Here is a 144179-nt window from a genome sequence, read left to right as displayed (position 1 = left end):
TGAGTTCACCCACAACAACTCACTACTCTAGAAAAAAGGACCACTTGGAAGCTCTGTCATACCCATAGGTACATATATTTCTTCATCTTCCAAGCGTGTTGTGGAAGCGATGTCTGAATCCCATATACACTCACAAGAGTGTAATTCTAGCTCATTGGAAAGTTCTGGTTCAAATTTAAAATCAGCTCCCACATTCATGTGATAGCTTTCCGAAGAATGCTTCAAATCATTAGAAAAATCATCACCATGGGTCTCAATGCGTGGGGCTGAGATCTGGCATGTACTTGTTAAATTGGATTCATCATCACACTCATCAAACCTATCATAACTTTGATAATGGCATTCAAATGCCATGTCCCCATCATGTGCATCATCATTATGCATGCTGACCCAATATTGGTAGAAGAGAAATCAAAGATGTTTGTGTCATATATGGCCTCACAAAAATTGTAATCCTTGGCATGAGAAAAACATAGAACCAATTTCGCTCATATGTCATTGATACTCAGCTGCCAATAGATGTAAAATTTGATCATTGTTGAATAGAGCATTGATTTGATCTATATCTTATACCTCTTCTTCTTGCTCTTCACTACTATTGTTGGTGTCATCAAGCTGCAACCCATGATCATCAATGTGGCCATCATCAAAATGTGCAAACTCAAAAGGTTGATCACAAAGTAGCACTTCATCGTTATAGGATATTGCATCTCTAACAACCTTAAAAGACTCACAACCCACCATAGAAATAAAAAATTATATGTATTGATGCTAATCTATACATAACTTTTCATGGTTGCAGTTCATGTGTGTACATTGGTCTGTAATGGGTTGATTGCATTCTTCATCCTATTGTTTTTCTTCACAACATTCAATGCCATTATTGTGCATCTTACTCACATTATTTGCTGATAGGTATTCTTCTTGAGACTGGGCATAAAAACTTCATTTTCATTAATCCCACAGTTGCACTTTTCTTCTTCTTTGATCCCTACCATGCCAATCATACATTGCTCTTATTTTGAAGTTGAAAGATCTTGGTTACACACATATTTGCCGATGGTTGCAACTTCAACACACTTTCCACCATCATTGAGACTTGTAGACAACACATTTCTCATGTATTCATGTCTCATTCTATCCATGATATCTACAAAATTATAGGCCATCTGCATATCACCTATTTTGAGATCTTTCAAAAGTGTACTAGAACCATCTTCAAAGGCTTCAAAGTACATACTTATGCAAGCTGGGTAACGGGCCTAAAATTCAAGGATTTGTGACAATGCACTTGCAAACCTATGACTAAAAGTAACACTGGTTTCTTCATCTTGCCTCCTAATCTAAAATAATTCTTTAACAAGTTCAGCGGGTTCCCTTGCAAATTTTTCTAGGTATGCACCCACTAGTTCACCCCAACAAGCAAAGGATTTCTAAGGGAAACCTGAGTACCAATCCTTAGCTTTTGCATCAAGAGATCTAACAAAAAATCTCATGCACATGTCTTCTTCTCTAAACAAATATTTCTTCGTGAAACTATAAAACATCTGGACATGTACATTCCCCTCGGATATGTTGAAACCATCAAATCTATAAATCTGAGTTGGCATGCTTTGGAACTCATGCTCTACCCATTATAGGTCCAACTAATCATACATCGGATCAATAGAATGAATGGGGGGTTCAACTGCTTGAGTGAATTGTATGCCATGATTAAAAATAAATTGAGCTTGTGAACACATCAACCTCTCATTTAGATGCATGACATTTGAGGATCCCAAAATCTGAAACTTAGTTAGCTCCTCAATATTTCTATCCATTTGGGCCAAGGATTCTAACATTTTTTTGCATTCTATCATGGTTAAGCATATACATTTGCATATCTATGTTTACATGAGGTGCAAGACCATAACCATAATCTAATGAAGGACTACTAGGATACATATCATTATGGCAATACACAGGGTTCAAATTATTAACAATAGAAGGAACACCCATGGGATGAACAAAGCTATTGCATTCAGCCATTATAAATAAATCTTAGAGAAATGAACAAACACACTTAAGTGTGAAAACATTTATATTTGACATATTAGGACCAACAAGTAAGAACAAGAAGAAACTTGTGTACCTTTTCCTCCATCTAATACAACTTTGAATGAAGAAATTTTTTCTGAGATCCAGAAACATTTTTTGTGTTCCTCCAATAGAGTCCTCAATTTTGTGTGAGTTACAAACAAAAACTTTCAAAACTGTAACCTTTTACACACAACTTTCTAGTTCCTTTCATGACAGAGTTACCACCTTCTTGTAGAGGAATATTTTAAATAGAAGGGAACCTTTCAATGGATTTTAACTTTCTGGGTCATTCTTCAATCAAGAGTCACCTCGACCACCTTCAAATGGGTTGGTACAAAACTCATTCTAGGCTGAAACTTTCCTAACTAGAGATTTGTGGGCGGCTCAGTGAGATTTTGAGAAGCTTATCCCTAGCAGATTCACCAATTTTTTGGTTCCCAAATAAATATTCCCCGAGTCCTAGAGGAATTGCCACTAACTCATTGACAAAGTCGGGGAGGGATGTGGCCAATTTGACAAGACTGAGATGTCCTACTTTTTTGGCTCTATGATACCAAGGTGGGTAAACCTATGCAATGTCCTATAATTTTCAGCTTCAAAACACCCTTGACATTACATATTTCAACAGATCATCCCAATGAAAGATACTAAGGAAGATGGATAAACTCCTGGTTATGGATTTAACCTTTGTTTGTAAGCATCTAGGCACTCATTAAGGAGGGCAATTTTCTACACTAATCCTACTCCTAATGCTAAAAGGAAATGTAGAAATGAAATGATTTGACTTAAGAAATAATTCTAAAAAACTGAACAAATTCCATGACTAGTGCCTTATCAAGGTAGCAAAGTCATTCTACGATAAGTAGTAAGTGACTCCAAACAGAGTGAACATAACAAGATAGGTCTAAGTATTGATGCATGACATCAACATTCTCCATTGAAGATTTCCTGCAACCATTCTTAGAGATCTTGCATATACAACATACCATTCCTCATTCTACCTTAGGCATTTTAATATCTTCCTTGAAGAGAAGCTGAAAGACAAAATGACACCAAACTTGTTGGGAAAAAAAAAATGATCCTGGATCATATATTTCATAAAATGAGAACCATACATGAAGGAAATAGCTTGAAAAAAACTCATAAACTTTTCTTGTATACTGACTATATCTATTTGAAAACAAAAGATTTGTATGCTGAGAATAAAAACTTTAACCTGCTCTAACTCAGAACTGTGCATGGAAGTCTTGCTTTGAACACTTACAAAAGTTGCACTCATAATGTGTTTTTTAATGAGAGGAAAAAAAAAGATATACCATCAAAGAAGAAAACCCTATCCCAAACCCTAAAGGAATCATTGGAAAAGACTTTTCTTCAACCTAAAAGCTGCACTTCACTCTCATTGGCTGTTTTTAGCAAGTTGTCCTCTTGCCTTATTGCACAACTTTCCCTCTTTACACTCAAAACTGAAAATTTGCTATTTTTACTTTTTGCACAAGAAGCACAAAAGTCCCCTTTTGATGAAAAACTACCCAATAATTCATATTTTCTACACTACTTTACCTTTGAGTGAAGGATAAAACAATCCACCTTGCAAAGATTCATAAGCCGAGCTAAAACATCTTTTTATCTAAAAAATAATTATCTTTATGTAGAATGAATTTTCCCCCTTTGAGTGAAAGAAATTATATCCCTTGCATGAAAGTTCACTTGCTTTTTGAAAAATGCCTTCATGCACAAGTGGAATATTTCACTATACATGAAAAACAATTTACCTCATTTCTAAAAACATTCAGATTGATAAAATATCCCCTTTGTTACAATGATAATCTAGATGGTAAAAATCATTTCACCTCCCCTTTGCAAAATATTTTCACAAATTATAATTTAGGAGTAAGATATTTTATTACATAACATGCCTCTCGCTTCCCTGAATCCTTTTACTCTGAATTGAAAAGTTCATATCATATAGCATCACATTCTTCTCTAACCAAATGCAATAATCATCTTTTCAAAGTAAAATCTAGCTCCACAACTTCAGAAAATAGGAACCCCACAAAAAAAATTTGTCTGGACCCCTTATGAAAATTAATTCAGCCTCTGAGTAACAGAAAATCATTTTCACTATTTCACTTTGATGAAATAACATTACCATGGCTCTCCATGAGTGAAACAGTTTTAACCCTCGAGTGAAAATAATTTCTCAAATGTATTTATTTGCAATCGATTTACTTTTTACCTCTCAACACCCATTTGGATACATATTTCACTTTCCAATGAAGTAACCCTTTGTAGAATATTACTTCAATGGTAAAATGATCCCTCACATGCTATTTCATCTTTGATGAGAAACTATTTAATTTTTATCTAGATAATGCCTCACCCTTTTAACCTTTATGTGGAACATTTCACTAAACCCATTTTCTCAAATTTATTACTTCTCAACATTCCTTTTGAAAAAATATTTCATTTTGGGTTAAAAAAACCAAATCTATTGGTGCATTATATTTTAATCCTTCTTGGTGAAGTAACTCCCCAAATGAATTTATTTAGGAAAAATTCTCAAATACCTTCAGCTGAAGATATTTCTAGTGAGTGAAAAATTTCATTGTCTTACCCATTTACTCATAAAATATTTCTTTTATTTGCTACCCATACATACTCTATTTTTCCCTTAATGTTTTTGCAATCTCTGTTAAAAGGTTGTGGATAGGTAGACATTCACCAAACATCAACCTTTAATGAAGATGTCCAGGTCATTCAAACCCTTCAAAAATAATTTGTAGCTGAGAAGAAGTGATTTCAATATTATTGGATCATTTTTTGAAATATTGGTACATTTTTGGGTTTTCCGTCACTCTAAAATCACTTATAACAACACCAAAATTACCCCCAAAGCATAAGAAATGGTTTGGGCATCATTTATAAGCTATAATACTCTGTTTGTAGCTAAAAAAAGGCTACAAAATTCTGGATAAAACAAAAAAAAAGGTGAATCAAAACCACCCCAATATTGATTCCAATCAAATCTACAATTTAAGCTTTCAATCCATTATCCCCATGCACTATCTGGCATTAGAAATGATTGATAAATTGTCATGCAGCTATGCAAGTCATGGTTAATAGATCTAGGTCGTTTATCAACTTGCCTCGAGCCCAAAATCAATTAATAGAGTGCTAAAACGGCTACCAAGGCCTAGTATATGATCTGGGAACCCTTTGGAATGTAAAAAAACAACATTTGCTACTCAACAACAACCTCAAAAATATGCTTGAGAAATTTGGATGTGAGTAAACCTTGAAAACTATTTTACCTATTGCACTGGATTTTTTGCCTTCATTTTTACATTGCTTCATACCACGGAATTTCCTTCATCTATCTTCAATCCCCAATCAGGGTATTTATATCGAGCTCCATTAGCAATGCTCATGTCGACAATATCCTTTCCTCCTTCTACAATTATTTTCCCTAAAACGTATTTCTTGCCTAGCATATGCATCATTTCACCTTGCGCATACTTTGATTTATTGTTAAAACTTTGTCTAGGGCAATTTTTCTTGAGTCCCTATAGACGTGCAAGATAAGTAATTAACTTCCCCACATGCTCCCTTCCCTTGCCTCGTGCTGCTTCATTTGCTTTCCTCTTAGCCGATGGGATAACAAAACTTCTTTGCCTACTCAGGAACTCTTACTCTACGGGCTTCATTAGCATTTCAATGTGAGCCACGAGATAAAATTTTAAAATAACCTTTAAATTTTTTTGAATCCTCCATCCTAAGTGCCTTTGGGAATGGGGCCCACCATGCTTTCTTTTATTTATTTAAAAGGGGTAATATTGACACTTTGACCATTTTAAAATGATTTTAAAAAATCTCCTTGTTCTCGATGGGGTAAAAGGAACTATAGGAACTCCCTTTATTTTATTTCCATTTTTATTTTGCATGCCCCATATTTAAATCAAATAATCGATTTGAATAATTTTAATTATCGATTTTCACCTTTTATTAAATCAACAAAATTATTTAAGAAGCGAATCTCCCTATGAGATTGGTCGAAATAACTTCATATAACTCTTCCATTCTCAATTTAAATCAACAATAAAAATATTTAAATAATATTATTCCTTTTGGCAGGTGTTTTGACCTCACCGAGTCTTGTCATTAGTCGGGTCTCAGGAGGGCTTGGATTAAAATTAAATCATTTCTAGAACACTAACTTGCTCAACACGCCTTGAAATGTCCTTTGGATATACTCGGGACCTAAGAAATTAAAATCTAGATCATCAATTTTGACATTCTTGCCACTTTGACACTTAGCCCAAAACACTTGAGGAGACAATGGAACAAGCTTCTAAAACTGACCAAAACACCTAACCAAGGCCTGTGAGTTGGAACATTGATAGACTGAAATACTAAGAATCCAGGGCATCTAACAAACCATCAATTCGACATCTGAAGAATAATTTATTAACTTGTGAAGTTTCCTATTCAGTTGTTCTTGAATCTAAACCTATTTAAACAACCTGAGTAGTCGTCAAACCCTGATTTGAAAAACTATCAAATCATCACTTCGGGAGAAACCACTTGGCACACAGGCACATCAATATACCCTAAACATGTGTATAAGATTTTTTGACTTGATAAGGTCACATGTGAAACTTATTAATCCTGAAAGTTGGCTTCTCTGAAAATACTGAGCATGTTGTTGCAAAAACTTTGAAAAAGTCTATTTGGAATGGGTTTTGAAACATGAGAAAATGACAAGCTAGAGGGCTACAAACTAAGGATCTAGTAGATAATTCTATAGAGAATTATGGGGTATATTTTTTTTTAATTTCAAGTCAAGTGGGAGCAAAATATAAATTTTCAAAGTGAGCTCTTGACTGATGTTTGACAATTTTCAGTTGCAAAACTAAACTCTTGTGCAAATGGAGTCAACATAAGAATCTTGTCAAATGGATTCATTAGACTTAGCCACTTGGCATGGGGATTCAAAAAATAGCAAACAAGATCTCTCCATTTTTATTGAAAATCAATAGGAACAAAGATATAATTTCTTAAATAGGAGTACTCAGAAAAATGCAAAATGGTGCAAAATGTAGACCTAACCTCAGGACTTCCAAAGGAGACTTCACAAACTTGTCAAAAATGACTCGAGGAATCTGCAAGTGGACATATGGAATATATATAAGGTGGATAACCATCCCCCAAAGGGATTTCTCTTGTCAATGCTCGGGTACAAAAATACAAGCTTACAAAATGAGCTACTCAAGCTTCCTCTAAAAGGCAATTCTGAATGCAATCTACAAAGTTTTGAGCTTGGGTCTTCCAAATTATGAAAAAAATTTGATGTCCCAACACTATGCTATAGGGGCTTTCTTCAATCGACAAACCATGTCCTTTTCATCTATCAACTGAAATCCATCTGGTTGCTTAATGTAGACTTCTTCCAAATCACCATTAAGAAAGGTTGATTTGACATCCATTTGATAAACATTGAGATCTTTGTGAGCAGCATAGGTAAGAAATAATCTAACAGCTTTAATTCTAGATATCAAAGCAAAAGTCTCATCATAATCAATTCCTTCCATATGTGAATAATCGTTACAAACAAGTGTAGCTTTATTTTGAAAAACTTCACCTTATTCATTCAACTTATTCTAGAATACCCATTTAGTTCTAATTAAATTTTTATCCTTAGGTCTAGGAACAAGAATCCATGTATCATTTTTCTCAATTTGATTAAATTCTTCTTCCATATACTTAATTCAATTTTCATCTTTACATGCTTCATAAAAATTTTTAGGCTCAATCTTAGAAATCAAACAAATTTCTTCAGCAAGTCTTCTCCTAGTCATCACACCTTTATTTTTGTCACATGATTTTTTGAATGATTAAAATTTACATACCTAGGATTTTTTAGGATTTTCTTGAATTTCAAGCTCTTGAACTCTTTCTCCTGCATTAGCATCTGCACCTTCATTTGCAGGCTTTTCTGGAGCAATCTGAACTTGACTTTGGGTCTACACTTATTTTCATTTATCTAAACTGTAATCATGATCACCAGAATCATTTATGCAAGATCTAATATATCTTATATTACACTCATCAACCTTCACATTAGCACTTTTAACAATATTCCTCAATCTTTTACTATAACATCAGTAGGCTTTGCTCCTTCTAGAATGACCAAGAAAGATTCCTTCATCACATCTACCATCAAACTTTCCAACATATCGATCTCTTTTGATATAGAATTTACCTCCAAAAAATTTTAAACATCTAATTGTAGGAGCATGACAAAACTATAACTCATAAGGAGTCTTACTTATATTACTTTTGATATTTACAAGGTTAAGAGTGTATAATATAGTACTCACAGCTTCTCTCTAAAACACATGTGGAATATGTCCTTCAATCAGCAAGGTTCTAGTAGCTTGTTGAATTGATCTATTCTTCCTCTCCACAAAACCATTTTGTTGTGGTGTCCTAGGAGTATATAATTGTCTCTTAACTCCATACTCTTCACAATAGGCATTAAACTCACTAGAAGTGATTTCTCCACCTCTTTCAAATCTTAGACATTTCAACTTCAATCCAGTCTCATTTTTAACTCTAGCCTTTAAAATTTTGAGCTTCTCCAATGCTTCAAACTTCTTCCTTAAGAAGGTAACCCACGTCATTCTTGAATAATTATAAATCAGCAACATGAAATACCTCTCACCCTACAAGCTTCTAACTCTAGAAGGACCACATAGATCATTATGCACAAGATCCAACAATCCATTAGAATTATACTATTTTCTCTTATAAGTAACTCTTGTCTACTTCCCTAATTGACATTCGTAACACACCATATTAGAAGGCTTTATTAACTTTGGTAGATCTCTCACTACTTGAGTAGAACTTATTTTAACCATGCAATTAAAATTTACATCACACATTACTCTATGCCACAACCAACTTTTACCATATACATTCAAGTGAAAGATATTACCTTTAGTGTTTGTCCTTGATGCAATCTTAGTTTCAAAGATACTCAAGATCTCACATTTTTCATTCTTGAATTGCAAGTTATATCCCTTATCAACCATCTGACCAACACTCAAAATATTATTCTTTAATCCGTCAACATACAACACATCATCTATATTGTGCTTACCATCAAGATAAATAGAATCTCTAACATGGATTACACAAGATTTGTTATCACCAAATCTTACTATACCACCATCATACTTTTCCAAGTTTAGAAATTTACTCTTATCACCTATCATATGATGTGAGAAACCATTGTTAGTTACCCATTCACCCTTCTCCTCAAACTTAGTAGCCAAAGATTTTTCCTCATTAATGAAACTTGTAGAATCTGTAGTTATAGGATCATCTTCCTTGATAGAAATGAACATAAATTTATCTCCTTAATTTTTGTTATTCGACTCATTATCGGTCACACCTTCATGACAACATAATAAGACTTCTTTTAATATTTAGGCTTATATGTCTTAAATGGGTTCTTAGGATTTATATCTCTTTCCAGATACCTTGATGCAAAATATCCTATCTTATTGCATGAAAAGAATTTAAGAGGTAACTTTCCTTCATATTTATCAATACATTTAGGCAATCTTCTGGAAATAAGTGCTTCAAGCTCCTCAAGCTCTCTCTCTTCATCTTCCATCTCTTTCATCTCTCTCTCATATTGTGGTACTCTTGTACAACTTTCTCTCAGATCATATCTCTACTTGCTAGAAATAGTAGCTTTGAATGTAGATTCAGTCTTAGGAAGAGATTCTCCAAACTCACTCAGCTCAAAAGCAGCAAGCTTACCAATCAACATGTCTCTTGTCACATTTGTCACAATTCAGATCTCATCAATAACAAAAGCTTTATGTTTGTAAGCAGGAGGCAAGGATATCAACACTTTAGCAATAATGACATATTCTTCGAATACTCCACCGACACATCTGATTCCGTACACAAGCTCATTCCCTTTATACATAAAAAGAAGTATTATTCTCATCATCACTCATCTTCAAGTTCTCATATTTACCCATCAAGCTTTGCAACTTAGCAATATTCAAATAACTATCACCTTTATGCAAGGTCTCCAATTTTATGCACATCTCATGAGTAGTATTTAAGTCCATCACATTCTTCATTTCAAAATCTGGCAAGGCACTCAACAACTCTTCATTTTCTCTAATATTGTATTATGATTCATTTATCTCATCCAGAGTAGTAGGACCATTCTGAAAAACATTATATAAATTTTTAGTGATCTTCCAATACTCTTCTCCAATGCATCTCGAATGAAATTGCATCTAGCTTTTTTAGAGAGTGTAGTTTGTTCCATCAAATCACAAACTATCATTCTCGAACGAAAAGGTTGCCATACTGGATCTAATCAAACAGTCAAGCTTCTTCTAGAGGATCTAGCTATGATACCAATTGTTGGCAACAATGCAGCCAATTGGGAGGGGTGGGGTGAATCAGTTTGCACAAACACTGAGTACAACTTAAACCAAAAATTATATATGATAATTAATAGTTAAAGCATGAAATAAGATCACATCAATAACACACACATCATCGATATTTATGACATAGAAAACTTGTCAAGGGAAAAATCATGGTGGGAACATACCCACAATGAGATAATACCCTGTTAAGAGTAAATGTAAATATTTCAATGGGGAATGTACATGCATTTAGGAACACTACCTAGAGCTCACTGTTCAAATAAGAAACATAGAAACGCTACAACCTTTAGGGAAGGCTCACTGCCTTATAGGAAGTCTCACTGACTTACAAAATAATTCAGACAACAATCCGGATTACAAAAGCTTTGAAAATAGCATCTCCATATACCTCAATAAATTTCTAGTTAAGCTCACTGTCAAATCTTCTCTGCAACAACCTTCTTCGCATAACATCACAAAACTTCCCTGTTATTGAATGATTCATACAATATTCGCACATAGAATCGTATCTCTCAACGATTATTACATTTGTTTATAAAAGTCATCAATCTCTATTTCAAGGTCATCTAAACCATTAATAAAAAATACAAATAATATCCTCACATGCTACAACAATACATGTGGACCAAGACTATTAGATTATGAGAGAAGCAAGAACCGAGCCAAAATTTGATGTTGGTCGTAGATGACATGAAACTCTCTAAGAAATAAATGATCAAAGATCAAAATACTTGAATGAATATAATCCTAATATGAAAGAAAAAATAGAGATAGAAGAGAATTTAGGAGAAGACTCTTACCAAGCAATCACTAAACATGTGAAGGTGAGAGTATAGTGCTTATTATATAGGAAAATAATAGTATATACATCCAAGGGCTGCATTGACTCCTATTCCCCATAAAAAATGGGAGATTTTACCTACTACCCCATAAAAGCTGAGAGGTTTCTACCTACATGGTAAATGCCAAAACATGTGGCATAACCTCCTTACATGAATACCGGAAAGGAGTTGAGAAACTTGCCCCATAAAGCCAAAAGAGGGGGAGAAAGAAAACTACCCCATAACCCACTTAGGAAATGACAAAATAGTGGTTATGAGAGGTGGCACAACAAGCCAAAAGAGGCTGTGTAACTCAACTACCTATGTGAGGTGAAGAGTTACACACGTAGCTGAAGTATTTAAACACGTGTCCTCATATAAATCAGTCCTAATAACATAAGAAAGCTTAATAATATATGTGTAGGAAAAATAAACTCCCTAACATAACGAAAATAAAAAATCTATACTAACACCCCCTCTTAAGATAAGCTTAGATGGGTGAAAAGATGGGTCCCGACAAATGAGGCCATGTTAGGTACCCATGTACATAGATACCCCCCAAAACAAGATTCCCCCCTTAAGAGGATTATCCCCCCTTAAATAGAGAGAGAAGGAATGAAGGAATAAGAAGCCCCTTCTGAAGTAGACACTTGTCGAAGGTAGATGCTCAAAACTGATGTAGAAGATGGTCCACAATCATTGAACAATATTCCTCCCTCTATGAAGAAACAAAACCAATTGTGTATGCATGATATCTTCGTCGGAAGAATATTCAAAATATATGATGTCTTTTAACTCTGCTTAGTGGCCTTCATGTTGATGTTGAAAGATATCATGATCAAACCAGGTGTTCTAGGCCACATTGTGAGAATGACAATCCAGAATCTTCTAGCAATTGATGTGGAACATAATCCAAAGAAAAAATATACCTCCTCTAAAGGTAAATATGCGTGCTCCAAATGTTGTACAAAAGTATCCACACTAATATCAAACTATGATGAATGATCATGTGGAGAGTGAATAAGAGGATCCAAAGGTTCCTTCACAACAACTGAAGAAGGGTCATCCTCATCAAAGAGAAGATGTATTCAATCAATAGTATCTAACAAAAATCTAATATGAGACTCTATAAACAAGTCATCCTACAAAGCATTGTCTGAAAGACTGTGAATTTCCTACTGCAAAGAATCATTGGAACCTTTTGAAGAAGAAACACTTAACTTTGAAGAAGCAAAAAATTGTAGATGGGTTATCAACAAACTGATCTTTGTAGGAGAATATGTCCATACAAGATGGGGTAATAGAAGTCTCAAAATCATCCACAAAAGTATGGTTATCTAAGTAAACATTACTTATAGATGAAGATCCAATGTCTCCATACAACTATTGGATGATGGTCCAAGCAGTGAAAGAGAACTTAGTGTGCTCTATATGATGTAGTCTCCTAAAAAATAATAGGACATATTAGTCCATAGACCATATCATTATTTTTAAACCAAGAATTCTTTTGTTCATAGTCACTTGGCTCAAGAATGAGTTCAAGGAGATAGGGTAGTAGATCCTTCTCAATGCAGTGATTTTGTATCCCTTGCTTCCAAGACAAATAGTTCTTTGAAGTTAGCTTGACAAAAAAATGATAAAAATAGTTATCAAAACACATGACTAACCCACTCATGAATGGAACTTTATCTTAATTCATGATTACATAAAAGACATAAAGAGACACCCTCCCTTTCCACTAGTCTCATAAATCACCACCCCAAAATATTACAACATTGACACTTTATAATTAGTGCGTTTACAAGGCCTTTTATCAGATTGCAATGCTCGCTAAGGCTCCAATGGCTAAAAATAGAAATATTTAATACAAGTAATTTTGATAGAAGATCTGAAAAAATTAGTGTTATATCTTCTCAATTCATCTCAATAACTTTCCAACAACTATTCATTTTTGAAAAATAGAGTTGTGAGGCAAAAGATATGACATGTTCAAGGAAAACAATGCATTTGATTCAACCTGCAATATTTGATTAAAAAGTCAGAATATTTCAATGAGACCTAGAATAATGGAAAGTTCTTACTTCCATCTTTTCATCAAGTATTTGTTTGCAAAAAAATGACACCCAAGGCAAAAGCTATGCAACTTTTAAGAAAGGTTGTTGAATTTGCCTACTAGAGAAACAACTTACGCCCTATTCAAACTCGATTTCTACAAAAAAATTTAATTTTTTGGAAAACATCATTAAAAACCTAGAAGTTTTTTCGATACTGAGAGGAAAACCTAGAAATCATTTTCCTGAAAAATGAATGGAAGTTGGAACACTAAAGCCGAAATGACAACAACTCCAGTAAAAATATTTCACTCTAATTTTTTTACTATCCTCCAAACTCTAATTTTGGTGAAATAAAAGTCACTTTTGACTTTCTCAAGCCTTCTTGACACTCTAGACATTATAAAGAAGCCTCCAATATTACCAAAATGTTGCATTCACCTAGATCTCAAAGGAACACATATATATAATAAACCAAATTAATATAGAAGCTATTTTTCTTTAAATTGTTTTGATTCTTGAGGTCACACGTGAATGCAGGAGAAGTGCATACATGGTTTTTAAGGTATTAACTATCTAATAGTTGCAAATTTCTCAAATAAATAAGAAAAATATTGAGCTATACCAGACAATGCGATTCTGATACCATGTTAGATTTTGCGAGAAGCGAGAACTGAGCCAAGATCTGATATCGATCGTAAATCACATGCAACTCCCCAAGCAATAGATGGTTGAAGATAAAAATACCTAAATGAAGATAATCTTGTTATGAGACAAAAAATAGAAACATAAGAGAATTTTGGAGAAGACTGTCACCGAGCAATCACTAAACTTGTGAAGGTGAGAGTATATTGCTTATTAAATAGGAAAATAATAGCATATACATCTAAGGGGTGCATTAAATTCTATTCCCCATAAATAGTGGGAGGTTTTACCTACTACCCCATAAAAGGTGAGAGGTTTTTACCTTTTTTAAATGCCAAAACATGTGGCAGAACTTCCTTACATGAAGGCAAGAAAGGAGGTGAGGAAGGTGGCACATAAAGGTAAAAGAGGGTGAGAAACCCAACTACCCCATAACCCACTTAGGAAATGATAAAATAGTGGTTATGAGAGGCATCAAAACAAGCCAAAAGAGGGTGTGTAACTCAACTCCCCATGTGAGGTGGAGAGTTACACATGTAGTTGAAGTATTTCACTACGTGTCCTCATATAAACCATTCCTAGTAACCTAAGCAAGCATAATAATATGTGTAAGAAAAAAAATACTCCCTAACATAAGGAAAATAAGAAACCTACACTAACAAAAATGATGTCAGCTAAGACATAGTTTGGACCCAAATCAATACTTCAAACATGCAACACCTCCAACAATTATGCCTTGATCATCCACAACACGCTACAACGACCAAGAATGTTGCATAATGCGAAGAACATCACCGGACAAAGAAAATCTTCAGTAAAACACACAATAATCAATACAGACCACCAATACACATAGAACATAATGTAGAGACATTCACAAGCAATGTGAATTGCACCACAACAACTGCAATAACTCAGATTATTAGAATTATCATAACTTTGTACCAGAGCTCAAGAACACCAACATAATTGACTGTCAAACTGAATGATTCACTTGTGGATTTCCAAATCATGAACCAATCAAACTGAGGACACACATCAATGTCTAGAACACATCCCATACATCTGCAACTAAAGATTTAACAATTCTGTAGCAATATAGAGCAAAGACCAAAATACCAAATAACATGAACAATTGAATATAATCCTCAATACCAGACCTCATAACTCGATCAAAACATCATGCGAACCTCTGCAAATGGGAATGAACCATCTATAGACAATATACTAGAAACCCTTTAATCTATGTTAACTCATCTGCAATACACAAGCTAAACCAACTCATACAACCAAATTGCAATACTTGAATACATAGAAGAATATGTTGACATCAATGACAACACATCATTCCAGCAAACTTATGAGCAATTTCCAACAAGATTATGTTCTTTTGGTTTGGATATGCTTTGGAGGATGAGTTAGATTGATGATATGGATCTCACTATGGTGTGTGGTGATTTTTCACTTACTGATTTCCATTGGAATATGTTTTGAGGTCATCTGATTGATGTGGTTTATTATCTTTCTACATGTTTCATGTGGCATCGATATTGGATATTTTTGTAGTGTGTGTGGTTCATTAGTATCTAATTGAATAAATGTATTATGATATATTTGGGTCCCCTTTATCTCCTTGAGAGGACAAGTGTGACTATTTTAGGTCTAGATGATCTAATTTTTGTAATATTGCTTATTCTATCTTTGGTTGACCTAATTCAGGATTTTGATGAAGAACCTTTTATATAAGAATGTATTATTGTATGTGTTGAGATATGGAATGTGCATGAATAATTGTGGAGTGGATGAGAATAATACTCATGCAAATTTTGTTTTGGTTATAGTCAAGGGAAGGAAAGAGTTGGAAAAGATGAAAGATATAATTATATAGTCATAAATGTACAAGGAAGACTACAAAATAGACAAATCATTGAAAATAGAACACAATGAACTATTGGTACATGAATAAATATATTGGAGAGAAGTTTTGTGAATTATGGTTGAAATCAGGAGATCTTAACACAGTATATTATCATATGTGTACTAAAGGTTGGCATGATAGAACCAAATAAAGGAAACAAAACCAATAGACAGTGCAATTGTTAACAAAGAAAAGGAAATCGAACAAGAACCCATTTCCTACTACTCAAAACTCATTGCCTACTACTTAGATGTCTCCTTCGGGAAAAACATAACAATGGTTTTAGTATGGATGATCAACACTTAGAATTTTTTTGGCTACATAACAGAAGAAGATAACAGTTTTCTAACATAGCCATCACACTAGAAGAGGTCAGGGCTATGACATTTCAATTTCATCCAGACAAGTCGCTAGGCCCCAATAATTTCCTGACATCTTTTTTTTCTAGAAATGTTGGAGATTCATTGGGATAGAAATATGAAATCTAATAGAAGGCTTCAAAATGAAGAAAAAAATTGCAAAATATATAAATAGGATGATTATAGCCTTAATTCCAAAGAACGAATTTTGTCAATTATTCAATGAGTATTGACCTATATCTATCTACAATTCGATATGCAAAATCTTAACCAAGGTCCTCGCTAACTAACTAAAGAAGGTCCTCAATACAATTATATAAATCACAAAGAATAGTTTCATTCTAGTAAGAGAAATATTAGATGACATTATAGTCTTCAATGAGGCTATACACTACATAATCAATGAAAAGATCAAAGGAATCATGATTAAACTTGGTGTTGCTAAGGCATAGGATAGAGTGGATAGGAATTTTCTGATTGAAGTGATGAAAAGATTTGGCTTCGACAAATCATCGAACAAAATGATCCTACATTTATATCATTAATTAGATAAATAAGGTAAATGGATCTCTATGTTGAATCTTTAATGCAATAAGTAGACTATGCCAAGGGGACGCATTCCCTCCTTTCCTGTTTGTCATAATAGTAGAGGCAATGGGTAGTTATTTCACAGCCTTGAATTAGTCCAAAAAGTTGTAGAATGTTTAAGTACTCATGTGCAATTTGCAAATGAAATAGTTTTGTTTGGAGACGCCAACCTAAGGGAAGAAATAGCAATGAACAAAGATAACAGAGTTGGGAGGAAAACCATCCTATGTGAAAGTTGTGAAGTTTTCATCTGTAAATGAGGCAATTAGGGTTTCTTGGCTGAACGCTGGTAAAAAGATGATGGACAAACAGTCTAACAGTAACCCGCTTGAGTTATCTTCGTCACATCAAAGGGGGGATAAGGTAAGGGAATCTTTGACATCCGGAAAAGATGATAAGGTAAGTGAAAATCAAACCAACTCTGATTTAGGAGGTGGGTCTTCATAGGTATGGGCTCCTATTCCATGCATTGATTTACTTGATTCTACTATGGATTTGAAAGCTCGTTGTTTGCATACACATGCTATTTCTGGGGCAATATGGGGGGATGCAACTAGTTTATCTAAATTTCATCATAAATTGTAGAAAAAGTGGTCTGATATGTGTTATTTTCAATTACTCTCTACAAATGCATTTATTATTGTTTTCAACTCTTCTTCTGTTAGGGATGAAGTTTTAAAACCTTCACATTACTGGTTTGGTAAAAATTTAGTGTTTGTTTTGGCTTGGAAACCATTTTATGTCCCTGCTTGGTCAGGCTTTAAATTAATTCCTTTCTGGTTTGGCTTGCCCAAATTACCATTTGAATTTATGGACCCAGAGGTTTTTGAACAAATTGGTAATTCTTGTGGTTCTTTCTTATCATCAAGATTTGATTTTGTGGAGGGGGAGGTTTTGGTAAAAATATGTGTCCTGACTAACAACCCTAATAATGTTTGCCCTCAGACTTGTATCATTAAATCTCATGAGGGTATCTGGAAACAACCAATTAATAAGTTGGAGAAAGACTTTCGTAAAACTTCCTTGCAATTGGATGCTCCTTTTCTTATGGATTTTTTGAAATCCTCTAGTCTGGATAAGGCAGAACATTGTTTGGGTAGTAACGATAATCCATTTCTAGATAAACTATTAGTTAATGGTTCCACTGGGAAATATCCCGCTACTTTTGAGTTTAACCAGGCTATGAGGGATGTTGGGAAGCGAGAGGTTTATTTTGTGTCTCACAATCTAAAGTCTGTAGGGTTATTTACAAGTAAGGATAAGCTAGTAGCTCACAAGAATATTGTGGTTTCAAGGGACAACAATGTGGATGATCTGCTTCAAAATCTCACTACCTCGAATTTCTTGGATAAGTCACTAAATGATGGTGGTGGAAATCTTGTCTGTCCTATGAAGTCAAAAGAATACTTAGAAAGTTGTCAAGGGATTGGTCAGATTTTTGCAAAGAATGATGGGGTTGTCTTGGAGTCTAATGTTGGGGTTTCTTCTCTAGGGTTTCCTGATGATGCTATCCTTGCTCAACAAGTCAAAGAATTGGCATCTAATTCTTCATAGCATGTTGATGTGGATGTGGATAATAACGCTACCTTAAGAAATAATATTCAATTGCGAGACATTCCTCTTATTGTGCCAGATGAAAATTTGGTTCACCAAGTAAATGATCTTTTTAAAGATCACGAGCATCAGATGGATGAGGATATTATTAATAGGGTTATCTGTTCCATTTTGAATGACTTGGGGGGAATTAAATTGACCCTTCCTATTTCTGCATCTGCTAACCCTTTTGAGGTTTTGGCCTCATCAAAAGTGGGCATCATAGATAATTTAGTCATGACTTCTCCTAAGTCAAGTAAGAGTTTACCAATTGTTGAAACTAATCTAATTAGGGCTTCATCTGTGGTTTCTCCTAGTAGGGGTAGGCCTCCAAAGAATCAAAAGCCTCAATTGGAAATTGATGCTAGGATCCAGCAGACTTTGTCTCTTTCTCCTGGTGTTGGGAAAGGGAAGCATTCGGTTTCTCTTGGTGATGCTATGAAAGGAAGTGGTACTCCTAAGGGTAAGAGGAGTAAAAGGTTTATTATCAATCCTCCTATGACTAGGTTGGGGGCTGTGAAGCGTAATCTTCAAAGTAGTTCTGGAGAAGGGAAGTCTTCTCCGTCTAAAGGAAAGAGGGGAGCCTCGGTCTCCCCTCGAGAGCAATAAGAATTATATCTTGGAATGTTAGGGGCTTAAATGCCCCTAACAAGAGGCACTTAATTAAGTCCTAGATGGACATAGTTAAGTGTGATATTTTCATGTTGCAAGAGACAAAATTGTCTAAGGAGTCTGTTGATTTGGTTTTTTCTTATTAGAGAAAGTGGGGATTCCTCTCCTCTCCAGCTTGTGGTGCATCAGGGGATTTGGCATTGCTTTGGAATAGCTATAACATCGAGGTTGAACTAGTTGCTTCTACTATAAACTAGATGTTGGCCTTAGTTAAAAGCAAGCTTTCGAAGGTTAAGTTTTGGATTTTTAATATTTATGCTCCTTCTGGTATTCAAAGGAAGACTAAATTATGGGGAGATCTTAAGATAATTTCCTCCCCTTTAAGGCATGGTCCCTTTATAATCTTTGGGGGGGATTTTAATGCTATCACTGACTTGGGAGAAAAGAAAGGAGGTATTCTTCCTAATAAAAAAATTATGGAAGACTTTGGGATGTTCATTAAGGACATGGGTCTTTTTGATTGTCAGTTTCAGAATGGGATTTTCACATGGAAAAATATGCGAAGAGATTTTTCTCAGATTCCAGAAAGGTTAGACTGTTTTTTGTTATTAGATGTTTGGATTGATTCAAAGTTCGAATTTTTTTCCTCTATTCTTCTAGTTTCGGGGTCTGATCATTTTCCAATTTCCCTATCAATTCTGGAAGATAAAGCTCCTTTTAAGTCACCCTTTAAATTTGAACCTATGTGGTTTAGAGATTCTTCCTTTTTGCCTTTGCTCAAAAAATGGTGGAGTTCTGCTCCTTATTACTCTAGATCCCGAATGAATATTAGAGAATGGAATATCTTGCATATTAGGAACATCTTTCAGGAAAAACAGAGGATTCAAGATATGATTGAATGTCTTAATTCACATGTGATTCAACATGGTATTGTGCCTCTTGTTTTTGATGAACTAAAATTGCTAAAAGTAGAGCTTGAAGAAGTTTTGTCGAGAGAAGAAATCTATTGGACACAAAAATCGAGGGAGATCTAGCTTTCAGATGGTGATAGAAATACAAAAAAAATTCTCTTCAACAAAAATTAAGAGAAGTAAAAATAGAATATTTTGTATTGAGAGTCAAAATGGCAGACTTTTAATAGAACAGGAGGATATTGCTTTAGAGGCAGTTAGGTTTCTTAAGTCACTATTGTCTTCGAAGCATGGAGATCTTCATAATAATATTTCTTCTAATATTCCTTCTTTGGTATCTTCGAAAGATAATAAAACATTGATGTCTCCTTTTTCTTTGGATGAAGTTAAGAATATTGTTTTTACAATGAACCCTGATAAGGCTCCAAGACCAGATGGCTTTACTCTCTTTTTTAGAAATGTTGGGATTTTGTGGGAAATGATGTTTTATTGGCCCTTGAGGAAGCTAGAAGGAATAGATCTGTTTTGAAAGAGCTTAATAATACAATGATTGCAATTATTCCTAAAAAAGAGGTTACCAAGACATTTGCTGATTTTCACCCTATTGCTTTATGTAATACTTTGTACAAGATTTTTACCAAGGCTATTTCTTTAAGGTTGGCTAGAATTTTACCTAATACCATTTCTTTAGAACAAGGTGGTTTTGTTCGAGGAAGGGAGACGACAGAGGGAGCTATAGTGGCACATGAGGTTCTGCATTCTATTTCTACTCAGAGAATCCAGGCCATGATCCTCAAATTAGATATGATGAAAGCATATGATAGAGTAGAATGGGGGGCGTTGTGTGTTGTTCTACTTAAATTGGGTTTTTCCAAGGCATGGGTCAAATGGATTCGTTCTTGTATTTCTTTTGCAAGGTTCTTGATTCTAATTAATGGCTCCCCTTGTGGTTTTTTCTCCTCTTCTAGGGGTTTGAGGCAGGGGGATCCCCTGTCTCCTTTCTTGTTCATTCTTCTAGCTGAAACGTTCAGTTGGGCTATAAGAGCTGCTAAGCTGGGAGGGATTTGGAAGGGAATTAGGATTTAGAATGTTCCACAAAGCATTTCACATTTCTTGTTTGCAGATGATACCTTTTTATTTGGTCGGGCCTCTTTGGGTGAGGCAAGAGTGATAAAGGGGATAATACATAATTATGCATCCTTTTTTGGTCAGAGAATCAATATTGATAAGTCAAAGATTTTTTTCCTTCATGCTTCACAATTGGTTCAAGATAGATTGAATATTTTTTGGGGATTTGCATCTGGAAATCTTCCTTGTTCTTATCTTGGTATACCTTTCTTCATTAAGAAGGATAGAGTTGATTTTTGGGATAAGATCATTTCAATTATCTCTACAAGGATCCTATCCTGGAATCATAGATGGTTATCTTTGGCTGGTAAGATTGTTCTTATTAAGTCTATCCTAAATGTTGTTCCTATTTATCTCATGTCTGTTTTGCAGTCTCCAAAAGCGGCTCTTGTTAGTTTGCAAGATACTCTTAGGTCCTTCCTTTGGATTAATAATAAAGATGGTAAGAAGAAACTCCCTCTGGTAGCATGGGATAAAGTTTGTTTGCCTAAAAACCTTGGGGGCATAGGCATTAGGAGTCTAGAAAGACAGAATTTAGCCTTAGGTGCTAAGTTGGTTTGGAAATTGTATGAGAGACCATTCTCCTTTTGGACACAAATTATGTTTGCTAAATATTTAAATAATGGACCAAGAGAATATGTTTTTCAAGTTTCTAATTTATCGTCTGGTTCAACTATTTGGATTTTTCTATGTAAATGTAGATTAGTGATTTTGCCTCATCTCTCATGGATTATTCATAATGGTAGAAAAATCAGGTTTTGGGAGGAAGTTTGGAATGACATCCCTCTCTGGTGAACTTGAGGGATTGGTCTCCTTTAATTTCCACTCTTTCTTCCCTTTGGGGTGTCTTTGTGGCTGATTATTTTGAAATTGAGTATAGTGGGAATCTTAAGGTGGCAAAATGGAAATCAATTGAGTTTTTAGATATTGATCAAAATGTGAAATTGGAATATGAAAAGATGTTGGCAGAGAGACTAATAATTCTTTCTGATGCTGACGATGAGCTTATCTGGACAAGGAATATCTCTAGTAAGTACACAGTTAAGGATGGCTATAATTCTCTCTTGGTTGCTAAAGATTTATCTACTTGGCCATACAAGCTATTTTGGCATATGGCTTGCCTCCCAAAGGCTGGTGCTTTTGCTTGGTTAGTAGTGCAGGATAAGGTCCTTATAGGTGTGAGGTTGGACAGGTTGGGTATTACTGCAGTATTTTCTTGTGTCTTTTGTAATAAAAATTGAGAATCCTCTGCACACTTGTTTCTTCACTATGATTTTGCCTATGCTTGCTGGCAGTGGTTGTTTGAGAAGCCTAATCTTTCATTTGTTATTGGTAAGGATCTCATTTCCCACTTTAGAGCCTGGCCTCTCTTGTTTGCCTCATCTTTCTATGCTTGTCTTTGGATTATTCCTCCATCTATTGTGATTTGGAATATTTGGTTAGAGCGTAATAATAGGATTTTTAAACAAACAAATTCTTCCTTGGCTGAGGTTTTATTGAGGATTGAATCTTCTATCTCTGAAGTTGCTTTGTCTTTTATCTATAAGAAATTGGAAACCCTTACCTCTTTTCCTCATTGGGATGGTAGGGTAACTTGAGTTTGGAGAATATTATTAGTTTTACCTTCTCATGGATCTATTTTAAATAAGAATAATGCTAAAAGTAAGAGAAATTTTGCTTGCTGGAAACCTCCTCTGCAAGGGCACTTTAAATTGAATTTTAATGGTGCTTCTCGTGGGAACCCTGGCCTGGTAGGGACATGTATGGTAATTTATGATCATAAGGTAAGATTTATTCAGGCTCGTTGTCATGCGATTGGTTTCAAATCTAACAATTGTGCAGAATTCTTTGCTTTGTCCTTTGGTTTGGATATGGCTATATCTTTGGGAATTAAGGACTTGATAATTGAGGGTGATTCTATGCTTATTATTCAAAGTGTCATGAAAAAGAAGTCGAATTGTTGGCAATTACAATATATACTTGATCATATTTTGCAAAAAATAGACTTTTTTTATTCCTTCTTGATTTCCCACTGTTATAGGGAAGTGAATAAGATTGCAGATTTCTTGGCTAATTTAGCCATTGACAGTGATGTTAATATGTGGGAGGTAAGTGTGGATGAGATCCCTTCCTCGATTTTATAATTTTTGAAGTAAAGAAGGGCATAGTTGTTGTCTTCATCTACCTCCTTATTCGGTGTGGCTTTTCTTTGGTGTGGGTTTTGTTATGCTAGATCACAATGTTTATTTTGACAGGGTGTCTGATTATGGTTTCATTTCTGTTGTGGTATCATTCTAACTAGTGGTTGGAGAATTGTGTTTCATAGACAGGGGTGGTTCAGACTGGTGTTTTTTGGCAGCAATGGATATGCATCCTTCAATGATCATACTTTAATCTTCCTTCTATATGCTTCTATTGGCGGCTTCCTTTATATCTAATGCAGCTTATGTAATTGGGATGGTTTTTTTGATGTACTATGCCAATGGGCATTTGGTATTGGGTAGAATAGGCTTGTGTTACTTAAGCAATACTAAAAGGTTTTCTTACTAGTTCTTTCCCTTCAGTGCTTTTTGATCTAGACACTGTAAAAAAACTTTTAAAATTTAATACAGTTCAGTGGTTCTATCCACTTTTATCAAAAAAAAAGAAAAGATAAATAATCAAATTTTTCATCAACACAAAAAAGATATTACATAAGAGGATAACAATTGTATTAAGCTTTTTAATTTCTATCTTCCCTTCCAAGCATCTTAACATGCCATTGATACCATGTAATAGAGATCACAACATTGGGAGGATACTATCATAAATTGTAAAAATGAGGCCATGGATTGGAAGAGTAAATGGTTAACGTTAGCAATAAGGATAACAGTGTTAAAATCTAGTCTTTCTATAGTTGCAATATATATTATGTTATGCTTTAAAATTATAAATAAAATTAAGACGAATCTAGAAAACCTCTTCAAAAAATGGCTATGGGAAGGATCAAAGGAATAAAACATAATTCCTGTGAATGGTTGGGAAAATGCCTATCTTCTTAGAGATGTGTAAGGGGTAGGTTTAAGAAGAGTCAAGGTACAAAACCTGGCACTATGTACCAAACTAGCTTGGAAGATCTACCGCCATCTCAACCGCTTATGTTGTAAAACATTTTAACATAACTACCTTGATGGTATTTATCCGAAAAAAATTCTTGCCATGACAAACTCAAATGGAGGATCTACTATAGGGCGTTTTCTTTGAGATAGGAGAAAGTTAATCATGAAACACCCTACCTGGAAGATTAATAATGGAAAAGGGTTGATCTATTAATGGATTCTTGTAACGGCTTCGCCCTTCTATCTGATAATGAAATATGCAAAGATTACATTGGCCTTATTAAAGAAATGATGGGAATATAATTAATAAAATACCTTGTCACAAGCACAAATTTTGTTGGAGAGAAGTATGAATGGATAGATTTCTTTGAACTCCCAATCGCAGAAGCTATTCGAGAAGATATACATAGTGCTCTAGAGTAGAGAAGATTTGTCATTGATAGTCAAGAGGATGAGTTGATTTGGTGTGGTACTATCCAAACTGAGGTAACTACAAATTTAACATGGCCAGCTCATCTTTGTTGGCACGTACTACCAAAAGATGATACCTTACCTTATTCTGTAGACTCTGTACTCCACAAAAGGATACTCACCACTAAAATATTAATGTTATATGGTATCTTCGAGCCCAACATATGTGTTTTATGCAGTCAAGATTTTGGAATGTTGAATCATCTATTGCTTAATTATCAAGACAATGTTGGGATTGGGTGATATCAGAAATTGGCTGGATTATCCTTGTCAAAATGACTTTGTGAATTTCACCTCAGATTGGCCAATTCTAAAAAGAAACCATTATAGGAAATTACCTTGTTGGCTACACCTTCGCTGGTTATGGAAAACATGGAAACAAAGGAATAGAAATTTTTTTAAATAAAACAAGTATTGGGGTTGACAGAGTAATTAGAAAAATCAAAGAAAGTATCTGCGAAACTACCAATGCTCAATGTTTTATAACTTGGAAAATACATACTTTACAAAATGGGGTAAAGAAACATAGAAGTGGCGGTAATTAAAAAGACATTAGAAGTAGTGTGGAAAAGAGCAAAGCTAGGAAGGTGGAAGATTAATTTTGATGGAGTTTCGAAGGGTAATCCAGGGCTGACCTGAGTATGATGCACAATCAATGATAGTGAAGGTAATCTAATATGGACAAACTCTAGAAAAAATAGGCTAGCTACTAACAAAGAAGTGAAAGTGAAAATGGAGGCCTTAGCTATGGGGATTCACCTATGCATCATAAAAGGAATAGATAATATAGACATTGAAGGTGATTCGATGATTTGCATTCAAACAATGCTGAAGAACCAAATTTAAAATTAAAAACTAAAAGGATGGGTTAGGAAGACTGGGGATTTACTAAGAAGATCAACAATTACAACATCACCCATGTCTTTAGAGAGGCAAACAAGGTAGCGAACTCATTAGCAAATGAAAGAAGTATCACAAGATACAACAAAAATTTTAAGTAATTCCCTGACCTGTTGGGAAGGACTAGAAGAAATCATAAACCAAGAAAAATCACTTAAATAATGAATCAGTAAACAGCATGATAATGTGCTTTCATCCAGTTTGAACCTCACGAGCCTGACAATCCAACAACTTTTATTGAGATTCCTTGCTTAACATTTGAAAGGATAGGAATGTTCAACTCTTGGAAATGTTTCAAAGAAGATGACAAGACCAAATTAAGAGCAGGTAAACATTGGATACAATACGATATCGGTATAAAAATTGTTCTCAATAAGCTGTCGATTATAATACATCATGAGGTAGATTGAAAGTTCTTAAGATCTCGTAGAGGATATGCATGCCCTAGGTAAGCTAAATCATTCAAATCAATACTATCAAAAGAACTATCAGAAAGATGGAAATGCTTAGTCAATCTAGTCACAGCGATAGTGGTGATGAGACCAAAAGACCGCTACATAGTGAAAGAAAAACCCTAGCCAAGATATTTCTAACATTTAAGGTTTTAAATAGAACAACAAAGGAGTTGTATGATTCTAAAACTCTTGAGACTATTTACAATGCTTTAACAATCACTAGTCTTCAGTCAATTTGTAAGAGACAAACAACAAGGGTGGATTGGTAAGGCTTAGTTATAGTGTATCAAAAACCAACAACTAATGAATGCTTTGGATTAGCCTGGAAATATTAATAAATTAAGAGATGGGGATGAAGGTCCTGAGATTACACAAAAGCATTACCCAATGGACGATCAGTCATTGACAAAATCTATCGTCGGGATATAATTAGATCACAAGCAATATTAAAATTAGGTGATCTGGCAATTCCCCTTGATAATCTGAGCTCAAGCCTGGAATGAAAATTATATAAAGAAGTCGATAGCATGCTTAACATCAACTGTCAAAATCTAGATCAATAACAATGGAACAGTCATTTCGAGTAAAATGCAGTTGCATGGAGGGGCTTCGGAGGAGCAGATTGCAGGTCCTGGGTTAAACAAACTTGGGGATTCATATCATCCAAAGGATTGTTCATGACGGGAAGATTTATTCCAGACTATCCTCAATGCTAGTGCAGGTCCTGGGTTAAACAAACTTGGGGATTCATATCATCCAAAGGATTGTTCGAGGAGATGTTATCGACCAGGTCTGTAAGACAATAGACAAATTACCAAGAATGCTCACTTCAAAGGTAACGCTAGGGATAATATAGGTGAATGCGGAGGTAAGAAGACCAAGTTAGACAAAGCCTAGAATATGTATAAGAAAAGGGTAGAGAAGGAATACAATCTGGATGAGTTTAAGTTTTTCATGAGCGAGAACAGTGACCTCTTACCACAAGAGGTAGTGAATAGGTAGATGGAAATTGGTTTGGAATATGGTATCTCTATCAGTAAACCTTATTCATGTTATGCAATTTTCATTTTTAAGTCATGAGCCTTTTTACAATAGTAATAAAAGTATTAATTAACATTTGACTTTTTTTTTTAATAAAATTGACTATTGTCTATATATTTTATAAAATAAATTAAAGAAAATAATAAATATTTTAATTCTAAACTATAGAAATTTAAAAAATGGACTTGCACTATAGACAATTACCATTTTCACGGACCCCATGGACAGCGAAGGCATATGGGTTTTTCATTATTGTTTCTACCGAATAATCTATCCACCTTTGGAGGGACCACAAACGTAGGTAACGTAAAACTCCGATGACATCAGGACAAAAGCAAATGCAAATTAAACATAATGTTTGAGGCTAGATAAATTTTCTACAAGCCCGTGTCAATTGTAACCCAATTTCAGTAAAATGCAAATGTTGTAGCTGCCAGTGTTGACGTGTTGCAGACAGTTAAAATGCAGGAAACTAAATAATGCATATTGTTGGACATATGTGGTTTAGTGGTGTGTGGTGTTAATTAGTGACAGTTGAAATGATCGAGTGTTAGAAAAGTCTAGAGCCTATGTGCTGGCTTTACATGAACATAATCTTACCCTTACAAATGTAATAAAGAGGAGTCAGCAACTTCTGTGAGGTGCAATAAGTATTTCTAATATTAGCAGCGATCAGTTTATGATTTTTCATTATCGCCGGGACAAAGGATTGTTGGTGAATCATGAAGGCCTGAGTAAGTCTCTTCTGAGATTGAAAAGTTGGAGAAAAATAAAAGTCTATTAATAAATTCATTCAAAAGACCTTGAGGTTGTCATGGTGACTGCACAGGTTTATCTCTCCATGCAACTAAGAATTGTGCTTGGTCTTGGTCTTTAGGATAACATGATCAAAGTGCAAGTTTATCTTTCCAGTCAAATGTATATATAGACACTTAAAATTGTTCTGTCTAATTAAATAAATATTTTATTGATTTAATTATTTTAACCTAATTTTTCTACTAATTATATCAATCTTTATTTATTTAATTAATTCATTTCTCTTCTTCTAGCCTTATTTCTCATTTAAATAAATACTTTTATTTATTTCAATTATTTTTTTCTTAAATTAAATAAATACTTTTATTTATTTAATTGATCCCACTTCTTCTATTAATTAAATGAATCTTTATTTATTTAATTAATTCATTATTCTTTTCTACCTATGACACATGTCATTCATCTCTCAATTCCTACACTACCTACCCTCTTATTATTTTCTTATTTCTTTTACCTACCCTCTAATCCTAGCCGACCATTTATATTTTACACCTCTCAATCTTATCCCTCCATTTCTTACCATGTCTTCTATATAAGGAGATAATTCCTTCATTATCAATCCTACTAGCACTCCTAAGCCTACAACTATGCTTTCAAACTTTCATATGCGATCAAGCATACTTGCAACCACATTTTCATTCTTTGTTAAGCTCTTGTGCACACATAAAATCTTAGAGCAAATATATCAAGCAAGATCAATAGAGATGGATATTCAAACCCTATTGGACATGTGATGGTATCATTTTTGTGATTTTTGTTGATTTACATTGGCTTAGGTAATCTTCATATGTTATGGTAGATCTTTGTTGTTGTTAGCCTATGGTTTTGTGGTTGAATATATTTTAGTCTTTGAATATTGTTGCTTCCATTTTACCATAAACATTTTGGCATGCCCGGTGGGACTCTTGTCCCTTTTGCTTTTAACATCTTTGTTGCAGATTTTGTGTTTTTGAAGATACAGATCTTGCACTTTCTGACAATATTTTGACATTTTTTATGTCTGCACATATCGAAATCACATTTTTTCTTTTTGTCGTGTCAGTGATCTCTGGAATCACGTCAACGTTTAACATTATTTTACTTTTTTTTTTGCAGATTGCAGGGTTGCATCTGTGTTCCTGTATCGCGTCTGTGTATCTTTCAATCACGTCTATGTTCTAGGTCCATGTCTGTGTTTCCTAAACACATCTACGAGGGTTTTATGTGCATTTGTGATCTTTAACCACGTCTGTGTTAGGTTTAATTGCGTCTCTATTTTTTATTTTGCAATTTTCGGTTTTCGTTCCAGTTTTAAGGCCCTATTTCGTCATTAGGATTTCAGATCTGGTTTATTTGGGCTAACATCCTCTGATCTAAGCTAAGAAATTGGTGCATTTTTTCCTTGAGGCAACACGTCTTGTTAAAGGCCCCTTTTTCACAAAGACTTTTGGATCTAAAATTTACCTAACTTGTGTACTTGCAGGAGGGGTATTATTGCAAAACTACTAACAAATCTTTGTTGTAGAATTTGGCAAGTGTTTTTGATCTTTATTGTGTGCCTTGTTTTCATATATTACCAAACAGTTCAACTGGTGCACTAAAATTCAACCAGTGTCTTTTGTGTATTGAGCAATAGGCTCTTTTTGTTTAATCTCTATAGGGATTGTCTCCCCATGTGGTCATGAGGACTACTAGTGAGGAGAGAATGATCCAAGTGGTAGCAAGGAAAACCCACCTCTTTCGAACCACTATAAATAACTATATCCATAGTGAAAGCCATGGGTAACATGTGTTGATTAGTTCATACCAACACTATGTCTCCTCATAAACCTGTTTGATCAGTTGTAGGGCGTAACCCCTACCGGCTGGGAGCCTTCTATATTTACAGAGTTGAAAGTGTCATATGTATGGCCACACAAGCGGATGTCCTTACTAGCACCTTTTTTTTTTTTGGAAATCCCAAATCCTTCTAGTTCTTGGGGTAGGAGGTTGGTTCTCTGGAGCGGCCCATACACATACAGTTCTTAGTAGAGATACAAAGTTCACCATGGGGAGTTTTTGTGGGGACTGATGCTTGGTTGGCCGGGAGAAGTGAGTGTCGAGGGTGGAGCAAGTGGGCTCAAGCATCTAAGTATTCACTCTGAATAGCATAGCCTCAGGGCAAACCCCATGTGGGATCAACAACTATTGTCCTGGCTAGCCATAATAATTGTGATTGTCTTTTTTCAAGCATTCAAGATTAAACATCAAAACATTATGTCTTTTGTGTCTCCAAGTGTATGCAAAACATTTTTACATCAAACAACACACTTTCTTGGGAGTCGTTTTAAGTCTAAAAACTTGCAAACATAAGAGTCCTCATCAATATTGTATCCTCTTGTCACGAAAAAAGAGTCAAAAATTTTGATTTAGTCATAACAACAATTTTACAAAATTGGAACAATTACAATCAGATTCTACAAATGCGTCTGTGTCTGACAAAAACATGTCTGTTTCATTTAACTGCATCTGGGAAGGATAGAAATGCGTCTGTGTTCTCATAAGCAAAATTATATTCACAAAAATATCAGAAATATGTCTATGCAGTGTTAAAAAATGTCTGTCAGGAAATCGCGTCTATGAAGCATACAGACATGTCTGTGTTCAGTACTGAAAAAAAACTTACAGTCTAGCAAACAAGAGCAGTCAATTTCAGACTTCTTGAGCTTCCTAGGTTAATTCTTCGGGTTTTCATCTAGCATTCAACCTATTTGTGGGTCTCATAAAGTACATCATATCTTTACATCTTGCATTACATTCACATTTGTCTAAACTTAAGTCAAAAGGTCACTTGCTTGTCCTCATATTGCTTTGTCAACACAATACATACAACAACATTTTTCTAAGTGGTCCCTCATCAAGGTCTATCACCTTTGGGTCTCGTTTGGTCTTACTTAGAGTCAAGGTCAACTTACCTCATCAAGAGAATCTATCATCTCTTTGGAAGCGACACCTACTCTACTACATACATACTTGGTCTTACACTTTGGACATTGCAAGTACACCTCAGACTCATTTACATTCCATTCAACTCTTGGTCTTCCATACTCTTTCCATTTTCATCTAGTCTCACCCATCTTGGTCAAAACCTAGTTCATGGTTGAAACCTGTTCCCAAAAATCTAGGAGAGAAGCTAAAGAGGCTCAAGAGTCTGCAAACATGAGTACCTATGAATATGACAATGATATCTTCTTCAATTCTGATCATACCACATTACCTGACATGGACACTTATAGAAACACTCAAAATATTGAGATCATGGATAATACAAACAACAACGATACACGCAATGACAATACATACAACTTGTCTGTGCATTCAGTAGAAGTGGAAGACTCCATCATGGATCATCATTTTAATGGATTGGTTGAGGAAATCATGAGAAGAGAGACAATATTTCTTACAAATGATGACACAAAGTGGAGCTAAGATATCTCATAATTTTGACTTGTCTCAAATAGTGGAAAATTGACCTAGGGAAGAAACTCAACTCAACATGGATCAGAGGAGGCCTAATAGTGGAGGTACTAGAGGAACATGTTTCGTGCCTGAGTCTCCATCATATTTGTTTCAACAATCTGAGGTCAAAAATACACATGGACAAGCTTATGATACTCATGAAAGAGCATCTCATGAATAACTCCATCTATGCAAACCATTATGGAAGTCTTATGCAAATAAATACATTCAATTTCATACCAATACTAAGGAACAACCTCCGAAACAATTGGATATCCAAAGGCATGCTCAAAATTTGGACACAAGAAAACCCCGTGTCAAATTTTGGGGCAACACAGTAGAACAAACTCATGACAGGCCTATGGAATATGATATACATGGACAAAGAAAATATTCCATTCCTCATTATGACTCTAGACCAGGTGGTTCCTATATACAACATCATTATAGACCTCCTCCATATGAGCATGTTTACGATCAATACCATCCATATATGCAATATGCTCCTCCTCCACCCAGTGGCTTAGGCATGGGATATGGTCCAAGAAGTCAGTCTCCACCTAAGAACAATTTGGAATAGAAAATAAAGGACTTATAAAAGAAAATAGAGGACATAAATACACCAAAGCCAGCTTACACAATGAGAGATATATGTCCCTATCCATTTGACAAAAGCATTCCAATGCCTCCTTTTCCTACATATTTTATGACACCTAGGTTTGATAAGTACAGAGGCAAAGGAGACCCTAAGGCACATATAAGACAATTTTTCACAACTTTCAAGGACATCATTGAAAAAGGCTTAGGAATAGAGAAGGTCTTAGTTGAGCACAAAGTCATTAAGATATTCAAAGAAAATAAAGAGGACTTTAAAGGAAAACATGCTCCTTTTCCCCTTTGCTCCCAGGTTTTTACTTCAACAACGACGCTAAATGTTTTCCTTGTAGGGTGTCAGGTTAAGATATTGCATAAATCACAAAAGTACACAAAATATATGGAACTCACAAGTGTTATATTGATTCATAATAAGCTAGTACATACAATGATAGCAATATGTTCGACTACAATAGCATGTCCAAAGACTGGAAACATATACAATATAAAGGAGTTTGGTCAATTACCTGGTACCAACTGCCGACAACCACCAGGTTAACTGCTGATACTAACACAATTTACCTTAATGTTTAATTACCCAACAACATGACCTTCAAATGGTCATTTATGTCTTTCTCTTTATTATTTGTTCTATATTTAATTTAAAAGATATAAATTTTTAGTTAATTAAGAGTACAAAGAAATTCAAATTTTTAAATATAATAAAAAAATAACTTGAATCATTTTGTGCTCTTTAATTATTTCCACCCTAAAGATTTGGTGTCTATTCTCTTCTACTTGTTTATCTCCTTAAATACGAGCATAAAGGATGTTAGGGCTAATCCGAATAGAAACACTCCCATGCATGAAGGGTTACTGTTTCTCTTAGATAACCATGTCAAGGCCTCCTTTGTGCAACATTCTATCACTGAGATTTCAGACTCAGAAGATGAGTCAGAGAACTCAGATGATAGTGAAGATGAGGGGTTTGATACTGAGTGGGAAGCTGATTTAGATAGGTTTACCTCTGCTAAAGGGATTGGTAAAGGGAAGGATCAAAATATGGCTTCTAAGTTCAGAAAAAGACAGATGAAAAAGGGGTTAAAAGAAATATGAGTAAGGTACAAGAGGAGGATAGTTGGTTTGAAGAACATAATGAGGATGATAAGGGGATAGAGACTGAAAGTGATTATGCTAACCGATCGCCGAAGAAGAAAAATAAGCAAAGTCCTATCATTACTGATATCAGCCCAAAGGAGGAAGACACCTCTGAAGTCCAATCTACTCCCCTCGACCCTAATAAATGGACTTGTGATGTTGAGAAAGAAGGGAGGATGGTAATGGAAGGTGAGACACTGCCTCCCAATGATAAAGCTATTATTGCTGATGTGGAGACCATGGATAATGCTACTATCTTTCCTGAGTTCAACAAAGGCAACAAAAATCATCCTATTACCTTGCTACATATCATGAAGAGTGGGATGATGGATTTTTATAGGGTTATTGAATGGTTCTATTCAAAGATGGATAATTTGAAGAGCAAGCAGGAGGAATATTCCAGGGAATTGAATACTTTAGAAGCTATTGGGACAAGCAATTTCAGTACCCTGCCTAATTACCTGAATGAATTAACAAAAGCCATCAACAATGTGGAGGCTATCACTAGAGTGTATGGATCTCAATTTAAGGTTGTGGAGGCTAGGTATAATTAATTGGAGAAGAGGGTTCTCAATCATGAGAATACCCTGAAGAAATTTGGTGAAGAAAGCCAAAAAAAATATAAAAGCCTCTATTGATAGCATCAGTGTGATGATTAGAAAACTGGAATAGATCTACCAGGAAAATAACGCAATTGGCATTACTGAGGATAAGGTTCTCACCCTTGAGAGTGGGACTACTGGACACGGTAAAAGAACCCTAGCAAGTACGAGAAAAATGGCTTAGCAAGCCAAGAAGATGGAGGATTTGAAGAGTGCTACTGCCTCAATGGTCCAACTAAAGCAAGAAGTTGAAGAGCTTCTAAATAATTTTTCTTAGGTCTATTGTTCATGGCTATCCCTTAGGTGGTTTTGTGTTGTCCTTTTGTTTCTTTTGGTGCTCATTCTAGATTTTTGTCTCCACCAACTGTTTCTTTTTTGTGTTATGTTTTATCTAGCTGGACTTTAAATGTTTTATCTATTTTATAGCCTATTGTAAAGGGTTTAAGGGTCCCTTCAAAACCTTCTTTTCACTTAATAAAAAAAAAAAACTTGAATCAATTTGTGTACTTTAATATTTTTTTATAGTTACTTAATTCAAGAAACAATATTCATTAAAGGCCATATTATATAAAAGCATATTAGAAGGGTTTAAACACAACAAAATATAAATGATCGTTAATCAACATCTATACCCTCATTCTTACTTTATACTTTTACTTATATTCAATTATTTGTACACTTATAAATCAAAGAAAATAAAAGTATGTATCTTATTTTTCTTACCACATCAACTTAAACATATTTAATGCATAACTCAGTTACATAATTTAATTATTTTAATATGTTGATTAGCCCAAACCAAGGCTATCTTATATACAAATAAAGGTTGTAATGTGTAACTTTAATAATTTAGTAGGTTCTCATATATAATTAAACCATAATTGAACTATGGTAATCCTAAGAAGAATTGGGAAAACCTTAACAACGTTTACAAAGGAGATGATAAAGTAAAGAAAATCGAGATGCAAAACTTTAACTTGAGCTATAATAGACTTGTGGCTACTATTCCATCATACATTCCACTCTCTATTATATCTTTATTCATGTTTGATAAGTCTTCAAATTTACCTTTATTTATTACCTACAATATATTGAGTGGTGTCTGACTTGATGTCACATGTTTTTATGATTATTTTTTATTGAGAAGATCTCTCCAAGCATCAATAGACTTCTAAAGTTGACTATATTGGATATTAGCTATAATAGATTGAGTGGTACCATTTATGGGCATTAAAATTCTTATATGTTAAAATTGTAATGTTTTAAATTGCCAACATGAATATAATTTCACTAAAAAAAATTGTAAATAAGTAATTTAGTCATGTTACATTTGATGAATATATCGGTTCTTTTAATTTTGACAATCTCAAGTTAAAACAACATTAAAGATATTGAGGAGAATAAGTATCATATAACTCTAATTTGATTACAATAAATTCAAAAACAACTGAAAAAGCATTTCATATGAATCTAATTTTATTATAGTAAATTCATAAACAATTAATTTGGATGTTTTGATTAGATTAAACTAGGATGAGGTTCGAACCATTACAAAATGGCCACATAAGTGCAAATCAAGAGGGAGCTCACAAGTAGTGAGAAAACTGGGAACACAAAAACAAAAGAGGAAAAACCTTTTTTTGTTCAAATGAGGATTTTGACTAGAGAAAGAACTGGCAGAAACAAGAGTCCCAAACAAACTAAATCACTTAATTAGAATAGGAGGGGTTTAGCAAGGAACCTTGCCATTTTCTTGAAAATCTCCCTTGCACGAGAACTAGAGTAGCCAAGGGAACAAACAATAGGATGTTTTGAAAGGATTTCACGAACCTTTTACTAGTAGGACTACCTTGGAACTCTCACAAGGAGAAAAACTAGAACAATATAAGGACACTTAGAAACCTTGTGATGGGAGAAGCACCTAGCCATTCAGTACTATTATAAAATAAAGCAACCATTAAATGGATTAGCACAAAGAAAAATTAGAGGGTTTTGAAAGGCATCCTTGAACCTTTGATTGGTAGAAAAACCTACAAACAAAAAATCATGGGTGACCTCAATAGGGCTACTATCAATAGAGTTACTAGGGATCAGAGTCGCTAAAGGTAAGAATACAAGGGTAGATTCCCCTTCCAATGAGTCCAAGCCTAAAAGAACCCAAACCACCAAGCATGAGGCCATGAGAGAATTGCCCCAAACTGGCACACCAGATGACAAGGACAGTAGGCGACAAGTGCAAAGATCCACAAAAAAGACAACATCCAATAACTAAAGCCAAATTTCTCCATTAGACAAGACAAAAATGATACATATCCCTCTCTGGTTATATTCTCATAGGGAAACTAACCCTAACCACACATCCAAAGCACTCACACCACTGCTCGTTGAAATCTACCTTTGGGAAGAACATCACCAACCTTAGGAAAGAGAATATCCAAACCCCACAAACATCCATCACCAATAAGAACATCCATGATCAACACACTCACTAGACCCACCTCCATAGGGCCACCAAAGGGAGCAGAGAAAATAGAACTCATAGAGCTCAAACCCACTAGGGTAAGACATCTAAAGGATTCTCTCATAGCAGGGGAGAGAAAGCCACCACTTACATGACACCCACCATTCTCAAATAATAGAACTAGGGATCTCAACCCAAAGAGAGAACATGTAGGAGAAGAAGCATAAACCCTTAACAATTTTTCATTCTCCAAGAGTCTACCATCGGTGCATGAAGCACACCGAGAGGCCAAGGATAATAATAACTAAAACCCTTACCATAATGTAGGGAAAAGAAACTTTACCAAAAATGGACATAGGGAGCACCACCACACACATAGCAATAAACATAGACTCAACCACTTTATTCCCAACAACAAACTCAACCACAGATGCAAATAAAACCCTATGTTGTCAACATTAGGGGCATCAAAACCCACATCAAGCAATCAACAGAAGGGAAACCCCTCAAGATCCTACTAAAAATACCTAGAACTATAAAGGCCTGAAAGATACCAAATCTGGTACCTAACTAGGAGGTGGAAGCAATGAGTAGAGAAAGCAAAAAATAAGAAAAGGGAGACCCCCATTGAGAGCCACAAAACCCACACACCGAGAGGCCAAGGATAAAAATAACAAAAACTCTTATCATAGTGTAGGGAAAAAAAACTTCTCCACCAAAAATGGACATAGGAGGCACCACCGCACACATAGCAGTAAACACAGACTCGACCACTTTATTCCCAACAACAAACTCAACCACGGAGGGAAACAAACCCTACGTTGTCAACATTAGGGGCATCAAAACCCACATCAAGCAATCAACAGAAGGGCAACCCCTCGGGATCCTACTAAAAGTACCTAGAACTATAAAGGCCTGAAAGATACCAAATCCGACACCTGACCAAGAGGTGGAACCAATGAGTAGAGAAAGTAGAAAATAAGAAAAGGGAGACCACTATCGAGAGCCACAAAACCTGCACACTGATAGGCCGAGGATAACAATAACTAAAACTCTTATCATAGTGTAGGGAAAAAAAACTTCTCCACCAAAAATGGACATAGGGGGCACCACTGGACAAATAGCAGTAAACACAGACTCGACCACTTTATTCCCAACAACAAACTCAACCACGGAGGCAAACAAACCCTATGTTGTCAACATTAGGGGCATCAAAACCCACATCAAGCAATCAACAGAAGAGCAACCTCTCAGGATCCTACTAAAAATACCTAGAACTATAAAGGCTTGAAAGATACCAAATCCGGCACCTGACTAGGAGGTGGAAGCAATGAGTAGAGAAAGTAGAAAATAAGAAAAGGGAGACCCTCGTCGAGAGCCACAAAACCCACAAAGCTTATGACCCAAAAAGGAAACGGCTAGGGAAAAACAAAACCATTTTCTTCACCTTTGTCATCCTCACCTCAATCGCCTTCCTGATAAAACCCTTCACCTCCCACTCTCTGATTGCCACTCTCCATTTAATATAGTATTTTAACAATTAATTTGGATGTTAAGCTTGATGAATAAATTGTTGATATATATTTTGATAACTAGATATTTTGTTGGGGGTAGAAATTTGCAGATGGTATCATTATTTTCCTAGGATTCTTTGAAATAGTAATGTAACAATAGAGACAAAGAAGTAATAATAGTTGTATTTTTTTTTTTTTATCAAATTATCACATTAAAACAACTATAGGTGCCTAAAGAAAGATATCTTTCAGCTTATTTTATTTTATTAAATATATACAGGCTAGTGAATTAGTTAAGTATCAAGACACATGAATAAAATATATTTTTTAATTGAAAATATTGATAATTAAAATATAGAAAGTGATCATGAAGGGATGTAAAGAGTAGAAAGTAAAAATTATACAATAGTAGTCATTACTATTGTAGCTATATATATGTTGTTAAAAAGAATTTTACATAACGTCATATTGAGGTCCACACAAGTTTATCCACTTGCTCATACATGATATTTTCAGTTGTGTCAATGTGATATACATCTTGAACATCAAGGGGTTTATTGTGCAAGAAGAATACAAGCTTATCATACTCTGAATGCATATTCACGAGCTCTTCTTGCTTTGTTTCCAATTGAGATTCTAGCTCAGCTATTTGCTTCTCCAGTTCGTGGACTACCTTATAACTTCCTAGGATTGGGTATTTCATCCTTGCACTTGCTTCACTAACCAAACTATTTACTGCATCTGCTCTTTGCTTAGTCTCCAAACCCTACATCGCATAAATATGTGAGTCCCAGAATCAAATTAAAACAATTTATTTTATTTTTTTCACACCTATCGAATTAGAATTTTAAATATGGTGTATCCGTCAACTAAATTAATTTACAACAATTTGTAATAACCACAGTGTTTGAGAAACGGATTTTGGAATGCTACAACAGCATAGCTGATGGTATCAAAGGATTTGTAAAATTTTCATAAAATAAGATCTTATGTGATGAGTATATGCATGTAACTTTGTATTTGTATATCTATTAGATTAAAAAATAATACTTTAAATGGTACAACTTATTTTGTGTCCGATTTGAACATAAGCATTGAAGCTAAACTCTATCAGGGCATGGCAATCCAAGAGGTTAAATTAGAACAGAGCTCTGTGGTGTACGGTGCTCTGAACTTAGTGTCTGAATAACCGTAATAAATGCATGTGGAATATGGTTTTTAATGCACTATATAGGGGATGCAGTATTTGAGCCTGGTCAGCTGAAACTGCTAGCGTTTTACCATATCTAAAATTAAAGTCATTATATGGGATGTCATACTAAGAATTACCATTACTGAAATGATATCATATGATGCCATACTAACAGTGAGAAGCGTTTGAATGAAACAGCATACACCTTCTCTTTATCAATGTCCTTGTTGGCATGTGATTCTAAATATTGATTGAAAAAAAGCTATTTCTGTTGAATCTTAAAGAGTTCCAAAATTAATTTCTATCAACAATTTATATCTACCGCCATGAATTTACTGATTCAGCGGCATCTCATGTGATGCAGGCCTCGGAGCATAGGTATACAAAACTGTAGTTTTCATCGATGTCTTATTTAAAATTCTCTGCATATCTCTGTAGTTTTTCATAAGGTTTATATGAATCGTAAGGAAACCCAGCAGAAACATAATCAGTTCAAAAAAATTGAATTTAAAAATTTTCAAAATTAGTTTCTGTCAACAATTCATATATCTAACATGAATTTGCTTGCCGCATGGCATTTCCTGGATTCAGAAATAATTTCTCTCAATAATTCATATTTACCATAAATTTACTAATTCGATGGAATTTCAAAGATTCAAAGCTAGTTCTGTCGACAATTCAATTCCACCATGAATCTACTAATTCGGTTGCATTTTATTCTAATTGTATTATTCATTCTAAGGATAGACGACTATTCACACATAGATGAATGAGTTTCATTCGAATCTGATAGCAATTTTTGGCAAACTAGGCATTCGTAAAAAAATTAAAGGTAATGGCTTTCCAAAAAGACAACTGAAACACCCATTTCAACAAAAAGTTAAAACTGGACCATAGTTAAAACTTACTTGAAGCAGTTTGACGATATTGCTGGTTCCATACACTCTCTGCACGACTGTGAATTTGTCTGGGTCATCTGCAGGAAAATGGGGAGCCAAAATACAATCTTCTGAACATTTCTTGCGAGTCACTCTACAAGCTGCGCAAGATACAGTCGTTATTTTCCTTTTCTCCATCTCCGGTGGTACTGTGAAGAACCCTACAACAAATAACTTTTATAATGCAATGCTACCCAGTATCTTACAGTGCAAAGACTTGAGCCACAGACTCAGTGGGTCCTCAAAAAGCCTTTAGTCAAACACATCGTTATCCATTAAACAAAGCTATTCAAGTTATTCTGTTTTCAGTCTGTCGGAAACCTGTGAGAAAAGGAAGGCAGCGCCAGGTATGAAATCGATAACAGTGCGATAAAAGAAGGAAATATTCAAAGTCTTTCGGAAATGGGTGAGGGAAGGAGAAGTCAACAGGTTTAATTGACATGAAGTGTAGCAATGTCAGATATGCTTTCAATTGTATGGTATAAAAATTAAGTGATGTGCTTCATATTGAAAATATTTGTTCTCTGTTGCGGCATCCGGTCCCATGGGCGGAGAATGCGACATTGCGACACAACGTGCTGGAAGAGAAAAGGTCGGGAACTACATATTTGGAACTACATGGCGTTGTCCATTAAATAAAGCTATTCAAATTATTCTTTTTTCAGTCTGGTCGGAAACCTATGATTAACGGAAGGGAACGCCAGGTATGAAATCGATTAGTGTAAGAAAAGACGGAAATATTCTGAGTCGTTTGGAAATGCGTGAGGAAGGGAAGGAAAATTTCAACGGGTTTTATTGTCATGAAGTGTCGGAATATCAGATATGCCATGAATTATATGGTATAAAAGCTTAGATGATGTGCTTTCAATTGAAATTATTTGTTCTCTGATTGCGGCACAGGGTCCCACGGGCATAAAGAGAGTACGTGGGCGGAGAATGCGACACAACGCGGTGCGGGCAGAAAAGATATGGGACTACATATTTGAGAAAAGAGACATTTTTTAATTGAAGACTCAGCCCGGCGTATATCTCACGGCATTTTAGAATTGAATTTGACTCACAGCCCACCGTATACGTCACGGCCAGATATACCCATTTTAGCTGTAAAATGCAATTAAAATTGGTATAGGCTAAAATCCACATGGTATTTTAAAAAATCTCTTACATATGTGAAATATAGTATTTTTTTGGAATTTTTTATGATTTAATAATAATGAAGATACAAAGCATGAAGATTTTACTTTAAAAAATCATTATTTTATAGATTTTGAAAATTGTATGAAATACTATTTTTGTGTGAAGATTACCTGCCTCCATTAGAATTTGACAGACCATACTATTTGAAAGGGGAAATTTGCATACACTTTTTTGTGGTATTGAATCAATTTATAGAAATTTTTAATAAAGGAGGCAGTTTATAGATTGATACGGATTGGTTATACGAGATGATTTTAATAAAGCGAACACTGTATAGATTTCTGTTGGTATAATCAAATTAAGTTGTAAAGAACTGTCCAAATATCATTGGGGTTTCATGTCCAATTCATCACAAATACTCATCTCATATACTTGGTCTAATTGGAGATGTGGAGAGGACAAGAATTCAATAGGATTGATTTCAAGTAAAATTTGAAAATTCTTACTAATTATTTATATATAGTTTAGGTATTCTTTTTAAATAATTATTATTTAATAGGTAGTTTAAAATAGTTGATTGTCATGAAACATTTGTCTCACTATCAAGATGGTTATATTATTTAAAAATATATATTGCTTAAATAAATTTATTGTGTCTAATAGTGAAATTTGTATATTCTTATCATTTTCAACTTTTTATTTAGTTTGGTGTTTATTTTGAGATGATATTAATTGTATTAGTTTTCCACTATCTATGACAATTAACACAAGATATTTTTTGACTCAACTGTGTGAGATTTGTTTCAATGGTTCATATCACACTTCGTGATCCATCATCAACAAGAAAGAAAACTACATGATAAAGTGGTTTGTTGCAAACTAGGACAAGATATCTAAAATAAGGGAAGATAACACAATTCAATAATAATAATGTACTCAAGTTAAAATATATCTATAGGACCTAATGTTTATATTTTTAATTTACATAAATATTATATAGAGCAAATTTAGAAGTTATATTTGATACTACACAATAACTAGTTACAACTTTAATTGAGTTTATTGGTCACACAAAAAATCACATTATATCATTTCATGAAAATAAAATCCCATTAGAAAAAGTTCGTAAAGGACTATTACCTCTACATATCATGGTCAAATGTGAAACCTTGTTAGTTAAATAGTCCTAGAAATGGATCTAGCTCTAACATACTGATGGAGGATTACTCTAGTAATGGAAAGTAGACATGTCAAAAATATAACCATCCATGGTTTTGCTTGCTTTTGTTTGTTGTCTATTTTTTTTAGCTGGGTATGTCGTCATACTGCATTTATTGCGAGAATGTTTTGGGTTTATTATGGCCTTGATGCTTCTGTTGGAGCTTTGGCATATGGAAATTTTCGCACCCATGAAAAAAATGCTCTACAAAATTTGTTCTCAAAGTCTATCATGTGGTACATTTAATGGGTTCCTTGATGTTGTTTTCCCTATTCAAGATTTTGACAGTGCATGCTAGTGGCTTGAACAATTTACCTTAATTGGGTGTTTTGTGGGGGGATCCCACTTGAAAGCATGCTTTGTGATTGGGTTAGCAAGACTTTGGCCACTCATAAGGTCCATCTTGATGGCATCCAAAAACTTACTAAACATTTTGTTTTGTTTCATTGTGTTGATCCAAACCATGTTCACGATATTTGTTCAGCATGGGCCTTGCTATGTTTGATCATCCTTTCTTATTTTTCATCCATGGTCAAGAGACTTCACAATCTCTCATGACAAGAAGCTCAACATCTTGGTCTAGATAAATTTTCTCAATCTCCCATTTCTTTGCTAGCCGTTTTTGTAAACCATTGCACAATTTATTGGCATGATGGTCTATGTTGATCCTAACCAGATTTACCATGCCCACTCTCAATAGAGGGTTTGTGTTAAAGTGGATTTGTTTGATGACCTCAAAGTGACTATTGATATTCAGATAGGGGGTATCTATCACTCACAACGAGTGATCTATCTGAATTTTCCCAGTACTTATGTTCACTACTACTCATTAGCACACAATATTAAGGACCGTTCTTTTGTTGCTTCATGAATGAAGGCTCCTTCCAAGGAGTTTGAACCTTCATGCTCATCTAAGGCCCCTAAATCCAAGGAAGGTTGGACAATTGTTGTAGTACATGAAATAATTCTTTGTTTGTTTTAAATTATCATAAGCAACAAAGTTTTGCTGACCTGTAGCTGCAATAGTAGCAATAGCCACAATCTCCACCTTAGCCATAGACACAACTTACTGTTTCAAAGCCTTCCTATAAGGGGAAGGAGTCTGCTAATCCCATGACTGGTGATGGTATGCTTCATACCACTTGGGTTTAAATTTGTCAACATTCCTTATTGCTATTTTCATATCCTAAGTCTTTCCATTTCTCTCACAGGCCTTCTAGGTGTCCAAAGGTTGGAAAGGAGCTCTAAAAAAGCATAGGGTTTCCTTCCTAACTTCCAAGAAGTGTCAATTTCTTTATAGAATAGTTTCTCCTCTCTTGGGGGTGAGGATACCATTCTTAAATTTGAATCATGTGTTGTCCTTCATGGAATGTCTGAGGTCTCACTAACTTTTATAGGAAGTATTCCATTTTAGATAACCAATAGAAATATCCTAGTTTAGATATTTTGTGTCTTCAATAAATCAAAATTGCTTCTTTTGTACTTGATGTTCCATGTAGAGTTATTTGGCCTAGTTTTTTCCTCCAATCATGGGGTAGGACAAAGAGGTATTATTACTCTCCTTGCATCATGTTTGTAGTCTTCTATCATGGTGCATGGGTTAGATCCTACTCATTTACTACTTTGGATAATTATGTCTATGAGCAAACATTTCTTTGTGATCATTAATGTTTATTTTCCTAATGATTCTATTAAGCAATCTTTGTTGTGGTGGTAGATTATATAATCATTTCTATCTCTTACTTGGTTTTTGTGATATGTCTTTAATATTGTGAAGGATGCCTCTAACATGTAAGGTTTAATTCCCTTTCAATGGACAATTGGTGACAGGGAGGCATGATTTTACATGTACAATAAATTATGGCTTTTTTATCCCAATGTAGATCGCTACCATCCCAAGGTTATTTGGCATATGTGTAGTAATTTCTGAGGTGGTACCGATAGAGTTTATAAACAGGTTGATTATGTTATGATGATGACACAATATTATTATCTTTTGGGGACTCTCAAGATCTCCCAGTTTGAGCTCTCCTAGAGGATATCCTATTAGACCATTGTCCTATCAAGTTCAACATTCATGTACAAGTGGGTTGTGTACAACAATCCAAGACAATTGTTTTTTAAATACTTCATTATTGAGTCACCAACTCATTATATCCCACATTCAGTGGGTTTAGAATTTAGAGAGCCATCTTACTCAACAAGACAGTTGTATGGCTTGGTGGAATGAAGTTATTCAAGGAACATCTTGTTTTCACCAAATTTTTGGCAAACAAATGGCCATGTTTTACAGATGATCATATAAGGCTACCGCCTTGTATCTCTGTCATACCATAAAGGATCTTGTGGACTATCCTAGCCATGTTTCTTGTGGAACCTAGATCAAGGCTCAACTTCATTGGCTTAAGGTTGGAGATCATTCCTCAAACTAATTTTTTTTGGATCTTAGTGTACATCATTCCTCACCTAGAATCAATAAAATTTTGGTAAAATGATTCTTTTGGAGCAACCGAATATACTCCAAATGTTTGTTCACAATTATGATAAGGTCTTCAATGCTCAAGATGATTCACCTAAGTGAGATACAACTCTACAAGAATGCCTCAAATTTGTCCCCTTATACTTTTGAAAGCCCAAAATATTTTTTGTGATCAATTAACTACCATTAACGGTCTCAAGGAAGTTTCCTTCTCCATGGTTGATGATACAACCCTTGGGTGTGATGGCTTTCCTTGTTAATTTTGCGTAGCTCTTTGGCCTTATGTGGGATGTAATTTGTATAAGGTCTATCTAGAAGCCATTTATTCTCAATCCCTTGGCTGGTTAATTAATAAAGGTAACATTAGTTCAAACCAAAAGATGGTGACTTTGAAGACATCTCTAATTAGCAGCTTATCACCTTACTAAATGCTTCTTATTAGATCATTACAAAGGCCCTGAGAAAACTTGACTTTAGTGGGATGGATCTAGTCTTAGAGATGGTCGCTCATTCAACTAGTATAACACTTGGTGATCTCTTCTCATTTAGCTTCAGAAGCTCCTCTTGGCCTGCATTCCTAGAGTTTGCTCTTTGTGCTTCCATAAGCATGACATTTGTAATCTCTAGGGATTTTTTTCTAGAAGTACTATAAGTCTTCAGTCAAGGGAAGATATGTGAACCCAATTCCATCTTGGCAAGCCAGATTAAGAGATATTTGATTCTATCTTTTTACTCTACCATTGAATATTATACACAATCTATGTATTTATTTTGTGAATCCTTGGTGGAAAGAATGGATTTGGTTTCCCAATGCTATTTTTTGTAGTTACAAACCCTAGATAGGCTATCATTGGTTCTCTCTACATGTGCCTATGGTGCTAGATCTAAATATTTGAAGGCATTTGCAATCTTTCCAAATGGTATGGAGTAATAGATTCCATAATAATTAATCTATTATCCTTCAACCCAAGCTTTCCAATTTTTATTGGTGTATTCTTTTCCAAGGTTTGTCTATGGGTTCTTGTCTAAGGCATATGGGTACCCTAGAGTCGTGTTATCCTTTTTGTCATCATCCTAAAACCTTCATCTAGCAGTCTTCATTTTCTCGTTATGCTTAGAACTTTTGGAACTAGATTCATGATTTCTTTCAGCCCTTCAAGATAGAGCCCTTTCTTGGCATATGGCCCTTTGGGTGATTTTCCTTAAATCTCTTTCAAATTTTACCAAATTTGGCATGATTTCAAGGTGGAAATCCTCTTCAAAATTAGAAAAGATAGGAATTCTATTTTGTTTTCTCACAACTCTATTTATTTTGTTTTCTCATAGCTCTATTTGTGCTTCCAATTCAAGTGCAATCCAACAAAGTTGTGCTAAAGGTGGCCCACCTTTAGTCCTTTTTGGATCATTAGGGAAATGCTCCTTGTATATTTGCTAGAATGCCTTGTAATCCTTCCACCAGTACCTTTGTTGGGCCCTCAACATCTCATGATTGGTCTCTACTCGATGGCTGCTAACATGGAGATAGATTTTGCTCGCTGCCACCAGTCTGGTGGTTGCAATTCTTTCAATATGTGGCACTTCACCTCTTAGCCATGTGGGGTTTTTTCCTCTAGGTGAGGTTTAGGGGGTGCAAACCCAACTGGTCATGGGAATGGTTGGTTGACTTCTGGTGGTTATAGAAAATGGCCTAGTTCTTATAAAATATTTTTGCATTTGTCTTTGGCAATCTCACCCTCTTGGGTGGATCAAGACAAGGGGAAACATGAAGTTGCTACTAAAGAAGGGTGGTCCCTTCTGAATGATAACAATGACCCCACTGATGTATTGGGTCCTAAGGATGACAAAGGTCTACCTCCTTTAGCCACTACTTTAGATGTATAAGCAATTGATTTTTTTCTTCTCTTTAGTCTCAACCTTTGTTGTTGTGTTTTTTCATTACTTGTGCACTACCCATTTTACTCTTGAGGGGTGATCGTGTATCCCCCTACCCCTTTTTTTTGAATAGTGCACTTTATCTTTATTAATAGAAATGACTACTATTCATCAAAAAAATATAGCCATCAAATTTCACTTTTAGAAGATTTAGTAATACACTTAGATATAAAATTTAAACTTAATATTAATCCTTTGGCTTATGTGTTTTTATTATGAGATAAACAAGTTTTGAGGGGACCCAAAACCCCTAAAAACAAGTTTTGAAGGGACCCAAAACCCTTAGATTTTACCAGGATTTGGAACCCTCGGTACAATGATGCCATAGAAAACAAACAATGAAAACTATCAGCCCTTACATAGCTGAGATGACAAAAGACAACCAAACATGATCACTACCATAAGAAGAAAGAGTCAGCCATACACTTAAGATATGATCAATACAAAACATGATGGCCGCACCGACTAGGCTATAGCCTCAAACTTATGAACAAGTGATGAGGGTTAACAGGCACCCTTAGCCAAACAACAGGGATGTTCCCGACTCCCTTAACCTGAGACAAAGACTCCAGACAACAAAATTCTAGTCTATCCCATAACCAAAAACAACAATAGCCTAAACTGGGCCCTTGAAAACTATCAGCTTCCAGCCAAACAAGATTAGACATAATAGACAAAACAAGCTGAATAGAAACATGCAGATTTTGAAAGGCTTCCCTAACCTTAGAACTCAGTTTTGTAGTGGCTCCTAGGACCATAAAAAAGGATTTTGAAGTGGCTCACTCAACCACCTTGAGTTGAAACAAAGGCCTTAAAAATAACAACATCCAAGAAAACAAGCATCACCAAAATCTCCATCTTTATAAGGGAAGACATAAAAGAGCTTGAAATCACAGATCCAACAACCAAAAAATCACCTGCCTTAATAAAAAGGACCTCCAAAATAGAAGAGGAAGCACATGGATCTGAGGAAAAACTATCCCCCAGCATTACCACCTCAATAGGGATCAATGGGGGAAGACACATCAAGCGCTCAAACCCAGATGCAGGACTACAACAATATGGGTAAGCCATAGTCTCCCCCTTACTCTTTCCAATAAATACCACATCCTCCATCTCCACCTCAAAAGGATATCAGTTATCTCCAAACCCTACCATCTCTACCTCAATAAAAGATGTGGCCACCTCTATAGGAATGGTAGGAAACAACACAAAATGTTGAGATATGAGTGACAGGAACGAGACAAGAGGGACAAATAGGGAAAGACCCACAAAAGGACATGAGACTCCCTGCAGCCACAAGAGGAGACAAGAGAATGAAATCCCAAGGAAGTGCCAAGCCACAAGAACCCCTCCCGGATCCCAAATGTTGCCATTACTTTTGACCAAAAGAAGAGAAACATCACCCACCAAACAACACCCACTATTATTATTAATGACTGTGGGTGCAGCCACATCCCTAACAACACAAAGAAGACCATCAACCCCAATATCTCTAGCAACAACAAGCACAGAATCAACAGTGATCATACTCACCTCAAGAGAAGACACAACAAGAGGGAACAGTCTAAACCCAACACATGGGTTTAGGCCCACATTATCATTGCCACACACCTTCACTCCATCTCTCCCCTAGCCCAGAAAAAATCTCCTTTGGAAACCAAGAACAACCTCATGAAGGGGGAAGAAGCTATGCCACGAAGAGGGCTATGTGCACAACCTATTAGTGCCAACAACCCGTGCAAGAACAACAACAAGCATGGCTTGCACAGAGGAAATCTATAGGTAGAATTCACAAAGAAGAATACAAAGGGGAGGCATCAAAACAACAACAATGATCCTTGTGCTGCAACCCCCATCTCTCCCTCTCTACGCAAAAAAAAATCATAAACTCCCTCCATCCGCAAAAGGCACGTCCAGATCCACACCAAGGGAGGAAAGAAAAGGCTACTGCCAAAGCATTCGCTCCATTACCATCATCGCCATCTTCTTCATTCTCCCTATCTGAAAACATCCCCTGAAACCCCTTCTCCTGCCCTAATACATCCACTCCTCTTCTCAAAATTTTCAACATAAAAAAATGGTTATTCCTTTGGCTTATGTTTTGATTAAGTAAAAACCAGTTTTTGAAAGGAATCTAAACCTTTTACAAATCAGGAGAGAAATAGAACTTGAAAGAACCATGCCTGATCACTCCAACAACAAAAAATAATCCCACCCAAACAAAAAGGGACCTCAACACACTTAACATTAAGAACCACAAAAAGAGAGCAAAAGGAAAACAAAAAGACAGCACAAAGACTAAGACATAGACCGAGACCAAGACAACTAGATATTTTTCATGATATCTTCAGTGTGGACCACTATCTGCTTCATGTTGTTCACAAAGGTCTTTAACTCATATAGCTCTCAACCCTTGATGTCGCCCTTATTCGTGGTGTTGGCTCTAGTCCAATTCTCGTGACCTTTTTTGTCCAGCTGATCCTTGTCACGCTCTTTATCTTTGATGTTATCAATTCTGTTAATCAAAATGTTTATGTTATCCACCAAGGCTTTGAGAATCTGGAAGTTCTGTTCTGCTATCTTCTTTATTGTGAGTTCCATCTTGTCAACTCTACTACCCAGATTATTCATAGCGATTTCCATCCCTTTCACCTCTTTATTTCCTTCCATCTCCTTAACCTTTTTTTCAGTTTCAATAATTTTACTGACCATGTTTTCAATGGCTTCAACATTATTAATTGCCACCACCAATTCTTTGACATTTTCAGATAGAGGTTTGTCACCTATCATGGCTCTTTTGACAACATTCATATCCTTCTTCAGGCTACCTATGTCTTTCACCATTATGCTGACGGTATCACAAAAACCCTTAATATTCTCATTTTCTCCAACACAATCACTAGATTTTCCCCTTTTGTCCTCTTAATCCTCTTTCTATAGACCTTGAGTATTCAAATCCTCATTGCCACCCACAACCTGGATATCATCCCCCTCCTTACCCTACCCATTATCATTTTTAACCTCCTCTACCTCCTCATCAGAATCAATCAAATTTTGATTAATATCTTTGTTACCTCCCTTGCTGATGTTCTTCTTCCTCTGGGTTTTCTTTGCGGTGCCTTTACCTTTCTTGATTTTAACGAATTTACCTTCGAAGGAATCAGCCTCAAACTCTGAAATATCTAAATCCACCACTATCCTCTTCCTCTTTCCCTTGTTCCTCCCCTTTTTACTTAGCTCCTCTGACTCACCTTCAGTTTCTGAGTCGAAGTTAAAACCACTAACCTCACTCTCTATTTTCTCATCCCTTGCATTTTTACCTTTTATAGGTTTTTCAATGCATTTCCCTTTTAGCAATTTATACACAAGAGCCATCCGACCCTAATGAAGAGCATGGTCACCCTTGGGGTCTTTCTGTATCTCTTTGATAGTATGGTCCATGGAACATGCAAGATGTTATGGCAAGCTTACCTTTTCCCCTTGGCGGAAATGGTTGAGCAACACAAAATGGTGCCCATAAGCTCTCGTAAATCTACCATCCAACGTTATATAGGTAATTGTAGCAAACAAAACAAACCTCCATGGCCTACATATACATTTCGGTAAGTGATAAGAGTTGTTGACCTTCACCATTTTCTTCTTCTCACCTTCCGTGATAGGAAATTTGTCTGCTGCCTTATCAAAGATGTTGCGATCTCTATAGAATTTCATGCACTCTATCATCATCCCCATGGCTTCAGCAATAATATCCTCATCCATAGTCATCATCTGGGTCCCCACCAAAACTTTGCCATTCTTCCAATTCTTGATAAAGTTCTTAGTGACCGTTGGATCTTTCCCACTAAGCCTCTCCATAAACACACTTAAACCTCCATCCTGAAGAATATGCCAAACCTTTTTGTTCTTCCTCCATTCTAAGCAAGAGGTAGGCTCAAACCTTTTTTTGTTCCCTCCCATTTTTCCTTTGCAATCATTGAATTTCCTACTCTCGGCTCTGGTTCATTTTCTTTGGATTCTATTGTTGCCCTGAAAAACAGCCCTGAATCCATGCCAAGCAATTATATAAAGACACTTAAATAAATGCTCATCACCGCCATTGTAAGCCTTCATCAAAATAAGTGGAAGAAGCATTTAGAAATTATGGTTGATGATGACATGTTCCCTCATCTAGATATAGTCCAGATCGCGCAAGGATTTCGCTTCACATGCAAGTTCGCTCTCACCATTAATAGTAATGATTTCCTCAGTTCTGCAGGCCAAGTTGGTGGTCCAGTCAGCACACAAATTAGCTTCCATGTACATGTGTGTGAAAACACACATTTCAAATGTGTCACTTATTTTCTTCGCTACTTTAATAGCATTGTTTTGACCAATATGGCAGGAATTCCTTGTTCAAACATATTATTATATTCAAAGAGTCTCCTTCGCACCAGACTCTGGTGCAATTGGCTTCATTTGCTAGAACCATCCCATGATAAGCTGCTATAGCCTCAACAACATGATTAGTTTGATTTCCTATAGGTATGCATTTAATGATTTTGCATTTTCCCCATTCGTCCCTTAGGATCACACCACATCCCGCATTACTAGGGTTTCCCTTTGAAGCTCCATCAAAATTGATTTTCATCCAACCATTGGGAGGACATTCCCATTTCACACCCTCTCTAGGATTAGTCTGAAAGTAATCTCATTCTTTTAATCTCCATCTCTTGAAGATTATTTGATCATCCTTGTCTTGAGGGTTAGCAATACCACCTATGATATTAATATTTTCCAATATGTTTCTTTTTATTTTCTCAAACACAATTTGAGCCCTAGACAACTTCTCTCTGAACACTTGTTCGTTTCTCTCTTTCCATATACCCTAGCATATATGGGGTAAGGCCAATTTCCATAACAAAATTGTAGACTTATTCCTTGATGGGTGTTGCCAAGAATTAAAAACCTCTTGAACTGATTTTGGGAAACTCCAACTAATATTGAAGTGATCCAGACATCTTCCCCAGATATCAGCCGAGAAGGGACAATGAAAGAGCACGTGGTTAATAGTCTCCTCATTCTGCATACAAAGAAAACAAACACTAGGCATACAAATACCTCTTTTTCTGAGGTTATCAATAGTTAGAATTTTTTCTTGAAGGGTTCTCCAGAAGAAAATATTAATTTTAGGTGTTAGGCCTTTCACCCAAACCTTAGCCCAACAAGGACTATCCATTTTAGAAAGTTGCTGATAATAAAGAGAGGCCACAGTAAATTTACCATTTGCTATGAGTTTCCAGATTAATTGATCTTCATCTTCTACCACCACCATGGAGTTCATTATTTTGTTCAAACTTCCCAGGGATGGATCAACTTGGGATAAATCCTTCCACTGTCCATCTTCACAGTACCATAGAGCCATATTTTTCCTTGCACAAGTTCTGAAATCTACTCCAATTAGGACTTTCACTCAAATGGGACTCGAGCAACTAGGAGTCTTCCCAGAATTTGTTAACGTTTCCTTTCCCCATCTTCCATTTAACACCTTTGGCAATTAGATCTCTTGTTCTTGAAACATTTTTCCAGATATTGGATCCAATTGGGATTCCCTTCACATTGAGGAAACTTAGAAGTGTAGGATATTGCCTTTTATACTTTTTGTCCTATATCAATTTCCATTCCCCCTGGTTATTATACCCTCTCCGAATCTACTTGGCCATAAGAAATTAATTCATGTCTCTTATTCTTCTTAGACCCAGACCTCCCTTTCTTATTGGTTTACAAACCTTATCCCACACAATCAGATTCATTCTCTTCCTCTCCTCAACCCCTATCCACAAAAAAGTTCTTTGAATTTTTTCAATAGCCTCCGCAAACTTGGCAGGAATTCTGAAAAGGTGATGGCATAAACAGGAATACTTTGAAGAGTTGATTTCAAAAGCTGGACCTTACTTGCTTGGCTAAGAAGAGAACCTTTCCAACCTGCTAACTTCTTATGGAATTTATCCACCAAATCTCTCCAGAAAGTTTCAGGAGGATCTTGGCATAAAGGGAGCCCCAAATAGGAAGCAAGAAGACTCCCCAATTGACACCCCAAAATGTTGCTTATTTTTATCTTTCTTCTTTCCAGAGTATTGATGAAGTAAACAAAACTTTTAGACCAATTAATAAGTTGCCCAGTAGCTAACCCATAACTGTCCAATGATTTCTTTAAACTCCTAGAATCCTGCACTGAAGCCTTCCCCATTATTATAGAATCATCCACAAACTATTGATGGGAGCAAACTTGATGCATTGAAGATGGTTTCAATCCACAAAAGTCTCCCTTCTTAACCAACTTTCCAATGCACCTCCCCAAACATTCCACCATGATAATAAAAATAACTGGACATAGAGGATGTCCCTGTCTGAGTCCCCTTGAGGACTTGAAAAAGGAGGAAGGAGACCCATTAGTTAAAACAAAAAAGGAAGTAGAAGAGACTAATTGACTAATAAGACTAATACTTCTAGAACAAAAACCAAAAGTCGAAAGAACTTTCATCATTAAATCCTAGTCCACTCTATCGTAGGCTTTGGATAAATCAAGCTTCAGAAGAAAGCCTTCTTTTTTAGCACTAAACAAAGAATGAATGTTTTCATAGACCGAAATTATCGAATGCAAGATTTGTTTTCAGGGACAAAACCACTTTGCTGAGGAGAAATGATAGAAGGAAGTAGCTTCAAGATTCTAGAAGTCAAAATGTTAGAGATGATCTTGTAAAGAGAGTTGCAAAGGCTTATAGGTCTGAATAGATCCATTGAATCAGCTACCATTTTTTTGGGAATAAGAGAAATAAAAGTGCCATTTATCTCTTTCAAAATTCTTCTAGCACCAAAAAACTCTTTCACAGCTTTAGAAACATCATCTCCAACAATATGCCAGTACATTTGAAAAAAGAACATGGGAAAACCATCCGGGCCCAGAGCCTTTTACCTTCAAAGGAATTGTCATCTTTCAGAATCTCTTCATTGGAAGGGATAGCAGTCAAATAAGAGTTCTTCTCTTATGCCAAGATAGATGGGATACAATCCATTAGGTTATTTTGAGATTGCAGATCCAAATTCTGATCCTTAGCAAGGAGGTTGGAGAAAAACTCCATGGCAGCCTTTCTCATAGATTCTTCCTCTTCAACAATTCCACCATTAACTTTAATCTATGATATCCTATTGATGGCCTTATCTTTTAAAGTGGACATATAAAAATATTTAGTGTTTATGTCCCCTTCCTTCAACCAAACATTTCTTGACCTTTGGTTCTTGAAAGTTTCTTCTTTTGCTATTATGTCATGATATCTCATAAAAATTTCATCTTCAGCATCTCTTGCCAACATCATCCCCTTTAAAAATGATATCTTTTTCTCAAGACATAAAACTTAGGGTAGGAATCATGCATAATTTGTCTTCAGTTGCTTCAATTTTTTCTCCAACATGGTCTTGGCTTATTGTATTATTGGAACTTTGTCATCTATCCATATTAATATTGTCTCTCGCTCTAAGAGTGTGGTAGGGGTCTGAAATTGTTATTGTATTTCTATGGTTGAATTAGAGCCCCTTGAAGATGTATTAGATGTATGTCCACTATCTCTTGGAGCTTCTTAACTCCACTTTTCTATTTCTCCCTCTAGATGTGGGCTTGTTGTAGTTATCCATTCAAGACTTTTATCTAATCCACTTCACTCCATTTATATCCACTAGAAAGTTATACTTCTATCCATACTGGTTTACTTGGTCCTCCAATTTTAAGATTTAATTCCTTAGATTATTTATTATAATTATCCATTGTACACAAAATGGGTATATTACTCTAGCTTGATTAACACCATCATGTGGCCCTCTTGTCTTGATTTACAACATACAATGTGTAATATTTATTTCATTTATATATTGATTTGTTCTTTTCTTATTACCTCTTGTTGTGCTTCCCTCCTAATGTTCTATTTCTTAGAGGCCAAATCCTATTTCCAACAATCTACATAAAAATTACATTGCTACAAGAGTGGTATGTTGGAATTATAAGATTATATGGTTTTTTTCATTGATGTCAATCCTGGTTATCCAAATGGATTCTAGCCCAAATACATTCCTAATTGTTGTAGCTATGTTTGGTATTTTTAGCAATAAAATTTTATGTATCAAATTGGTTTGAAAAGTCTCTAGTGGCCTTGAGATATGCTGCATATTATGTTATGGTTCAGTGCATGTGATTCTATGGGTCATGTAGTAATCTCAGTGTGCTTATCTAGTGGTTTCTTTGCTCCATAGGATAAATTAGTAGATTTATGTTCAAGATATTCAATTGTGTTATGACTCAATATTTCTAGTTGAGTTAGCTTATTTTGATCATTATCTTTTGTCTTAGATATGCATTGGAGGATGTATTAAGAATATTTTATGGTTCGCTCCATGGTGTTGAGATATTTTATATTAGAGGATTTTCTTTGGCTGCTTGATTATTATATCTACATGTTACATTTTGTAGCATCTTTGGTGGAAGTGATACCATGCATAGATCATTGGATTCATCTTGGAAGGGTATATTGTGATTTTTTTGGGTTCCCTCTTTCTCCTAGATTGGACCACTTTGAGTATTTTTGGTCTAGGTGACCTATTTTTTGTAATAATGCTTATTCTATTTTCACCAACCCTAGATTAAGTCTTTCTATTATCTATCTCATATTTAAGGAGAGCAGATGTATGGATTGAGTGCAATAGTGTCTGAATTGATGAGAAGTGTATGTGAATGATATGCAAGCAAATTTGAGATTCTAAAGTGAAAAAGTTAGAGCTTTTAAGGTGATACATTTAGTGAGACAGTTTGTTGTGATAGAGGCATTTATTAAAGATGTTTTCCATGATGTTGGCCACTTTATCAAGTAGATCAAGGATAATTTCATGTTCATGAGATCCTTCTCAGTTTCAATTCTACTATTTCCTTTGTTGTTGATTGATATTAAGTCCTTGGGTAGTACAGTGTATCTTGCCTTGAACTAGTGAGCCTTAATTATTCAAGTCCTTATATCTTTCCCTTAGGAAGAGTGCCTTAGCCTTACAAGTCTATTAGGTTTTGTTTCTCCTTGATAGTAAGCCTAACAATTTTTAATCATTTATATTCATATTGTGACTTAGATTCTCACTATGGTTTTTCCCTATTTCAATTTTTTATATAAATTTTGTGTTCATGTGTTGATGATTGAATTGCTATTGCTATGCTACTTGATGCTATTTATGATTGATATATTTTGAAGTTCTAGATAGATTTAGTTCCCCCTCTCATTCCTACCATGTGTTCAACAATTTGTATCAAACAAATGATTCCTCTTTGGAAAGCTTAATCGCTTGAGGTAGATCTAGAATGGCATAGAGACTTTACCTTAAAGCATAAATGTTCAATGGAATAAATAATCCTGATTGAAAGGTTAAAATTAAATCTTACTTGGAGACTTTGCAAAATGGAATCCAAGATATTATCGAAATTGGTTATACACCTCCTCTGCATGGACCTACAACTTCGTATGAACTTAAGGCTCAAGAGACAAATAAAAAAGCTAGAACTATATTTATCACTATTATGAGTGATGTTGTTTTCAATAAAGTTAAAGGACTAAAATAATCTAAGGAGATATGAAACAAGTTGTGTTATGCATATGAAGGTGATCCTAAGACAAAGCAAGCTAGGTTGATGAATCTAAAACATAAATATGAATGTTTGAGAATGAAAAATGATGGAAGTGTTTAGAATTACATACATAGAGTGATTGATACTACTGAGGTTATCTTAGTTCTAATGGAACTTTAGAAGAAGGGTTATGTCATAATAAATATCATATTCACATTAACTAAAGCTTACAAACTAAAAATGTGTAAAATTAAAGAATGTTATAATTTGAATAAATACTTGATTGATCAGCTCATCAAATAATTATTTTATTTTGAGATTGGAGAGATGGATAATATAAAACCTACCAAAATTAAGCCACATTTAAAGTTTCAAAAATATTAGAAGATGAACTGAAAAAAAGTGAAAGCCTAAATGACATTGAAGCGAACTTTGCAAGAAGATTGAAGAGAGAACTAGAAACTACAAAGGTAAGTTACCCTTAAAATTCTTTAATTATGGTAGAATTGGTCAATATATTTCTAAATGCACATATAAAAAAGATTACAAGAAACCTGATGATGATGAAAAGAAAAATAGATATAGAAGACATGATTTTAAGAAAAAGACAAATGTTAGAGATAAAGAGAAAAAGATTTTTTGTTTATGGATTTACATTCAGTTGAGGATGAAGATGGCAAGGAATCAAATAAATAATCCCTATTATCATCTATAGAAGAGAAGAACTAGTATAGGTACAGAAGACAAGAAGATGTTAAAGATAATAGAAAGATAAAAATAGAAAAGATTGTGCTACATGCAAAGCTGGAATCAAGAGCATGGATCATTGATTTTGGATGTTCAAGTCACATGAACGGAGATAAAGATACCTATTCATTAATCTCAAGAAGTATTATGTTTGATCAATGAAATTTGCAGAAGAGGAAGTTGCAGTTATTTGCGGAGAAAGAAGTATCTTGATTAACGGTAAGCATAAAACTGATGATGTTTATTATGTTGAATATTTGAGACTTATTTTTCTTTATGTTAGTTAGATGTCCAATAAAGGTTATCAAGTTTTATTCAAATAAGACCATATGTGTGATTAGAAAAAGGAAACACTATAAGAATGATACAAAAAGGTATTAGAACAAATGGTAGTGTTTATTTTATAAAGGACGACACTAGAAGTACATGTTTTCTAGCATAGAGCAGTGAATGTTGGTTATGGCATAAAAGGAGGGGACATGTAAACTTTGATAACATTATAAAGATAAAAAATACTAAAGAAATCAAATATTTACCAAATATTACCAATTCTACTAATACTATGTGTAGGGAATATCAATTACAGAAGCAGACAAAGAGGATTTTTCGGAGCAAGGAGTATTCCCCTTCAAGACCCTTGGAAATGGTTCATATAGACTTTTCTGGGCCTACAAAGATAAAAAGACTTAATGGAGAAAGGTATTTCATGTTACTTATTGATGATTACTCTAGGATGAAATGGGTTACATTTTTGAAAGAAAAATATTAAGATTTTGAAATATTTAAAGTGTTCAAATCAATGGTAGAGAATCAAGTTGATGCCAAAATCAAGTATTTAAGATCTGATAGAGGTGGGGAATTTACTTTCAATGAATTTAAATTTTTTTTGTGAGAAATATGGTATTAGAAGGCACTTTTATGCTCCAAGAACCCGTGAACAGAATGGTGTGGTAGAAAGGAATAATAAGACTGTTATTGAGATGGCTAGAACTATGATGAAGGATGCTAACTTAGCTACTGTATATTGGAAGTAAGGTGTGCATACTATTATTTACATTACTGATAGGATATAGATAAGAGTAAATAATACCAAGATAACTTATGAGTTGTGGAACAGAAGACCTACTACTGTAAAGTATTTTAGAATCTTAAGGAGTAAGGGGTATATCATAAGAGATGAAGAACATCTTTTAAAGTTTGATTCCAAAGAAAATTAAGGAATATTCTTGGGATATGCTACAAATTGAAAAGCCTATCGATGTTACAATAAGAGATTAAACAAGATAGTGGAGAGCACAATATGTAAAAGTATGTGAAATATTGGATTAGAGGAGACTAAATTTGAGATCATGCCTGTTGCAGTAGAAGAAAAGATAAATTCAGAAGATAGCAATAAGAAAAAAAAAAAAAAAAAGATGAAATTGAGGAAGAAGAAGAACCTTAAAAAGTGATTAAGGCCACAACAAATTATGTGCAAAAGAATCATATAGAAGATTAGATAATTGGAGACAAAAACGAAGGAGTTCAAACAATAAGAAGTGTTACAGAGGTAAATGAGCACGAAAACTGCTATTTTATTTCACTAGTGAAACCTAAATCATATGAAGAAGCAAACAAAGAAAAAATATTGGTAAAGGAAATAGAAGAACTGACTTAGATATGGAAGTGTTATACTTGGGATCTAGTACCAAGACTAGTGGACAAGAATGTGATAGGAACTAAGTGGGTGTTCCAGAGCAAGCTAAATGAACTTGAGGACATCCTACAAGGAAGATTAGTATGTAAATTCTATTCACAAGTTTAAGTTATTGATTTTCAGGAAAAATATTATTCAATAGTTAGGATGGAAGCTCTAAAAATATTTCTTACTTTTTTGGATTATAATAATTTCAAGGTATATCAAATGGATATTAAGTAAAAAACTCTAAATGGAGAATTAGAAGAAGAGGTATCCATTGAGCAACCAGATAGATTTTGATTGTCAAAGGATTCAAATATTGTTTCTAGGTTAAAGAAAGCATTGTATGGACTCAAACAAGCAGCTAGAGCTTGGTATGCTAGATTGGACAAATATTTGTTACAACAAAACTTTAGGAAAGCTACTATAGACAATATTCTTTATTTCAAGGTGGAAGGTAAAAATTTGTTGATTATTGTTGTCTATGTCGGTGATATCATTTTTGGAGGAAACAATTATCTGTGTAAAGAGTTTGTAGAGAAGATGTAGAAATAGTTTGAAATGTTAATAATATGTGATATGTCTTTCTTTCTTGGTCTACAAGTTGGTTAGTTGGAAGATGAAATCTTTATTTCTGAAGGTAAATATGTTAAAGAGGTGTTAAAGAAGTTTGATATGGAAAATTGTAAACCAGTTACTAATCTTTTAACCATTAGATGAAAATTAGGCAAAGCTGATACATCTCTAGATGTTGACTAGAAGAAGTGCACATCTATGTTTGGAGGATTGCTATATCTAACTACCTCTAGACTAGATATTATGTAGGGTATATGTTTAGTTGTGATATTTCAGGCTAATCGGAATCAATCACATGAACATGTGATGAAGAGGATTTTTAGGTACTTCAAAGGGACTCAATATTTTGGTCTTTGGTATAATAAGCAAAGAGATTTCATGTTGAGAGAATATAAAAATGCTGACTAGGCCAAAAGAATTGATGACAAGAAAAGTACTAGTGGTGGTGTATTATTTTTGGGAGATAGATTGGTTTCATGGTTAAGTAAGAAGCAAGACTCAGTATCATTATCTACTGTAGAAGTAGAATATATTGCAACAACATCTTTTTGTATTGAAGTTATGTGGATGACACATAATCTTAAAGATGTTAGAGCAGTGTATAACAAATCTATTCCTATTGTTTGTGATAATACCAGTGCTATAAGTTTTTTAAAGATCCCAGTAATGCATTCAAGATAAAAACATATCTCAATCCATTATCATTTCTTAAGGGAGAAAGTTACAAAGAAGGAAGTCAAATTAGAGTATAATTCTACAAAAGAAGAGGTTGTAGATATTTTTGCGAAGGAATTGGTGAAGGATACTTTTGAGTATCTGAGACAGAAACTAGGGGTTATTGCCTCTCCTTTTTCCAACTAGACGCATTATAGTGGTGCGTCTTTCTAGGGGGGAGATTAAATACTTATTATTTATCTCCTATATTGATGTTTTTACTACTCTCAAGGAGAGCAGTGGAGTGTGTTGGTCACTATGTCATGCAGAACCCTTTGTATTTGATGTCAAAGGGGGAGAGAGAATTGTTGAGAAATTGGGAGAGATTTTTTTTTGAGATTCAGAGAGAGTTGTTGTTTTTGTGAGATTTATGTAGGTAGTGTGGCATTGTTCAAGTGTTACCACCAATGACAAAGGGGATCGTTATTGGAAGTATAAGCTTGTATGGTGTTTTCATTGATAGCAGTCTCATTATTTGAATGGATTTTGGTCTAGATATGTTCCTGATTAATGCATTTGTGTTTGGTATTTTAAATATTAGTTGTGGCATTTCAATTTGAATTTTTATTTCTATTATCTAGAAATAAGTGTATATGTTAGATTCATCTAGAAAGTCTTTTTTGGCCTGTAAATATGTTGTAGATTGTGTTACAATTTAGTGGACATGATTTTATGTATCATGTAGTATTCTATGTCTACTTCTTTGGTTTTTTCTTTGTTCCACAAGAGAGATTTGTTGGTTTATGTTCAAGATATTTATTTGTGTTATGACTCTGCATGTCTAGTTGAGTTAGTGATGCAGAGAGTCTTGGAGATTGTTCCAAACACCTTCTTGGATTCTTGGCTTACTCAACCCTCTAACTCCTCAAGCCCATCAATTGACACTTGATTGGGGTTTTGTTGTCTAGACCTCCAAGGTCTGATCCATTTTGGGTTTCCTCCAAGGTATAGCCATTCATCTTAGACAATCAACTCCTCCTATTGAGGTTGCCACCTCAATTTCTACACACCATTCCTAGGGCTCCAACAACTCCTGCAAGGATCACAACACACCAACTCCTACAATGGGTTCAATATGCATTTAGATAGTTCCTTTGAAGTATTTTAGAGGTTTAAGCACCTTTGGTCCCATCGCCAAGCTTTTCCAACCTCACTTTGACTCTACCAGTTACAAATAAGCCTAATTCAATTAGCCCTCCTATATTGGTTTTTCAGGGCTTAGTTTACAAAATTCCCACACAAGGCCACAAAAAAATTGCAGATTTGAATACCTTTTCACATTTGCATACCAAACTGAAGAATTTCATCTGGGTTTTCTGTACAACTGTCGGAACCTAAACTGCCATATTTTCAAGGGTTTAGGCCTACCCTGGTGACTAGGAAAGATGTCTTTGGAAAGCTTCACCAGTCAAATCAACTACTAAAATAAATTAAGTTTCTTGAAGGGAATTAATAGGGATTTCAAACCAAGGGTTCATTTCCCTACAACCAATCCACACATGCTCAGAATTGGTACATCTTATGTTGTCCTAACTCACTAACTCCCAACAGTGAGCCTAGGGTTTCATTGTAGCTCCTCCACAAAGGCCTACAAAACAACAAAACCTATTTTAAAATTATGTACAGACCCTAACCTAGCATTCCACTTTATTTCAACAGGTGCCATCAATGGATGCTTAGGTTAGATCATTTTTCTCTTAAACCCTACCTTCTAAGGGTTTTAAAACTAGTTACAAAGAATGGATGATATCTTTGCAAGTAAAGATAGTCAGTCTTGCTAATCAAAATTATTGGAAACTAAATTCAATAGACTCTCATTCCCTACAATGAGATCCTTCTGTCAAGTCTGTATTGGACCGTACCAAAGCAACAAAAATGAAGAAAACTGTCAAAACGGTGAACAAAACAAGATTTCTTGAAAACACAAATTTTTTTCTTCCATTATAGATTCTCCAACCCATACAATGAAGTATATTTTGGCTTATATGATAATGGTTTAGTTGGTTGAACCAAATTTGCAACACCAATCATCAAAGATTGAACTTTTGCAAAAAGTTGCAAATGTTGCTCAACAACTTTTACGTCTTTTGACACCTGAGATACAACTTTTCATTCTAGTGCATATCTAGGGTATTGAAGGCCCTCAAGCATCCTAGAAGACCTAAACACAATACAATTTTCCCTTTTTACATGTTGACAATGATCCAGAGTACTACTCCTGTGATGAACCTTAGCATTACAACTTCTTAGGTTGTCAACATCCTAAACACAAATGACACAACCCAAAGTTTGGACAACTCAACCATGGCTCTACTAAGTCCCAAATGGTTGGTCAATTATTAAATCATCAAAACCACACACAAAACTTAGAAGAAAAATAAACTTGCATGCTTGGAGTGTAAGGTGCCCTGCACCATACTCCCTTGGGACAAAGAACTCAAGTCCCTTGAGTTCAGAGGTCTACAATCTCCACTTCATGCTGAAGTATATCTGATTTAGACATCCACATAGCATCTGAATCATGTATCCCTTCCCACTTGACAATATAATTCTTGTAGACTCCTTTCCTTGTCTTCTTTACTACCTTGGTGTCCAAGATAGCCTCCAACTCGACTGGTTGGTTAGGTGGAAAATCCCTCACCCAATCTTCATTAACCTGTGATGATATTTCCAATTGATTTGTTGGTGACTCTCCCTTATATGGATAGAGATCACTTACATTAAAGATAGGAGAAATACCCAAGATGGGAAGAAGTTCAACTTCATATGCATTATGTCCATATTTGTGCACCACCTTGAGAGGTCCAATCTTCTTCATCAATAGCTTGGTATGCTAATACTAAGTCTCCAACTTTAAATTGCACATTCCTTCCTGTTTTATCAGCCTTCACCTTATACTGCTTGGATTTTTGTTGTATGGACTACCTTACCTTATCATGCACTTCTTTAATACCTTCTGCAAAGTTTTCACCTTGTGAACTCTTAGGTGCCATAGAAATAAGATCTTTGAGCTCTAATATGCCCCTAGGATGAAATCCATACACTATCTCAAACGGAATTTTACCCCTGCTTCGGTTCACTAAGTCATTGTATGCATATTTTGCTTGACTGAGTACCAAATCCCAAGTCTACCCATGTTATTTTGTAAGACATCTTAGCAAGTTACCCAATGATCTGTTGACTACCTCTGTCTAACCATCTGATTGAGGATGATAAGCAGATGAAAAGGATAACTTGGTGCCCAACTTTCTCCAAAGTATCCTCCAAAAGTGGCTTAGGAACTTCACATCTCTGTCACTAACAATGTTGATTGGAAGACCATGAATTTTGACTATCTCTTTGAAGAAGAAGCCTGCAATATAGGTGGCATCATTGGTGCTCTTGCAAGGTATAAAATGTGGCATTTTGCTGAACCTATCTACAACCACATACACACTATCAAATGCCCTTGGATTTCTTGGCAAGCCTAACAAAAATTCCATGCTCAAACATTCCCAAGGACTCTAGGGTATGACCAAGGGTTGATATAGACTTGCATTACTTGATGATCCTATTTCTTGTTGGCAAATTGCACACTTCTCTAAAAACCTTCTCACTTCTGATTGCAACTTGGGCCAATAGTAAAACCTACTAACCTGCTCCAAATTCTTATCTATGGCAAAATGACCTCCTATACCTCCTTGATGCTTTTCTTGAATAATGTTTTGTCTCATAGAGCATTGGTGTATGCAAAGAAGAAGTCCTTTGAACAACAAACCCTCTTGTATCATATATTTTGAATAAGAGACATGAGAGGTGTTAAAGAAATCAGAACAAACACCATATATCTCTGCAAAATCCTTATCATCCTTCTAGAGGTCTTTTAACTCACTCAAACCCACACTTTGCAATTGTATCTCCTGCATAGTCATGACCCTCCTACTTATTGCATCAACTACCTTGTTTTTTGTGCCCTTTTTGTGATTAGTAGTGAAGGTGTCTAGGATTGTAGGTATTCAACCCACTTTAGGTGTCTCTGGTTCAACTTCTCTTTCCCATTGAGCAAACTAAGGGCATGATTGTCAGTGAAAACTACAAACTCCTTGGGTAGCAAGTAATGATGCCACTTCTTAAATGCTTGTGCCATTTCATACAACTCCAAGTCATATGTGGAGTAGCTTTGCTTTGCTTCATTTAACTTCTTTGAGAAGGCTACTATAGGATGACCCTCTTGGCTTAAAACTGCCCCTATTGCCCTTTGGCTAGCATCACATTCTATTGTAAACAACTGATTGGAATTAGGAAATCTAAGGGTTGGCAGCTCTTCTATCTTATATTTCAACATTTCAAACCCCTTATTGTCTTCCTCTGTCCACTTAAAGTGACACTTAATCCCTCCTTTACTAGTGATGAGTATAGGAGCACAAACATGGCTAAAGTTTCTAACAAACTTCCTATAAAAAGATGCCATTCCATGAAAACTCCTAACATCACTATTTCCCCTAGGGATAGGACAATTAAGTATTGCTTCTCCCTTACTTGGATCAATCTTTAAACAACCTTGTGAAATAACAAAACCAAGGTAAACTAACTCTGTTTTCAAAAACTCATAGTTTTCAAGGTTGGATCCTTCAACTACTTCAAGACCATCTCCACATGCTTTAGGTGCTCCTCCTTGGACCCTCTGAAGATCAAAATATCATCAAGATACACAATAACAAATCTACCAATAAACTAAACTAAGACTTCATTCATGAGCCTTTGGAAGGTACTAGGTGCATTGGTGAGACCAAATGGCATCACCAACCACTCATACAGGTCTACATGGGTTCTAAGGGTTATCTTCCATTCATCACTAGTTCTGATTCTTATTTGATGATAACTATAATTAAAGTCAACCTTTGTGAAGTAGCTTGATCCACCTAGATTATCTAATAGGTCATCAATCCTCTGCATGGGAAACTAGTACCTTATAGTGATCTTATTGATTGTTCTTGAGCCAGTGCACATCCTCCATTTTCATCCTTTTTTAGGAACTAACACAGTTGGGACATCACATGGAATCAAGCTCTTTTTAATGAACCCCTTGTCCAAGAGTTCTCGCACTTGTTTGGCAATTCCTTCATTTTGACTAGGTGTCATTTTATAAGAAACTTTGTTAGGCATATTTGCCCCTGGTATTAAGTCTATTTGATGGTTTAAATCTCTCATTGGAGGCAAGGAATCAGGCATATCATTTTCTATAACTTCTACATATTTCTTTAGTAGACCTTGCACCTCTTGAGGCACTTCACTCATTGGATCTGCCTTGGCTTCATCTTCAGGCTTCAACACTATAACATGGCCTTGATGACCTTCTTGTTTTAATACTTTGAGAAACTCTTTACCTCTCATTATTATTACACTTGATCCTATTTTATTTTCCTCCATTGGATCAGCCAATGATCCATCTAATACTTCTTTCCATTCTTGGTGATGAGATAGTTGTTCTTTTCTCCATCATGACTAGCTCTCACTTCATATTGCCATGGATGACCCAACAACAAATAACAAGCATCCATAGGCAATATGTAACATAATAATATGTCTTTATACTCACCAATTTCAAAGTCCACCCATGCTTGTTCATCAACTAAGACATGCTGACCCTGATTGAGCCATGATACCCTATAAAGAGTGAGGTGAGGCAATCTTTTCAATTTGAATTTATCCACCATTTTAACTGAGACAATATTCTCTGTGGAAACTAAATCCACAATCACCTTAAAAACAATTCCGTGTGACTTACAAGTGGTCCTAAAAAAACTTTTCCTTTGTGTTGGCTCTTGAGCTTGGGGTATCTTGAGCATTGTCCTTCTCATCATTAAGTTTTCTCCATCTATCACTGGCCCTGCCTTGTTGATTGAAGAGGTCTCACTTTGAGTGTCCTCCTCTTGCACTAACTGAGTTGTTCTTTCTCCCATGTATGAGCTTGTTGAACTTGAGGCTTTTCCGAGGCACCTACTCATGGTATGTCCAACTTGATTATAGTGATAGCACCTACTGGTGAAGACTATATTTCCTCTTCCTGAGCTTCCAAACCTATCCCTAAAATTTCTCCTTCCTCTAAAGGGTCCTCTAAATGTTCCTCTTTGTGAGTCCCCACTACCTTCTTGGCTTTGCTTCTCTTTATTTCTTGATGTATTCTGCCCTCTAACTCTGAAGTTTTTACCACCTCTATGTTTCTAATTTTGCTCACTTCTCCTCTTGATCTTCTCCTCTGCCTTTAATGCCAACTGAAAACACTTGTGAATAGTGTTTGGTTTGAGGATACTTATCTCATCTTGTATGTTTTATCTAAGGCCATTCATGTACCTGGCAAATTTCTCCACTTCATTCTCATGCTTCCTAGCCCTCAAACTGAGTTCTTGGAATTCCTTAGTGCATGCATTGACATCTAGTTCCCTTTGTTTCATATTTTGTAGCCTCTTGTGGATTTGAACTTCATAATTGCCTGGTAGGAATTGAGCCTTAAGCCTAATCTTCATATGCTCCCATGAAGTTATCTTCTTCTTACCTTCTTGTACCCTTTCTTCTTGCATCGTATTCCACCAAACCAATGTTGATCCTCTCAATCTTGATTTGGCCACATTTACTCTTTTGTCCTCTACTACCTCTTTATAATAAAAATGATTATTTAGAGCCTCTATCCAATCTAGAAACTCTTCTCCATTAAGATTTCCTCCATAGGTGGGTAATCCATCCAAATTATCCTTGGAGATTGATTTGACTGCATCCAAGAATAGCTTTTGGTCTTGAGGCATTGCTACTGGTACTTGTTCCTCTCCATCTTCCACTTCTTCATCTGTCTCATCTCCCCATTCTGTCTTAACCTCCCCCTTCCCCTTCTTAACATCTCTGGCATCTCCAGCCCATCCTCTGCCCACACCTCACATCCTGTATATGGTCACCAGGTGACCGTATCTATGTTGTCAAGTACTCTCCTCCAATGCTCTAGTTTTCCCAGCTTGCGCTGGACAACTAGACCCCTGTATCCATACGCATATGCGCATCCCATGGGCATGTCCCTATCTGCTAGTGGCCTCGCTGCTGGAATGTGCTCCCAACACCATACCTGTAGCAGTGTCATGCCAGCTGACAAACTGCCATAGCCAAGGTATACCACCTCATGTAGACCCCTGTAAAGATGGGCCAGCATAGCTGATCCCCATGAAAATTGCTAGCCCTGTGTGACCATCTCCTCCAAAACTAGCCCCCATCCCACCGAGAATCCCTTTGACCTGCGATCAGGACAAAGGAATCCACCAATGAACCTTGCTAGTACAGATGGCAGTGGTGCGTAATCCAGGTCCAAAAACTCCTGCCATGGGATCTCATAGCCACAGACTGTCTTGTCATGGAAGATACGGTGCAATGCCTCTGTCCCACCCTCCTCCGACTGCTTGTACAGTAGTAGTGCACCTACTATGGGAATTCGTAGAATCCTGTAACAGTCCTCTGGTGTGACTGTCATCTCTCCAGTAGCAAAATGGAAGGTGTTGGTGTCGCTATGCCACCTCTCTACCAGTGTTGTCAGTAGCCCTCGGTTCATAGTGAACCGTGGCATATCCAAAAGTGAGGTGAACCCACATCTCTCAATGATGTCGAGATCCGCCTGAGACAACCACGGTATCAATTTCCACAGCCTCGGAAATCTCTCTCGCGACTGAACCACACCCAATCGCTCCTGTCAACAAGCAAAACAAATCCAATATCAGTTTCCACATCAAAACAAACATATCAAAATCAAACTCACATCAACAACATGAAACAATTTGCTCATGTACATCAAGTTCAAAATCCTATCATATCAACTTGTAAAACAACTCAAGTTTCCCACCCATATCAGCTTGTAACACAACTCAAGTTTCCAACCCATACCAGCTTGTAACACAAATTAGGCTTCACACATTGAACTTAAAGCAAGGTACGCAAATCAATCATATTTTGATCAAAACACCACATTGATATCAATACATAACTTGAAATATCGCAAATCAACACAAGTTATATCAACACTCATATTGGACAAAGGCATAAAATCATGATAGCACGACGCAACAAATTTACAAACCACGCCATTTTGCAAAATTTTTCCAGATGCGCTAAAACAGACTCCAAATGCGCTAAAACTCACCCACGCGCTAAGCTGTCTTATTGGTGGTCCATACGCTACAGGTCTCCGGTACCTCCGAACGCGCTCGAAACGGTGTCTGCAATACGGAATAGGCATTTTCTCTTCAGACCAAATTCTCTTTCTCCAAAGTCAACAAAGCACAAATGAATCACATCAAAGCCCTTTTCCCCTTTTATAGGAGGAAAATGAAATTAGGGTTAGCCCAACGGACATGTACTATGGTCGCGGTCTCCCCTATACCCTACACGCTATATATTATCAGGAGATGAATCAATTTACACACATTTTACATCAACAAAATCCTACACATCACACGCAACCCATCAAATCAAATAAAAAAATTTCACAAATTTTTTACAAAAATTGATTCATCTCCCGAGGGGGCATCACCATCAAATATCGAATCTAGGGCATCACGCATCAAATCAAATTTGGGGCACAACTTACAAATCAAAAGAGCGACACAAAATTTGCATTTGATCATAAATCATGATAAAGCATCATTTTCTTTGAAATAACATGTGCACACACGTCACTTCAAAGAGGGGCAAAATGTAGACGTATAAAAATGACCATATTCCTAAATGAATATTTTATGTTCATTTTTCTATTTAATTAAATTGCCCACATTCCTCTATTTAATTAAGTAAATTACTCAATTTATTTAAATTAAATTCACTATATCCATTTAATGAATAAATCATTTTATTCAATTAAATCCCCACCTATCCACTTTTAATTAAATTCAAATTTAATTAAATAGTTATCCTAAAATTGAATAAATCTACTTTATTCAATCTCCCCAAATTGCAACCAAATTGAATTAAATCATTTAATTCAATTAAATCCTATTATCCCTCCATCCACTTGCAAAATCCTACATTTCCCATTTGCCTTCCTAAAACCCTTTCTAATCCCTTCTAGACTCTTCTAGTCGCTTCTAATTAGCCTAACCCATCTTCTAAACTTTGTCACATCCCTGAGCAAGGGGAGGTCACTTCTCAAACCCTCAAAGTCTTTGATAACCATTAAAGGCTTCAAACCTTCAACCACTTAATTCCTCAAAGTCTTTGATAACCATTAAAGGCTTCAAGCCTTCAACCACTTAATTCCCCAAAGTCTTCATAACCATTAATGGTTAACTCAAACCCTCTTACATGGTTAAAGAATTTCTTTTAACTCAACCTTCATCCAACCCAAGGGTCTCATCAAGCATTTAATGCTTTGACCATGATTATTTCTTAAACATTTGCACAAAGGTTTATCCTTGGATTAACTCTTAATCCAGTGGGTAATCCTAACTTAATCTTGACCCTTACCTTCTAGATAACCCTAAGGTCTTCTCAGGCATTTAATGTCTCCAACCCCTTCTCTCAACCCAACCCTATGTTGACACTTGTCACCATTTCATTGGTGCAAATTGCAAACATGGATCCCCAACTTTCAAACTCATCCCTTGATCAACTCTTTCAATCCTGACCATTCATTGCCCTGTTTTTGCTATAAATAGAGCTCTCATTCCTCCATTTTGAATCATCCTCCAAATTTGTAGTATCACACTTATGCTCAAATACATTCAAGCTTTCATATATCATTTTTATGCTCATCATTTTAGCCTCTTTTAAATCAGGAATTAGTCTAAATATGCATGTTTAGGATAATTTCTTTATCATTTTAGCTCAATCATAGACTAATATATCATGTTAGGATAGTATTTATACTAACCTTGTCATCTTATAATCTAGTTTATTGCATTTCTAAAATCGATCATAGCTTAGGATGCATCTCATACTAAAATCTACAAAAGCATCCCTCGTTCTTACATTTGCCATCCCTAAACCATTTTGCTCAGTGATCTGAGAGCAAAAACATTGGTTTGAGGGACATTGTAGGATAGAGAACCATGGGACCCACCTTGTGAAGCTGAGTAATACTTCATTACTCCATAGCTTGCACCAAGAAGTCCTATGTGTGTGTGTGGATAGGTATTTTGGAACATTTTTCACATATTCAGTTCTATCGACTCGCCTTTCCCGCATACACAACCAATCCACACGTGCTCAGAATTGGCACATCTTCTATTATCCTAACTCACAACAGTGAGCCTAGGGTTTCATCATAGCTCCTCCACAAAGGATTTCAAAACAACAAGACCTATTCTAAAATTATGTACAAACCCTAACCTAGTATTCCACTTTATTTCAACAGGTGCCATCAATGGATGCTTAGGTTAGAGCATTTTTCTCTTAAACCCTACCTTCTAAGGCTTTTACACCTAGTTACAAAGAATGGATGATATCTCTGCAACTAAAGATAGTCAGTCCTGCTAATCAAAATTATTGGTAAGTAAATTCAATACAATATCATTCCCTTCAATGAGATCCTTCTGTCAAGTATGTACTGGACCGTACCAAAGCAACAAAAATGAAGAAAACTGTCAAAACGGTGAACAAAACAAGATGTCTTGAAAACATAAAACTTGTTCTTCCATTCTAGATTCTCCAACCCATACAATGAAGTATATTTTGGCTTATATTCTAATGGTTTAGTTGGTTAAACCAACTTTGCAACTCCAATCATAAAAAATGCAACTTTTGCAAAATGTTGCTCAACAACTTTTACATCTTTTGACACCTTAGATGCAACTTTTCATTCTAGTCTATTTCTAGAGTCTTGAAGGCCCTCGAGAATCATAGAAGACCTAAACACAATACAATATACACCTATTACATGTTGAAAATGATCCAGAGTACTACTCCTATGATCAACCTTAGCCTTACAATGTCTTAGGCTATCAACATTTTGAACACAAATGACACAAACCAAAGTTTGGACAACTCAACCATGGATCTATTGATTCCCAAATGGTTGATCCATTATTACATCATGAAAACAACACACAAAACTTAGAAAAAAAACAAAATTGCATGCTTGGAGTGTTAGGTGCCCTGCACCAGTTAGCTTGTTTGGATCATATTGTTTTTGTCTGGATATGCATTGGAGGGTATATTAAGAAGGTTTTATGGGTCTCAACATTGTCTATGGAGATACACATGAGGTATTTTGAAACAAAGGATGTTCTTTGGTTGATTAATTACTATATCTACACGTTACATTTGGTAGCATCTTTGGTGGAAGTGATAGTGTGTGCAAATCATTGGATTCATCTTGGAAGGATGCATTGAGATGTGTTTTGGTTCGCCCTTTCTCCTGGAGTGGGCCTCTTTGAGTATTTTTGGTCTGGGACTCTTATTTTGTGTGATAATGCTTATTATATTTTGGATAGTCCCCTAGATTAAGTTTTCTATGGTCTATCTTATATTTATGGAGTGTGGATGTATGAGTTTAGTGTAGCAGTGTGTGAAGTGTGTGAATTTATGAGAAGTTTATATAAATTATATTGAACCATATTTAGAATTTAGGAAGTAAAAAAGTCAAATCTTTGAAGGTGATACATTCAATGAGATAGTGTTTTGTGATATTGGTGTTTATCAAAGATTTTTTCCATGATCTTGGTCGCTTGATCCAATAGTTCAAGGATAATTTCATGTTTAGGAGATCCTTCTTAATTTCAATTCTACTATTTCTTTTGTTACTAATTGATGGTGATTCCTCTAGTAGTAGATTCTATCTTTCTCTAAAGTAGTGGGCCTCAGTTATGTAAGTCCTTACATCTTTCCCCAAGACAGTGTGCCTTAACCTTCCAAGTCTAACATGTGTTGTTTCTCCTTGGCAGTTGGCCTAAAACTTTGTAATCATTCATATTCATATTGTGAGTTTTATTCTCATTGTGGTTTTTCCTTGTTTTTGTTTACCATGTAAATCTATTGTTCATGTGGTGTTGGTCAATGTTCATGTGATGAAAATATATTTGTTAGTGCTATGTTAGTTGATGTTGTTTATAATTAATTTATTTTGATTGTTTTGGCTTATTCACCACCCCCTCTTAATCTTGTTGTGTGTTAAACATGGTAAAGATATATCCCTTAGATATGTGGGATATTATTTTGCAAGATCAATACCACATCTCCTATCTATTCTATATTTTCTATATTGTTATTAAAAATTTCCTCCCTAGTTGGGGGATGGAAATAGTCTCCCAATTGAATCTTTCACAACAAATAAATACTTGACACATGCCTACTTGTTGGCCTACCATTCATACCTAAATGAGTTATGTAGCCACCTATATTTATTAATTTATGCTAGTAACTTCTTTATGATATTCTATTACTTCTTAGATATGGATAAATCATCAAAAACTTCCTTGTATTTCCCCATCTCTTTCTTCTTTTCTTCTTCCTTTTCCCTATCCTTTACATCGCCTCTCCTAATATATATGGATTAATTTAAACCTATTTTCTTCTCGAACTCATTTTTCTTTTCTACTTCAATATTATCTCTAGTGGTATTCTCTATCTTCTTCTAGATTTTAATGTCCTCCACTACCATTTCTTAATTTCCTCTTGCCTTATCAATGATATTTTGTGCACAATGGTAGTATTATATTCTAGTGGTGATGGTGCACCAGCATACCCTTCATCTCCAATCTTCATCATGTCCTCCTATAGTTTCTATGTGACATCTTGAGCTTCCTCTTAGAGTTTTTCCTCATCTTTTGGTATGCCTTCTAACATATTATCCATTCTTAGTTTCATTTGGAACTCTTGGGCTTGCACCATTGGTAGTTCCTTCTTCTATTCCTACAACATTGTTGTTATAATCTCTACAATAACTCAATTCCTTATTTCTTCTTTCATTTTCAATTATTTAGCCCATTTGATATAGATAGCCATGTGTATCTCCAATGTAAAGTAATTCATTTTATCATTGATTTTCTTGTCAATGTAGATGACACACTTTATTGAATGCTAGACTACCCTGTAACATATTTACTGAAGGGAAATGCAAGAAATTAGTAACTTTAGGAATGACTTTGAAATATGTCCTACTAGGAATACCTATATCAATATGGTAAGACATTGATCACACACCAAGTTCTTATTTTTGCTACTACAATACTATTTTACAATGGCTTATCCAAGGTTACCTAACAAATAAATATTTTATCCTAGACTTGAAATCTCTATTAGCATGAAGCTCACCTAGTGTAATACAACTTGCTAGCCCTTGTGAGACATTCATCTTTTTCATAAACCTCCTAGCATAACATAAATTATTATGCATGTGTCTCCTTGTATAAATGGCTCCTATTAAGTATTTAAGGATCTTACTGGTCCTAGATATCATTCTTTGTGTGTTTGTAACATGCTTCCTAGTATGTATTTGAGGATCATGCTACATCTAGATATCATTTCTTGTCATTTTGATATGGATCCTAGTGAGATCCCAAGTACCTTACTAGTCCTATATGTAATACCTTTTATGTTTTGCATGCTTCATCTCTATTTACAAATTAAGATCATATTTCACATTTTCTGATTTCCTTTTATCTTGATGTTATATATTGATAAGATCCTAAGTATTGGGGGCTATCACCTTGCCAAGCATAGTGTTGTCTTATCTATTTGATATCTTTGTGAGAGAATCCTTGTCTCTTTTATATTTTCCTCAGAATATGACCCTAATTTCATACTCCCGCTAAAGTGGGGGCTAAATCTAGTGTAGTAAATTGTATCCCATTATAACTTCACACTTACTCTATACTAATTTTAGTGGTTGCACCTAATGTGTAAGTTTATGTCTAATTCTACTCAGTTTTGGGATCAATTTCATTAATGTGTTGTGTATTCTTCTATTCATGACATTTTTACCAACACACATTGCTAGGACTAATGTGCCCAACATCCTTATCTAGGTTGTTTGACACCAAAATTTAAAATATCAATTTCAACTTTTAAAATAGCAAGAAATTGCCATTTGATGTCAATCCTCCCTGAAAAGTAAACTCAAAAGGGTGTAAGTTGCATATAAATACAACTCTATCTCTCTTTTAAAACTATAACCTACACAAATGAAATTTCAATCTACATATTTGAGTAAATTGTGAGCATGTATGTAATCAAGGAGAAATAAACATTCAATTCTACATATTTGTTGGTAATCATGATCAATAATAGGGTATTTATTCATGATGAAGGAATTCATTAAAAATTTCTAACAAACATCAAGGCTTGTGTGATACTTTGAATCAATGGTTTCATAGTTGAGGTAATATTTATGAATTCAAGAACTTTTGTTATTGTTTTAGTCTTTTTCCTTCAAAGGATAAGCTCTCTTTTACATGAGCGATAGTTGTTGTGGAGGTAATAACATTGACATGGGGTTTGAATTAGGAAAACCTCTATTTAAGAAAACACTCTTCCCTCTTTTTACCCATGTAGGTTCAAATCTAATTATAAAAAGTATTATAGACTCTAGTAGAGCAAATAGTGATAGACAATTCCAAATTTAAATAGGTAGAAAACCATGGACTAGGGAACCTAGCACATGTGTCTAACACTTTTGGATAGTATTTTTTGGGAAACAGACCTATAAGACTTCTTTATTTCATTTTTATTCTCTTTTAGTTGAAACACCCTCAAACTAAGATTCCCAAGACACTAGTCTTGCACTTTAAAGCATAGTTTGTAGACCAAGATACTTTATATGTCCTTTTTGTAGGCCTTTCCTAATCTTTTTTTTAGTTATGTGATTTATTATTATTGTTGAAAGTCCACATTTTTCTATCATTAAAACTTGATCTTAAACATGAAATTTAGAATCTCAATTCCCTTGCAATAAAGAAATATAAATCAAGTGTTGAACTCTCGATTTAGGGTTGTAGCTGGAACTTTTTTCTTTCCAATGCTATTATGTGAAGATTTGAGATCTTAGTTTACATCCATAGCCCTAGAATCTTATTTCCATACATATCAATAGGAAAGTATTATGAGATTATTTGTTTGTGAAAAGTACATAAATATGATCTAATAATACTAACTACATATAAATTAAGAAAAAAATAAGTTGGATTATATGCATTTATAGCCTCATCTAAATTAAACCTTCATTTCCTTCCTAAATATTACCCTATTTTCTTCGTAGTTCTAGTGATCTTTAAAGTTCTTATAATTAGATACCAAAAGAATCTATCTACAAGCCTCACCCTATAGAGGTATGGTCATAATTCTTTTATGTACTAGTGAGATAAAAATTATTATAATAAAAAGAATATGTCACATGATTGAAGATTTAAATGTCTATAAGTTATATTCATCATTATAGAGGATATTATGTAAGGTAATTTTTTGATAACTTTATTTAAAGAAATTTATATTTATTTTAAAAAATTGAATGCTATTTTTTCTTAGGATTCTAAAGTATATCACCTCAAGTAAATTCCAACATATTATGAATAAGTTATGTAAAAATATATCTCAAGATTCAATCAAATGACCTCAATTTGAAAGAAAAATGAATTTTCCATTATATTTTGTTCATACAACATTTTGAATTTTAGCTGATTTATTTGATCTAAAATCAAAATTACAACACAATGATTGATTAATTTATTGTAGATACTATATTATAAGAGAATTCTTTGTGGCTTAGTTCATGTTAATTTAATAATATTATTAACACATTTAGTTAACTATAACATATTTATATTAATTATTAAAAGGATTTGGCATGTAAATAATCACAAGGATAACAAAAATGAAATGAAATGTCTCTAATGAATATTCCATGTCTATTATTCAATTTTGTTTATAGAAATAGAAAGCAAAGACAAAAATCTATTAAATGGAAAATCTATTTCAATAGTATAAAAGATTATTGATATCTAATAGAAATCAATTGAATTGAATAAAATAGAAAATAAAAATTTGTAATATTTTACATAAACTTCAAATAATTTAATAATCAAGCAAAAAGTAATTCTATTGTTATTGACATAACAAATTTTTAATTACTAAATTATTTAATTTTTTCAAATATCTCTAATCTAATATTATACTCCAACTCTTAACTTTATGATAACCTCTAATAATATTGTATTCGTTGAAACAATGCTATAAATGTTATTAAAAAAAAATATTAGGATATACCAAAACTTACATATCTAAACATGTAATAATATCAACTCAGCTTTATTCAACAAAGTTGATAATTACAATAAGGATATCATATAAAGCTACATATAGTAAATAATAAGTAAACAAAAGAGTCATGATTATTGTAATTAGATATATACCCGTAACAATCACTTTCATCAACTCAGCTTTATTCAACAAAGTTGATAATTACAATAAGGAGATTGTATAAGGCTACATATATTGAATAAGAAGTAAACAAAAGAGTCCTGATTATTGTAATTAGATATATACCCGTAAGAATCACTTTCATCAACTCAGCTTTATTCAACAAAGTTGATAATTACAATAAGGAGATCATATAAGGCTACATATAGTAAATAAGAAGTAAACAAAAGAATCATGATTATTGTAATTAGATATATACCCGTAAAAATCACTTTCATCAACTCAGCCTCATATTGGCTCCCACAACACTGAACCCAACTCCTCATACATAATATCTTCGGTTGAATTAGTGTGGTACAAAATATCTTGAAAATCACAAGATCCATCACACATGGGAAATAAAATCTTATCAAACATTGAATGCATATTCATGAGCTCTTGTTGCCAACTGAGATTCTAAATCAGATATACGTTTCTGTAGTTCATGGATTACTCCGGCACTTCCCTGGATGGGGTCCTTCACTCTTGCACTTGCTTCACACACCAAATTATTTACTGCATCCGCTCTTTGCTGAATCTCCAAACCCTAAAGCAACATCACATAAATATATGAGACTGATACATACATATTAAACTTAATCTTTATAAATAATATTTTGAATCTTTAAATAGTAATCATTTGAAGTATAAGTTTATCTCTACCAAATTAAGAATTTAAAAAAGAAATTACGGTAACTTTTTTAATTTCAAAATATTATTAACACGTTTTAGAATCAATAGATGGAAATTGATTAAATTGCCATTATAAATGTGTAAATTTTAAATAAAGAAAACAATAATAATGGTCAGTTGGATAAATAGATTTAGATTTTAAGTTTTCTAATAAGTTGGCATCATTTGATCAATGTGCAGTTCAAAAATTTCACCAAGAATAATAAATAGATGAATGGATAGTCATAATTTAGTGGGGCCCGCAAGTGCCTATTTTTTCAAACGCGCCGTTTTCTAAATGGAAGAATGAGAAGCCCTCGTTTCTACGAAGGTACGCACTACATTGAAATCTTGAATGACCGCTTGAAAAGCTCAAATATTAGACTACTCTTCTGTAAGTATTATAATATACGATTGAGAACAAGGACATTGGACAAAGCTTGGACAATTTAACTATTCAAATTTTCCTGCTCGCAAACGCGTCAGAAAGGGAAAAACCTTTCAAAGTTTTCAGACATTTATTTATGATATGCTCTCGATTAGATATACGTCAGATATACGTAAGAAATCAAATGAATTATTTTTGGTTAAATATGTTTGCTCTTTGATTTAGGAGTGCATTAGCAGATGCATTGTTAGAGGAGACGGAAAACAAATATAGGAATATAGGTACAAGGTGTTAAAGTATACTTGAGCTGATTTAATTGTGGAGAATTTGTGTTCTTGAAAGAGAGATCACAAGTAGTACCTTCTACATAAAGTACAACACAGTCTCATATATTGTATGTGATCCATAAACCCAATTCAAAATTTAGTGATATTGGTCCATTCTTGTTTTTTATTGAAGTAAGTGGGGAAGCGACCAAACCCATTACAAATCAGACTTAAATCATTTGAGCATCAAGCTCTTAAGTGGCCAAATAGCAATGTTACCTCTAGGTAACGCAAGTACAACACGACAAAGCTAAATTAGACCAAAAACACAAACTAATGAAAATTGGAGTTAGGCCCAAGGGGTGGGCCCAATGGAACGACCTTGGCTTCTTGGGTGGATAGGCAATGACATTTTTTTCATTTCTTGTGCAACTATACAAGAAAAAACATGCTTCTCTGGAGAAAGGAGGAAGGCAATGTTGGCAAATGCATCAGAAGTAGTAGATGAGTTGAGCAAGTGAGCCGCCTGACCCAAAAGAGGAAACTAATAGTTCAGAGAGAGGTAGTCAGGAAACATGGACAAGATAAGGGTAGTACTCAACAAAGTACCAGAAGGAGCCAGAGGATCACAAGCAACATGATCCTACTTAGATGGAGCACTAGGAGTAGTGGTGACCATAACATGAATAATACCTAGCGAAGAGACAAGTGTCCTATTGGTAGGTGCCAAATGAGTTCAACTAATGCGAGTTGCCAAAGTACGAGTAGTAGTTAGAGAGGGAGGTGTAAAATCCATCGGCAAATCCATAGCAAAGTTTCAATCCAAAGATAATACCATAAGATTACACTGTTCAACATCTTTCCACTAGATAGGAGAATATTTAAGCCATGAACTATGAGGGCAAGAAGAGGCCAAATGCCCAATTGTAAAATAGTGTCTACACATAAATGAGATCTCTTCATAGTCGAGGATATGTCTCTAGAGAAACTCACTTACCTTAAGAGTGACCTCGATGGTAATTGGTTTGGAGAGGTCCAAATCCACTAAAATCCTCGCATAGGAGGTGTGGCAAAAAAGGTTGGTATTAGGGTCAACTTTGATGAATCGACATAGCTTGTTCCCAATTGATTCATAGAAAATAAAAAACTAGAAGTAAAGGGGGAGATGGTTGAGCTTAATGTAGGTAGGAGAATAATTAGTAGAGTCTACCAAATGATTGATGGATTGTTTCCAAGGGCAAAGGAAAAAATTAAATGAACCCCATTTTTTAGACACCCAATGAAAAAACATTATCCTTACCATTTGTATTATCAAAAAAAATCATAAAGAAACCATGAACATAAGGATAAATTTCCACTCTACCTAAAACTAGTAGATTTGAATTCTCAGACATCTAGGAGTATAGTGTTGGAAGAGATGGCAACATATGATTAAATCTACTAATTATAAGCACTAGCTTCTCAAAATAAGAACTGTAGTCTAGCACCTACTTCCCTGGTAACACCTCTAGAACAGAGGAGGGATAGGTGTGACATCTTGCAATTTAGGTAGGAAATCTCTTTAAGGGTTAATGCAGTAGGCTCACAAAGGAAATTTTAAATGGAGAGTTAACAGAGACATTTGCAATGGAAACTGCAGGCTGCATGCTCTTTGAGGGTGAGCACTCCAAGTTTGAACAACTACTTTGTAAATAGGAGAGCCTTTAGCGAGGGACCATAGGTGAGAGATGGAGGTTTGAATTTGGTGAGTGGAAGGATGAGTGGAAGCTATGTGATATAAGTAAATTATGTTTTTCACATGTCTCATGTTATTTACTCTCTATACGAGAATTATTGACGTACCATTTGTAATTCAGTCTAGTGCTATAACTTTACTTCTTATACCTAAAGCTACATAAAATGTAAAGGAGTATGTCATCATTAAATAAGTACATAGTACCCATCCAAAATATATTTGTGGGACCTAGTTTGTACTTAAACATTTACTACAAATTACTGAAGCCAAAATATGTCTATATCACCCTTTTAGAGAGATTTGACACATTACTACTTTTGAGAAGATAAAAAATGGATTGATACTACATATTTGTTTACAAATTTATTTGATTCTATTGCTCACAAGGAAAATCATGATATATCAATCGATGATAAAGAAAAAATCTATGAAAGTTCATATAAAAAAACCACCCCTACGTATCATGAGGAAATATCGCATCATGTTCACTAAATAATCATTGGATGGCAATGAATAAGGGTCTAACATATATACCATAAATTAATTACAATAATGGAAAGTAAACATCTAAAACAAATGTAAGTACTCATTTTACTATTGGGCAAAAATTTGTAGTTATGTCCTACTTTTAAAAAAGAGGATGAAAATTTTAAATCACTAGAAAGTGACATAAACATTTTAAAATGTAAGTTTAGTAAGATGTAAAAACAAATTGTGTGTGTGAAATAAATGAATTTTTGACATAATACATTTAGTATTTGACATTAACTTTATTAAAGATTTTATTTTAATTTTTTAGTATATATTTAATTTGCAACTTTACTGGATGGAATAAACTTTTTTTGTTTTCAAAAATTATTTATTTTTATATAACTCGTGAATGGTGGAAGTAGTGAAAACTTAAATAGTTTTATTTGATAGAAAGAGAGCATTTATTGGTCATTAATGATAAGTATTACCTGGGATAATATTATTAAGGAGGATTTCTTGTATCTATTTTAACGTTATAGTTCAAATTTTGAGTCATTGGTCATAGTGCTAGAAATAGACCGTTGTTACTCATTCCTACATTAATTAAATATAACAAATCTTAATATTTAATCCTACATGATCATGCATCTTATGGTTCCCTAAGATATTGGTTCAATTTTTATTATTTTGTAGATCTAGCAATAGTGGTCTTATACAATCTTTTAAGGTCAACCGCATCCTCTTAAACAAAACTGGAGATTTTTTTATGAAATACTTAAAGAAAATATGTGAGGCAATTTTCTTGAGATGAGGTATTATGTTTATCTAATTTAAATGTACAAAAACTGGTCCTAGGATAACATGTGCATTAACCTAGAATCAATTCCTTTTGACATGCATATTATTAGAAGAGTTGTGAATGGGTTTGACTTCAATCCTCAAGGAAGAACCAAATTGTCCTAGATCCACACCTAATATATTATTGTGTTATGTTTTGTGATAGATTGGTGTATGTAGTAAACTAGGCTAAAGTAGATATTTTTTAATGAGATTGAAAAAAAAACCAAAAACTTATAAATAAAATGTAGGATAGAAAGGTAGATGTAAATGAAAGTGTAGAGAAAAACTTATGATTGCAATCTGGGTTCGACTAGATATGATAGCGTCACTATGCAGTGGAGCCCATAAATAGATTTTTGTTGATGCTAATGTCAAAAACCACATCGAGATCCTTTAGGTTGCACTAAAGTGGGGAAAAACAAGGATGATACTAACATTGGGTACTATATTCCTAGGATTTTGGGATTTGTAAAGTCTAGAATTGTGTGTATATGTTTTCTATGCCCATTAGTATCGCTATCACAAACTAATTCCTTTGGATGTTCACTTGCACACATAAAAGAGTGGAAAATTGTTGTGTTGTATAAGGGCTTGTCTAAGTAAAATCACCTAAAGTACAAGTCTACTAAAAGGAGTGAAGCCATTGTTTATGACAATGTTGGATTAATTTGTCAAATTTGCAATAGATTTGGGCAACTAGTTGACAAGTACCAAATAGTATAAGGATAGAAGGTAGACAAGAAAGATAGAGAAGTTTTTGGGGAGCCCCTCCAAACCTCAAAAATACATGAAGGGTTAGGTACTGCTAGATCATACCCCTCTCCCCTTGAAGGATCTTGGGAAATCCCTTTAGGAGCCCATCCGCAAAAATCCACCAAGCTATAAGGAAAAACTACAACATAAAATTAGGTTTTTCTGGATAAAAATACATCTCAATCATTCATTCCATATTGCGAATGAAGAGAGAGAGTAGAAGAGAAACATGAACAAGATTGAATAGTCATAGTAGTGCTTGAAGTGATTAGTTAGCGATTCCTAGCATCCCATTGAGATTGAAAAGGTATTTATCCAATTATGAGATATTTGTTTATACCCTAATTTCAAAATGGCATATGCATCTCGTGTTACGACCGTGTTTGAGATTGTTGAGAGATCAAGGCCCGTATTTAAGCGACATCCATTCAAATCTGTTGAAGATGATCCGGAAGGTTCTTTTTCTTCTCTCATGTATGGCATATTGGAAAATGAAGATATTAGAGTATATATCCATTGTAACATCGAAAATCTTGGAAATACGGACGTGTTATCACTTTACACCAAGCATATGATGGATGGAATAGAAACTATGAAGTCCAAATTTAATTCATTGTAGGACAAGGGTTTCATCCAGTTTGTTCATTTTCTTGTGTTCGATGAACCTGAATGGGTAAGATACATCCTGAGCCGATCCATGATGAGTTTGTGTGGCTGGACAGACCTCATAAAATCATGAAGCAAGCCATTCAAGTAGTTACTTGTTTGAATGCAATTGGTGAGATCCCAGGTGTGAGAAAAGTTCAGAACACTACAATGATAGTCGTTACTAGATCCCAATATGACAATCGGTCGATGACAATCAAAAATATCATAGAGCATGATGTGATATTTTCTTCAATGGTAACTGGATATAAGGTATATCACTCTAGCAAGGAGAACTTGTTATTCGGTACTGCCATATTTGTCGCTTATCAAATGTTTAAGGAGGACAATAAGTCTGACCTCTATGGAGTGCTCCTCAATGAGATATTGAGAAATATGAAGAAGATAAAACAAGATAAGAAACATGTATTCAAATTTATTTCTCTAATTGTTTGTTTAGCACTGTATTTCTTGAATGAGATCCCCAGTAATGGAAAGGTTCAATGGGCTTATGATAAACTGGTGGTAGTCCAAATCAAGGAAGGTTAGCAGTCATTGAGTGATAATGTAGAAGACAAATCTTCTTTGTGGGGATCTTTCAAATCATTTTAGGCAATGATGCAAAGCAAAGAGAGGATGCCTAAAGGGATTGAAGAAAAATATGAGAAAATAATCTACTTCATGGTTGACAAGGATCAATATCATATGGAGGCAGTTGAGCATAGGAATGTTTGGATCATGCCCATGAGGTATGAGGTGGATGCAAATACACTTTATGCATATTCTCAACACCTATTTAGTTAGCCGGTAGATGAAAAGGAAGAAAGCTTTGGTACCTACAAAGAGAAGGATCTTGATTTGCATAAGAAATTTACTGGACCGTCAAGGAAGAGAAAGTAAGAAAGGAGGTTGAGGATCTAGCAGAGAAAATGGGTATATCTAAGGAAGTTGTGGAAAGGGCCAGGGAGAAGAACATAATAAAGGAGGAGGACATGGAAAAGCTCAAGAAGTCAAAACCTATCTCCACTCCTCCCAAGCAATCAAAGCCAATGCAATCTCAGTCTGCACCTACCTCTGGTGTGCAGAAGCCTATTCGTCCACCCAAGTTTCAAGCCATTTCAACCCATAGAACAGAGAAGAGAAAAAAGGAGAAGTCACAAAGAGAGTACATTGTAGCCACTATTGAGGATATAGAGACTAAATTTGATGAAGTAGTGAAGAAGACAACCACTTTGGTGGATATTGTTGCTGCTAGAATATATTGTTTTCATTGATGTCAAAATATTCCTACTCCGATAATTGTAGATTGGTTTATTGGGATTATGGTTTGGTGTATGGAGTATTTCTTGTATCATTATATTTTTCATATTGGTCTTGGTGATCCGGGAAGCCTAATTGATCATATCAGATGATCCAGTTTTGCAGTTTGTTTATCTAATCAGTGCTTTGCAAAGTTTAGTATTTCCTCCAATATATTTTAGTATGATCACATCTTGTGCTAAGATTTTTAGATATTTTTTGTTATGGTCTTGTGTATCTTAATTTTAGATGGTTTGTGATTTGGTTTTCTACAATTTATCTTTTCTTTTCATGACAGTTGTTGTTATTTGAGTGTTCTTGAGTTTCATATATTGATCGATGAATATTTGATAAGTGGTGTTGGTGCAATTTTTTGTAATGATTATAAACATGCTTGCTGGTGTTTCCTAACCATATTTTATTTATTTTCATGATCTACATTGTTTGTTGTTTAATTTGTTGGTGATTTTGTTGAATCGGTAATGTTCTTCATGTTATGTGGTTTTCTCGGTGGTGTAGTGTTGCAGTTGATCTTGGCATGATTTTTGATGGTGTTGCGTGTTTAGATATTTGGTTTAGGTCCATCCCATGTCATGTAAATCATTATATTGGTCTGATGGTCAATCCTTGTATCATGTGATGTGATTTTGTAATTGTGAGTTGAGGGTTTAGCTGATCTTGTTGTCAAGGTTGATGAATTGTATAAACATGTGATATGGTTAGAGAGTGGTGTATGTTCTATCAAGTGACTCATCCTTCAGCATTGTGATTGAGAAGAGTTTGGTGTTACAGAGTAGACATTGTGCTTAACCAAAACTATCATTAGGCATTTGGAGATGTAATTATTGTAGTTCATTCCTTCGGAATTGTAGTTCAAATCTTGTTGTAAGTCAGTGAGACTTCCCTGAGGGTTTTAGCCTTCTGGGTCATTATGTTTTGAGCAGTGTACCTTAATGCATGTCCATTCCCCATTGTAATATTTTCACATACTAATGCAAAGTATCATCTTATTATGGGTAGGTTCCCACTGTGGTTTTTCTTTTAACTAGGTTTTCCATGTCAAAATCTTGGTGTTGTGTGTTGTGTTATCATCTTGCTTATTTTTATTATTGTTGTAGTTTATCAGATCCGATTTTATGAATGTCTATAGATCTAGTTAAAACTGATTCACCCCCCTCTCATTTTTCTCTCATTTATGTTGCCAACACACTTATGTCGGAGTGGTGAAGAAGCCTAAATCCAGTGGTGCCCAACAAACCAAGAAGCCAAGAGCTCAAGTTGAGCCAAAGCGAGAAAGAAACATAAGTCAGAATTGGATGAAGCTCTCAAATCCAATAAAGTAGAAGGTACATATGAAGTTGTGCCCCCAATGACTTTGAAACAAATAATTGATGAAGTACTTAAAGATGGTAATTTGAAGAATGTGCCTATATACTATGAAAATTTTGATGATAAATATTAGAGGGCTATAGAAGAAGCAGTTATTCATTACATGGATGTTTATAGGAAGGCACTAATAGAACTATCATCCATGATACCCAAAAGCCTATATGACATTTTGGATGAAAGGAGGCATACAACAAGATTAGAGGATGAGAGAGTAAAGGAGTATGTATTAGTAAACTTATCCACTGCCATTTCTAAAGAGGAAGTAATTAGACTGTTAAATCTTGCAAATGAAAGATTCCAAAGTATGAAGAGGGTCAATAAGCTTATTCTCAATAAAATTGATGAAGTCACTAAAGAGACAAAGATAATTTTGAGACATTTTTTGATAGATCACCAAATTGATGTGACTCCAGCACACGATGACACTGTTGGCATATGTGCAGAGTTGGATGACATGATCATATTGTATGTTGCCATTGATGTCAATATGTTGAAGTATGAACTGCTATATTGAAGAAAGAAAACTGGCAAGAGAACCGATATAATGGTATGAAATGGTATATGCAAAAAGGTGAACCAGTATGTTGGAATGTGAACCGGTATATGCAAAGTTTGTATCGGGGTTTCATTTGATATGACTACCAGTTGGTAGTCTCAGCTTCAGGGTTTCTGATTGATGCATTTCAAGTCTGTGTGATTCGATCGATGACATCCAGTGATGAGTTAGCATTGAAATGAAGATCAGATCATGTTGCCATGTCAGCCTTGTGTGTGTGAAGAATTTCCTTGAGGATCTTGCATGAAGAAGATTGATTCTATCTACCTCAGGAATGTGCGAAGTCTCAGTAAACGGTGGAGAGTGCGTGATGGGTTATCAGCTTCTAGAAGCAGTGAAGAACGAACGATGGAGAACGTCTTGAGATTTGTTCAAGATTATTTTACCCTATGTAATGTGATTGAACAGTCAGTATTGGACCGACTGTATTGTTAACCTAGATGCTTATGGTTTTAGGTTTTGGCTACCGACCTAATTGTTGTCTATAAGGTCGATGATGATTTTCATTTGAAGTTGTTGGCAAATGAATGTGTGCGAAGTTATTCTTGCCAAACTGGTGCAGTGAGTAGAGATCTATAGAGTGTAATTGTAGATGTAAAGGAACTGAAGTGGATCTGGCTTGGCATTGAGTGTTGTTATCAGATCAATGTATTACTTGTTGACTTCTAACCATTTCAATAGTTAGAAAATCCCTTTACTGCGTAGCTTTAATAGGATTGTTGTAAATCCTTTAACAAGCTGACTCAAAATCATTGAGTTATTTAAATCCTTCGAATAGGTAACCTTTAACAGGGCTTTAACCTCTAACTGAGTATTTAGCCATCCATTAACCGGGTGATCCCTAGTAGGATCGGTTCCTAGTAGAACCTATTGTAAAGTCTTTAACAGGACTAGGCTCCTAACAAAGAGAACTTTAGAAGAGTTCAAGAACAACTTGTGGGTATTCATTGCCACTGTGGTTTTTCCCAGTTGGATTTCCATGTGAAAAATCAGTGTGTTATGTGTGATACTTTTTCATGTGATGTTTTAGTCTTTTATGTTAAGCGGTAAAGCATGTTGATCCAATGGTCATTGTATTTCTGATGTTTTACTTGCTTAAGCATATGGGTGAAGTTGAGATGAGATGTTAGCTCTGAAGATGATCTAGATGAACCGGTTTATGTCTTTCACAGTCATACTGTGTGTTTCCGATAGTGCCTTGTTTTAGATTGGTGATACTGTTTGCTAGTCAGTGGAGTCTTTGCAGTTTAAGTTGTTTAAGGAAGTTTTTGTCTATACTGATTCACCCCCCCACTCTCAGTATCTATTGGGTATTTATTGTTCATCATTATTCATCAATTGGTATCAGAGTGTCATCCAAGTCCTTTGTGCTATAAGCTTAACCGCTTGAGGAAAATATCCTATTCTAATGATGAAGAGGGAAGGTCCTAAGTTCAACAGAGATAACTTTAAGATATGAAAGGATAGAATGAAGATATACATTAAACGCATGGGTTCTCAACACTTGAACTATGTTGAGAATACTTATGTTTTCCCTACCGGTACTCTCACCGATGATCAAAGAAGAGAAATTTAGGAGAATGGGAGAGTCATGGAAGCTCTTATTATTAGTCTATTTGATATTAAGTTTATAGATGTTCAAGATAAAGACAATCCCAAAGATGTATGGGATACTCTGGAGTCTATCTATGGTGGTGATGAGCATATGAAGTAGGCTAAGGAAGAAAGCCTTAGAGGAAAGTTTGAAGACATGCAAATGGTTGAAGGAGAGACCATTCAACAATATGGGATAAGAATTAAAATTGTTGTTGGAGATATCAAGAGTGTAGGACATACAATGGATGATTCCACCATTGTTAGCAAAGTTTTGAGATCCTTATTATCGGTCTATGTGATAAGGGTTGTTTCTATTCAGGAGTTGAGATCTATTGACAAGACAAAGGTGTCCATTGATTCTATCATTGCTAAGTTAACCACATATGAGATAAACAATAATGATGACAGTGTTCAGAAGACTGATTCAGCCTTTAGAGCATCTGCTACACTATCTAGAAAGGGAAAAGAAGCTAGTACCACCTGTGAACCAAGACAAAGCAGAGATATGGATGATGAGGAGATCCTGATGGAATTTGAAGTTGTTCTGTCCAAGAGACTTCCTAAGGGAATTGGAAAATACAGAGTTAAGCTCCATTTGAAATGCTTTTCTTGCAATAGGATATGACACATTATTGTGAACTGTCCTAATAGTGATAATAAGGACAAACTGGAGAAGTTTAAAAAGTTCAAAGGAGGAAATAGGAGAAATTGTCTTGTTGCGATCGATGAAGGTGTCACTGATGATGAATCAGAAGATGGAGAAAGTGAAGACATAGTATTTGTAGCCATTAAGGAAGATGTGTTAGACAAGAAGGCTCTTGTATCCTGCTTTGATAATTCTAATGAGTGGATTATTTATAGTGGATGTTCTGACCACATGACTGGTGACCAGAGGAATTTTTTGTCTCTAGAAGAGTATGATGGAGGTGTAGTCCAATTTGGTAATGATGCACCATGTATGGTAAAAGGCAAAGGGTCCATCTCTTTAAATGGAAAAAGCAATGTTGATAATGTGTATTGGGTAGAAGGTCTTAGGCATAACCTTCTGAGTGTTGCCCAACTGAATGATGAAGGGCTCACTCTGGAATTCAAAGATAGAGTATGCAAAATAAAAGGAAAGAGAAGTGAACTGATGGCCACTGGTATGCAGATGAAAAGTAACTTATTTTAGTTAAATACTAATATCAGTCAATGTCTAATGGCTAAGTTTGATGACAATTCGATATGGCATAGGGGACTCTACCATGTAAATTTTGATAATATTGTGAAGGCTAGTAAGATCAAGGCATTTAGAGGATTGCTTGTGCTAAACAAACCAGAGAATCCTTTGTGCAAAGAATGTCAACTGGGGAAAATGTCTTCCTCAACCTTCAAAGGTAAATCTTTCACAGCAGATAAATTACTTGATCTTGTGCATACTGATTTGTGTGGTCCTATAAAAAATATGAGTGTTTAGGGAGATAGGTATTTTATGATTCTTAGTGATGATTGCTCAAGAATGATGTGGGTCACATTCTTGAAAGACAAGTGTGAAGCTTTTGGAAAGTTCAAAGCCTTCAGAGCACTAGTTGAAAAGGAAAGCGGTAAGAGGATCAAATGCCTTAGAACTGACCAAGGAGGTGAGTTCACTTCTAGTGAGTTCAATAAGTACTGTGAAGAGAATGGCATCAAGAGGCAACTGTCTGCCCCCTAGACTCCATAGCAGAAAGGAACAACCAGACTATAGTTGAAGTAGCCAGAACAATGCTCATTCAAGGGAAGGTTGCTCACACTTTTTGGAGAGAAGCGATGAGCACTACAGTCTACACTATGAACCAGGTACTCATCAAGAAAGGTAAGGATAAAAATCCTTATGAGTATTGGACCAGTAAGACTCCTATAGCAAGCTACTTTAGAGTATTTGGTAGCAAGTGTTATATCAAGAGGAGTGAACACCAGAGCAAGTTTGATGCAAAATGTGATGAGGGAATATTCCTAGGGTATTCCACCAAGAATAAATCTCTCAAGTGTTTTAACAATAGGACTCAGAGAATTGTTAGAATTGATGAAACCTCTGAGAAAACTGAGGAAACTAGCAATGAGTGAGTGGTAGATGAACCGGATGTAACCTTCTAGGAACCGGTTGCAAAACAACCAAGTACAAGTAACAGTGCTCCTACACCAATAGATGAAGATGAAGATGAGGATGAAGAGGAAAAGAAAGAGGAATCAATTAAGATCATTCCTAGGTATGTAAAGCTACATCATGATCCAAAGCAGATCATAGGAGATAAGGATGCAGGAATTCTTACAAGAACAAAAGTCAGAGAAAATTCTTGCATGATCTCTGAATTTCCCAAAACATTTAAAGAGGCACATAAAGATGAAGACTAGATTAAGGCTATGGAAGAGGAACTTGACCAGATAGAAAAGAATGATACATGGTCTTTGGTACCCAGACCTGAGCACAAAAATGTTATTGGCACCAAATGGGATTTTAGAAACAAGCTGAATGAACATGGCATAGTGGCAAGAAAAAAATCAAGATTGGTATGTAAGGGGTATGCTCAAGAAGAAGGATAAAACTATGGAGAAACCTTTGCTTCAGTAGCTAGATTGGAAGGAGTTTGAATGCTACTTGCATATGCAACCTTCAAGGGATTCAAAGTGTGTCAGATGGATGTGAAATCTGCATTCTTAAATGGAATACTTGAAGAGGAAGTGTATATAGAGCAACCAGATGGGTTTGCCCTATCATAAGATAGTGATATGATGTGTAGGCTAGATAAAGCCTTGTATGGATTTAAGCAAGCACCTAGAGCATGGTATGAATGTTTACACTCCCATCTCATGAAGATTGGATTTGAAAGAACAAGTGAAGATAGCAATGTCTATCTGAAGTCAGAAGGAGATCATATTCTGATCTATGAAGTGTTTGTTGATGACATAGTTTCTGGTGGAAATGACAAGATGAGCCATGCGTTTGCAGATGAGATGAAGAAGGAATTTGAGATGTCACTAACCATAGAGATTAAGTTCTTCATTGGACTACAGATTCAACAAATGAAAGATGGTATCTTTATCACTTAGTCCAAGTATGTCAAAGAGGCATTGAAGACCTTTGGCATGGAAGACAGCAAACCGGTTGGCACACCAATGATGATCGGTTATAAATTGTCAAAAGAAGATGACTCAGCGTTGGTGAATGAGAAGGAATATCGATCAATGATTGGTAAGTTGCACTATGTAGTACACAGTAGACTGAACATAGCACATGCAGTGGGCATTGATGCACGTTTCCAGAAAAGTCCAAGAGAATCCCACTTGGTAGCAGTCAAGCGGATTCTTAGATATCTGAAGGGAACTATAGATTATAGATTGCAGTATCCATACAATAATGATTTCAATCTCAAAGTGTTTACTAATGTCGATTGGGCTATTAATGTGGATGACCAAAAGAGCACAACCGGTGGTGCATTCTTCCTTGGTGGTAGACTAGTCTCATGGATGAGCAAGAAGCAGAGTTGTATCTCTCAGTCTACAGTAGAAGTAGAATATGTAGTAGCATTTATGAACTGCACTCAGACAATTTGGATGAAGCATGTATTAAGTGGTTTCAAAGTCCCTATATCTGAACCGGTGAGTATATTTTGTGATAACACAAGTATAATTAATATTTCCAAGAATCCGATATTGCATGCTAGAACCAAGCACTTCAAGCTCAAGTATCATTTCTTGAGGGAGAAAGTTCAGAACAAAGAGGTTGTATTGGAACATGTTTCCAGTAAAGCGCAATTAACAGATATATTCACCAAGCCTCTACCTAAGGCTACATTTATCTATTTAAGAGGTGAATTAGGGGTGCTTCCCCTTCAAGAGGTGAACTAATGGTATGTGCTCCACATCAATCAGGTATTGCATTGTCAAATCTTTTCAGGATTGGTGTGTTGAAGGATGCTACTCCTCAGGGGGAGCAACATAGTATAACATGGATGTTTGTGCCTCCACTTTGGCATTGTTGTCAAAGGGGGAGAAGATGTGAAGCAGAGAAGATATCTACAGTATTGAATACACATAATATGGAAGAGATTGGGGAGAAGATGTGAAGCGGAGAGATATCTTTGTATATTTCCATCAATGCCAAAGGGGGAGGTTGTTGGCATATGTGTAGAGTTGGATGACATGATGATATTGTATGTTGTCATTGATGTCAATATGCTGAAGTATAAACTGGTATATTGAAAAAAGAAAACTGGCAAGAGAACCAGTATATGCAAAAAGGTGAACCGGTATGTTGGAATGTGAATCGGTATATGCAAATTTTGTATCGGGGTTTCATTTGATATGACTACCGGTTGGTAGTCTCAGCTTTAGGGTTTTTGGTTGATTCATTTCAAATCTCTGTGATTCAACCGACGACATCCTGTAATGAGTTAGCATTGAAATGAAGATCAGATCATGTTGCCACGTCAACCTTGTGCGTGTGAAGAATTTCCTTGAGGATCTTGCATGAAGAAGATTGATTCTATCTACCTCGGGAATGTGTGAAATCTCAGTAAATGGTGGAGAGCGCGTGATGGGTTATCAACTTCTAGAAGCAGTGAAGAATGAACGATGGAGAACATCTTGAGATTTGTTCAAGATTGTTTTACCCTATGTAATGTGATTGAACGGTCAGGATTGGACCGACTGTATTGTTAACCTAGATGCTTAGAGTTTTAGGTTTTGGCTACTAACCTAATTATTGTCTATAAGGTCGATGATGATTTTCATTTGAAATTGTTGGCAAATGAATGTGTGTGAAGTGATTCTTGCCAGATCAGTGCAATGAGTAGAGATCTGTAGAGTGTGATTATAGATGTAAAGGAACGAAAGTGGATATGCCTTGGCATTGAGTGTTGTTATCAGATCAGTGTATTACCTGTAGACTTCTAACCATTTCAGCAGTTGGAAAATCCCTTTACCAGGTAGCTTTAACAGGCTTTTTGTAAATCCTTTAATAGGGTGACTTAAAATCATTGAGTTCTTTAAATCCTTTGACAAGGTAACCTTTAACAGGGCTTTAACCTCTAACTAGGTATTTAGCTATCCCTTAACCCGGTGATCCCTAGGAGGATCAGTTCCTAGTAGAACCTATTGTAAAGTCTTTAATAGGACTAGGCTCCTAATAGAGCCAACTTCAGAAGAGTTCAAGAACAACTTGTGGGTATTCATCCCCACCATGATTTTTCCCAGTTGGATTTCCATGTGAAAAATTAGTGTGTTATGTGTGATGCTTTTTCAAGTGATGTTTTAGTGTTTTCCTGTTAAGTAGTAAAGCATGTTGACCCAATGGTCATTGTATTTCTGATGTTTTACTTGCTTAAGCATATGGGTGAAGTTGAGATGAGATTTTAGGTCTAAAGATGATCTAGATGAGCCGGTTTATGTCTTTCACAGTCATACTATGTGTTACCGGTAGTGCCTTGTTTTAGATCGGTGATACTGTTTACCAGTCAGTGGAGTCTTTGCAGTTTAAGTTGTTTAAGGAAGTTTTTGTCTATACTGATTCACCCCCCCCCCTCTCAGTATCTATTGGGTATTTATTGTTCATCATTATTCATCAGACACTCAACTGGGAGAGCCATCACATGACACATCTGTTCTAGAAGTGCATGCAGTCGTTCTTGATAAGAAAAAAGATCAAACATTTGAGAAGGCCATTACGGAATGGCAATCAAATGAACATACCAAAGTTCATGATGTTGATGCTACTAATGATATCTCTGGTTAATTTGAATAGGATCCTCTAGTGATTGAATTTTTTTTACAAAAGGAAGATGAGGAGACAGATGATGTGGAAAAGGGTGAAGATGTTAGCAAAGATGAGAGTGCAGAGGTTGCAGAAAAGGAGAAAGGAGGGAAAAAAGGATGACCAGGCTCTGGTAACACTGGCAAGAGACATTATAACTGATAAAGGTAAATATATTGCTACCGATTAGGATTATTTTGGTCAAGGGCCTATTGATTTGAGTTACTTATCTCCAATTAAAGCACTAAATTTATCAACTCTTGCCCAAGCTAAAGCTAGTGAGGACTTACTTAAGTCCCATTCAGTAGACAAAGAATTGATAACATTGGTAGGAGATGTCCTAGAGAAATTTTTGCCATCTTTCAAACTAGACACATCTAATCCCTCTAGTAAGCTTAACAGTATGCTGAATGTTGTAGGTTCTCATTTTGAATCCTTGGAGAAGGTAGTAGATACTTGAGTTTTGAATCAATTTAATGCCATGCAATTGAAAATATTTTTGAAGATGATTGAGAATGATAGGGTCAGCTTAGTAACCACACTGAAGGGTATTCATGATGGATTAAATGAAGGTGGTCATATATACAAGTCATTTCTAATTTTTCTTAAGTTCACTATAGACATTGACTATAAAATAAGAAAATATTAAGGGAAGCTTGCTAGCATATCACAATCATATGCACCCTAATCAGTCCTTGCTAGGAATTTTTGGACCACAAGTTTTGAGTATTTTGAATAAGATTAAAAGTCTAAACCAAGAGAAGGACAAAATTTTGGCTAGATTAGGTTAAGTAACGAGTCTTATCACTCCCCCGATAGATCCCCTGATGAGTAGCATGCAAGATGCTAAGGATGCTCTGAATAAGCCTATTCTGGTAGAAATACAAGGAGAAAAGATGCATGTTTATCTTTTTAGTAGAATGATCAGCATTTTGGAGAGCTTAAAGAAGGCATGAGATAACCATTTGTCATCCCTTAGGACAATTTTTGCTATCATTTTCAGATTTTTATGAGAAATTGTACATATCCTTTTATATAAGTTTTGGGGGATTCCTATCTTTGGAATTGCTATCAAAGGGGAGAGAGAAGAGTGAAAAATAGTGTAAAATATCAAGGGGAGCTTGTAGATTCTTGGAGAGTTTGTAGTTTTGAAGTTTTACAGTCTTGAGTGTACAGTTCATTTTTTATAGTGTTGACATTAATGGCAAAGGGGGATATTGTTGGCAAGAGACACTGTTTCAATGAATATTGGTGCATGAATAATGCTTAGGATTTGTCATTGATGGCAACCCAATTTAGAAATCACATCTGGTGTACATAGATTTGACTTTTTGGAAGTCATATTGTTCATAAGGCATAAGTCTAGAAGGTGGAACATAGTAACCGGTAGAGCATGTGATCATTGTGCACATCTTGATTTTGGTGGTGTAATTTTGGTTGTGGTGATTAAGCCAGGTGACTCAAGGTTCAAGGAATCTTATCTTATGATCTTGATATCTGGTGCTGATTAATGAGAAAGATTAAAGGTTTGGTATCTGGTAATTCAATTAAAACAGAGCTATTTTGGTGTAACATGTGTTGCAGAATCTTAGGGTTGATTTCAGTGATTGGTTTCATGTTTGGGGAGTTTGGTCCAACTTGTATGAATATTTTTATCACTTTTTTTAGGTCCACATATGGATTTATGGGCAGATTAAGCCGACCTAAGATTAAACATTTCATGTTGTGTGTTATGCAGTTTTTATGAAGTTGACATGTTTGAGATCTTATTAGGTTGTGCGGATATATAATGTCGACTTATATGATAATTTTATAGAGGACGTATGCAAAATTGGATGTGTGGTATGTGAATGTGCATTAGAATGCATAATTTATGTTTTGGTAGATGACTGTGCAATAGAACAAGGTAGAAAGGTAGAGCACCATTTGACAATCAAATTGTGCTTAACTAAAACTAATCTTTCACATTTGTAGATGTTATATTATAGTTCAGACATTATAATTATTCTTGTATCTCATTGGTAGGATAGTGAGTCCTCCGAGGTTGTTGCCCTCTTATATAATTGACTAGTGAGATCTAGGCAATGTACCTGAATGCAAGTGTATTCCCCTTATTTAATATTATCGTACTTCTGGGCATAAGATAATAATATTGTGGGTTCAAATCCCACTGTTGTTTTTCCCTTTCCTTTTTTCCACTTAAAAATCTCGGTGTTATGGTTGTGTGGTTGATTGCTTTAGGTTTATCCATTTTACTTTCATTATTATGCATCTGGTGGTTTGAGAATTAGCTTAATAGGTTTGTAAATTATAAAACACTTATTCACCACCCCCCCCTCCCCCCTCCCTGCCTCTCAGTGTTTATGGATTCCAGCAAATGGGGTGTGAAATCTAATAACCCCCAATCATCCTCCAAGAGTTCCTCTATAACAACATGTTTAGTGGGAGATGGTGCATTTGTTTGAATTAGAGAGATGATTGTAGGAAGAAAGAAAGTATAGTGTACTTCAATTTGTATGATCTTGTCATCTTTGAAAGTAAAAACTTCATTAACGTACTACATGATAATTAGGTTGGTGATTCACTCTACCCTTAACAATATTTTTTGGTTTTTATTGAGGTTTAGAGATATCTTGACATGAAGATGGACAACAACTTTAGGATTGTCAGCAACATGAATGGAATTGATTTGATCTTGGTTAGGTTCTTCATTTTTTGGAAAAAAAACATTAGAAACATTATAATGATGGGAAATTGTATATTTCTCTTTCTTTAAGGTATCTTCATAATTAAGACAAGCTTTAGGAAAGAGACAATCATATCTCCTTAAAAATCCATCTCTAGGGGGAAGTTAATTGAAATGAAAAGAAGGTATGATATCAATAGGAAAGGTAGCTACATTATCATCCCATTGCACTAAATAATCCTTACAAGGGAGGTACAATTTAGGAGAAGGATGAACATAATTCTATAAATTTTCATCTTTAGGAGAGAGATCTTTGAAATAAGTGTTCATATTCTCTTCGTGCACCAATGTACCCTCATTGGTTAAACCAATTTTGGGAGAGGGTAAATCATAACTATGAATGAAAGGAAGAGCTATGTTATTATAATATGCATGAAAGGGAACATTATGAACATATTGAATGTAACTTGAAATTGAACTATCAAAATAAGATATGAAATCCATATGCACTTATGATCAGACCAAAAACTAATATGGAATGTTAAATTTGTAACCAATGAAATGCTCACTTAATATATGCAATAAAATTATGAAATATCATATCCAAAATCAGAAGATATACAACTGTAAGAAGCATTGGGCTCACCAAAATGTAAGGTGGGGAAATGGGATTCCACATTTATGTATGCAAAAAAGGAACCTATTTCCATGCACTACCTCACAATTGGAAGATTTAGATGATCTACTAGGCTCAAGAAGACTCGAGCACAAAGTGGATGCAATCATCCTTCACTGGGGTGGTAATTGAAAATGATTTGTAGCATCCTAAATTTTACTCCATTATAATTCTTTCCTCATTTGGTCCCTCATCTTGGTGTTCATCCCCTGAGGCCTTATTGGAGCCCTCATTCTACTCACACCACGCACCAAACTCAATATTTTCAACACCTACACTCTCTCCAAAATTTTGATTCGTTGATTGGTCAAGACCAAAGCATTGGTGCCTTGATCCCTAGGGACCGAAGTGCCTTCGCTTTGGTCCTCATATTTAGGACCCATTTGGGGGCCTCTGAAGGGTAACTTGAGATGGAAGGGAACTTGGATCTTGTGTCATCTCATGTCAAAAAATTAAAAAAATTTCAACCAAGCATGTATAAAAGGAGGTCTACCCCCCTAATTTCAAACCTAACAAATTCAAGATCTCAATTACATCATATAAAATTCAAGTGAGAAAGAAATCAATCTTCTTTCAAGCATTAGAGCAGAAGTAAACTCAAGATTATAGCATTGGAGTTGACATTCATAATCTATGTTTTATGAAGACTACATGAAACCATAATTCCTTGTGAAGATAAACAAAACTTTATAAAAATGTATATCATTCATGTTTGAAGCATTTTTAGCATTTCCCTCAAAATGAAATCATTTCCATTACAATACTTCATTTATATTTCCATTCTATTTTATGGTTAATTTCAAAATCAAGGTTTGACCTAAGAAAAACCCCTATTCCCAACAAGTTTCCCTTCTCTATTGTGTATAGGAACACGTGTGGAGCTACAATTTTCAAGATCAACATTATTCACAAAGATGAACAGATTCCCTTTTGGGCGGCAAAAATTTTGGAGGACCAGAGCAATGGGCATTCTAGTCCTAACAATTCAGGATAATTATTTGTGAATAGATCCAACAATCGCATTTTGCTCAGATCTAGGTTTGTGGCTCTGTTTAATGAATGTATCTCACTGTTTATGCATAATTGTTTCAATTTCAACAGATTTACCCTAATTTTAGAATTTTTTTCAATTCAACTTAAAAAGAGGGAATCAAACTCCAACCAGTGAATCTAATCAAAATAATTAGCCCTATCTTTGTTAGATCGAGGCTAGATCTATTAGATTCACCCCTCTTGATTGTAAAGGTCTCTAAGAAAAAATTAATTATTTTACTACATGATTAGGTGAAACCCTAATTTTTCATCCTTTACATGACTATGTAATTGTAAATGAATAAAAATAGTCTAATATGAACAACTTTCAGCATGCACAATGAGACAAAAAAATTTCAAAATGATTTTGGAAAAAGGAGACAACAAAATAGATTGAGACTAACCTAAAATACAAACTTGAGGGAAAAATGGGAGGACTTGGTCAATCTGATCAACAAGGTCCCGAGACTAGGTCGATCTGATTAGTAGAGTCCTAACAGTTTCAGTATTTATGAATTGTAGACTTTATCTCTCCTCCTTATTATCCTGTACCTAGTTTTTAATAAGTTTGCATAATTCAAACCCCAATTTTAAAATCAACCTTGAATTTGAGTTGAATTGAACACGGAAGGAAATCATGTTGATATATAGTAGAGGCTAATTTGAGAATAGAAATTTCTTGTACCTTGATGATGCAAATGCTTCATTGTATATGACAACAAATATTAATGCAGTATCATGGCTCCACACAAAATACCTAAAGGGAAATCATAAAAGACATGCTTGCATGAATATTGTTGAAGCTTGGCACAATGAAGGATATGTTGAGATGAAATTCGTTAAATGCATGATCTCAAGTTTGCCTTAATGATTGATGTGGACTTAACCAAAATGAGGAGGATACCTTTCTTATATACCTCTCTCAAGCATTTGAAGGTGTAGAACTCAGAATAGGTTGACATGGAAAAATGTTTCTTGCCCAACCACTTCGATAATTGTGTAATTTAAATTTGCATCCAAATACTAGGGATTGGGTTGAACTGATCAACCCAATCCCTTGAATTTGGCCCTAAATGTACATAAAGAGAAATTTGAAAACTTCAAAAAAAAAAATTGAGAAGGTAGGAGAGATTATTTGTGATAAATATAAAATGGAGAAACTTGTAAATGAGAGGATAAATGGTGAATAAAATTTTAAAATAATGAAAATAAAATATACAATGAGATAGATAGCAAGGAATCAAAAAGAGTTACAATCTTAGGAGTAATGAATTATTGAACTAAGAAGTAGATGGAGAAATTAAAACTAATTCTATGGGAAATTGGTTAGAAAAATGAGAAGCAAAAGGACAATTTAGGCATGTAAAAAGCCAATCTTCTTGATTTCATTAAAATTGGATCTAAGACTAACTTACAACCTTCACTAAAATATTATCTTCTAAACTATATTTTGAATGAAATATTAGATTTCACTTCTTCAGAGGCTAGTTAGTTGAGGTCAATCCTTGAGATTTATCAATATTTGATTGTGTTAGGGTTACATATTCTATCATAGTACTAATTACTTATATTATTACTAGAATAAATTGAATTATTTATTCAATTAGTGATGATTAATAGGAAAAAACTAGGGTAAATAATCATATAGATTTAATGTTTTATAACTAAGTTTTAATTTTGTCTATATTGATCTGATATCATAAACTTGAGAATGGAATAGTTCTTATGTGAAAGGGTTGTAGGTAGGGAGGTGAGTGTGAATAAAATGTAGCTAGAAAATAAAAGCACTCATTTAAACCTCCTACAAGAATTCTACTAAAAACTGCTATAAAAACTATTGGAATACTCTACAACAAGAACTCTATATATTTCTAAAAATGCAATATAATAAGATTAAGAATTTAAAACCAAGCTAAAAACATGGGAATGAAATCACTAGAAAAATAACAATAATCTTATGCTAAAAAAAAGGTACTTTTATTCTTGTTTCTCACACATTTTATATGAAAACCAAACCATGTGATATTTTTAAATTTAGTTTCACACAAAATAAATATAAAATAACATCAACATGATTCATTCGAGGGACCTCTCATATTCTTCCATACTGTGGCTATAAAATTTTGTTGCAACATTTGAAATTAAAACTTACACTTGAATATCACTTTGACTTTTAATATATGTTCATTTTTTATGTTATGTCAAAAATATTATTCAAAATTATCTCTACGAATACCCTCCTAGGTTTGAGCTAAGCCCAAAGTATAGGAGAGTTTATTTACTTTTATCAATTGGTCTTTAACCCTCCATAAACTATGGATGGACCTTAACTTTAATATCTTGTTGACAACCCCTAGTTTTAAAATAAAATCAAGTTTTAGGATTTTAGAATTGTGCTTTTGGTACCCAACAACTGACACCTCACCCCAACTACATGGGTAGGTTAGCAATTGAATAAACCTCTCTAAGACTTTCTATTTACTCTATATGCCCTAGTATTTTTAGATCAAATTGATACTAAGAAAAAGCATGCTCATCATAGTGGACTCTATCAAATCAAATCCATTTTTCTTAAACATTATTATTTATAAGACTAATCTAACTATATATAAACATTTTTAAAATGTCTATTCAATTATATAAATTGATGACCAATAAAGATTGGAAAGATCTTCGATTTTATAAAATTTGAAACAAGATATAGATTTTGACCTATCCATTAAAGGTTTATCATTCAACATTAATGCTAATAAATGCTATATGAAAAAGGAACTTGTTTTATCAGTAGTAGCCATTTCCTTCTATTAAGATAGAGTACAGTTTGCAAATAAAAGTAAGGGGATACGAGATCATCCAAGTTAAACGGGTAGAGCCCAGATAGGCAAAAAACACATTAAACATAGGCCAAGCCCGAAGAGAAGAAAATACAAAGAGCAACCACTAAGGAGTTAAAGCAGTAACAAAAGAACGCAGATGTTTGTCATCCTTAAGATCCCATGCATCGCCGGGGTCAAGGTTGTTGTCTAAGAGGAACCACCCTTCTTTAGTAGCAGCCTCTTATTTCTTCTCGTCCTGATTAGTGTGAGACGGAGGCACATGAAACTTTTGAAGAAGCCCAACCAACCAATGGAAGTCGGCTAACCGCTGTCACCACCAGAAGCTGACCACCCACTAGACTCAACAGATATGTCGACACCTTTGAAGGTGGAAATCGTCTCTACAATATGAAAAGATATAAAATCCTCTCTAGAATATGAAAAGATAGAAAATCCTCTCTACAATATGAAAAGATAGAAAAAAGAACCTTCAATTATTAAGATGGACTAAATAAAAAATATTATGTCCCCACTAAGATGAGATGTGGCATCTTCGAACGCCTACATTCTAAATACTTTAGTACAAGGTGTTTCGGCAATATTTTTGTGGTACGGTGTGAAAAAGGCAGGAATGTTCAATGTTCGGTGAATTTTCTGAACCTAAACTATCTGGTCTAAGGCAAGCTCAGTGAAGTTTCGCAACCTAAGCTTTCTGCTCTATGGTAGCTTGGTCAAAGGAGAATGTGGTCGGAGAATGCTACAAAATGTGCCGCAATTTGAGCAACAGAGACTACGCGGGCGGAGAACTCGTTAACATGCGCCGTAGGTTGGTGAAAAGAGAATGTGGTCGGAGAATGCTACAAAATGCGCCGAAACTTTTTCAACAGAGTACGTCGGCGGAAAATGAGACAAAATGCACCGCAACTGGACGACAAAGAGTACACGGGGAAAATGTGGTGGCCGGTTACATATTTTATAAAACAAGGGAATTATTGAAAACGTTCAGTTGTATTCATTTCATTTCTCTAAATTTCTCCTCCTCCTTAGAGCATGGGATGTTTATGTTTTCGGCAGTGGTAGTGATGGACAATGGAATTGCAATCACAAGTCATTGCAGCTGTGAGTACCCTTTCAAAACGACAATACGGATTGATTAATACCATCGATTTTGCAATTAACGGTTGCGATTGACTAACTTGTCACTAGCATACTGTACGAAAGATCCATTTTGTTTGTTACTTGTTCAAAATATAACATAGCTTAGCCTTTTAAATTTGCAGATGAATTTGGGTTGATCGACTAGAGCGATGGTTTTTGTTATTTTATTCAAGGCTATATTTTCCTTCAACTGGGTCTTTACCGTTTGTGTTTAAAAATGTCTCTTATAGGCAAGATCCTCTAACTTGTAAGTCTGCAAAAGTTATAATTCATGTGTGAAATAGTGACCTGTTTGAAATACACGGTATATGACTGATTGTAGTGTTTCTTGAACTCTTCTATCTGGAGATAAGTGGGGTCTACTCCAATGGATGTGAGATATAGTCGGGCATATAAAAATTGCAGAACAGATAATGGAAAGTACTAAAGACCCATTTGATCCTCTTGCAGAAAGTGAAGGCAACTTCTTTGGAACAAAAAATTGCATTCTAAACAAAAGGATGAGGTATTTATTAATGGACCTGTCACATTTCAAAGAATATTAAACAGCTTAATTTTAATTCATGGTGTTGTACTGTTTTGTAATGTTTTCGAAGATTAATAAGGATGGAAACATGGAATAGTTTTTTCGATCAAAACACACAAGAAAAACCCTGCTGTGTATGGGAACGATATATTAGGTTAAAACATAGATATTTAGATTATATGCTTCAGTTCTGAGGGAGGCAGAGTATCTCTCTCGCTTTAGGTAGTAGCTTTCAGATGGGTCGGGGTGGTCTTTTATATCTTTCAATTTTAAAGGACCATTTTCATTTTGAATATGTATTAGGAAATGAGCGATATTATTTCTGCTTGTAACAGAAAAGCTTGTTTGTTTTCAGAGAAATGTAAAGGATCCTACAGTGGATTATCTGTGCAGAAGGTCGGTTTGCTGCAGGTACTGGAGAGAGTTCGTCTTCACTTTGATATGTACAGTGGACACTCCTCCTTAACTGCCTAATGTTTGTATCAATTTGTTGCACCCAATTTTTAGGTGGATTGTGCAGGGGCTGTTAATATTGGACTTTTCGTAGTGCCACTGTTTACGGTTTTCCTCTGAGCTATGTAATGAATAGTTTGGTTTTAATCTACTATTTCTATAGACTTGCAAGTCCTAAAGCTATCTAGAATTATATGCTTTAACAATCCAACCTATCTTGAGTAACATTTATATGTTTTTCTAGGGGTTTGAAAATCCTGTTTACCCTTACCACACTTGCCGATATACTTACATTACAAATTGGCAAATTTAATTGTATTTTAATTTATTCCCAGCGTTGTAATGGCCTAATGTGCATTTCAAGTGGATTTTTACAATGCGTTGATAAATTATGAAGCATGTTTTGTATTTTGATGTGATATCTTTTATGGAGAACTAAGACTCTCTAACCAATGATTAGGTACCCATTTTGGAAACATTTGACCAATGATACTGGTTAGAAAAGTGAGAATATATAACCAATAATTTAGAATTCTAAGTAGGTTTCTATGAATTTTATGATTAAAGGTATAAAGGAAACATTTAGCATAATTCATATAAGAAATCATTTTTAATGGATCATGTTTGCAAATGTTTATCAGCTATATAAGAGGTCGTAGATTTAATTATAACAATTGAAATCAAATTTTTCATTCAAATATTATTACAATTTGTATATTATATATTCATCTTTTCTCTATGTCAATACCTTATTCAAGGTTAAGTCTAATAACAACCTCTTGGGCTTGATACAAGCCCAAATTATAGGAGATTTTATCAACTCTCTTCAATTAACCTTAAACCCTCCATAATCTATAAATGAACCTTTATTTTACTTTCATGTTGACAACATCTATCTTTAAAAATCAAATCATGTTCTAGTTTAGGACAAGTGGATTTGAGATCCAACATGAGCAACCCCACTAGCATTATATGGATAGATTAGTGTTCTATAATACCTCTCTAAGACTCTCTCTATATTATATATGCCCTACTGTTAATCAACCAAATTGACATTAAAAGAAGCATATTCAATTTATAATAGATTTAATTGAAAGAACCTATTTCTCTTAATTCATATTATTCATAAATCAAGCCCTACTATATATAAACATTTTTTTAAATGCTTACTCAATCATATAAATAGAAAGCCAATTACATAGAAACACCTCTGATAACTAGCTTCCTATAAATAGACGAACTGTTGGAAAAATATTCAATCCAATAAAAATTGTATATGTTCATTACCTTTAAGCACAAGGAATTAATGAATACAATCATGCTATATTAAAAAGAAATCTCAATTATTAAGATGGGCTAGAAAATATTCTCTCGCATGTTCTATTAATATTAGAGATGATATATAAATGTCTACCTTCCAAATGATTTAATATAGGGTGTTTGGGCAATTTGTTTGGAAATGTGTGAGAAAATGTAGGATGTTCAAACTTCAATGATATTTATGCAACTAAACTTTCTAGGCTTGTGCACTTTCCAGTACATCTATGATAGATATACGCTAGATATAGGTGAAATATGGGGAAAAGAGACTTCACTATATTAAAACATGCAAACTAGGAATCATTTACAATCCTACATTAATTGGAGAATAATTGACTAGGCCCAATTTCAGTCCCTTAAGAGAGCTGGGAACTAATGATTAATTGTTGTATTTTTCATTGATATGATTTGATATGAAATGATGCAAGAACTAGGTAAAATACTAATAAATCGATAAGATTCATCATTAATAAAAAGATATAGAACAAAAAGTCAACTCAGAAGCATAAATTAAGAAATGAGATATAGAGAGGAACCTATTGCTGAAATCTAGTGATAAAATTGCTAGTCAAGTGTGCTAGGAGCCCTAGACCTAAAGGTGTTTCTATTAGCTAAAACATAAAATTATCAATTAGGATGCCCTAGAAATAACTCCCTCCAAAATTCAGCCAAAAAAATTTTGTCACATGTGGAAATTAGCAAAGTCTAGGGATTTTTGTTTATTCAAAATTTGGAACTAAATGTCTCAGCTTGCTCTTTGCAATTGTGCAAATATTGGTTTTTGAATTTGTAACCTGCATGCATAAAATATGGGAAGTGTTGTGTTTTACAAGATTTTTTCTAAGTCAAACCCTGGGTTTGAATTAATATCCACTACACCTACAATGATTAGAAAAGAGAGTTAACCCTTGGTATGATGGAGGATAAAAACATTAAGGATATGTTAAATTGATAAATAATACCTTTTCTATGAATTTAATTACCTTGAAGCCTCAAGAATGGTTGATGTTTCTTGACAGGAGTTAACTCATTACTTCATTCATGAAAGTAGACATAAACTTGAACATGATTCCTAAGTTGAATGCTTGAGTGCAGATCTCTCTTCTAATAGTTTGAAGATGCCTTATTTATTTTCTTAACTAGTATTTGCTTGATGTGATGGATTATGAGATTTTTAAATAAGGGTGGGAGTTGTATTTATACACAAATTACATATTTTGTGTTGAAAATATGAAGATTGATGTAATGCCTGCCTTGAAACACTAGAAAAATAAGCTAGATTCTATTTACAAAAGTGGAAGAGATTTGTTATTCCAATTTACAAATTAATGAAGGTACATTCACATGATTAAACATGATTAAATATGTATATTGCTAAATTTTAAGTGAAACATAAGTTAATCCTAACAAGCCTTGTACTCTAGGGCAACTAAATGTCATTAATAACATAATAGTCAATGCAACTAGGTTAAAATGATATCATTATTGAATTCAATTACCACCACTATCCTAAGTGTCATTTCCAATAAAAGAAGCATAATCAATTCATTATTAAATTTATCCATAAATGATAATAAACTATATCTATGTTAACATGAAAAATACATACCACGGTCATATAATAATACATCATGATATCAATAACATATAATAATGCCAAAGTAGAGGATGCTAATGTCTACCAATGCATACTGCACACCAAGGTAGTAATTCCTTAAATGCTTACAAAAATTCATTTATAGTTTTCCCAAAACCAAGATATTAGGTTAATCATTAATCCTCCTCATTCCCTAACATGAAGTTGAGTTATCAAGTACCATGCATACCAGGCCCTACTCTATGTTACAAACATTAATTCACCAGCTAATACCCATCATTTATAATCTATTCACTTAGGATATGATACCACACAACTTCATCATAAAAGGTGCATTAACTCAATATACTATTTCATTTAATCCCATTTCTTTTAATTCCTATGATAACAACTTAATATGATACAAATCAGATTCCTATCTTAATTCCAATATTTACAATTCATAAATCACTTCCTCATTAGGTTGTTATACCATCATCCAGACTTCATCATAAGACATCAAGGTATCCTTCACATAAGATTTGAATATCTGCCATAATACAAGGATCATATAGGACCTCAATACATGAAAACCATGAATATACATAATCTACAAGAAGAATATACTACAACATAAATGGACAAGGAACCACTAAGCACCACGAATAGCTCAACATGAAGACATCATAATGGTAGAAGGTATCAACCACCCAACTATGTGGAACCAAAAAGCCCACCCCCTAAGCTAGGAGATGACAATAGGGTCCTCTAGCACATAAACAAAGGATAAGCAATACATGGTTTAAACTAAATTTCCACCAGGTAAAGTCACAATCAGGACACACATAGATGGATCACATAAAAAGTATACACCAGAAGTTGTAGCATAGGAGTAGGACACTAGTGCTCACAAGGGGAGAGTGTCATTTCATAGCTTGATATGGGTTATTTTTGCAGGTCTCCATAGGCCTTGGCCCCCATGCTGGGTTATCCTTGTAGCCTCTATCGACCCCCGACCCCCATTCAATTCTTATGCAGTACCAACATACCTTTCAAGAGGAAAGGGTAGTTAATCATGCCATTCTAGGCCCTCCTACCTCATCTTGAGCCTAAACGAGCACTCAAGCCATAAGAAGGGCATACATTACCTTGTTTAATATGTTTATCTACCCAACCCCCTAGTTCATTATTAGGCTATCACTTATTAAGAAACTTTCCCAATGGGTTATCCTGGTAATCACTTTTGGATCTCGAACCCCATGGAGAGCCACTCCCCCTTATGAAACTAGGCTTACAAAAAAACACTCCAAGACAAAAAGTGTGAAACATCAACCAATGATACATCCAAACTAATCCAAAATTAACTATGCCAATCTCTAGCAATTTACCACATATCCACCCATCACAAGAAGGGCACACCAAGGATCATAAAAATAACAAATCATAAACCATCATTCACTTAAAGAACCACAGTTGGGAAGGTGACATAGGCTAACAAATGAGTGTGATCACATGAGAAAACACAAATAATCATTGCACACTAATGAATATTTGTAATACTAATTTTCATAAAGTAATTAAAATCATTAAATATAATATTAAAAATTATATGCAAATATCTTGAATTAATTTTTTTCCCAAGTAAAACCGAACAAAAATACACCACAAAACAATCATGTTAATAAAATCAATAATTGATTTGATTAATTACTATCAACTCATTTACTTAAAATTAACTAAATGGTTTGTTACATAACTAAATAGTTAATTACTAGCATTTATAATAAAACCATTATAAAGAAGATTCTTGGGATAACGCATGGGTGATCTCAAAATTATTAGCACCCAAAACCCATTAAGAAGTATACAAAAAACCCCTAATAAATATATATCAATATAATATAAAATCTCAAATGCAATAATAGAGCAAATAAAATAATTCCCAACTTTAAAATCAATACCTGAAACCATACTATCTAAAATTATAACAGACAAAATTAGAACTACTTTAATTAAATATGCCTCAAACCCAAAATTCACATACCATACACAACGATGAAATCACATATAGTCCATTCCCAAAAATAGAATAGTGATTGGCAGAGCAATGAAACCAACATGCAGGAAAAATAAGAATCTATGAAGGGAAAACAAGTCATAAAATTATTTGCAGGGAAAATAGATTTTTTGCAAAGTGATTAATTTATTATAGGCTGATTTAAATAATGCAGAGCAATAAAATTCAATAGGGGAAGTAAATTAAAAACATGGCAAATAAATCATGTTGAGCGGTTAAAAGATTTTATTGCTAGGCGATTAAAATAAAGGCAGTCAAATAGTTTTTAAATAGCGGGCGTGGGTATTCACCCCCACGCCTTGGGTGTGGATCCCAACCTAGCCCACGTGAGAGGGCCACCATTTTCATGGAACAGGAAATGAGCATTCCTTGGATATTAGAGGCTATGTGGATTTAGATTGGGCTAGTGATGTTGATAGAAGAAGATCCACCAGTGCATATGTGTTTACATTATTTGGTGGTGCAATCAATTGGATGAGCAAGTGACAGGCTATGGTCGCTTTGTCCACTACAGAGGTAGAGTATATGGCAGCTACTCATGCCTGCAAGGAATCCATTTGGCTCTAGAGATTGTGTTCAGATATAGAGTTTAAACAGGGTGCAATGACAATTTATAGTGACAGTTAGAGTGCAATCTGCCTAGCAAAGAACCCGACTTTTCATGCCAGGACCAAACACATTGATATACAATATCATTTTGTGAGAGATATGGTTCAGGATGGCAGGGTGAAGCTAGAGAAGGTAGGAACTTTGGTGAATGTTGTTGATTCATTAACTAAGCCCATGAGCACAGAGAAGTTCAGATAGTGTTCGGAGTCTATGGGCCTCTTGGCCCTTGACTATTGAGTCCATGGTAATATGGATCCCCTCACTCTTTCAAGGTATTCAACAAGTGGGAGAATGTTGAGATACATGTGTCTCAACCTTGCAATTTTCAATAAATAGTTCCAAATATAGTTGGGAGGTTTCCCATGTGTCGGTGCCTTGGAAAAAGGTATATGAGTTGTCAAAAGATTCCTTGTCCATAGTATAATATAGGAGGGCCATTTTTAGAGATTATATGACACATTTTATGTTAGTTATGAGGGTCAAAAATAGGGGATAAGAGTTTGGACATGAGTAACTATTTTTAACCTGGTTTTCTTATCTTGGAAAAACAAATGTCAAGGGTGGGCAAGACGTGTCATGTAGGTTTTTCCCATGGTATTGTAAAACCACAAATGGTTTCCAGGTTGTAAAATTCCTATATAATGAGGGCTTGGGGAGGAGTTTGTATGATGGAGTTTGGTTTGCAAGGCTGGGTGCTAGAAGGATGCTAGTGAAGTCTCTTCGAGCTTGAGTTGAGGTGATGCTCTTGTAAGAACTTCCATTGCAAGTGTATTGTAATCTCTTGTTGATTTGTTAATATATTATGCAGGTTTTAGAGTGTGGGTTTTTTCACCCATAGGGGTTTTGCCCACGATAATCACTGTGTTATGTGTTTATTGTTTTATTTCTACTCTATGTGCTTCGTGTGATCTCTGTAATAGCTAAGTTGAAATTTGCATAATTGTCCTCTCAAGATTAGCGTAGGAAGCATTTCCGCACACCTTTGCTTCCTTACATGTTGGTCATGCCATTTGTAAATTTTTAATATAGGGGATGCATACTAGTAGTCGTTATATAGCTAACTTCGCACACCCACAAATTCTAAATAGTACATCGAAATTTGAAGACTTTCTTTTTGGTTGTCTTTGCATGGGACTTAAGTGCTTATAGCTATTGTTTTGGCTTCTAGGTAGTAGTGATGGACACTGTAGGAGCTCTTATGCTCGCAAGAGTTAAAAGTACACATTTCAAAGTGTCACCTAATACCTTAAAGATGCCCCAATAACCATGCACATATTATTGCCAATACTTATGCACAAATGCCTTAATAGTCGTGTGCTATTGATACCAATAAAAATGCACAAGTACACCAAGTATGATCCAAAAGTGCAAAAAAAAAACAACTATTATTACATATAAAATTTATTAATAGATTTTTCATTTTTTTTTTTTTTTCATTTTCCTAAAATTAATAATTGAAAGTTCGATATGAAAAAAATCAACAGTTATTGAAACATTTTCTATTATGATTATAGGCTGCAAGCTTTATGCTTATATGACAATCTTGGAACTGTAATCTTTGCTTACAATTTTTAATAAAAAACAAAAACTTCAACTCAAAAATGTCAGGCGGCAGTGTGAAACAATTCCTAGTTTTTCTTTTTTAAAACAGTCTACATCATTATCCGCCGATATACTCAAAACTAAAAAGTTGTGTTGCCCGGATGTCTGTGTACTCAAAATTACCATTCTGTCGCCACCACACTTTATCTTATTATCCGCCAATGAACTCTCTCTGATTCCCGAAGATAACGCCGCATACTCTGGCCTGTTCTTATTTCCTTTTAAGTATTTTCCTATTTACTGTAGTACATGTGTTTCGGCCTTTATTTTGGGTATCATGTGAGAAACGCAGGAATTCTCAAAGTTCAGTGAACTTCTCACCGACAGTAGTAGGCGGACAACGCGTTAAAATGCGGCGCAACTCGGCCAACAGAGACAACGTGGGCGGAGAACGCGTCAAAATGAGGCGGCGCTGGGAAACGTGGTGCCTGAAGAAAGCTGGCCGGTCACATGTTTTTGTAAACAAGGGAATTCTTGAAATCATTCAATTGCATTCGTCTCATTTCTCAAGTTATCTCCTCCTCCTTAGAGCATGGGATGCCTATGTTTTGGGCAGCCGTGGTGATGGACAATGGCATTGCGAAGGAGGAGTAGAAGAAATCGCAGGCCTCTGCAGTTGTGAGTACCCTGCCAATGGCGGTGGACATGGGGGTTTGTTACTTGATCCATATATACCATATTCTAGCCTAGCCTTTTAGTTTTCCTGTTGAATTTAGGTTGATCCATTAGAGCAATGCGTTTTTCTTAGTTTCTTCGAGGCTATATTTTCCTTCTCCAAAGTAACCAACAGGGTCTTTACCCTGTGTATTTAAGATTGTGTCTTATAGGCAAGATCCTTTTCCTCGTAAGTCTGTAAAAGCTTTAACTCACTTATGAAATATAGTGACCTGTTTGAAACACACAATGTATGACTGATTGTAGAGTTTTTTGCTTTTCTTTTTCAGATCGCAGTCTTTGTATACAGTGTATATATGGCATAAACTGCTTGTAATTTTTGCAGTGTTCTATCTGGAGATAAGAAGATAAATATGGGGCTAGTCCAGTGGATGTGAAATATAATCCGCCATATTGCAGTTGCAGAACAGACGATGGAAAGTACGAAACGCCCATTTCATCCACTTGCAGGATGTGAAGACAATTTCTTTGGAAGAAACATTTGCAAGAGGTATTTATTGATGGACCGGTCAAATTCATGAAATGAGATTTCTACAATTCATAGATTATCTGTAAAAGCTTTTGGAAACAATTGTGTGAGTTTGGATCAATATTTTGGATTACATTCCGTAATCCATCATCAGAATGAATGAGAAGACACAATCATTTCCAGAAGCTTTTACAGAAGACCTGTCAAATCTTAAATAATATCAAAGAGCTTAATATTAATCCATATTGTCTTACTGTTTTGTGATGTTTTCAAAGATTATTAAGGATGGATGCAATGGAATAGTTTTTTCTATAGTACACCCAAGAAAAACCCTGCTGTGTATCAGAAGGGTATATAAAGTTAAAACATTAATATTTAGATTATATGCTTCAGTTCTAAGAGAGGCAGAGTATCTGCTTCCCTTGAGGTAGTGGCGTTGATTTGGGTGTGGGTGGTCTTATGTGTTTTAAGCTATTGACTGATACTAAGAAATGGTATCTATATTTGTAATAAACTATATAATGGTTTTGAATCTTCAACTGTTAACAAAATGTATTTTTTTCTAGTTCACGCTGTTGTTTAGTCAGTTCTGATTCTCACTTTGAAAATCTCTCTGGAATACTAAAAACTAGAGAAAACTAAAGCCCTGTGTTACTAATTTTTATATGTTTTTTCTCTTCTAAAATTGTATATATATGTAATACTGTTATATATACATATGTGAATCTAAACTTGCTTAAATTTCCCTGATGGTCTAAGCTCAATATTACTTGAAAGACCATAGAAACAATTTAAATCCACTGCCCAATATTATGCGATCAGCGTAGGAAAATTAAAGAATAACTATATTGATTATGCATTAGAAATGATGACTGGTCTTGCATTGATTATGTACCTTTAGGATATGCCCTGCTTTTTGTTTAAACGAATGAAATTTTATTTGAACTTTAAAAGACCCTTTTTCAATTTAAGTATCCTTTTGAAAAGTAGCAACAGCTTAACTGCTTCTGATAGAAAAGCTTTTTAATTTTTAGAGAAATAATACGGATCCTAAAGTGGGGTAGTCTTTGGATAAGGTCGGTTGGCCGCAGGTGGTGTAGATAGTTGGTCTTCACGTTGATGTGTACAGTTGGCGATCCTTCGTTAAGGATTAACCTTACCATTCTCCACCTTAATGCTGGATGTAATAACTCCTAATAAGTGGCATATCCTCGCAAAAGAAAATTGGATGCCATCAATGTGATGCTCCTTAGCTACCTACAGTATGTATCAATCTGTTGCAGCCATTTTTGAGCTGGGTTGTGTTTGGGCTGCTAATATTGGGCATTTTATAGTCATTGTTTAGGTTTTTTTGAGCTATGTAATGAAGATTTTGCTTCATATTGGAAGGGGTCTGACTTTTATCTAGTATTTCTATTCATTTGCTTGTCTTAAGGTTGTATAGGATTATAAATTTCACCAATCTAGTTTATTTTGAGCAACATTTTGATGTTTTTTGAGGATTTCCTACAACTATCCATGAATAGCTATAGATCTTTAGACTACTCTCTTTTGCCACACTTCTTGATATGAATATAATACAAACTTAGTAAGTGAAATAACATTATAAGTTAGTTCAAGCCTTGTAATGGCAGCTTGTGCATTTCAAATAGATTTTGTCAATGTGTTGATGGATTATGAAGCATGTTTTGTATTTGATGCTACATCTTTTGTGTATCATATCTAGTTATCCCTTTTTTATTCAATCGATTGATCATTATGGTAAACTGAGACTTTCTACCCAATGAAGAGGCACCAATCTTGAAAATACTTGGCCAATCTTACTCTTTAAAAAATCAAAATCTTTAATCAATGGATTGTAAGTAGGTTTCTATACACTTAACAGTTTAACGTATAATTAGAGAAATATTTGACGTAACCTATAAACGATTCGTTTCTAGTGAACCATGTTAGTATATATTTATTATCTACATAAGAGCTAATCATAGTGAGCAGTTTTGATTTCGTCACAATTAATGAAATAAAAATTTGAACTAAAATATCACTTTGATTTGTATAAGGTAACCTATAAAAGATTCATTTCTAGTGAACCATGTTAGTATCATATACATAAGAGGTCATAATAGTACACAATTTTGATTTAGTCACAACTAATGAAGTAAAAATTTCAACTAAAAATCACTACGGTTTATATATTATATGTTGAACTTCTGGGTATGCAAAACCCTTGTTCAAGTTAAATTAGATAGTAATATCCCATCGAGTTTGAGATAAGCCCAAATTGCAAGATAGTTTATCCAGTCTTCTAAATTGACCTTCAACCTTCCATAATCTGTGAATGAACTTTTTTTTTCTTTCATTATGACAGCCTCTAGCTTTAAAAATGAAATGATATTCTATGATTTTGGACAAGTGAGTGTGGGATCGAACACAAGCCACCTCACCACAATATATAGTTAAGCGTTCCATCATACCCCTTTAAGAATCTCTCTATATTCTATATGCCGTACTATTAATCAACCAAATTGACATTGAAGAACGAATGTTCTGCTATACATAAAGACTTTTCAAATGCTTACTCAATTATATAAATAGACTCTTCCTTATAATTTCCTTGCTATAAATAGATGAAGGGTTGGATAAATCTTCAATCCAATAAAATTTGAACCAACAAAGAAAGTTTTGATCCGTTAATTAAAGACCTCTCACAAGCCATTAATTAATACAATCACCATATGGAAAGAACTTTAAATTATAAAGATGGACAACGAAAATATTCTCCCGCCATGTTCTACCAATTAAGATGGAGATAAAGGGTAAATAAACGCCTATCTTCTAAATGATTCAGTACAGGGCGTTTGTGCCATTACGTGTGAGAATGGGCAGCAATGTTCAAAGTTCAGAATATCTTTTTGGACATAAAATTTCTTGGTCTGATGCATTTTCGATTACAGGTACGACACTGGTGGTATGTGCTGGGTATGGGGACGAAACATACATGTATAGTTTGTGGGTCGAGAAGGTGACAAAATGCATTTAGTCAATTGAGAGTACGTGAGTAGAGAATGTGACAGATGCGACACAACTTTGTAAACGTAGAGTACGAGGGCGGAGAATGCGACAAAAGCTGTGTCTGCAAAGGGTAGTTTTACTTTTTCTAACAAGGGATTCTTAAAAACATTCAATTGAATTCATTTCGTTTCTCACGTACGTACTAACCCGTTCGCACCGTACGTTGGCTGCCTCATACCTACTGAATTGTCCCGTACGGTAGTTGCCAAATGCTGACCCGTACGGTGTTTCCAATGGCGTATGGTGTGAATGGCCTATGATGACCGCGGTGTACGGTAGTTGCCTAATGCTGACCCGTACGGTGTTTCCAATGGTGTACGGTGTGAATGGTCTATGATTACTGCGGTGTTGTATCAATCGTATGGTGGTGTTCGTACATAGTTTGATGACTCCCTGATCGACAAGTGACAAGGCTGAGTTAGTTGACTGTTTGTGAAGTAACGGTTGCAGTATCAGTTTCCATAACGAATAACAAATTGCAGGTGTATAAATTGCTGTAGGATTCATTCGGAATGTGTGATAGAAATCCGGGTTGATTGTAGCACAATTTGAACATGTGCAAAAAGTCCACTATCAATTGTATGTAATATTTTTTACTATAATACAAAGGAGATGCTCGACTTTTTGGTGTGTGATTTTTTTCCCGAAAGGGTTTCCCACGGTAAAAATCTCTATGTTTATGTGTATGGTCTTTATAGGTGCTCTATTCTTCTGCTTATGTCATCTTAAGATTATGCAATTTAGGAAGTAGAAAAATATTGCTGCTTACATCCTCTCCAAATTGGCATTAACAAAGCGTTTCCGCACCGTTAGCTTTCCTTACAAGTGGTATCAGAGCCTGGCCAATTGTTCTTATCCTTGTTGGGTAGGGTTGGTTTTTTGTGTCAATTTGTTTTCAGTGGGAGTTTCCAAAGTGTTCATCCGTTGTGTCTGAAAATTGAGATGGTTGGCACGTCAGGGAGAATAGACATTGAAAAGTTTAATGGCACAAACTTTGAGTTGTGAAAACTTAAAGTTGAAGATATGTTGGTTGATCAAGATCTGTAGATCGCTGTGTCTGGCAACAAGCCTCCAGGCATGAAGCAGAAAGATTGGGATATACCAGATCGAAAGGCCAGAGGACTAATAAAATTGAGCCTTGCAGATTTTGTTTTGTTGAGTGTCCATGAAGAGAAAACCACACATTATTTGTGGAAGAAGTTGGGAGACATTTATCAGGGCAAATCCTTGGTAAACAAGCTCTTCTTGAGAAAGAAGTTGTACTCTCTGAAGATGGACGAAGGAACGTCTATGGCAGATCATCTAAACGCATTCAACATGGTGATTGCATAGTTGACATTTGTTAGTGTGTCCATTAGTGAAGAGGAGCGTTGTATGTGATTGCTGAGTTCTTTGCCTGATCATGGGATCACCTTGTGATGGCCATCAGAAGTACTAATACCAAATTTTAAATGGATGAAGTAGTTGTTGCACTTCTGTCAGAAGAGATGCGAAGGAAATCCTCTGAGGTGGCTAAAGAGGCTCTCATTGTGCGAGGCAGATCTAAAGACAAAAGCAAGAAGAAGGACACGAAGTCAAAGTCACAAGAAAGATCCGCTACTCCTGGAAAGAAGTCCAAGGAAAAGTGTTGGAACTATGGGCAGAAAGTCATATCCGAAAGGATTGCAAAGAGGAGAAAAAGAAGAAGAAGAAATGTACTTCTGACACTGTATCTTCTGAGAGTGACATTGATGCCTTTGTAGCAGCCTTGGTAGTGCCTGCATCCGATGATGTATGGCTGGTCGATTTGGGAGCATCATTCCATATGACATCTCATAAAGAGTGGTTCTTAAAGTATGAACCATACAATGGTGGAAAGGTATTTTTGGCAAGTGATTCCACACTGGAGATCATTGGAAGAGGAAGAGTCAGAATCCAGTTCCCTGATGGCAGAGTAAAGGGAATTGATAGTGTACTTCATACACCTGGTCTGGCTTGGAACTTACTCTCTGTCAGCAAACTGAATGATGTTGGAGTTCAGGTAACATTTGTGCATGATGGTTGTAAGATGACTAGGGGTTCTATTATTTTAGCTAAGGGTGAATGCATTGGAACACTGTATAGGTCAGATGCCAAACCCATGTGTTGTAACAGTGTCTTTAAAAAGTCCGATCAAGCTACTATGGCAACACATGATGTGAATTCTATGGAAGTTAAACTTCCAATAGAGAAAATAATGCTATGGAATTATAGGCTTGGCCGTATTGGCGAGAAATGTTTAAGAACCTTGAAGAATAAAAACTTGGTTGAGGGGCTGATTAACTGTAATCTTGAGTTCGATTTAGATGCGAATATTGCATAAATGGAAAGCAAAGTCGTGTTCAGTTTTATTCTAGTTCTCAAAAGTCTTCTAGTTTGCTGGACTATGTTCACTCTGATGTATTTGGTCATGTGCATGTTCCTTCTTTGTCTAACTCAAGATATTATGTGTCGTTTATAGATGATTATTCAAGAAGAGCATTCATTTTTTTTATGAAGAGTAAATCAAAAGTGTTCAGTTGTTTTAAGGAATTTAAAACCCTTGTTGAAATTCAGACTAGGAGAAAGATTAAATGTTAAGAACAAATAACGGTGGTGAGTTTTGCAATGCAGATTTTCATAAATTTTGTGTAGATCATGGAATTAAGAGGCATAAGACTATGCCTTATACAACACAATAGAATGGAGTAGCTGAAAGGTTGAATCGATCTCTGATGGAGAGAGTGAGGAGCATGTTGAGAAATGCTGGTTTGGAGCAGAAGTTTTGGGCTGAAGTAGTGGCTACAACATGTTACTTACTGAACAATTCTCCTATTGCAGCACTAGTTGACAAAACACCTATGGAAGCATGGTGTGGGAAGAAGCCCTCATTGAGACATTTACACATCTTTGGTTGTGAGGTGTATGCTCATGTACCTGATGTGAGTAGGTCCAAGTTGGATAACAAAGCAATGAAATGCATCTTCATTGGTTACGACATTGGTGTGAAGGAATACAAATTGTGGAACCCTCTCACTGAAAAGGTGTTGTACAGTAGGAACGTTATCTTCCATGAGATGAAACCTGTGTCCACATATCGGTAGCCAGAGAAAAAGAAAAGAAGAAAAGAAGCAGTTGAAATCCCTTTTGCTTCTAAAAGGGAGATATTACAAACCCCGAATATGTATGAGACTAAGAACCCGATTATGCTTGAGGATGAGGAGAGCTCGAGTAGTTCTACAAGTTCAGAAGAACATGATCATGAACTTCATGTCAAACCTTGTGAAGCCTCACCACAGGAAGTAAGGAGATCCACATGGGAGAGGCAGCAACTTGGTAGGTACAACTATTCACCAAAAAGGTTTAATTACTCAATGTTGAATGTTAATTGTGCCTATGCTTTGCTTACTGATGTTGATGAGCCTAGGACTATGAAAGAAGCAATTAATATGCAAGATTCAGATTCTTGGTTGGAAGCCATGAAAGATGAAATGAAGTCATTGGAGAAAAATAGAACCTAGGATCGGGTACCCTTGCCTAAAGTTAGAAAGCCTATGGGATGTAAGTGGGTATTTAAGAAGAAGTATGGTCCAGATATCAGCATTGACAAGTACAAGGCAAGATTGGTTACAAAGGGGTATTCTCGAAAAGAAGGGATTGATTATGGAGAAATATTTTCTCCTATAGCTAATCTAACATCCATTAGGTTTTTGTTGTCACTTGGAGTGGCACATGACTTTTAAATTGAGAAGATGGATGTGAAGACAGCGTTTCTACATGGTGATCTTGAAGAGGAAATATATATGTCCCAGCCAGAGTATTTTGTAGAGAAAGGTAAAGAATATTTGGTTTGTAAGCTTAAGAAGTCTCTTTAGGGTTTGAAACAATCACCTAGAATGTGGTATCAGAAGTACAGTTCATATGTTTTATCTTTGGGTTTTATGAGGTCTAAATCAGATCATTGTGTGTACTATAAAATTAAAGATGGTCAGATACTTATTACTGCACTATATGTAGATGATATGTTGTTTATAGGCAATAATAAGAGAATGATCTCAGATTTAAAATCTGAGTTGTCCTTGAAATTTGAGATGAAAGATTTGGGGGCAGCTAAATTTATTCAAGGGATGGAAATCAGGAGAGATAGGGCTAGTATGAAACTTTGGCTTAGCCAGAGAAAATATATTACCAATATTCTTGAGCGGTTCAATATGACTGATTGCAAGCAGGAAGTAGTTCCAGTTTTGCAGGGAACAAATTTGTCAATGAATGATAGTCCAGAGTCTCCAGATGAGGTTGAAGACACGAAGTAGGTACCTTATGCAAGTGTTGTTGGAAGCCTCATGTACATAATGGTCAGTACCAGACCAGACATTGCCCAAGCCGTGGGAGTGTTGAGTCGATTTATGGAAAATTCGAGCAAGCTACATTGGGATGTCGTGAAAAGAGTGTTTAGATATTTGAAGTGTACGACACAATACGCATTTTGGTATCAGGGTAACTTAGCTAGATCAAGTAGATCGGTTAGCATTGAAGGTTATGTGTATGTTGATTAGGCAGGGGACGTTGACATAAGAAGATCCACCAGTGGATATGTGTTTATGGTGAATGGTGGTGCCATCAGTTGGATGAGAAAATGGTAGAGCGTAGCTGCATTATCTACAAATGAGGCAGAGTACATAGCATCTACTTGTGCATGTCAAGAAGTTGTTTGGCTTAAGTGCTTGTGTTTTGATGTTAGTTTTGATGCAAGGCAAATCAATATCTTATGTGATAGCCAAGGTGCAATTTATTTGGCGAAGAATCCTACTTACCATTCCAGAACAAAACACATTGATGTGCAATATCACTTTGTACGGGACATGATTCTAGATAGAAAGGTGAATCTAGAAAAGGTTGGCACTGAGGAGAATGTTGCAGATGCATTGACAAAGCCGGTAAGCACAATTAAGTTTAAATGGTGCGCAAGCTCCATGGGGCTTAAATCCATTGACTCTTATTAGTCTTGTTGAGTCCGCAGATATCAGCGCGTACCTCAGAAAGTGAGAGATTGTTGAAGTATGTATTGACCCATACATACCTTATGTTGGTTGCCTCGTACCTACTGAATTTACTTGTATGGTAGTTGCCAAATGCTGACCTGTACAGTGTGAATTGCCTACAATGATCGTGGTGTACGGTAGTTGCCCAATGTTGATCCATACAGTGTTTCCAATGGCATACGATGACCACAGTGTAGCATCCATCATATGGCGGTGTCCATACATAGTTTGATGACCGTTGGATGGACGAGTGACAAGGCTGAGTTAGTTGACCATTTGTGAAGTGACGGTTACAGTATCAGTTTCCCTCATGAATTGTAGGTGTATAAATTGCTGCAAGATTCATTTGGAATGTGTGATAGAAATTCGGGTTGATTGTAGCACAATCCGAGCCTGTGCAAAAAGTTCGTTGTGAATTGTATGTAATATTGTTTAATGTAATACAAAGGAGACGCTCAGCTTTTTGGTGTGTGGGTTTTTTCCCAAAAGGGTTTCCCATAGTAAAAATCTCTGTGTTTATGTGTATGGTCTTTATATGTGGTCTATTCTTCTTCTTAAGTCCTCTTAAGATTCTACAATTTAGGAAGTAGAAAGATATTGTTTGTTACATCCTCTGCAAATTGGCATTAGGAGAATATTTCTGCACCATTAGCTTTCCTTACAATGTTATCTCCTCTCACCTCTTCTCATGTTATATCCTTTCACATCAATCTTAGAGCATGGGATACTTACGTTTTTGACACCAGTGGTGATAGACAATGACATTGTGAAGGTGAAGAAAAACGAATGGCAAGCCATTATAGTTGCAAACTTGCGAGTATCATGGAAATGTCTATGGAAATGGGGGTTTGTTACATGTTCAGTAGATACATATCTTAGCCTTTTAGTTTTTCAATTTAATTTAGGTTAATCAACTAGAACAATTATTTTTTATTGATTTCTTCAGGGCTATGTTTTCCTTCATCCAAGTAATTAATTGGGATCCTTACTTTGTCTTTTATAGATAAAATCCTCTTCCATGCAAGTCGGTCAAAATTTTAATTAACTTGTCAAATAGTAACCTATTTTAAATACACAATATATGAGTGTAGAGTAGTGTTTGTTTCTTTCCTTTTTTATATCATACATTTTGTAGATAGTGTATGTATGGTGTAAATTGTCATTTTTTGAACTTGTGAATAATCAAAATATGAATCTAAACAAAATGGAAACAATGCAATACAAGATTGGGGAGGCTAAAGGGAATCCTTGGCTGCTGGGTGTGGGGAAGTGTTGAGAAATGACTATGGTGGGTTTCTTTCAACTGTGGTGCTCCCCTTGGGAAGATAGACTAATCACCTTGTTGAAGTTGTTGCTACCTACCATGGGTTGTGTTTGGCTAGACAAATGAATTGCTCTCATGTGTGCATCAAAGGGGACTATAATAGCATTATCCAATGCCTTAAGGGATCCCAAAAATCTTCTTGGTCTATTCAAAATTGGATTAATGACTCTTTGGATATTATTAATTCATTGCAAGAATGTAAGATATCTCATGTGTATTGAGAAAGGAACTCGATAGCTGAGTTATTTTGCCAACATAGGGGTGAATAATGATACACTAATGCAACAAAAAGGGGATCATCTATCGGGGAATATCTCAATAATGATAGTCTATAAAGGGATACACACATGGAACCCAGGTATTATGATGTCTAGGATTTAATATTGGGGGTGTCGTGTGATTATCTAGCAAGCTTTATGGATATTTCCTTCCCTATTTATTGTTCTCATTGTACTGGGAGCTAGCTACAATTACGGTGGTGAAGCTAGTTTTCTATGTAGAGAAGGTGAGATGGGTGGTGATATGAAAAGGTTGGAGCCCATTAATTGAGGATCCTAAGTAGGGGAGGGGTTATGCCTTACCTAGAAAGGCTTCATGGGTCTAATTCAAAGATCACCATTTATTGTGTTGCAAAAAATTGGAAGAATGGGAATGTAACTATGTCAAGCCAGAAATGTGATATTACAAAGGACCTAATTGTGTAGGTTATGGGGCTCCCGATAGATGGTAACAAGTTTTTTGGAAGCTGAAAGGATTCTGAATTGGTTGTGGATAATTTTCTGAAGAAGAAAGAAGGAAGCAGATTGATTAAAATGCAGAAAAGTGGCTATGTGATGAAGTCTATGAAGAAGATTTGGGTGGTTCTCTTGGAAGTTTTGATGCAATAGTTCTCTTTGGAAGGGTGCTTCATAAAAGTGTACTGGCATCATTTTATCATGCTCAATCATTTTTTCTACAAGGTCTAAATTTCTTTCCCCTTCTATCATTTATCTTCTCTAACTTCTAGCATTAAGAAGCATAAAAAGAACCCTAGGAACCTAGTTCTACTTGAGGGGTTTATTTTATTCATTGTGGAATATTGGAAATCCCTTCCTTTCCCCTCAAAGAGAAACTTTAGCATTTCCCCTATTTCATCAAGAGGTGATGAGGATATTAGGAATGGGGATTGTGATAGAGAGTACTTCGAAGAGAATAATTGGAGCACTAATGTGGATTTAGAGCCAATTTATTTAGAAAGAGAGAATAAAATCCTTGGGGTTGGTAAGTAGAAAATCCCTACAATTAAAAGAGCTTCTCCTATTTTGTTTCCTTCTAATGATGCCCCAAAGGAATTTTTGCATAGGTTAGAGCTTGAGATTTTGATGTTGGAATTGGAGAATGAAGGAAGACAAGCATTTCCTTGTGAGTTACTTAAAGATTGTCCCCTTCTTAATTCTAATCAGAAAAGCCCCCCAGATTTGATGGGCATTGTCAAGAATTTGGTTGTGGATGATTTTAGATTGAACAAATGTATTTTTGATGAAATTAACTAGATGGGTATTAAATTACAAGCTATTCAATGCAATATGGATAGTACGTAGAATTAGGATGTTTCTTGGGATGAAATGAGGGTAGAATCTGGTTGCATCTCTTTAAAAAGTTGTTAAGGATTTAGAGATCATGAAACTGATTATGAGGGTGGAATTGTGGGATTAGAATCCATGATGAAAAGTATAAATGACAGGCTTGTCATTTTGGTTTTTTTAAACAAGAAGGTTATTAAAGATACCATGGAGAATATTAGGAGCATGGTGGAAAGTATGAGAAGATGCATCAGAACTAGGATGAAGTTTTTGATATTGAGGTAGTGGTAAAAGGAAAATAGGTGACTATAGAGGATAACAAAGGGTCGTGTATGAGGGATCATGGAAATTTAAAGAGGACTATTGTTCACTTTGCTCAGGACTTACAGGACCTCAAGGAGGTCTTTAAAACTTTCCAGATGAAATCTAAACCTATTGAGGATTTAAGAAATCTTATTTAGGTATGTTTTTCTATTCTATCTTCTAGATCGTGCCTAGTTTTTTCAGAATTGGTTGGCTGTCGATTTCTTGATGCTTTGTTATAGACAATATTTTGTATAGAGGGTTTTAGGTACCTTCAAAACCTATTTGATCCTTAATAAAAAATAGTGCAATACAAGATCCAAATTCACACTCAATAATCATTTAATAAATCTTGAGATCTGTGCAAAAAATCATATGATAAAAAATAATACCCTATCAAAGATCTTAAACGCCCTCACTATTTCTTTGCTATTTGAATGCTTGATGATGATTTACTCTAATAATTTGTAGCATAAATTTTATATCATCATGATGATACAAAGGTTTGATGCTTGATAGATGTTTGATAATGATAGTGATAGGATATGAAAATGCTCTTGATAATAATGATATCTCTAGGATAGATTGATCATGATATGCTCTAGGGATAAATGAGTAAATGAGGGTCTTATTTATATGCACCAGTTAACATTGGATTGATGGTGGAGATTAATTTGAAATATCAATGGATGAGAAAAAATGAGACAGACCAAGAGCTATAATGAGCATGTGGATTGATGAGGTAGAAGGATAAAGAGATGTATAATGCTGAGAGGAAATGATTAATCATTTTTTTTATTTATGTAAGGTGAGAAATTAAGTAGATTAAATAAATTTCAAATAATTTTAGATGAAGTGTTATATAGTTGAATATTTTTAGAAAATAATTTAATTAATAAAGAAGGGGAATATTTATTTAATTACTAGGGTAAATGTTAGCTTCATTAAATAATTTACAATTTATTTAATTAATAAAAATAGAAGAACTGATGAGAAGCCGATGAAATAACGAGATGAAAATGTATTAGTCTTTTTTAGATGTCTACATTTTGCATTGCTTTGAGACAATATTTTTTATGCAATTTTTCAAGGAAGAATGATACTAATGATATACCCAATGATAGGATAAAATAATGATAGAAGTATGGAAGGATGAACACTCAAGATATTAGCTAGAAAATAAATTTTAAATCTCAACATGAAGGATAAACTAGGTCAAAGGATAGGATATGTGATTATGTGTATAAGAGATGTATAAATGCAACTAGAGGCGGTAAAGAAAACTGTACCATTGATCAAATATCAAGTGAAACATATAAATATGTGATGATAGGACACTTGTTAAGAGTGGAAAAACTCTCCTTGCCTTTGGGCTCACCTATAATGTATGAGGGTTTTCATAGAGGTAATCTTTAATGAGATTAAATAGAAAAAAAAATATATTACATAATTAAAAAAAACTACTATTATCTTGATGTATGCTTTGACCCTAAATATTTTGATTGGGTAAAAGACTAACCTTATTCTATAAGAGAGCTATTAATATAATATCGATATGTAGGAAATAGCTCACCAAGATAGAAGCTACCAAGGTTCATTGAAGATGTTTCCATTTTTTCGTGTGTAACAGATATTATACTTAGCTAGTTCATCACCTAGGTACTATTTTCACTTGCTACTTAGTTTACTTAGGGTATATATAAGATAGTTATCACTTTTATGCATGATATAGATCATTATATACCAACTCCTACATGTCATTAGAACTCGTTGGGTTTCTTCTCATTAGCCATAATTGAGAGATCTAGGTTGCAAATCTTGGTTGGTCTTAAAAAGTTGAGATTTCTATTCTCTTTCAACAATGTTTCTGATTAAGGTAAAAGAAGGTTTTGAAGCAACTCGAAACCCTTTACAAACAGATTTTGAATGGATTTGGAACCCTCATCTAGAAAGTTGTCAAAACAAAAGGAACATGAAAGCTCTTGACAACCATAAACTAAAAGCCTTATACATGGGTTCTAAAACTAGGCTCCCACAACATAAAACTATAGCCATCAACCAGCCTAAGACCAGTCCCCACAATAAAAAGGGTAATACAAGCACCCTCGGCCAACTCGGGGTTCTTCTAGCTCCCAACCAAGCCCTTACCTAACCAAAATCAATAACTGGCCAAACTGAGCCCTTTAAAACTAATAGCATCCCACCAGCCCGTGGGTTTTACAAGGCTCCCACAACCTGAACAAGGAACCAAAAATATAAGCATTAAGAAAATATGAGAAATAGGGGGGTTTTGAAAGGATCCCTTAACTTTCGAGTTGGATTTTACTGTGGCCCCCAAAACCAACAGGAAGAAGCTAGCAACCACACAATATCTGATCAATGTCCACCTTCTAGAAAAGCACCTCTCCACCTCAATAGGAGCTGAAAAGATGGAGACAATCAATAAATAGCACCAAGCTTCAAACAACAAAATAGAGTCCAACACCCAAGGAAAAAACCCACAATTCTTAGCTAGACCAATAGGTTTTGATAAGGCTCCCAAAACCTTAATATGAAGAAGAGGCCTCATCTAGATAAAATCCAAGAAGATGATCTCCCCCAATATCTCCACCTCTATAGGAGAAACGGGACAAAGCCCTAGCAAAAAGGAAAGAGAAATCAACACACACCCTGTTAGGTCCCAGAGACAACTGAGAGGGTTGAATCACTTGTCCAATAAATTTAACCAAAACTTAATGCTTAATACCGATAAACCAAACTTTATACCGGTAGATAGTTTTAACAGTTAATTGCAATATCAGTAAAGATTAATGCATGAAACAGAAAGACAATAACACCCACAACACATAACACAAATGTTTGTATGTGGACACCCTGTAAGGGGAAAAACCATGGTGGGAAGCATTACCCACAATAAAATGATACTACTACAGATATTATGTGTTTACAATATGGATTTTGCACATGCAGAAAGGCTAGCTTCCTAGAGCTCACTGCTCTATCACAAAATGAGAGTCACACTGACTACAATTGGATGGTTAAATCCAATGATAATGTATTGCACAAAATAACATCTTCATATGCTGGATTCAGTACCACTTAAGTTTTGATTGCCTTCACAAAATCCTTCCTTCAACCTTCAAATGATGTCTGTGTGTATAACTCTGCTTATTTTCGCATATACCTTATTGCAATCCTTTTCGCATACACAATCTCTCCTATGTCTGATCTTCAAAATAAGATCATACATATATACCATAACCTAAGACCAATTGAATAGGTCAGCTCACTAAAAGATATTACAATAAAATCAATTACAAACAAATCAATATCCGATGCGTGATGTCGGCTCAATACATTTACAATAATAATAAATCATTTCCATAACATGTCATGCTGATCTGGAATAGATAAGTCTGTCGGTGCTTATCCTGGACCTATTTTCTGGTAACAACTAATATGAAAACCCAAATAAACAGTTAATCAAATTGCCAAAACCAAGTGATTGAATAAATTCTTCGACATAATCAAGTAGTTTCCAAGTCACTCCAAGTTCTGATGAACAATAAAATATGTCGATGAACCAAATACCAGTGACTTGCATAAATCTTTGTTTTGTCGGTGAACATAACCAAAATCTCCAAGTGCTAGTAAGTGTTGACAAGTGTTGACATCAATGAGAAAACCATATCAACATATCCAAAAGACCAACAATCTCCCCCTTTGGCATTGATGGCAACACAAGATGCAAAAACCATCAAAGTGCCAAAGCAGAAATGCCAAAAACCAAAAATCAACAATCTCCCAAAGAGATCATAACTAGAAATAAAAAATACATAATATCTCTCCCCAATGGATAAAGTCTCTCCCCCTAGGAATAATATGTGTTATCCATGTGTTTTTCCATATCAATCTCTCCCCCTTTGACATCAAATGCCAAAGCAATACAAAACCAAATATAATTAGTTCAAAGAACTTTACAAAATACCAACTCATTCAATATAACAACTACTCCCCCTGAGAAGTAGCTCTCCTCATCAAAGTCAGAATAAAATATTTTTCTGTTAATTCTGCTGGTTGATGACAAACATCAACTGTCTAAGTCTCTACCTTTGGGGGTAGGACTCCAAGTTGCTCTCTGAGATACTCAAATGTTTCCTTAGGCAAAGGATTTGTAAAAATATCTGCAATTTTCTCTTTAGTATTCACATAAACCAATTTCACTTATTTTGCTTCAACGTTCTCCTTTAAAAAATTTAATTTGATAGAAACATGTTTAGTCTTAGAGTGAAATAGCGGGTTCTTAGATATATCAATTTCTGCCATATTATCATAGTAAATAGTAATAGGTTCTTTGCATTTTACCTTTATGTCCTTCAACATTTGCTTGATACATAATACTTGTGTACAGTTGGTTGTTGCTGCAACATATTCTGATTCTATTGTTGATAAACTTGTACAACTCTGTTTCTTGCTCAACCATGAAATTAGTTTGCTGCCAAGAAAAAATGCTCCGCCAATGGTGCTTTTTCTGTCATCCACATCTCCTGCCCAATTAGCATCTGCGTATGCATATAAGTCAAAATTTTCATCTCTAGGATACCATAAACCAAGATTTGTAGTGCTTTGTAGGTACCGGAAAATCCCTTTCACTGCTGATTCATGATTTTCTTTAGGATTACTCTGAAATATTGAAACAATACATACTGTATTCATAATATCAGGTCTTGTTTGTGTCAAATACAGTAAACCTCTTATCATAGATTTGTATCTAGTCAGATTAATAGGTGTAGATTCATCCTTCAAAGATAATGTATCATTTGTAGTCATAGGTGTGCTTCCTGGTTTATAGTTTTCCATGCCAAATTTCTTTACTAATTCCTTCAAGTATTTAGATTGACATAGGAATATACCTTTATTAGTCTGTGAAATCTACAGTCCTAAAAAGAATTTTATCTCTCCAATCATAGACATTTCAAATTCTTGCTGCATTTTGTTAGAAAAGTCTTTACACAAACCATCTTCTCCTCCAAAGATTATATCATCAACAAAAACTTCAATAACCAAGATGTCATCTTTAGTCACTTTGTAGTATAGATTGATGTGAACATTACCTTTTGTGTAACCAAGCTTCAAAAGATATTTGTCGAATCTTGCATACCAATCTCTAGGAGCTTGTTTCAGTCCATATAAAGCTTTCCTTAACCTGCAAACTATGTCTTTGTTATCTGTCAAAGAAAATCCTTCAGGTTGCTCAATGTAAACTTCTTCTTCAAGATCTCCATTCACAAATGCACATTTAACATCCATTTGATATACTTTATAATTCTTGTGTGTTGCAAAAGCCAATAAAAGTCTAAATGCCTCAATTCTAGCTACCAGTGCAAAGGTTTCATTCTAATCAATTCCTTCTTTCTGAGAATATCCCTTACACACCAATTATATTTTTGTTTTTAGGCTAGGGAACTAATGACCAAGTGTTATTCCTTTCAATTTGTTCCAATTCATATTCCATTGCTTTAATCCAATATTTATCTTCACATGCCTCATTAATTGATGTAGGTTCAATTTGAGAAATAAGACATACCTTCTCATTTGCCAATCTTCCTCTAGTCATAACTCCTTGAAATTTATTTTCTATTATCTGATCTTCATAATCTTACATACCGGGGTGTTTTTACTTCTTGTTGTTCTTCAGTGACTGTTGAATCTCCAGATGATGCCAGTGTAACTGGATCACCATTCTGTACCAGTGTATTCATAGTAGGTTCATTTTTTATTATCTCTATTGCCAGTTCAGAGTCTATGTACCTTGAATTTCCTCTCAGTTGTTCATCAATCTTCACATTTGCACTCTCAACAATTTTCTGCAATCTCTTGTTAAAACATCTATATGCCTTTCTCTTAGATGAATAACCAAGAAATATTCCTTCATCACTTCTAGGATCAAATTTTCCAATATACTCATCTCTTCTAATATAGCATTTACTTCAAAATATTTAGAAATATTTAAGAGTAGGAGTATTACTAAACCATAGTTCATGTGGGGTCTTATTGGTTTCTCCTTTGATGTGAACTCTATTGAATGTATAAATAGCTGTATTGACCACTTCTCTCTAGTATATATGAGGTAGATTTTCTTTTGATATCATACTTCAAGCTGGATCCAAGATAGTTCTATTTTTCCTTTCCACAACTCCATTCTGCTGGGGTGTTTGGGGTGCTGATAACTGTCTTCTGATCCCATTCACTTCACAGAATGCATTAAATTCCTTAGATGTGAATTCGCCTCCTTGATCTGATCTCAAATATTTGATTTTCTTGCCGGTTTCATTTTCTACCATCACCTTAAATAGTTTGAATTTCCCAAATTCTTCATATTTCTCTCTGAGAAAAGTAACCCAACACATTATAGAATAGTCATCAATGATTAGCATTAAGTATTTATCTCCTTGTATACTTCTAGTTCTTCCCGGACCACATAAATCAGTATGAATTAAATCAAGAACATTGTTAGACTTCTCCGGAATACTTTTGAAAGATGTTTTTACTTTCTTTCCAAATTGACATTCCTTACATACTGGATTGTGAGGTTTAACAATCTTAGGTAAATCTCTAACTGCCTTAGTAGTATTGATTTTCACAATGCAATCAAACTTTACATGACAAAGTCTCTTATGCCATAACCAACTTTCATCAATATGTGCAAGCAAACATGCTTTCTCATTATTGTTCAAATGAAAGATATTACCTCTAGTATGATTATTGGTTGCAATTTCCAAACCAGTTCTATTTAAGATTTTGCATTTGCCATTCTTGAATTGTAACTGAAATCCTTTCTCAATAATTGACCAACACTCAAAAGATTATGCTTCAAACCTTCGACATAGTAAACATTATCAGTATTGTGCTTACCATCAAAAGATATAGTCCATTTTCCTTTGATCAAACAAGCTTTGTCATCTCCAAATCTTACTAGACCTCCACTGTATTCCTGAAAGGTTAAGAATTTAATCTTATCACCAGTCATGTGATGTGAACATCCTGAATCAATGATCCATTCATCCTTATCTTCAACTTTAGCTGTCAAGGCCTGCTCTATCGGTTGAACAGTAGGTGCCGGTTGATCTTCTGTTATAGAAACAAAAGCCCATCCATTGTCTGTCAGATCCTCATTAGAATCATTAGTAACTCCTTCATCAACATAATAACAAGATTTGTCTCTATTCTTCTTAAATTTGTATTTCTGATAGTCAGGGTTAGGCTTATATGTTCTTTTAGCTTATTCTCTTAATCGTGCATGTCTATCAGGACACCTAGATGCCATATGACCAATCTTATTATAGTTAAAACATTTAAAGGGTGCTTTACCTTCATACTTACTTCCAATTGGACCTTTAGGCATTTTCCTTGCAAATAGTGCTTCAAGTTCTTCATTTTCTCTCCTGCTTTCTTCAAGTTCTCTTGCATAGAAGGCTTTCCAATCAGATTTATCAGATAATGATGATGCTGCTGCAGTTGATGATGATGCCTTGAAAGCTAGATCTGTCTTGATAGTAGTAACAGGACCAAATTCCTCAAGCTCAAAAGATGAAATTTTTCCAACCAAAGTGTCTCTAGATACTGATGCATCAGGCATTATTCTTAATTCATTTATAGCAGTAACTTTCATTTTATATGCTGATGGAAAATCTCTTAAAACTTAGAAACAATCTCATCTTCACTTAAGGTTCCTCCACAACATTGTATACCCAAAACAATTTCATTTACTGTTTCCATAAAAGCAGAAATTCTTTCTTCTTCCATTTTTAGACTTTCATACCTGACCCGAAAGCATTCAAGTTTTGAAATTTTGACTGTGGAATCTCTTTCATTCAATGTTTCCAGTTTGTCCCAAATAGCTTTAGCAGTAGATCTATCTGACAATGCACTCAAAATTGCTTCTCTTTCTTTGCAATCATTTTCCTCATCTTTTCCCAAGGTTGGTGGATTAGGCTGACCAGGAGTAGAAGCAGTATAACCATTCTTTGAAACCTCCCATATATCCTTTCCAATGTAATTCAAGTGTGTCTCCATCCTGAGATCTTCCATATGCCATAGTTACTTCCATCAAGTTTCAGACTGTCCTTCCTGAAATAGTTAGAAGACATTGGATCTCCTCAAGCTGTTAAACTTCTGTAAAAACAGAACTAGGCTTTGATACCAATTGTTAGGTCCCAGAGACAACTGAGAGGGGGAGGGGGGGTGAATCAGTTGTCTGATAAATTCAACCAAAATAAACATAACCAGAACTTACTGCTTAATACCGGTAAACCAAACTTTATGCCGGTAGATAGTTTTAATAGTTAATTGCAATACCGGTAAAGATTAATGAATGAAATAGAAAGACAATAACATCCACAACACATAACACAAATGTTTGTAAATGGAAACCCTGTGAGGGGAAAAACCATGGTGGGAAGCCTTACCCACAATCAAGTGATACTACTGCAGATAGTATGTGTTTACAATATGGATTCTGCACATGCAGAAAGGCTAGCTACCTAGAGCTCACTGCTCAATCACAAAATGAGAGTCACACTGACTACAATTGGATGGTTAAATCCAATGATAATGTATTGCACAAAATAGCATCTTCATATGCTAGATTCAATATTGGTTAAGTTTTGTTTGCCTTCACAAAATCCTTCCTTCAACCTTCAAATGATGTCCGCATGTATAGCTTTGCTTATTTTTTAATATTCCTTTTTGCATTCATAATCTCTCCTTTGTTCGATCTTGCAAATAAGATCTTTCATATATACCATAACCTAAGACAAATTGAATAGGTCAGTTCACTAATAGATATTACAATAAAATCAATTACAAACAAATCAATATCCGATGCATGATGTCGGCTCAATGCATTTACAATAATAATAAATTATTTCCATAACATGGCATGCTGATCTGAAATAGATAAGTTTGTCGGTGCTTATCCTAGACCTATTTGTTGATAAGAGCAAAAATGCAAACCCGAATAAAGAGTTAATCAAATCGCCAAAACCAAGTGATAAAATAATGTCTTCGACATAACCAAGTAGTTTCCAAGTTATTCCAAGTGTCGGTGAACAATAAAATCTATCGGTGAACCAAATACCAGCGACTTGCATAAATCTCTGTTTTGCTGGTGAACATAACCAAAATCTCCAAGTGCTAATAAGTGTTGACAAGTGTTGAAAAGTGTTGACATCAATTACAAAACCATATCAACATATCCAAAATACCAACACAGCCAACCTTGAGAAAAAGGGAATTCAAAACCCCCAACAGGAACCATCCCACAAAACTCAGCCCACAACTCTTCCCCTCAAAAGAAGAATGGTCAACCTCAATAGGACAGACTGAGATAGGTGGAGAGATGAGAGTTTAAGAGTCACCAGAGATCCTTTTGAAATAAATAGGAAAAATACGCACCCACCATCATCAAGAGGAAACCCTGAAAGGTGACACAACAAAGACAAGTAGACCACCCACATAGAGGCCCCCTGCAGCAACAAAAACCACTCCAAGAATAGAAGATGGTTTGAGGGGAGAGGAGAAACTAAAACCCCAAAACAAAACCAAGCACAAGAAGCTCCACCCAGATCCCACACCTCTCCCCCACTCCAAGAAAGGAAGAAGAGGGAAGGAGGCAAGCAAAGGCCACAAATGCAAGCCAAAGAAGCAACCACAACAACCCTTCCACTCCTAGCTTGGACCAAATGCACACCCCCTACCACCTGAAGTAGATCACCATTCTCAGAAGCACAAACATTGATCTGAGCCAAGACAAAAATTGCCACAATCACCTCCCAGTGCAAAAATAGGCCGCAACAACACCAGAACCAAGGGTCACCACTGGGCACAAAGAATGAACCCTCAAACTCACAAGAGGTAGGGACGACCAGACCTTGCCCAACACTACAAACAATATTTCATCTTCATTGTGTTCTGCCTCAGACTCCTCCTCACCTACAGAAACCCTAATGCTTCCACAAAAGCCTCTCCCACCTTCACTCATCACGGCAAAATTCCTCTTGCAACAAATGTTGATCTAGATAGTAAAAACAAATAATAGAAATATCATATTTGCGAAGTTTCCTTTTTGTGGATTTGTATTCCATGTTTATTTTGGAGCTTGTTGGTGAAAATATGACATCACCATAGACTTAAGAGTGTAAAAGGTTTTTTTTTTCTTTTTTATCCAAATCAAATGTCTAAGCCAAGATTTATGAGAGTTTGAAGTAGTTGGGCTATCAAGATTGGAGGTCAACATGGTTTAGAATTAGGTTATCAGGATTGGAGGTCGACATCTTTTGGATCCGACATCAGCAATTGTTTTTGATATTCATGTATTTATGTTATCTAGTCGACATGTATATTGATATTGTAATTATCTTTGTAAGCCAACATAAGGCATGATGAATTGTATAGGGTATATGATGAGCTTAAACTATGCTCATAATTTGGATGTTATGATAAACTTTTAAATGCCTTTGCTTTTGTTATTTCATGAATGTTCAGACTTTGTTGAAACCTTTTTGTGATATCCTGTAGCAAGATACTTTTATATTCTTGCAGCTCATTGTGTTGACTTGATTGCATTTATTGCCCCGTTGACTCCCTAAAATGACTGATATATCGTATACAGTTTTTGAATGATGAAGTGAATTTAAATGTGTGATTAATGAATAGATATCGTGTATGTGCCATACGCCTTTTTCTGTTGCCTGTTAGCTTTTGTTTCGCAGGCTGTTGAAAAATGATCGAGTCAAGCACAGCCGATCTCGGCCTTGCAGTAAAGTCCATTTCTTGCACGACTTCGAGGGAGCTCCGGCGAAGACTCTGTGACCGAAACCATGGGAAAGAATTTTAATGGTAGTTAATTGGGAAAGACTGGAGCGCTAGATTCTCTCTCTGGATCGGGTTGAATGCATAAATTCATTTATGAAGTTTGTTCCTTGACTCGGGGATATATTTTACTCCCACGTCTTTCTTTGATGGAGTTAGTTAGTTAGTTGCTCTCTTGTTTTTAAATAAAGCTCTCTCCTACGCAAGAGAGAAGGGGGGAGATGATAGATAGAGTAAGATAGAATCAGAATAGTAGTTATCATGTAAGAATCAATATGATAATGAAAAACAGAATCTGTTTAATCAGAGACAGAGTTTGTTGTTAGTTTCCACATCAACAAAACAATGTATATCATTCTATTTTTATGAATAAAGTTCAATGAAGTTCTGAGTTTAGCATCTACGTAATTAGGAGATGCTTGCTAAGGGGGCCCACTTAGTAGATATCTGTAGCTAGTTAGTTAGTTGTTCTTTCCTGTTAAAGCTTCAGTTTGCTTTCATCTTTAAAGTTTTTATACAAACTCAGCTTTACATTTCTCCTGCAGCACAAGGAATCTATCACTGTGCCTATTCTTGCAGCATAAGGCCAGTTCATAGTTTGTGTTTCAGTTGCAGTTACCATGATTTCTATTTTAATTAAATCATAGTTGAGTTAAAGAGATTTTCATTACCTTCCTGTAGCGTAGGTAGAATTTCTTTCCAGTATATATTTCTGCTAAGATTTGACCAAAATGAGTTCCTAGTGCATATATTTTGCTGCGCCATTTAAAGTATACGTCCCCGGTTTGACAAGTAAATGAACGTCTACAGAGGGAGATATTGGTCACCTGATGGAATGCCCAATTCCCAAGAAAGGTTTTACTGTGATTTTAATATTCTTTTGTGGGTGCGACCATTTTTGGCGCTGTTGCCGGGGATGGCGTCTAGCTAGGAGTTTATCAGAAGTCATTTTTAGCATTAGTTTAGCTTGTTAGTAAAATTTTCTAAATCCGTCAAGCCACTATTCATCATATTGCATGCATAGAAGAAGAAGAGACGCCCTGGGAAGGTTCCTCCCTGAAAATCTATTTATTGAACTACCATTTGACCCAGCTGACAACGAACTTGAGGAAAATCCATTCGCTCTGTTATTCCAGCAACCAAACATGGCAAATAATCCACCTCCTGCATTTGAGTTTCCTATTGTTCCTCAGGGAGATACTGACAATCTTAATAATATTCCCTCTTCTTTGCTTCCAAAGTTTTATGGCCTGGTCACAGAGGACCCAGAAACCTTTCTGTTTGAATTTGATATCCTCTGTCACAGTTATGACTACAACACAGACGCTCATAAACTAAAGTTATTTCCTTCCACCTTGAAGGAAGGAGCTCTCAGATGGTTCATGAGTCTGGGAAGTGGTGTCGTTGATAGTTGGGAGGTCATGCAGACGAAATTCCTTGAAAAGTATAAGGAATATTGTAAGAGTACCAGCAAAAGTGATGACATATTCTGAATTCAGGAGAAGGACGATGAAAGTCTGGAAGATTATATTTCCAGATTCTTGTTTTCACTAAAGAGGAACTCAAACCATACTCTCAACGAGGACTCTCATAAATTACTGTTTCTAAGGGGTATCAGTGATGCCTGTATAGATGACCTGGACCTGATAGGAGGAGGTGATATAACCCAGCTGCCTTGGGATGATATAAAGAAAATATGTCTTAACTACTCTCGAGCAATAGTTAAGAAAGGTCGAGGTCATCATGCTACAATAGGGAAGTTTTCTTCTGGTGGAGTTTCCCGAATAGAGATAACAAATTTGCTATCTGACTTCAAGCAGGACATCATTAATAATATGGCTACACAACTGGACACTATGCAAGCTCGGAAGAAACATGAGAAGGCTAAAGCAGTTTTGGCCGAGTTCTGCCCACACTGCAAACAAAAGAAATGTGACTGTAGATGCAAGATGGTGGCTAATTTGGAAGCTAAACAACTACTTACTGACTTCAAGCCAGTAGAAGAAGATGATGATCAAGTGTTCTTTGTTGCAAAAAGGAGACCATGGGCCCAAAGACAAGGTATGCCTCAAGACCCTTTAACTTTTGGTAATTCTTATTCTGGCTATAATAACCAATGGCAACATGCATATGGACCACCACCACCCTGAAATCCACCTCAACCAAATTGGCCTAATTATTAGAATCAGCAATGGCAATCCCCTCAAGGAGGATGGCAGCAGCCACAAGGGCAATGGACCCCACCTTCAGGAAATTGGCAACAAAATTTCCAATGGCGAGGCCCTCAGCAATGGCAAAACCAGTCCTTTGGATTCCTGCAGCTTCCACAGCCACAACCACAGGCCCTTATGCCGCCTCTAGTAGTAACTGCCACAAATCCTGGACCTCCAAAACAAACACCTATGCCTGCCCAGCCGTTGCCCAATCCTAATAATAAGCAACAGCAGCAGCAGCCTGCGTATCTTGCTAAAGCCAACCAATATCAAGCTTATGCTTTAAACGTTAATGACATCCATTTTAGGTCTGGAACTACTTTACCTGCTCCAAAACTGCCTCTGATTACTAAAATACCAGATTCTTCCCATGAAGAATCTACTATACCCGTTGTTCCTACTGAGCACATGCCCATAACTGATACAATTTCTAAAGAGCCTGTTCTGCAAAATCAAGACAAACCACATTTTCCTCAGAGGTTGCAAAGTACTGCATATAAACCCATGGAAGAACCCACTTTTGACATTCTAGATTAGCTCAAGAATGTGCAGATTCAAATTCCTTTATTTCAGGCTATTAAAGATATTCCTATTTTTGGAAAAGCTATTAAAGAAGCCTATTTGAAGAAGCCTAGGCGAAAGAAAAAGGATCCTCAAACAATTCATGTACTAGGAAAATTGGCTGATATAATGTTGGGAAATGTAGTTATTCCAAAAGATATTGACCCTGGAAGTCCTGTAGTGCAGATAAATGTAAATGGCCAAGTTGTAAAAAATGTTTTGATTGATTTAGGTGCTGCTATTAATGTCATGACAAAGCATACTATGGACTCCCTGAACATTTTAAACATTAGGTCTACACCCACAGTTCTGCAACTTGCAGACAGCTCCACAGTTAAACCTGATGGCATAGTAGAAGATGTAATTGTCATTCTTGAAACTTGGGAGTATCCTACTGATTTCACAATATTATCAGTTAAGACAACTTTAGGAGGATATCCAGTTATTCTTGGTAGACCATGGTTAGCAACTGCTGATGCTTTTATAGGATGCCATTCTGGAGATATGACCATTTTTTATGGGCAGTCCAGAAAGAAATTGGCTCTGTATCCGCCTGCTAAACCTCAGCCAGATTTGTCCCAACTTGTTTGGCCAGATGTGGAGGAGGAAATTGAAGAAGCCAATTCTTTGGCTCAATTAATGATGATTCAAAATGACCCATTCTCACAACTTCAGAGTGAAGATGCCTTGTTGTTTCAAATTCTACAGTACAACTCTGATATGGGTAGTTCATCTGATCCAAATGGTACTCATTTACAATGTTTCCTTGAGCAACCAGATTCTGAAAGTTCACTGTCTAAACTTCCAGTGATTTTTCATAATTTGCTTCCACAAGAGATACAAACATTACCTGTAGACTCTATGAGTAATCTCACGAGACAGCTAGAATTGTCTCAAGGTTATTGTTCGAATATTAATAACAAGCTATCACAATCTCAACAGGCTGACCTATTAAAAATGCTACAACAACAGCATAAAGCTTTTGCATGGGAATATGGGGACATGCAAGGAATAGATCCTCGAGTTTGTACTCATAGGATATATATGAAAGAAGATTGTTCACCAATTAGACAACCTCAAAGAAGAGTAAATCCAGCACTTAGAGAAATAGTTAAAAGTGAGCTTCAAAAGTTGCTTGATGCTGGTTTTATTTATCCAATCTCTGACAGTCAATGGGTTTCTCCATTAGTCATTGTCCCCAAGAAAGGTGGAAAATGGAAAGTATGTGTAGATTACAGAGAATTGAACAGTGCCACTAAAAAAGATCACTTTCCACTACCTTTTGTAGATCAAGTACTAGACTCATTGTCTGGCAAAAGATATTTTTCCTTTTTGGATGGTTATAGTGGGTACAATCAGATAAAAATTGCCCCTGAAGATCAAAATAAGACCACTTTTATCTGTCCATGGGGAACATTTTCTTATTTGGTCTTGCCTTTTGGCCTATGCAATGCGCCAGCAACATTTCAGAGAGCAGTAACTAGTATTTTTGCTGATATATCTCATGAATGTATGGAGATTTACATGGATGATTTTACTACCTATGGAGTCACATTTGAAGAAGCACTGGTAAATTTATAAAAAGTATTGAAAAGGTGTAGAGAGCAAAATTTGTCTCTAAATAGTGAGAAGTGTTTTTTAATGATGGAAGAAGGTATTGTTCTAGGTCATCATGTTTCAAAGAATGGAATTCAGGTCGACCCTGCTAAAATTGAAGTAATTCAGAATTTACAAACTCTTGCAAAACAGAAAGATGTCAGAAGTTTTCTTGGTCATGCAGGATATTATAGAAGGTTTATTAAAGACTTCAGTAAAATTGCCAGTCCACTTTATGCTTTTTTAACAAAGGATTCCTAATTTGAGTGGACAGAGGCCTGTGAAAAATCCTTCCTACAACTAAAGGACTTGCTTACTAAAGCCCCTGTTCTTCAAGATCCAAAATGGAATTTGCCTTTTCACATACATGCTGATGCTTCTGAATTTGGCATAGGAGCAGTTCTAAATCAAAAAGAAAATTTAGTTGAACATGCTATTTACTTTATCAGTAAGAACCTTCAAGGTCCTGAGTTCAACTATACTATCATAGAAAAGGAGTTGCTTGCAGTAGTGTATGTTTTGAATAAATTTAGGCATTATGTCATAGGTTATCAGATATTCGTCCATACTGATCATGCAGCAATCAAGTATCTGATGAACAAACCTGCCATCTCTGGTAGGTTGGCACGTTGGCTCCTATTGTTACAAGAATTTGACATTTTCATAATTGACAAACCAGGGAAAGCTAATGTTGTAGCTGACATTTTATCAAGACTTCAATCAGTTGCACCTGTTGAACATGAGATCATTGATGATAGGTTCCCAGATGAACACTTGTTTTCCATCACTGCGCATATACCCTGGTATGCAGACATTGCCAATTATCTAGCAGCTAACAGAATACCAGACCACTTTTCTCCAAAAGAAAAGAAATTGTTAATAGAGAAAAGTTTTAACTTTTCCTAGATTGCAAATAGTTTGTTCTATACTGGATCTGATCAAGTAATGCGAAGATGTGTAAGAGAAGACAAAACTTATGACATATTGCATGCTTGCCATGATGAACCATGTGGAGGACATTTTGCAGTAAAAAGAACATCAATGAAAGTTCTTACAATAGGGTACTACTGGCCAACATTACATAAGGATGTTGTGGCCTATACAAGAAAATGTGATAGATGCCAGTGCATGGGAAGACCAGCTAAGTCTGATGAAATGCCACTATATCCGCAGATAATAGTCACCCCTTTTGATAAATGGGGGATGGATTTTGTAGGGCCAATTGATCCACCATCAAATGGAAAGTCATACATTCTAGTTTGCACGGACTATGTAACAAAATGGGTCGAAGTAGCAGCTATGACTCATGCTCGAGATAACAAAGTTGCTGAGTTTCTGTATGAATAAATTTTCACAAGGTTTAGAGTTCCTAGAGAACTTGTAACTGATCAAGGAGCTCAGTTTACGTCAAATCTAATCACTGCACTAATGAATGACTATAAAATCAAATATAGGAAGTCCAACCCTTATCACCCTCAAGCCAATGGTCAGGCAGAGGTAACAAATAGAAAAATTGAGGCGATCCTCACAAAGACAATGCAGATCCATAGAAAAGGTTGGAGCAATAGACTTCCTGAAGCAATTTGGGCTTACAGAACTATATGGAAAACAACAACTGGGTTTACACCTTTTGAGCTACTTTATGGGAAAACAACCATGTTACCCATAGAATTTTAACACAAAACTTTGAGGACAACTCTTGAACTTAATATAGACATATCTGAAGCACAGAAGGACCATCTCTTGCAGCTAAATGCTTTGGACGAAATGAGAAAAGCCGCCCTGCAGCATACAGAAGCAATCCAACAACAAAGGAAAAAATGGCATGATCAGCACATTAAAACCAGGAAATTTTCTACTGGAGATTGGGCTCTGTTATATGATTCTAGATATCAAGAAAACCAAGGTAAGCTCACAACACGCTGGCTTGGCCCCTATGAAGTTGAAAATGTGTTCGACAATGGAGCTGTACAGCTGGTAACAATAGACCCAGTCCGCTTCAAATTGCTAGTGAATGGCCACCAACTCCGGTTGTACCACAAACCAGTCTCCAAGGAAAAATTCATGCTGCAGTTCGTTCAGGTTCCTCCCACTACTCTTCCTGCAGCCAAAGGCTTTAGCCTTTCTCCTACAGCGTTACCATAATTTTCAAAAAAAAAAAGCATGCCCATAATAAATGTTTTCTTTTTAAAAAGGAAACCTTTTTTTCTCCATTCTCATTTATCGCCCCCATTTCACTTCTTTATCTTCTGCCCATCTCACCCATCCATATCATCCATCTGCATCAGCCTTAATTAAGATATCTTTCCCACTTGTCAATTCATGCAGATGTCATCATCTTTCTTCACACATACGTGCAATTATCAAAGGTATGGCATATCTTTTCTTATCGCATATTTGATTTATTTCATTCTATTCATTTACTGCTATGCATGTACCAGTCATTATTACCCGAACCTCTACCTGTTCTTTACAATATGTGAGGACACATGTCATACTTTAAGTAGGGGGCGGGGTAATCCATCGTTTAAAATCTGTCTTTTTGTTGCTGCCATAACTGCAAAATAATCTTTCTTTAATACTTTTCTGGTACTTTCCAAATATGCTCGCATGTCCTTCTTTATTGCATGATTTTCAATTAAGACTACTTGTACAAAGAGTTCATTTTTGAAAAAAAGAAAGAAATGTGACGGCACGAAAGAAGAAAAACCAGAGCAAAAAGGGGAAACAGAGAATTTGAACCTTCAACAAGGAATTGAGTTTAGCTAAAGGAAAACTACAAACATGGGTGGTCAGTTGGTGCAACATGAGCCTGTAGCTCATGAAATGTTATTGCAAAATCCACAAATAGTTCACGCATTCAGCCTCTGTGGGTGGTTAAATTATTTCTTGAGCTTAAATGATTTTGATGAGGAGGCTGCTGGAGAATTTTTGAGAACCCTTTCTGAAGGGGAAGCTACCATATGGAGTCTAACGGTTGTTGCAACCGAAAATAGAATTGTTGAAGTAACTGGGCTTCCAGCCGTTGGAGAAAACTTTTCTTCAGATGCTGCAGCTGCAAAGGCTGAGTTTTCAATGCCTACTGATGGACCTCTGGAAGTCTCCAAGCAGGGATGCAGGCGCGTATCATTGCCTCCTCCTTATTAAGAGCATGCTATTTACATAATCAGGTATTTGACCTGTGAAGGCCGTTTTTCCTATTTGCATTCTCATCATTTTAAATTATTGAGCCATATGAGGCATGGGTTAGTTATAAATGTTCTGAATTTCTTGTTAAAATTTTTAGAACAAAGTGCCCATAGAACTCAACAGGGGAAATATAATTCTGTCGTTCATCATGGCCTTATTAAATTATTGATTGAGCGCTCTTTGAAGGATGTCTCACCTCTCTCCTGGCAACAATTTGTTGCCCAAAAGAGTTTGCAAATTCCACAACCCCCTAGGGTACTTACCCCACGGCCTCAGAAAAAGAAGAAAGAAATTGCATCTACCAGCAAAACAGGGCAAGGGTCATCTACTCCTGTAGCACCTGGTCTTGCAGCTTTCACACCTAAATCCTCTGCTAGGGTACAAACTAGGTCTGCCACTAGGAAAGAAAAGGGAAAAACAAAGGCAGAAGGGTCCTCAAAATCTGACCCTCATTCTCAGAAAAGGCAATGCCCTTCTCCTGCAGCACCTTCCCCTGCAGCTGTTTCTCCTATAGCAACACCTATTGCTATTACTAGTTCACCGTCATCCTCTGGTAAGGCAAAGCCCTCTGAACAAACAAGGAAGAGGAAAGCTACCGGAACACCTCCTGCAGCCGCATCAGTACCAAGAAGGGTTTCCGCAAGGAAACAATCTAAGACCTCCCGTGTTTTATCGCAACCAGAGGTGATTGTAATTTCAGAAGGGTCTGTTGAGTCCGAATTTAATGTTTCTCAAAATATGTTCAAGAATGCTGCCCAGAGTTCGTTCGTTCCTGAAGAGGAACAAGTTGAGACAAAAGAAACAAGGCATGATGAGCAAGGGTTACCAAATCTTGATGATTTGGCTACTACTGCTATGCAATTTTTGGAGGAAATACAGACTTCTCCACCACAGCAACAAGAAGAATTTATCTTGCAGCAAGAGAATGAACAGACTGAACAATTGAATGTGCCTAGTGAAGTTGTATTCCACCCTGCAATTTGTAAAGCCATTGTTGTGTATAAGAGAACATTTTTAATTGAGTTTCGGTAATATGTTAAAGCTAATTGGGAAACAGTTACATTGCAAACCCTGACTTTCCAATACATAGCCCAGACTAACATGCAACAAAGTCTATGGGGAATAGAAAAGAAGAAATTGAAAAAGAAAATTGAAAGTCAGAAGTAGGAAATTGCTGAGTTGAAAACAAAAATGGACGAAATGTTAAAAGTAACTGGTCAGATTATGGAATGTAGACCACCACCCAGAGTTTATGCTCTGTGCCTTAAAAAATAGTTTTTATGGTTCCAATTGATGAGAATTTCCAGAAACCAAGATCCTATAATTCATACTGCCATGGAATTCTATGAAGCATACCAGGCAGCCCCTAACTGGTTAAGGAATTCCTTGTGTGAATTCTATTTGTATGGCTTTTTAATACCATTTGAAATAGAATGGAATCCTCTTCCATATATTGGTGATATTCATTTGAGAGCATTTATGTCATGGGCAGCAAATGAGGCGAATTATGGCAGACAGTGGGAAACATATGAGGAAGCTGAGAAAACAGAGCCTGTTCCATTACGTTCTCAAAGTTCAAACCCCCATGTAATGTTGAAAGATGGTTTGATCTGACATATGGTATTAATAATGTTTCAGCAAGAGAGAAAATATTTGATATCAGAAAACAAGTATATAATGAATTCCAGGCACAACAATATTCATTTTGGAAATTGGCATTCACCAGAAATGAGAAAAGATGGGAGAGATTAACTGTTGGGTTAAGAAAATTAGAACCGCATGGTCCCCTAAATTTCACAGCAGCTCTCAAACGAACCAGCAGATATATTCAATTGGGACTTCAAACAAGATTTGAACTGTGGTTGCCACTGACATTCAAACCCCCTGTGCTAATGTGGCCACTTTATCCTCACCAGGCTACAAATCTTAACAATGAATTAGAAGACCAAAGGTATGAAAAATGCCGGGATTTCAGAGGATTTTATTACAAGTTTAAAAATCTATTTCAGAGTCATGTAGCAGCCACCGACTTCAGAGAAACCACCAGGAAAGTTAATACTGGAGGACCAGCATTGGACTAAGTAGGGGGCAGTGATGAGCTTAAAATATGCTCATAATTTGGATGTTATGATAAACTTTTAAATGCCTTTGCTTTTGTTATTTCATGAATGTTCAGACTTTGTTGAAACCTTTTTGGGATATCTTGTAGCAAGATACTTTTATATTCCTACAGCTCATTGTGTTGACTTGATTGCATTATTGCCCCGTTGACTCCCTAAAATGACTGATATATCGTATATAGTTTTTGAATGATGAAGTGAATTTAAATGTGTGATTAATGAATAGATATCGTGTATGTGCCATACGCCTTTTTCTGTTGCCTGTTACCTTTTGTTTCGTAGATTGTTGAAGAATGATTGAGTCAAGCGCAGCCGATCTCGGCCTTGCAGTAAAGTCCATTTCCTTCACGACTTCGAGGGAGCTCCGGCGAAGACTCTGTGACCGAAACCATGGGAAAGAATTTTAATGGCAGTTAATTGGGAAAGAGTGGAGCGCTAGATTCTTTCTCTAGATCGGGTTGAACACATAAATTCATTTATGAAGTTTGTTCCTTGACTCGGGGATATATTTTACTCCCACGTCTTTCTTTGATAGAGTTAGTTAGTTAGTTGCTCTCTTGTTTTTAAATAAAGCTCTCTCTTGCGCGAGAGAGAAGGGGGGAGATGATAGATAGAGTAAGATAGAATCAGAATAGTAGTTATCATGTAAGAATCAATATGATAATGAAAGACAAAATCTGTTTAACCAGAGACAGAGTTTGTTGTTAGTTTCCACATCAACAAAACAATGTATATTATTCTGTTTTTATGAATAAAGTTCAATGAAGTTCTGAGTTTAGCATCTGCGTAATCAGGAGATGCTTGCTAAGGGGGCCCACTTAGTAGGTATCTGTAGCTAGTTAGTTAGTTGTTCTTTCCTGTTAAAGCTTCAGTTTGCTTTCATCTTTAAAGTTTTTATACAAACTCAGCTTTACATTGCTCCTGCAGCACAAGGAATCCATCACTGTGCCTATTCCTGCAGCATAAGGCTAGTTCATAGTTTGTGTTTCAGTTGTAGTTACCATTATTTCTGTTTTAATCAAATCATAGTTGAGTTAAAGAGCTTTGCATTACCTTCCTGTAGCGTAGGTATAATTTCTTTCCAATATGTATTTCTGCTAAGATTTGACCAAAATGAGTTCCTAGTGCATATATTTTGTTGCGCCATTTAAAGTATACGTCCCCTGGTTTGACAAGTAAATGAACGTCTACAGAGGGAGATATTGGTCACCTGATGGAATGCCCAATTCCAAGGAAAGGTTTTACTGTGATTTTCATATCCTTTTGTGGGCGCGACCAGTATATAGGTCAGTTGGTTAGAACATTTTAAGAGAGGATATGTAATAATGGATAGGAGAATATGATAATGTTATGTAATACAAAATATATCTGAGAGATCATGTATGTGAGTATATTTGTGTAAAAGGGTAGTCCAGTTAAAGAGTTTAGGGTTTCAGACTAGAACAAACACAACTTAACTAGAACTATATTCTTGCATAGAAATATGCTATCTTAGTAGTTTACTCATTTCTCCAGATTGTAGTGTGGATTTATATGTAGTCATTGAGACTCCCTTTGCGATTGAGCAGTGTTCTCTAGGATGTAAGCCTTCCTGCATTTGCATGCCCCTTTTATTTTGTAATATCTCTTTATATGGCCAGTGAATTGATATTGTGGGTCACAAATCTCATTGTGGTTTTTTCTCTTTGAGGTTGTCTACATATAATTCTGTGTTATGGTATTCATTTATGTGATTAGCTTGTTGGTTTCTTTACATTTTTCAACTCTATATGTACCAGTATACCAGTTGATGTATGCATGTTTTAATAAGCTTAAAATAGACCATACCGGTGGAAAAACAATTCACCCCCC

Source organism: Cryptomeria japonica, chromosome 7, assembly GCF_030272615.1.
Source record: "Cryptomeria japonica chromosome 7, Sugi_1.0, whole genome shotgun sequence".
In the NCBI taxonomy this organism is placed as follows: Eukaryota; Viridiplantae; Streptophyta; class Pinopsida; order Cupressales; family Cupressaceae; genus Cryptomeria; species Cryptomeria japonica.
This window is presented reverse-complemented; position numbering follows the sequence as displayed.